Source organism: Apus apus, chromosome 13 (genome assembly GCF_020740795.1).
Source record: "Apus apus isolate bApuApu2 chromosome 13, bApuApu2.pri.cur, whole genome shotgun sequence".
Taxonomy (NCBI): domain Eukaryota; kingdom Metazoa; phylum Chordata; class Aves; order Apodiformes; family Apodidae; genus Apus; species Apus apus.
Window position 1 is genome coordinate 12,718,381 of NC_067294.1, and position 144,179 is coordinate 12,862,559.

General features: G+C 38.7%; 4 protein-coding genes across 6 annotated transcripts; 3 read left to right on the forward strand and 1 right to left on the reverse strand.

Annotated features, from left to right (window-relative positions):
- The first annotated feature begins 19,727 nt into the window (after nucleotides 1-19,727).
- On the forward strand, nucleotides 19,728-25,211 carry CCNG1 (cyclin G1). 2 transcript variants are annotated; one of them, XM_051631159.1, is made up of 7 exons: nucleotides 19,728-19,917; nucleotides 20,267-20,530; nucleotides 21,565-21,818; nucleotides 22,403-22,481; nucleotides 22,564-22,662; nucleotides 22,895-23,089; nucleotides 23,728-25,211. In XM_051631159.1, the coding sequence occupies exons 2-6, from the start codon at nucleotides 20,267-20,269 to the stop codon at nucleotides 23,084-23,086; spliced, it is 888 nt and encodes a 295-aa protein (XP_051487119.1). In that variant the 5' UTR covers nucleotides 19,728-19,917; the 3' UTR covers nucleotides 23,087-23,089; nucleotides 23,728-25,211. The 2 variants fall into 2 exon arrangements, with proteins under 2 accessions (XP_051487119.1, XP_051487118.1); XM_051631158.1 differs by lacking the exon at nucleotides 19,728-19,917 and adding an exon at nucleotides 20,013-20,166.
- Nucleotides 25,212-26,014: 803 nt separating this feature from the next.
- NUDCD2 (NudC domain containing 2) lies at nucleotides 26,015-30,028 on the reverse strand. The gene is made up of 4 exons (XM_051631160.1): nucleotides 29,801-30,028; nucleotides 29,432-29,480; nucleotides 28,208-28,359; nucleotides 26,015-27,286 (listed from the first exon to the last, which is right to left on the reverse strand). Exons 1-4 carry the CDS (start codon nucleotides 29,987-29,989, stop codon nucleotides 27,203-27,205), a joined length of 474 nt encoding a protein of 157 aa, XP_051487120.1. The 5' UTR covers nucleotides 29,990-30,028; the 3' UTR covers nucleotides 26,015-27,202.
- A 128-nt stretch (nucleotides 30,029-30,156) lies between these two features.
- Nucleotides 30,157-43,447, forward strand: HMMR (hyaluronan mediated motility receptor). The gene is made up of 17 exons (XM_051631526.1): nucleotides 30,157-30,211; nucleotides 31,250-31,348; nucleotides 31,908-31,984; nucleotides 32,763-32,843; nucleotides 33,560-33,748; nucleotides 34,052-34,138; nucleotides 34,629-34,729; nucleotides 35,927-36,001; nucleotides 37,012-37,190; nucleotides 37,819-37,967; nucleotides 38,277-38,491; nucleotides 39,064-39,180; nucleotides 39,967-40,125; nucleotides 41,645-41,797; nucleotides 41,902-42,001; nucleotides 42,213-42,389; nucleotides 42,867-43,447. The coding sequence occupies exons 1-17, from the start codon at nucleotides 30,166-30,168 to the stop codon at nucleotides 43,053-43,055; spliced, it is 2,193 nt and encodes a 730-aa protein (XP_051487486.1). The 5' UTR covers nucleotides 30,157-30,165; the 3' UTR covers nucleotides 43,056-43,447.
- A 2,566-nt stretch (nucleotides 43,448-46,013) lies between these two features.
- On the forward strand, nucleotides 46,014-63,397 carry MAT2B (methionine adenosyltransferase 2B). 2 transcript variants are annotated; one of them, XM_051631114.1, is made up of 7 exons: nucleotides 46,014-46,112; nucleotides 52,687-52,881; nucleotides 53,736-53,850; nucleotides 54,151-54,303; nucleotides 57,061-57,254; nucleotides 58,208-58,321; nucleotides 59,332-63,397. In XM_051631114.1, exons 1-7 carry the CDS (start codon nucleotides 46,092-46,094, stop codon nucleotides 59,500-59,502), a joined length of 963 nt encoding a protein of 320 aa, XP_051487074.1. In that variant the 5' UTR covers nucleotides 46,014-46,091; the 3' UTR covers nucleotides 59,503-63,397. The 2 variants fall into 2 exon arrangements, with proteins under 2 accessions (XP_051487074.1, XP_051487073.1); XM_051631113.1 differs by lacking the exon at nucleotides 46,014-46,112 and adding an exon at nucleotides 48,903-49,039.
- The last annotated feature ends 80,782 nt before the right edge of the window (nucleotides 63,398-144,179 follow it).

Here is a 144,179-nt window from a genome sequence, read left to right on the forward strand (position 1 = left end):
TATTTAGATAGGAAGCATCAACATGAAGGCATTTGATACACCACACTGCTGTTTCTGTAGTGTCTTGCACCTGATGAGAAATGACATAAAATTCAAGACAAAAAATGAAGCAGTGCAAAACATGTATGAAAGAGAAAGAAGAATCAATGGATAGAGTGAGGTGGTCTATCTTTGTAGCCCACTTGGCCTTGTGTCATAGATATGTGATGATGCAGCCTTTATGAAGTGCTTGAAATGTTTATGTTATGCTACGATTTTATTTTCTAATGGTGCATCAATCACTATTAGAACTGTAAAAACACCCACCAGTGTTTTTCTTTTGATTATTTTTCTTTCGATTTTTAAAAAGAGCAGCCTAGGAGAGTGAATTTGTTCTAGTCTGTGTCTTAAATTGCATCCACCCTACTAGAAGTCCAAATTTGGATGCTTTTCTTTGCACATTTAATGTTGTCTTCCTAATTCCTCATACATTTACACTTCTAAGAAAACAAAGTCCTCTGTCAATCTCTACTGTTCATCCTCTACAGCCATTTCTAAACCCTCAATAATTCATTACCTGATAGTATCACCATAAAATACTTGAAACTGAAGACAAAACCCAAAGGCCAACTTGCATTAAAAAAAATAATAAAATTTAAAAAAATCACTTAAACATCTTGTTCTCCCCCCTCCCTTACACAATTTCATGTGTAAGGTGGTTGGTTTATGTCTTAAGCACACTCAAGGCAAATTGCTTCTAAACATAACTAGCTTTTCAAGCCTCTTTTAAAGATAAGACAAGCTGAAAATTTTAATAGCAATACTTGACTGCTCAGGAATTGCATTTCAACCTTTGCATACTGTAAGCCTGCAAAACAATTTACTGTTACAATTCCTTTTTTCAGTGCCTAACACTACAAGGAAACCCAATATTCATCTGAAAGAGCTTAACTTCACATAAAGTACCATCTTTCAGAGCAATGGACTTCACCTAAATGGTAGAAGAATAAATCTGGACTGACAAAATGTAACTTTAATTTTAGCACTGATTCTGTGTAAGGTTAAGTTAAATCTTCAGTGAAATTACTGCAAATTTGCACTTGAGCATCATATCAAAATTCCATCCAATATCTTTTACTGAAGTCAAATGAAAGCTTTTGTTTCCCAAGTGTAATCAATCACACTCACACTCTACACATTTGGTAAGTCAGCACCTCTCCTATTCTTTCTGGTACTGCTTCCATTACAAGAATCTTTTCATAAAAGATATACATAGAAATAGTGAGATCTTAAGCAACCAACTTCCCTTTGCTATCTTCTGCATATCATATTTACAAGCCTAAAAAGAGAAGTGCTTATTGATAAAGTGCCAGGTATTAGCTTTTACAAGCAGATAAGTTTTAACTCCTAGTGTACTTACCAAAGTCTCAATAATGTCCCTTCTAACCACATTCTAATATGCAGAACATTCTCATAGCTTCGAGTCTGCACAGTTCCAAAGAGTCCTCCTATTAATTGCTTCTGTAGTTATTAGGCATTGATTTGTACACTTGCTTTACCACCTAGCCTTTAGAACTCTACAAAGTAAAGATATGACTTTTATCGCACATCCTACTACTTTTACTGCTGAAATAATCAAACCTTCTATAAGTTAATAATTTCATAGTAAAAGTTTATTACACTACATCTTCCAGAAAAGCCATTCAAAACAAAACTATGCAGTCAATTACCCAATAGAGTGAAGCATTAATGCTAATTAGCAAGTTAATGTTCAATTAGATTTGACAAAAATACTGCTGGGATCTTGAGAGGAGCCATAATACTGATGGCCCTTCATTATTAGAATGGTAGCAGATAACAATGCAAGTCCTGCTACCAACAAGGCCTCAGACTATAACAGTCCCAGGAACAGATGACTTTTCCTGAGATTTGAGCTTCCTATAATCCCTAACACTCCTTGGGGAGCCATGTCACTTATACTATCATCAATGCAAATGTCATTTTAAAGAGTCTCTGCAACAGGCAGAGAATGCTAATGCTGCTCAGAGGTGCCAGCATACAGTACATCTCTCCCAAAAGCTCCTTAACCTGTTGTGTCTGTTCAGTTGGTTCTAATCCTACCATTTTTGTGACAGGCCATTGGTGCCCTCTCTGCCTTTGTCAGTCAAAATTCAACCATTAAAACCAACTCATTTTCCAACATCAGAGCAGCATGAAGTGCAGTAGTGGCAGCAAAAAGATAAACTCCTGTGTAAAGAATGGGATAATGTGAAGTCTGCTGGCTTTCTTGCTTGATAGGTTATTCTTATTAAGATAAAATGTTTTCCAAAAAAACTGCTCTAAATAGCAAGTTAATAAAAAAAGAGTGATGGAGCATGAAAACATTTAATACTGCTATGTGGCATGAGCAGGAAATGAAACTTCCCCTGAAATTTAATTATTACTATTCTTAAAAAAAAAAAAAAATCCCACAAGATCATTTCCCAATGGCATTTAATCTATACACTCCTTATGCTTCACTCATCACATAGGAGGACTCTCTTGGGAATTGATGCTAAGAGCATAAATGAAGTAGCCCTACAAATGAAAAGGAAAACAATATTATGGAAGCAACTGGCATATTAATCTGAAACCAAATGAGAACCCAGTGAGCCAGCCCACTGCAAAAGTATTTATACATGTGATATATTCACTTAACATTTACATGCATAGGAAGGAAAGAAATTCTAAGTTACCTAGTATTATAATTGTTAAGAAATTGTGATGTCTATTTCAAATGTTAAAGCAATTAATTTTGCCTTCATCAAAATTGTGTTGCCTGGCAAACTAAAAGGTTTTCAACAACACTAACTTATGCTAACCAGCATAAGAAGTTACTTTATCAACTATTTGCACATAATACCTACAATTATTTTTTTTTCCTAAAAGGTTGTTTCTAACACTGGTTCACCAATGAACAAAGGTGAAGTCATTTGGTAAACCACACATACCTGTACAAGAGAAGCAAAAGCAAAAATAGAAATATTGAAAGAAGAAATCAAGGCCACTGGTGGAATAAGCATTTAAACCTTCAGTTTTAAGGAGAGCAGAGAGAGCCTTTTTGACTGTGCAGCCTTAGGAGGTGAGTTATCTGTAGACTATGGTCTACCTACAGGGGGCAGGGGAAGGAAAAAAGACAGGAACTTAAATCCAAGCATACTCATAGAAAAAGTGTCATGCTCAAGAGGTGTGATGTTCCCCCAGTGCCCTTATCTTGCTTGAGATCTCATAGCTCCTTTCTGTGTCTGAGCAGAGGGAGGCAGAAGAGCTCTACAGGAAGCACACATCAGCAGTAGTCATCCCAGCTCCCATCCAAGCACAACTGTATCAAACAAGAGCTGCTTGTGGCAGCATCTGTAGTTTTTCCCCAACTGAAAGTTCTCACACATCAAGAGCACTCTGAAGCAACTCAAGGCACACAGATCCCTTCCCTGCAATTAGGTTCACTGGTTTATAGATGTCTATACCTTAAAGAACTATTTTTCTTCCCACACAACGATCAGAATATGAGACCATTCACTAAACAACCAGTTTTATGTCTAGGCACTAGCAGAATACTTGATGTTACCAAAAATATATTTATTTGGGGAGTTTTAAGAGTACGTAAATTTTCTTTCTAAAGGAGTTTCACCTGTTCACCAAGATTTAGCCTTCAAGAGAAAATACAAGTTGCAGTTGTACAGTTTTCTAGTCTGTATTACTATATTTATAAATACGTGGAAGACTTCATTCCACTGTTATACACATTTTCCAGAGAGCAACACATAACTTGATTTCTGGTAAAGTTATTAACTGAACTTATAATCCACTATGGAACAGGAATCCCTACTGTAAAGAGTTTATTTTAAATTAGCAACATTTTCTGTATTTTTAATTTGATATTTCAGTAAAGGTTTCCATTGCTCTCAGTTTCCAAGTATACTTGAAAGCTTCCAAGTAACAGCAGTAGGCTGATTTTTAATTTTGTTTTCATACCACTTGAGTGGATTCAAATTCTGTGAGGCAAAATGATATTTGGCAGCAAATGACACAAGATGCCACTTGGCATCATATTCTGATTTTTAAGCAGAAGCTGCTGGGAGGCTTAAAATAATTTCTTTGTCTTACTCTACAGTATCTGAAATCCGGGTCTAATTTGTTAACAACTCAAATAGACATTAAAGCCTCCTTTTTCTGTAGATTAGAAGGACATAGATTACATGAATTTTGGGAAGTTCAAAATACTGCAGGATAATATGTCTGAATATTAAGACCTACTAAATGGTCAAGAAAAGCTAGAGACAACTGGATTTTCTAGTTCATAGAGTGAGGATGGTCAGTTTAGTAGTTACATGCATATTTATAGTCCACTGCAAACTTGATCCATGTATGGTTATATCATGAACACCATTTAAATCAATATATCTGACTTGGTTTTGTCTAGCCCACATAAACACTTAGCCCATCTCAGTTGAGCTGCAGTACCACTGAGTACTATGAATATTATTTCAATGCTTCCCCACTGACACCCCACCTTCCACTATTCTTGGTTATCCTCTTTCATTTCAGTGACTTATTTGTACGGCAATTGCTTCTAATAGCTTTACCTACGTTTTCAGACTGTGCAAAATGCTGAACAAAGAAGAAAAAGTAACTCAGGCACTTGGAATAATTTTATAAAGGCTATAGAGTCCTTCAACAAGCATTAGTTTAACTTCTAAACCAGTATTTATTCTGTAGATACGTTATCCCCATGGTCACCGATATTCCACAAGATCCAGAAGAAAAGCCAATAATGAAGCATCCACAAGAAACAACTTTTCTTCTGGAGGATTCCTCATCTAGCTGGAGAATACACCACCAGATTTAGAAAAGAGATGAATGGGATTTAATGCCTTCAAGTGTCACTAGTTCTTACTTACATTTGCTTCTCATGAAGTAATTCCTGATAATGAAGAAACTTAACAGGAAGAAAAAGATAAAATAGAGCAGTGGTAACAGAACTCCCAGTCTTTCTCTGAAACTCCAGAAAAGGTTCCATCATTAGGTGTTGAAGAGCCAGGAGGTAGGTGGTCAAGGGGTAGAGCTTTTCACATTTATACTTGGCCAACATACCATTCAAGTTAAGACATTTACAAAAAGTAATCTCTCTCGAAAGATCCCAAAGGACACAGTATTAGTACATGCTTCTGTTTTGTCATCAGGGATGTATAAAAGACACATTCAAACCTCTATTTTTGTAGTGTTCAAATGGCTTAGGGTTCAACTCAAGCTTCCTGTAACTCCACGAGTAGGAGTATATGAGTGGCTGATCATGGGGGTCTCTCCTTTGAATTCTGAGCAGAACAAGCATCTTGTCCTTTTAAGCTTTTGTTGGAATTGCCCTATCCTAAGGAGAGTAATTTTACCAAACACTTTTTAACCAGCTCCCACTCACCACTTACACACTTAATTTCATATAGATTATGTATTTTTTTTTTCTGCTGCTGCTACTCCATACAGCTTTAATAAGAACATCCCTATTTCACTCCAGTAGCTCAAGACTCACTTTCTAGTATGCCCTCACACAACTGGCTAATAATTCACCTCACACATTTAGGCATACTTCATTTTGACAGCAAAGAGTGAGAAATAAGAGGCTGGCAGTTGCCATTTGTATACACAAACCCCAATATTTACTTTTGATAGCTGAAAAAAAGTAAGTAAGAACAGGTTTAAAAGTTTAAACATTACAAAATAAGCAGAAGGAACCAAAACTGACAATCAGTTCAGACTGACCAAATATGCCTTCCTTTGTAGTTCAATACTACACAGCTGTTATGGTTTGAGCCTCTGAAGTATCCAAATCAGACACTGCAGTAAAATATTGACTTGTACAAAAACCACCACACAAACCATAAAAAAAACAAATAACAAAAAAATTGAGACTGGTGTCTCAATGCAACTCAGCTCCCCAGAGTATGAAACAGGAGCTGTTTTCTCTATAAAGGAACCCCAAATTTACACTGGAATGTCTACTGTCTGCATAAAAAAAACACTTGCCCTACTACTTTGCATTCAAAAGAGACACAGGATTATTCATCTACTCAAAGATCTGTCCAATAGTACTGAGGAGACATCCCTCAGGTTCAACTCCTGTAATTACTTGTCAACACTAACCAGAAAGCTGGCTCAGATGCAGCTTGCAGAACAGGACATCAGTGAGAGACTTGGAATAACTGCACAGGGGAACAAGTGCACAACAGTCTCCATGTGATTATATATTCAACCACTTTATAGCAAAGTCCTGTCAGCTTCTGTCTCCCAGGGAAAACCCTATGAAGTCCACAGTTTTCAAACAAGGTAACAGCACACTCAAGTCTTATCATTTTTCACAGAACAACCTCAAAAACACAAACAAAACATTTCCACTCCTGCACTTTACAGAGCTTGTGCCAGAGGGAGCTCTCAAATGTTAAATTTAAAGAGCTAAAATGATTGCTCAAAGAAACAACGCAAAGCACCAGAGGCACAGAGGGCAGGCAGGCAAACACAGACTAAACCTGGACAATAGCCAGCACTAGAGCTGGGCAGCAACCCAGTATTTCACGATATTCCTACTCTGACTTTTACCTCAAAAGACTTTGTCCTCAGTCCAGCTCTCACTGCTGCCAGTCTTTTCACCGATTTCAGCAAAAGGTTGATTGGGCCTTAGGGCTTTAATTTCAGACATGCAGGATGAGCTTTGGCTTCAGCTGTCGTTGTGAATACTCAGCAACATACATCTGGAAGAGCAAGTCCTTCGCATGCACAACACTTCTGCACTGGTCACATAATCACCTTACAAAAGTCAGAGAAGCATAAAACTATTTTACCACAGAAGACAGCCTCAAGAAGCATGGTGACCGAAAAAACTTAAACAAAACCCTCAAGAGAACTAAGTGCAGACTTCAGGCTTGCAGGAGGACAGCCCACATTTACTCACTTCTATCAGAGGTTTCAAAAAGTAATTATGCATGCAATGGAGTTCTTCTCTATCAACTGAAGGACATGGGGAGATGGGATTTTCAACATACTGACCTTAAAAACCCAAGTACTTCTGAGTGGCTTGCTGCACAACTTTTTTTCCCAGCTTATGAGTAAAATAAGTAACAACTTAGAATTTCTTCTCTATTGAAGGATGGCTGCCCTCTGCTGAAATTCTTACTTAAAACACACAGAAGGCACTTAGGTGCTTATAAAATTCTACTGCAGTTCTTGGCTTGCATTTATCCACAGTACAGTCTTCGTGTCAGTTATTTCTCTAAAATTTTATTTTCATGACATAAGAACTGCAATAACAGAATGTAGGAGCCCACCTTGAAGATGTTAGGCACAGTACAAAGCAGAGGTTGTTATTTTGATGGGTTTTTTTCTTGGTTTCATTTTGATTTTTTAGAGTGTTAAAAGTAGCCCAAAGCCTTGAAGCACAATTTCTAAGAGATGGGTGGGTAAGTAAGGATTTCAATTCTGTGAACCTACTAGGAAAAAAAGTTCAAATAACTACATGTTGTAAACATGATTCCAATGACCTCAGATTTTCTCAACATGCAACAGTTATCAGTTCAAATAGTTTTAATTTAAAAGAAAAAAAGAAAACCAAAGACCCAGCTACATGTTTCTTTTTTAAATCCTTTTGTCTTATCCATCAAAAATAGCCTTGCTAATTACAAACTAAATGCTGCAATGAATTACAGCATAGAAGCTCTCTGGATTACTTTATGAAATCCACAGGCTTTCAGTGCTGTCTCAGTTACTCAACTCATTACTTGTGAAAGTCCATAAGGTAGGATACAGATACAATTGCTAAGTGGAAACACTGGGTTTTAAGAAGGCAAAATGTGTTTCTGGTGAAGCATACAGAATGAAGATTTAAGGATTGACAATAAAAGTTGTCATTTTGCTTCACTCATATTTAGGTTTTGACTAGTTACCAGCTTTAAATTAAAGATGGTAATTCTTGCACTATGTCTAGGCAGTACCTGGTACAGTGATGACTACAGTTAGTATTAGAAGGATGGAACTACAGACCTAAGAATCATAGTTCCTGGCTGGATGCCAGGATGTTCCTAATTTTCCATGCACAGAGAAGAATTAAATATATGTGTTCCAAATGGCTTCACTTCAGTAAACTCTCCATTATCTATGGCCAATTTACCTGGTCACAGGCTGTGCGCTGTCAGCACACTGTCATGCTGCTGCTTCTTGAGGACAAGCAGCAACATTGATTTTGAGTAAAGCTCTACATGAAAGGAAACAAAAAGGCAGAGCTGAAAATCTTTGGCAAAGCAGTAATCCTTGCCACATTTCCAGTAGCAGGGTGGGCCTGTGCTACCATGAAAAGTGGCTCTTGATTGACGCATATGGGTCCATGCAGACTATCAGCATAACAAGCATTGAAACCCACAAATGCAGACAAGAGGTTGAAAAAAGTCTTGGGCCAGGAGAGGTAAAGGTGGTTGATGGTACACCACAAAGACTACTTGGTCCTGTCAGAAACTGGGAAAGAGTACCATAGGACCCAAGAAATTACATATTGTTTGTTGATCACATTCATTAAAATCCCTTGCATTATATCTACTAGCCAGTTTTTCACCTTATTCCTTTCTTAGATTTTGAAATGTCAGCTGCTATCAAGTCTATGGAAGTAGTTGTTGATCTTGCCTGTCTGTTTCAACTTTCAAAGTACTTCCCAACAAAATAAATACTTTCTTCTACAGGACAAGCCGGAAACACATTTTATCTGGCCATCTATTAGGCTAAAAAAAACAATTAATGGTAATTTATCTCTTCCTTAAATTGCTCTTACCCTCAATAGTAATCGGAACAACTAATTGGTGAGCACAGAGGGAAGAACTGTGAAAACTCCTCCTGACATGCTAGAGGCTTCTCTCACGGCAATGACTTTTAAAACACCTACTTGTTTCCTTCTGTCAATCGGAAAAGTTCCATGTTACAATTAAATTACAACAGATGCAAAAAGAGCAGAGCCTAGAGAGGCAGAAGCCCAAAGACGCTCATTATTCTGAAAGAAAAATGAAACAGCATACAGAGTAACTGAATAAACCCTGTGTTCTCATGTCACTAGTCAATATGAGAAGCTTTATTGATATATATATATATTTTTAATCTGACATAGGCTTGAAATAACATTTTCAAACAATAATTTTTTCCTATTGATTTTCTGTGCAATCCATTACAGTGAATGTCATCACCTTTGAGCCAGCTACAGGGTTTTAACCTTCCAAGATACCTGGGAAAACAAATATGACAGTTTTCCTGAGCAGTATTGATTGCCATGTATTTTAAGTTCTTCTGAATGGTAACACCAGATAAACAGCTTTTAGATGCACAATGGATAAATTCATTTACAGGAAGCAAGGAACAAAGTGAAAAGGGAGAAGGGACACAGAAAAAAATGGATAGAAGCAACAGTAATTTTGTTGAGATAGACAACATCATGGAAATTTAACCTTATGGAACACTCTTTATTTAGAGCAGGCATTTGATAAACAGCCTTTTAACTTCCACATCATGCTTCCCAGAGATAATGAAGAGCAACCAAAATGACAAGAAAGAGTATTGCTTCCTGTTTCTGAGCTCACAACACAGAAAGTCAAAGCTTCAAAATGCAGGCTTCCAGTCCACAACACCCCACCACACATGGCACAAAGTACTAGGCTTACTGGGTATTAGACATTCCTAAACCTCAGGGTAAATGTTAAATCAGAAGCTTGCAGGAAGAACACTGCCTTAATCTTGGTAACACACAAGCAAGATCCAGCCAAACCTCCAGTAACCTGAACAATTGCTTCTCACCCCAACTAAAAGAAAACCAACTCAAGCATGCACAAGAGTTTACCTTTCCTTGTTTCCCTCTAGTTGCTGGAGTTCCTTGGACCTATACTTGTGGCAGATTCATATCAGCTTCTGGCTTGGCCTAAATACCTACTAAGAAGGTCTTCCCCAGCAAGGTTAAGGGTAACTTGTATTTCACAGTTTTAGCCAGACTATGTTATAAGGTAACAAACACCCAGTGTGTAGTCCTCAAATAGTTAACTAATCCATTTATATCCTCTGTTTCAGCTGGCTTGACAATTTATAGCTGGTGTTCTAAATCAAGCACAGATTCTCCAAGCAACCACAAAGCTCAGTAAAACAGGGAAGATGTGTTTTCCCTACTTTCTAAGACTCCCATACTCCAATCACTGACCATTGTCCTCATCATGCATGTATGTATCAGCCTCCAGAGGACCAGAATCTGCTTCCCCTGGCAGTGTATCACATGCTGCTTGAGGCACAAGAAGTGACCAGCAAGGATGCTATAGACTATACACTACACATACAGAAGGTCTACAGAGTGTCTGAAGACATACAGGCACCAAAATAGCAGCTTCAGAACAAAGTCTATTTGTGTTAGAAATAAATTCCCACAGAACATTGCTAAGTTCAATTACAAAGCACCACTTTGTCCTTTCACACATTGTGAAGGCAGCAGCCACACATTACACTGAAAAACAGAGCCTGCAGTTTCCCCTTTGACAGCCTACAGACACTGCCCCCCCAGTGTTCTCATCCCATCAAAAGTTGGCTGGCTACATGCATTCGAAAAAATGATGTTACAATGATGATTTGCTAGTTTGTTTATATGCAAATTTACTTTAGATTCCGAATTCCAAGGTCCATCCATAGCTTCCCGCACAGAGTGCAGGAAGCTTTATTCAACAGTATGTTAAAATATCATTGCTATACTGGCAGATAAATCCAGCAAAAGAAAATTTAGCTAAGCTTCTTAAATTATAGTTAAAATTATGTGCTACACTTTTCTTGGTTTAAAATAAAAGCTCTGCCTAACAGTTAACACTTGAAATAGAACTGTGGTTTGTTCCATCGTCACCCAGGGATTACAGAGACATCTTACACATGACTTTAGCAAAGCCTTCAGGAACACTCATCATCTGCCCTGGTGTTAGCAGGCATGTAAATACAAACACCACCACTAACAAGGCGGCAGCAGTTGTGCTTGCACAGAGTTACTCTTTCCACTTCATTTAATAAATTTACACTCTTGTGTAGAGAGACCTCAACTCACTGTTCTGCAGGATTATTGGCTTGCAATTGCAGATATTCCAGACACAGTGGAGCACAAGCTTCTGTGAAGCTGAGCAGACAATGAGAACAAACAAAAGCAGATTGCACATCATATCAGCATTTTCTTAAAAGCATTAACACCCAATTACCAAATCAATAGTTATTCAATCCACTAAACCAGTCCTTGTGCCACCTCAGCAAGATACCTGTTAAATTCTAATCTCCTCTTCACTGATATATTAACTGCCCCCAAACTCATGTCACTAGATAGCATATCAAAAGGTCCTCACCTAGGAGAGAAGTCATGCTTCAGAAGATAACATTCATTACAACACCTACACCAACACACTGATCTCTCAAATCTGATATTACTTAGTACTGAAAGCCAATTAAAAAAACAAACAAACATGACAGGTCTCAAGTTAAGGCAGAGAGACGGGTTATTATTCATCTAATACTTCCGTAAATGCTGCTGCAAAGCAACCACATTAGGATTCAACAGTCCCAAGTACATATTATATAAATAGACTTGATGGATATTGAACTGAACATTGTGTATAAAAAAAAATCCTTTGGTAAAAATTAAACTTAATTCCTGTAAAATTCGACCATCTCCTGAAAACCTAGAAAACTTAACATGTAGATTTGCCAACTCTACTTGTCAAGTGATAGCATTTTTTCCCTTCAGCAAGCTGTCTTGCTTTTCTTCAGAACACAAAAATCATTCTAGTGTGAAGTTAAGTTGAAAGTCCTCTTCATAAAAATACCTCCCTTCACAGCCTTTTCTGGTATTTCTTAGCTCTGAATTTATTAAAGTAATTCTACAACACGCACTCTGAAACACCTAACATAAATATACCAGAGCTCACAGTCTGTAATGAGTGTTACATTAAACATGAATAAGGACTCTACGAATCATGTGCCACTACTGCCCTCATTCGGGAGAAGCCGGAATCTGACATTCTTCTTCGAGTTTTCCACACAATTACTAATTTTATTATAGATGTGAGCATATGTACTATCATTTACATTGTCTTTCAGGTTGAAAAATCCTCTCCCAACCAGAGGAATTTCTATTAGATCCTTGGACATAGAAAAAACTTGCTAGTGCAATATAACAGCAACAAGAAAACCACAGCATTTGCACAGACACAAGTGATCACAAGCACTTTCAGTGCACAAATGTACAAATGCAAGTAACAAACATAAAAGAAATTGCTGTGTCACAACATTATGGAGCCAGATCAGTTTAAACACGACGGAATCTAATATCCTTAGCTCACTATCTCACAGAAACAGTAGAAGGGTCAACAGAAGAAACACTTAGAAATATTGGTCTGCTCTCCTCTTAAGCCGAAGTATATCCCAGCCCTATCAAAATAATTTTGCATTTTAAACAATAGATTTTGGCTATTGCCATTTGAGTTACAGAAAAGCATTTGAAAGCACTATATTCCACAATACATAAATGCATTCAGGTTTATTAAAGCTAATTCTAAATAGACCTTAACAAGTCAGAGTTATGATAATACTTCAATGGAAACGCAGAGTGTTTAGTCTAAATCAATTCCTAGTAATATCTTTTAATATTTGCCATTTATTTGGTGCTCTTCACATGAAAGCTGAGTGTATCTTCCCTTTCCAGACTGCTAACCCAGACTCTAAAACTGGCAGCAGATTCTACGATACACAAGCTAAATTCTACCAGTTTAGTAACCAATGCTGCTTTCTACAGAAAATACCTCTCTCGGTTTTGTTTCAGAACTTGTAAGGGAGAGACAGACATAAAGAAAAAAGTCAGTGAGCTTGCTCTCAAGCATCTATTTAACCAAGGAAGAATGCTTTGTGTTTTCATCAAGCACAGCCAGCAACTGTGGCCAGCTGCAAGCAAGTTGCAGGGCACTTACCCACTACATAATTACTAAGTACTTCTACTATTATTCGAGCCTGAACAAAGTGATAGCAAATGGTTACTTGATTTGAATGACCAAAAAGCTTTTTTTCAACTCCAAATACGGCAATTTAAGACAGGTGTGCCAAAAAAAAGTAGGGACATGTATGGGTTGGAGGGCAGGGTAAGGTAAGCACTATGGGGACTTCAGCAAGCTCCTCCCATTACCAATTTTCAGAGCACCTCTGAAATCCATTTATTAATGACTACCAAAAAATAACTGACTACCTTTGCCTTTCTCTGAAACCACCTTGCAAAATGTGCAGCACCAGACAAGCAGCACAACAGGGCTCATGTTTACCTCAAAGACAACACTGTTGCTCCAGCTACATTTGTCTGACATTTTACATTCACACATTAGGGAATGATGACTATTTCTGGACTGCAAAATACTATGTGAAGGACAGACAGATTATATACCATGCATTCTTAAGTAGCAGGTTGCTATGGTTTCCCACTGCAAGAACCAAATTCCCTTCATTAGGTTATCTGATGATCTCTGCTAGTAAGCCCACAAGGTCCATCAGGGAAGCACACTGTCCTTTGATCACAGCTCTGCCGTTGTGAAAACCAGCCCATTTTTCTCCTAAAACAGTTTTTGAAAAGAATGATGTAGGTCTGCACATGAACTGAAATATCCTAATGCATTGTTTTTTCAGCTGGATACTAACTAACCAGTTGTCACAATAGTATGGATGCTGACTTGCAAGCTACTGCACTCTAAACCTACGGACTGGAAAAACAAATTTAAGTCTTGATTGTTTAAACTATACCTGAACTATTTAACTCATTCATTTGGTAAAGCACATCAGCAATTACAATCAATTAGTAGACCCTCTTGTCTTAAGAATCCAATACAGATAACAGGAACCAAACTATTTCCTCTAAAAAAAAAAAAAAAAATTAAAAAAATCACTGTATTGGGACTCAGGGAGAATTAACTATTCCAATCGGACATGAAGCAATCTTTGGTATACTCACATTATGTATGGGACACTGCAAAGTGTGACAGAGCTCTACTTTTGAGAAAAAAAGCAAGATTTATTGGAGGACACTCTTCACAAAGCTACACATGATCCTGGCTTGAGAGGCTACTTCCTCTGCATCAAGCTAGGGCATCCCCACGATACAACCCTTGAAGATACTGTCCCACTGTTGCTTTAATCCAGTGGTTTTTGGGAAAAACAAAGGTTCCAACCAAACCTGCTCTCCAGTCTAACTTGTCACATAAGTGCTAAAGCTCAGCCAAGAGACACCACTCATGTGAAACCAGGTACAGTAACCAAGACATCAGTGTGGAAACACTCTCAAATCCCGTAATTTTTAAGGCAATAAAAAGGAATTAGTGTTAGATTTATGAGACACTTATGTTTCTCAAGCAAAAAGCTTAAAATAACTACACCAGAGTTCATTCATTAGCAAATACATCTGAGTTAATAGCTCTTGAAGTTGAATGGAACTAGAGTCAGAGGAAAAAGCTTAAACTCTTACTATCACCCTACAGTGAAATCAAGGCACTAATTACTTGAAAAAGAAAAGTGGCCATGAGATCAGATCCAGGGGGTGAACAGGAGAAGCAGCTCAGAACTGATATGAGGAGCCAATGGTATGACGCCAAACACACATTTCCATGCATTCAATCCCAGTGCTCCAGAGAGCATCTGATCTTTGACACAGAACCAATAAAGGTGAATTCCCCTGAACAGTGCTGCCAGGATGTTACCTTGCTTTGCAGGCTGTGGCAAGGAAAATGCCTTCAGCTAATTGTGTTTTGTTTTTTTTTCCATTAACAACCTTGTCTGTGTATTTCTGCGTACTTCCAATTACCAGTTGATACATCAGTCAGCTGCCACTGAAAAACCAAAAAGACTTGTTCAGTCTACTTCTTTGAGTTCATCAACCAAGCATGGAACACAAGATCCCCTGTATTGATTTTTTTAGCAAACTATTTCCAAGCATTTTTAAGCCCCTGAGCTCTCAGTTAGTCTTGCAAGTTCCATTCCTTTGGGATAAATTCTAAATCCTTCACATTAAGGAGAGCAGGAGTTACATTCATAACCAACTTTGAGAATCTGACTCTCTGCAAGCTTAAATAAGGCCTTTGAAATTAGAATCCCACATTTCTCCTATGCCTATGCTGGACTTCAAATTACGAACAGACCTTCCGTAAAGGCTTAGAGGCTTGTCTCCTTTGCCTCTCAGGATGCATTCAAAAGTGCTTGTACTTTAATGCATCCGAGAGATCTTTACTCTCCCCCCGACACAGTTCAAGTAATGAGACTCAGCAGGGGAATCACACCAAATAAAGCAAACATCTTCCAGGGCCTCATATTTCCTTGAGAAGCTTCACTTTCTTTTTTCTTTTATTTCCCTTTCTTTCTCATGCGTGCTTCTTGACAATTACATTACTGAACTAACTGAAGAAAATTATTCTTAGAATAAGTGAACAATCACAACATGACTACTAGCAACCTGTAATGAAACCCCTGATTCTCCTTCGACATATGGGGCTACCCGAATTGTACAGGAAACACAAAGGTACAGAATATATGAAGGGGCAGGGGAGACCTTGTCACCTTAAAGCAAGCCACTTCTCACAGCTGCTGCCCAAGGGATTAAGAGCAGCCTACACTGCACCATGGATGCTAGCCACATACACTGACTGATGTGTTTCGGGCTTCCACTTGCCAAGTGTATAGGTCCTAGCAGTATTTTTAAAACGAAACCTGTAAATTACATATAATTGAGCTAAATTGGTTTTCCTTTGTGCCGCTTCAGTCCAGAATCCTTGCTGCAAAAACACAAAATAAGCCAGTGGCTTTGGCTGCTGACAGTGGCTTCCAACCAGCTCTGTGGCCCACTGCTTTTTAGACTTCTCAGTCTATTTTTAACAGCAATTAAATAAATAAAAGCTATTTTAAAATGAGCAGAAGTAGTATTATAATTTGCTTCACATGATTATGACATGCATAGTGATGACAGGAAGACTACTGCAAATGTTTTCCAACTCCTAAAAAAACCTCACTTCCTTTACAATATATAATTTTGAATTTTAATTTAGATAACTCAGATTATTTAGTGGCAACAAAAATATGAATATTCATGAGATCTGATTTACTACAATCTTTATTTCTGATTTTCTGCATCTGTGAACACTTCAAGTACTTGAGTTTGCATTCATGGGCAATTATACAGGAATCTCAGAGTAGCAACACACTGATTTACAGTTAAAGAGTTTGTAGCACAGAAAGCCAATTAGTTTTCTTTCAGCAGGGCTGTGGCGTAAGACTTTGGATTGATGCTTCCACCTTCATTTTTTAAAAAAATCACTTTTTCTTGTCTAATAGACATACAAATCAAGGTCATTATAATGAGGGTCAAAACTGAGATTTTTGGATGCACTCACTCTAGCAGTAGTTAGCAAACGTCTGAGAAAGAAAGTTAAAGAGCAAGTGGAAAACTAGAAGTTGAATTATATGCCAGTGAACGGTGCTTTTGAGGGTAAAGATAGACACACGGTTTGGCGATTCCATCTTCATAGCCAAGGACTCCCTACAAGTTCCTTCATGCTAAATTCCACTGAGCATTCCAGAAATCCAAACACTTAACTAAGCAAAACACATCCTTTATAAAAAGCTCTGTATTTCTAACTATGCTTGCCTTGTCATTCATTCTAGCCTCCTAAAAAAAAAAAAACACCAAACAACAAAACACAACAAACAAAGAAAACCAAAACACAACACCTACTTGGTTTTATTTTCAAACGTAAGTCATAAAGAAACCAACACAAAAGAGAAGTACAATGGGAGAAAGTAGAATGAATACAACTTTTCACGCATACACTAAATAAGATTATGGAGCTCACTGGTGCACATATCAGTGACTCTGGTTTCCACTCACGCTCCTTCAAATGCAGGAACACAACTGCAGAGGCTTCCCAGGAAAGCTGCTCTCATCTTCCTCCTTGTGTGGAATGGCCCAATGAATACTGGTAATGACAGCCATCGACACAAATAAAGGGAGGACGTGCAAAGTACTTTTAAAATCGAGTTTGGATCACCGTATTCAGAGCAAATCAGGTTAACTGTTGCTCTGATGAGTCTCACTCTTCCTGAAAACACACATCATGCCCTTGTCAATATTTACCCAGTGTTTCTAAACAGTAAAACCACCACAGGTTCACTATTACTGCTGAACAAAAATCCCTTATAATTAATCTTTATATTCCAGAGTCTGCTTTAGGGTGAAAGTAATTACACAGCACTACTTACTCCAAGACTTAAAAAGATAATAGAAACAAGAGCCAATTCTCATATATATAATAAAACAACCTACCTCTCAGTGCAAATGCACAAAGTTGTTAATTTCAGGTAGAAGGGACGAGAATTTATGCACACCAGATAGTACCTGGTTGTTGGGTGAAACTATACCAGACACAACCTTGGCTAACAAAGCACCCTTCTGAACAACTGCAGTATTACCTATCACACCTGTCAGCTAAACTGTTTCAGGTGAGTACAGACATGCTTTTTTTTTGTTTGTTTCACAATTATTATGCTAATTTTACCACAAAGGGCTTTACGCTCATCTTGTAGTCCTGGCAGGTGTGACAAGCTCTGATGTTGAGAGTATTACAAAGAAAACGCTGTGCTACAGGAGAAGATAAAATACTGCCTGGAACACCTGTTGACTGTCTGCAATTTGCCACCACTTGAAGTGCAACTCATCCTCCCTCCATTTCTAAAGAAAGGCATAAAGCACTTTAGAAATACGCTTACTGCAAAACAAGAAACGTTCACGGGCAGAAACCGTAGAGACAGAAAAACATCCCGTCTCAGAGGACATAAGATGACTTGAGCATTCTGTTGTAGTCTATCAGTAGAACTAGCTACAGCTGGTGCCAGCAATGCTGCCGAAAGCCTAAGTAAATCAGTCAGCTTTCTTGACAGGAAAACTTTTGAGCAGACAAACTTACATACTTAACAAAACAAACAAACAAAAAATATCCAGCATTCTTCTCAGGAGAGTTTTCACCTAGGCTGTACTGAAACCTCACACTTTCTCAGAGAATGTTGAAAAACCATAAAGCCCACCTGGATTTGGACTCTTTCAAGCCCTTCTGAAACTCAGATAACTTCCTCCCACTAGCTAGATACATAAATCTTCATTACCTATATATTTAATGGTAATTTAAAAAGTTTAAGGCTGCATGTAACCTCATTTGTTAGTCACTTAACAAATATTTTCTTTGACAAATCGTAAGATCAACCATAGCTAATAACTGCATTATCAAAAACATCAGTTCAGTCCTTAATAGAATCTACCCACTCATAGTAACGATCAAAAAATAGCTAATTTTTTAGGCAGAAGTAACACCCTAACAGTTAGGAAAGCAAGTACCTCAACACATTTGGTGCATTTGAAAGACGGACCATCCATTATAGGTCTAAAAAATTACCTCCTTCAGGCATTTCACAGACTTTATAAGGGACTGGTATTCAGTCCCTATTGATAAAAACAGACAATGAAATGTATATTAAGTAAATAAAATAAAAAAGTCTTGGGCATTGAGCATATCCCAAAGAGAAGACCTCTACAACAAGCAACTACTTTTGCTTGTCTCAAGTCAGTTTGAAGTGGAATATTATCTGCTCTTTGGACTGCTTTAAGTGCTGTTTTAACTCAACAATACCAAAACTTTTCCACATCTTGTAAAATAGCTTTTTATCTTGAACAAAAACGTGTATACATACCCTGACCTGATACCTACAACAAACTGGAGTCAGCTTTCACCCTCAACTTGCTCACCTCCACAGGACCCTAAGTAATTCTGGTCAGTTTTCTGTAAATACTACTATTTGTTACTTCACTTGACCAAACACACACAGATAAGGCAGACAGAGGCAGATGTGTATATAAACGGCCTCCTGAAGCCCCAACGAAGCTTGCTCACTAGGAACAACTTCTTCAAGCAAGAGGTCGATTTGGTCTTGACCTCCCACAAATATGCAAAAACATAGTTCTGAGGGGCTGAAAAACATATGTAAAAAAATACAAATATATATATAAAAAAATCATTAACTGAACTCTATCTAAAAGATGTGAGCCCTGCAGGAGGCAGGGCAGCCCCACAAGCTAGTTCCTACCAGTCCTCATCCCACCACGAAAAGGGTTTCAACTCTCCTCACCTGAAAACCCAGCAAGGAGTTGTAAGAAGCACGTACAAGTGTTTTACCAAGAGCCGAGGGGCAGGGTCTGGAAGCGTTCAGCTTTCCAACGAGGGACCAACCCCGAGCTCCCCAGACCCGGCGCTCACCGCCAACCTGCCAGCGGGCGGCCAGCGCTGCGGCCTCGCGCTCCGCAGGGACCGCTGCAGCGGGCGGGGACTCGGCCAGGAGTCGGCCCCGTCTGCTCTCCCGGTTGCCTGAGGGGGAGGCAGGGAAAGAGACCGGGAGCGAGACCGGGAGCGACCCGCGCGCCCCGGCGGGATGAGGCGGCGGCGCGTGCGGAGCGCGGCGCTACAGCGCTGAGGAACCGCGAGAGGGCGCCACTGCGCCCGCCCCCCCCTGCCCGCTAGCGGCTAAACCCCGCCCCTTCCCGCCATCCTCGGCTTCTGATTGGCCTGCCTGGCTGCCTATCACCCCTCAGGCCCGCCCCGCGCCGGGCGGAGGGGCCGGGCTGCGTGCGGGGCGGGGATGGCGCCGTGCGGGGCTGGCTGCGGGGCTGGCTGCTGCTCGCTGCTGCCCGGGGAGCCGGGCAGCGGTTAGGGTGACCCCTCGGCCCCGTTGCGACTGTCGCTGGGTGTCACGCAGGCTCGGGGCTTTCCACGCGAGAGAAAGGAGCGGGGCGGCCGGGGCACGGTAAGGGCGGGGCTCTGGGTCCCTCCGCGCTCTGCCCGTCCCGCCGGAGGGGCTGGCGAGGGGCTGGGCCGCCGGAGCAGCTCCCGAGGCTGCGCGGGGCAGGCCCGGGCATGTCCCGGGCGCTCTCCGGGCCGCGCCGGCGCCGCTGCGGGGCGTGCGGGGGGTCCCGGGCCCGGCTGGGGGCCCTCGGGCCTGGCCGTGGTGCGGCGGGCGGTGTGACTGAAGCTTGAGTTGGAAAGTACTGTTATGGTGAGGAAGAAAGTTTCTGTCTTTGATGTAGAGACACTGGTAACTTGGAAGTTTTTCGTCTTTTCGCCGTTTTATGCACTTGCACTGTTTTCTTGCACAGATGATTGAAACACTCGTAACTACTGAGGCTCAGGAGCTGCGGTACCAGCTGACAGCCCTGCTGGAACAGGAGCTGAGGTGTCAGCCAAAGGCCTCTGGCCTGAGACTGATTGAATCTGCCCATGATAATGGCCTCCGCATGACTGCAAGGCTTCGGGACTTTGAAGTGAAAGATCTCCTCAGCTTAACTCAATTCTTTGGCTTTCATACAGAGACATTTTCACTAGCTGTGAATTTCTTGGATAGATTCTTGTCAAAAATGAAGGTAAGGCTTTTTAAATTATAAGCTGTCAGTCCTCTGCTTTCTGCTCCCTGCAGCCTTGTCTCCCATTGTAAGTTAGAACATCTTGGGTTTAGATGGCTAAAGGTTAAGCTCCTTCCACAGCTTCTGATTGCAGAATAGCTAAAAAATGGCTTTCCCTGCTTAGAGTTTCGTATTACTAAGAAATCTCTTTCCTCTGGAGAAGAGAAGGAAGAGGGCATCGGTTACAACTTCAGGATGCCCACAGGCATGGAAATGCAGGCCATATTAATGCCTTAGATCAAGACAGATTCTCTTGCCTGTTGCACATATACAAGAACACATAGAATTTCTTACTGACTTGTGTATATCAAAGGCCTTGATGCTGTTCAGCACTTATAACCTGGTAAAACATTTAGTTAGCACTCCATTCTGCTGTGCCTATGTGGCATGCTGACCTGGGTTGTTTTTAATTGTCTAACGAGAGAGGATTACCACTGTACTATCTGGCCAAGAACAAAAGCTTGTTTTCATTGTGCGTTAAAACAAAAATGAGAACGCTACATGGAGGGGACAGGAAAATTATTATTTGAAAGACTTCTGAATCTGAAATAAGCAGTAAAAATGGGGACTGCTAAGCAGATGGAATGCAGCAAGTCTGTTTATATATGTGTGTATATTTATAGCAAAGAATAAAAACCCTAGGTTTTTCTGCATAGTCCAATACATACAACACTTTAAGTGCTAGAAGCTTCTGATAAGTCTAATGTAGAACTTCGTTAAGAAACCAGTTCTATCTCAATCAGAATTACTTTTTTTGCAATCTTGCTTTTTAGATGAATGAGGCAGGGCTTGTAGTGTGTAACTGCATTCTCATTTCATTCAATAAGTAGATAGAAGACTTTATTTCTCAGGCTTCCAAAACCAGAACAATACTCCTACTCCCCAGAATTTTTTCCTAAAATACATTTGTGCACAGATAGTTTGGTACTTATATGTTGAAATGGCTGATGAAAGTCCTGTATGTTTGAAAGTAACATGAATTTACTTTTTTTTAGATACAGCCTAAATACTTGGGCTGTGTTGGACTCAGCTGCTTCTACTTGGCTGTGAAGGCATCAGAAGAAGAGAGAAATGTTCCCTTAGCCACTGACTTAATTCGAATAAGCCAGTATAGGTTCACTGTTTCTGATATGATGAGAATGGAGAAAATTGTATTGGAGAAGCTGTGTTGGAAAGTCAAAGCTACAACAGCCTTCCAATTCCTACAACTTTATCATTCACTCTTTCATGAGAATTTAAGCTGTGAAAGGTAAAAGATGTAATACTTATTTTGCTATGACTGCATGTGATCAGGAAGCCTGTGTAGAAAAGTAAGCAGGGAAATTACTTGAGTAATTTGCCTTTCTATTCTTGAAAAAAAAAAAACCTGCACAAACTTTGCTGCTTATTAGTAAATATCTTAAATGTGAATATCTGTGGTTTAATATAATTTAAATATTGTTTGCATAAATTGATGTAAAGAATATTGCCCTCTGAGCAGAAAGCCAAATGTGCTCAACAATGATGGTATAATAAATCTCTGCTTATGCTGCACTAAGTATTGAAAAATTTCACAATCTGATTCAGAATGAGACTCCTTTTGCTATTAAGCAGTAAAATTCCTTGTTGGCAAGTCTATTTTAGCAATGCATCTCTCCCCAGTGTAACACAAGATTTATTTTTAGCATTAGGACTGACAAAATTGAACACCTGTTTGATTGCAACCCTAGAACTTCTTGGACATATAAGGCCATTGGTTAGAAAATGGACGTTCTGCTGCTTCCCTGCGTTCCCAGGGTGGTGCTGCCTTGATTAAGCCTGCATTCTTCATTCACTCATCTGTTTTTATTATAGGAGAAAATACCTTAATTTTGAGAGACTTGAGACCCAGCTGAAGGCATGTCACTGTAGAATCATGTTTTCTAAAGCCAAGGTCAGTGTCTTGCAAGCTCAAAGACAATGAGACTACTGAAAATGAATAAAGCAGTGTTTAAAAACATTTTCTCTCTCTCCAGCCTTCTGTCTTGGCACTGTCTATTTTGGCACTGGAGATGGAAGAACAAAAACTGCTGGAATTGACGGAAGCATTGGAATTTCTGCAGCTGCATTCCAAGGTATGTATAGATAAAAGTTCCAGGGGAGAAAGGAAATAAAATGCATGCAAGGGCCTACACAGTGGGGAAGGGAGAGGTCTACTGGAATATTGATTTCTTTCTGCAGCTTTGTTGTTTTTTTCCATTGGGCTTGGGATCTTTGGCTTCCTACCTCATGTGAAGAAGCTGAAATTACCTGTATTAAATAACTATTTAATGAATTACTAACATGAGATTCTGTCTGGCTATTTAGATAAACAGCAGAGATTTGACCTTCTGGAAGGAACTGGTGTTGAAATGCCTCACAGAATATTCCTCAAGCAAGTGTTCCAAACCAAACGTCCAGAAACTAAAATGGATTGTGTCTGGGCGAACAGCACGGCAGCTTAAACACAGCTACTACAGAATAACACATCTTCCTACAATTCCAGAGACCAGCTCATAATAGGTAACTCCTTGTAAAATCAACTTCTGATAATGAAGAAGTAATTAGCAGTTAACTACCTTGAAGTTTCTTGTTCCATATAGGTAACCTCTCGAAGACATGTAACATAAACGTAGTAAACCTGCCCCAGAGGCTGGTCTGTTCTGGTGTTCATGCTTGAGTCAGTGCTGTACCTAAAGAAGTGGCAACCTAATATAAGAACGTTGGAAAATGAACTGATCCCCTGGTGTGCTGTGGGAGCAGAAATGTGTACTACAGACATTGGGACCTCATTCAAACTAAAATCTGGAGTAAAACTGGTAAAAAGGCAGAGAAAAAAATTGTCTTGCTCTTATCCTAAAGGGATTTGGCAAAGAGGAAACAGTTGCCTACTGGAATGAGTTTCTTGTGATGGTTCACTTCAACCACTTGAAATTAAGACATTTTTATTCAGTTTAATTTTTGAAGTGTTTGATTAAATTGTAATGGAGTTACTCATATTACTGTTCCTTTACTCTGTAGAAATAGTGAACTACTTCTTTATCTAAGCTTTAATTCCAAAGGTTACCTATTTTCTGCAACAGCTGTCTTGCTGTATTACAGTTCGATGTTTTGCTTGGCTTTTGTAGAAGGCCCTTCAGTTGACTTTTTTATTTTTACAGGAGTACCATAAAACGAGGAGAGAACCATGGTGTGACCTTGTCAAGAGACATAGGAATATTTGAGAAACTAAGCCTGAAACATGATCTTAATAATGAAGAACTCAACTCATGGAGATATGTAACATTTTCGACTAAAGATGCTTCCAGCAAATGTGTTCTTTTCATGATGATTACAACAACATTTAGTGTCAGTTCTCAGTCTTAAGACTCTTTACTGTTCAGTGAAATACCACACTACCAATATAAGAAATTTTAACACCATATAGTTTGTAGAGCAGCTTTTGTAGTCTTAACCTTGGGTTAATATGACTGCAGGTTCACTCCAAAGATGACATGACATGAGGAAAACATCATGTGCAGTAGCACAGTGCTGTAGTGTCCCAGTCAAACTAGACTAATCCTGCTCAATATTGATGACAAAAGCAAATGCCAGTCAGTCCACCTGACATGCTGTTTGGGGAGTGTCATGTGTCTGCATTTTCCTGCTGGGCAGGGCACTGGCCTTCTACTGTAGATGCCCATTAAAAAGTAGGCTGTGAAACCCCACTGAAAATGTCAAGGAGCTAGAGAAGAAAAGAGAAACCCTATTTCACTGGCTTGTAGTCACTAACTCAGCATCAGTAACTTCAGTATTTTGTAAGAGGTGCAGTTTACTGAGCTTATTTCCTCAAGTGTAAAAATTGAATGATACATAAGGAAAGCTGCTGAAGTTTTCCGAAGTTTCACTGTAGAAGAGGTAAATGCTGATGCTGCACAGATGCATTTTTACAGGTACAGTAGGAGCAGGGCTAATGCCTTATCTTGGCCCTTGTGTGACAAATACTGAAGGTTGCTTCATCTCTGATCTCTTTAATGGTAAGCTTAGTAAAATGCAACTGTTTTTTCTGAAGACCAGATCAGTACTTGAGGCCTGTCATGCTTCCGGTGCTAATAAGTAAGTGAATGGTAAGAATGTGTGATTGTATGTAAGGTGAACAGATCTTCAGGGGGGAGTGTTGCTAATGACCTCTTGAATTCTGTGTCCCTTTGGAACAGATGCTGTTAGTGATAGACTTAATAATTGGTGGCCACATGAACTGACTTAGGGGAGGAGATCAGAATGTTCTGACCACAATGTGGACTTAAATATTAGCCAACCAATTGTCCCCTTTATGGTAGCAGCTGAGGGGGAAACCATTCTTTGCGTATCTCAAACTAGTTCAGCCTTTCAGAGACAACTTCATACCAAAGCACTATACTGGACAAATAATCAAGCCTTGCCATGAACTCATGGGAGTGACTGCACAGCATAATAATGAGGTTTTGCATCTGCCAGTGCTGTCTGTGCATTGCCCTGGCCTTGGAAAAGCCTGCTAAGAGAAAAGGACAAAGGTGTAGTCAGCCTGCTGGGGGATACGGAGAAGATGCAATGTGGATTTTTAATGGTGTTGTCATCTTACTAAGATATGTACCTTTCAATTAAAGATTGAAATGTGCTTAACTGAGTAACTTTTTCCTGTTTGTTATATCTCAAAAAGTCTATAAAGTGACTTACGTCTGAACAGCACCTGGAAAAGTTGCAGGCAGGACCTGTGAGATTACAGGGATTTTAATTTAACAGGTTGGGGCTCTATAGGAAAGGCTAGAGAACCAAAAGGAAAAACTCAAGGTTCTGGATTCAAATTATTTTTAATGACTCTGAATCCTTTGATATGTAAAAGAATCAAGATTGAAAAGACTTCGCTTAGGTGGTTCAAATTTTACATACTTCACAGTTGTCCTTGACATTAGCACTGGACTTAGCTGTAGAGTGACTCTTACGCTACTTCATAAAGCTTAAAATGTAGGAATGAAATTGAGCTTTGAAAGTGCATATACTGAATGTAAGTTCATGCACTGAAGTGTCAGATGCCATTCTAGCCTGCAGCTGTAAGCAAAAGATGTACAAAACTCGTGTAAAAACTGCTGTAACAGAAAATACTATTTTGGGTAGTACTTCATCATTTTGATTTTAACAACTTTTTTATCTTGCCTCTGTCTTCACTTTTGCAGTAGTCTCATTCTTTTTTTAACTATACCATCCACCTTCTATATGAGGATCATGGTAAAGATATAAAACTTCCTAGACATAAATCAGCTTTTGCTACGATACTATTTTCCTTTGTATAGTAAGACAAGTTCTCTAGAACCCAAGCACAGTGTCTAACTTACTTTACATTCTGTACAGATGACATGGGTTAGCACACTTGATTATTTTGGGAGTACTTAATGCTTGCTTGCTCATGCAACAAGAAAGCATCACCTATAATTGCAATGAAAACATTCTTCCTCAACTATTCCTTTATTTTTGCCATACGCCAGCAGAAATAATAATGCAATTTTAGAAGTAAAACTCAGCAGTATGATCTCCAGTGAGATTTTTGCTTAAGACTTAGGCACAGGTGGTACTTTGAGAGTTCAGAACGCTATAGGATCTGGCAATCATGTTTTCTTCCTCTGTTAGTCTGTTAATACAGCATTCATCCTGTATAATCCTGTTGTTGGAGTGCTTCTCAGCTGAATTCTTAATTTGGAATAGAAAATTCCTGATACATAATTGGCACATGAACATAGTACATCATGAAATAGCTAAGTCTAAAATGTGGCTATGAAATTTAAAACTATATACAAAAATCTGCAGCTTCTTAGATACACTATCAACAACTTGTGCTATATGTTGGTAATTACTAGATGTAAAATACCATTTCATACTTAGGGACTTCCCATTAATTTCACAAATCATATCTGTAAAAATTTTAAATATTTATACTGAAAGGCAATACTACATGAACATATACAATTATTTATATCCAGACTTTCACCTTTTCATGTTTCAGTTTTCTAGTAGTGCTTACCTGGTTTTGAGTATTAGTCATTAGTGCTTTACTTGACAGCACAGAGGATTGTAAACCTTGTTGAGGCAAGATACGGTAGTTTATTTAAACCACTGTTTTACAATGACATTAATGAGTTCCTATAGAGCTGCTACAGGGGGAAAAATGTAACTGTAGCCATCCTAATACCCTTCCCATTGCAAGTTCAGAGAAAATATTAAATATCTTGCTCATATGATCCTTTCTTCAATGGTGAAGATGATATTCTTGCATAAAGACAAGTGGTATATTCATAACTGAATGGTTTACTATCATGTTTCTAAAAAAAACCCCAAGAAACCCAAACAACCCATAACAAACATTCTGCTTAAACATGTTACTTTCTGGTGTACACCTTTCTCTGGTTTGTCCCTTAGTATTAGAAAATTATCACAACTTATACATCAGCTAGTAACACTTTGTCTTCATTCTACTGGAAGAAATCTTAATTTTCACTGATGTAATTACTTGACTACAGTCTGTAGTAATTACTTGACTTCAGATCACTGAAGTCTTCACCAGTTACATGATTCCAGTCTTTAAGCATAATGTGTAATTCTTCTCAAAGAACACAGATAAAAAGTTTACTTTTCAAGACTAGAAAAGTCTGGTCCTCCTTTGCTGTAATTTCCAGAAATTTCTGCTCCACTGAAGTCAAATCCAGGGTTCTGATGAAGAGAAGATAAAAGTGGAGGAAACAGATTATTCTTAATAAAAATGTAAAAAAAAAAAAAAAAATTTTAAAAAGCCCTCAACCAACCACCAAAAAGCCCAAAATTATTTCTGTTCATGTTCTGCCATTCTAACAAGGCCATAAAACAACTCGTCATGCACTTGTCACGGCACTGAAATTCTTGGAAAATGCATCAAAAAATAAACCTTGAACTGTCATAGTTTGGTTACCTGCTGTTGAAGTGACTTTGCAAAGCCGTTCTCAATTTGGCAAACAGATCTCTCAGCAAAGAAATACTAAGTAAAGTTAAACAAAAATGTCTGGTTTCCCTTGGAATTACTTTTCCTACACAGAAGTACCTGCCATGCTAGGTAACAAGTTTCATAAAAGTGATACTCTTTGCTGCAGGATGTAAAGTGCTGATTCAGCTGTTAAGTAACTAAGTTGTAATTGTACAGCTCTGCAGACATGCAGTTGTGTGCTAAAGGTGTACAAAACCAATTTGAGCAATTTTAGTAAAAGGGCAAGGAAAATATTGCCCAGCTAACTATTCTAGATCATGTGATGTTATAAACAAATATACTCAATAGAGCTTGATGTTAGAAGTTGGTTGTAAATATGGCTATGTCATAATTCTAGATAACAACAGAAACTGGGTAGCTGAAGTGAAATGTTAGTGTCATGTAACAACACCCCCCAATTGATCTTAACTTTTCACAAAACCTTCAGAGAGACTACAGGCAGAATAACTTACTGAAAATACACTGAGGCAGCCTTGTGAACATTCTATATGTGTTGTACTACAGGATATGTTTCCATGGCACTGGACAGCAGAACAGGTTTGCTCAGCTTTCATGGCCATAACCTCTGTGTGCGAACAGAAAATATAAGGAGTAACTATGGTTCTTTAACTTGCCTCTCTTTGGAATCTCTCCAGTGTAAGTTTCCTTTGCATCTGGTCCTGTACCCAAGGATCAGCAGCATATTCATTTTCTAGCAGAGATGTCCAGCAATTTCCAGCATCTCTATTTGTCTTCATTAGAATAATTCTTATCAGCTTCCTGTCTTCTGTTGAATGAAAACAGGTATGTAAAATAACCATTAGACTCAGTCCTATGTGCTAGTCTTTGTTGTTTTGGTGAATTCACCATGAACAAGCACAGGGTTTTCATGGTGAAGTAATTTAAATTCTTAATGCCAATGCCAAAAGGGTTATAGATAAATGAACATTAACAAGAGAGAGGCTGAAGCAAAGAAAGACTACACAGCCAACTCTCCCCTTTCTGGCCTCTAAAATTCTGAAGGTGTTTCAAGGGATTAAAACACAGTTCATAAATACTTCTATTGCAAACAAACTGACCTTTTAGACAAGTTCTCAACTGAAAAGATTTTTATCTATTAATACACACAGCTCAGCTAAGGCAATAATGAACAATTTCAGGTTACGCTTCACAAAGCCCAATTCCCAATAAAGGGCCAAACTAAGTTTTACTGAGATATAAAGGACTAATCAAGGATTTAAACATGAACACTAAGCCTGTAGACAATATCTGGGAGGTACATTTCCACAATTACATATAGGATGTTTAGTTCTACTCAATTGTATAAATGTAGCATTATAAAGTGTATTTTGAAGATTATTTGCATATTTTGAATAGAGCAGGCTTCACGATGTTTGTTAACACTCTTAGTTTTCATGTTTAAGTTACTAAATAATTAATATGTAGAATAAATATTTAAAAGAACACAAAATCCATCACAGGAAAATATTGAGAGGCACAGTCTACAAACATGATTGCAAAACTCAAGACATTCTGGACATTTTGTAATTTTTATGACATAAGGATCCAATAAGCTTTTTCTGCTCATTATTTGTAGGTACCTCTGTGTGATTTTCAGATTGCTTTTTGACTCTCTTGGACTGTAGGCTTTGTCACTCTTCCCAAAAATAATGCCTAGAGCTTCTGAACGACCTGAGTTCCTTAGTCTGGCAATATGGACTGTCTTTTTAACAAAGCTATGTACAGATAAGAAAGTAATCTTCCCCATTTAAAAAAAAAAAAGGGGGGGGGGATAAACTCCTCTGCAGCATACTGGGAGCTGTTCCCCTCATAACGCCCTCTCAGAGGCAGGTTATTACCTAACGTCCATGTTCCTTCATCAGTTACTGTAGAGTCAAAAAGTTTACCCTGCAAAAGACACGTACAGGATTACAATGCAGGAAAACCGGTTCGCCATCCAGTTCACAGAGAAACGTTTATAACGTCCTTCCTCTCAGCAGCGACCGAAGCTACGCGCGCCAGCCCCGCAAACCGCGGCGAACGAGGAGAAACCCACGGGAACGGGGCAGAACCGTTCCTAATACATCTCACTTTTGGTTCATCAGACTCGGGGTATTTATTTAAAGAGGAGAGGGGAGGGGAAAGCGCCCGGCGGCGGGGCGGTGCTTCAGCCCCTCGGGAGGCCGCGGAGCTGCCCGCCGCCCGCAGGCCCGCCCGGCGCCCGGTACCTGCAGCACCTCCCGGCCCCGCACCGAGAGCGCGATGTGCCGGCTCTGCAGGTTGCAGGACACGTCCTTGGCGCGGGTGCCCGGCGGCACCTGCACCTCGATGAACACCTCCTCCAGGGTCTGGTACCAGCGGCCCCAGGCCGTCCCGCAGGGCACGACCCCGCTGCGCTCCTCGAACGGGCCCGACATCGGCCCCGCCCGCCCCGCGCACGCGCGCGCGCGCCCCGGAACGGCCGCGCGCCTGCCCCTGCCCGCGGCGCTGATTGGCTGAGCCAGCCTGGAACGGGAGGAGCTGATTGGCTGCCCGCGGCGCGTGCTGCCTTTGAATTGCTGAGGCGGCGGCGCGCGGGGCCGTGTCCGCAGCCATGGCCTTCGCCAGGGCCCCGCTCCGCCGCTTCAACGAGCCCGCTGGTACGTGCCCGCCCGGGGGAGGGGGGGACACGGCCCTTCGCGGGGCCCGCAGGGGGAAGGGGCACCGCGGGGGGCTGCCTCAGTGGGGCCCCCATCCTCTTGCCTGCGCTCTCTCTGAGGCGGTGAGTGGGCCTGCCGCCCTGCGTAGGAGTCTGCTTGTGAGGAAAGAGCAGTGCGGCTTTGCCTCAGAAGCTGGTCGTAGGTAAACATGAACTAAATACAGCGTTCAGAATATATATATATAGTATATGGTGACAGTGACTTGCTAGCCTGCCGGCGCGGGGATAGCAAACACGACAAGCACAGAGCTGCTCACAGCTGAGCGCTGCAGGGACTTTCTCGTGTCCAGGTTTCTCGAAACGGTTTCGCACAAACATTTCTGGCTGTAGCCGAGCGCTTCTCTGCCCCTGCCCTGCGGTCAGATAGTAAGTGGAGTTGCTCTCTTTTGTAGAAAGATGGGGTGAGTAGATAAGCGTTTGCTGGGCTTGAGGCCGCCTCTCTATAATAATTGCCTGAAGAATTTTTAGCTGTTTTGTTCTTGTCTATCAACTTTTCAATAAGATTTTAAGTAACTTATTAGATCTTCGGAGAAAGAGCTTGGCATTAAATACCATCTAAGTAGTCGCTTCAAAAATGGAATATGTTTGAAAGAAGTGAACTTTGCTTTTTATGTTTTAACACTTCAGGGTGGCTTTTTCACTGACTGGCATTAAGATCCTATATCCATTTGGGTTTTTTCTTTATGGGAGTTAATGTACTGCTATCCTTAATAAGATGCCTTGCAATATTGGACATGTAAATGATAGTTTCCAGTTTCATTAGCAGTTGAATAATTCAACACTTTTCCTCACAATGTGTGCTATGTAGGCTTGTCGTGTTTATGGGGGGGAGGAGAAGAACTGAGACTCGAGTTCTTGGCTGTTTGGGGTTTTGTAAGATGTTTTATCTTAAATGTATTACCAGTCTCAACTTGTTGAAGTTGAAAACCCTGTAATTAACATGAATAGTTCTCTGCTGTTCTGAATATCTCATTTCTAGTATATGCTCCCCTGCAAGCATCCTGTGATGTTAAATCTTCAGATACACTGAAAAGTTCTCTGTCCTCTGCAACATGTCAGCGGGTTAGGAAACACAAGAGTAAGTAGTTTTAAAAGTTGAAAAACAACAATGGTATGGTGTCTTTGAATGCTACAATTTTCTGGTGCAGGGGCTCACTGCCCACCTCCCAGCCCCAGAGGGTACCAGCTGTGAAAACATGTCTAACTGAATCTTCTGGAAATAACTTTGTATGTAACTTAAGCCAATTAGATGGACCCCTGGAGAGCAAATAAATGATTTAACTATACATTAACCTTGTTTTTCATTATATTTTGATGAGTTTTTCAGATATAAATCATTCCTTAGTTAAAAACAGAGAGCATGGATCTGACCGGTGGGGGGGAAAGTTGGCAGAAGCTGATTTCTTTAAACTGGCTGTCATATGGGAGTCTCTCTCTAAACTCTGTCAAGTGCCCAGATGACTAATATTGAGCTACCTGACTGCAGTAAGGAAATTGTGTTGTGGATAGTCTAATAATCAGAAGAGGTTCAGGTTTTTGTATCAAGTCCATTAACCTTGTTTAGTTGGGTTAAATTTTTCTCACTGTGTGTATGCACACCCTCTTCTTTCACCTTTATTTTCTATGTCCTTCTGCAGGTGAGACAAGTCTGAGCAGTGAGAAGACTGCACCTACTCCTGTGGCTGGAAGGAGACTGGCATCTCTTGGATCAACAGTAAGACTCCTCTGTGGTGCCTGTAGCACTGTTCAATTCCAGCTAAATCTCACTGTGATTACCTAAATCATGTAGCCCCTTTATACAATTCCTATTAAGCTACATAGGTAAACTATGAAACAAGATTGTGCTTTTGTTTCTTAGTAATTAATGAGGAAAAAAATAATTGCAGCATTTTTGGGAGTCACCCGGTGATTAGTCATGACAACAGAGTAGCTTGTTGCCTCTGGTGTTACAATACTGGGTGCATCTTGCTCACTGTGTACTTCAGGCATGGCTGCCTCTTTTTAAGAAGGTCCTGTTCCTGATGATATAAGGTTGGCAGGAAAGAAACCTGGCAGTAAAAGTGCAATGTGTGAGGACATTGAATTAAGTTGCATAGGTTAACAAGCTGAAAAATTATTACTCTGAGTTAGTAGTTAAGTTTACTGGTATTCATGATGTAGGACAAAATTCTGCAAAGCTGTGGTTAAGAGATTAAAGTGTTTTTGGTAGAGTTTAGGGAGTATTTATGTCTCAAACTTTACTAATCTCCTTTCTGTCACAATGCTTATGAGCTGTCCATTCATAGTATCATTTTTGAGAAAATAAAATGGTAAAACCAATCCTAACCTGAGACTTGTCTGCCTTGTGTGGGGGAAGAAATGTGGTTTGTTTTGTGTGTATCTTAACTGTTTTTTCTATATGAAGGCACCCATTCTTATGTTTTACTGTGTTGTTAAGCTAATAAGGAGCTAGATGTGAGTTGAAGTATTTCTAATACATCTGTTTTTAATAGCCAGCTAATGGGAATCTGAAGCCTAAAAAAGATATTATCCTTATGAAAGAGAAAAAGAAACAGAAGGCACTGGAGAAGGAGGTATGAATACATTATGTGAATGCAATATTGTAATAAGTTGCCCACTAAAGATAATAAAAAGTAAAATCTGGTAAAATTAGCCTCTTACATATGTAGCATGCAAGTAGTTTGCAAGCAGCTTGTGCACAGCAGAGATCATCAAATGGTTTGGTGTGTAGAAAACATGAGGTTTATTAATGGAATTACATTTATTCCTACTTAGAGTGAACAGCTATGCAGCCAGCCTATTTCTTCAAAAAAGGAAGACCCAAGGTTCTGTGCTGTCTACCCCTGTTCTATTTAACTGCTGAAATTTTTGCTTACTAACTGACACAATTAAAAAGTTTTTGGGTTAATGTTTTAAATATAATTTTTATGTAATAGTTTATGCCTTGAGTTTCATATGTCACTTTCTGTACCACAGCCAAAGAGGAGAGTTGGCTTCTGTTGAAAGTTGAAGCAAAGACTATTCCAACTTTAACGTGTTGTGTTGACTTAGTAGCATAAAATAAGGCAGATAAAATGCTAGGACTGCAAATTTGTGTGTGTAATAATAGAGAATTGTGGTGATGCTGTTATCTCCTTGCCTGTGCATGACAGTGTTTAAGATAAGTATTCTGAATGAAAATTAATGCAGTTTGAATTCTTAGCCTCTCCAATAAAACAACAGGCATTAATTAGTGATGTTGTTTAAGAATAAAAATAATAGGAAATAAAGCAAAAACCTCTTGTTTTAGATTCGTGCATTAGTGAGAGAGCGTGGAGAGCAGGATAAAAAGCTTCAAGCTTTGGATGAGGATTTTGTGAAGACAGAAGCAAAGCTGAATGCTGCAGTTCAGGAAAAAACCTCTCTCTTGGCAAATGTTGCTTGCCTAAAAAAACAGCTTCTGGAACTAACAAGAACCAATGAATTACTAAAGTCAAAGGTAATTGAACAAATGTGTATTTGCTTTACTTTTGCTGCTGTTAAGCTTTGTGGGCAGGAGGAAGCTTTAGCTGCTGATTGGCATATTTCACATCTTTTGTGCCCCTTCATTGACACAGGACAGAGCACATTTGGTTGGGGATCTTGTGTGCTTCTGTCTCAAGACAGAAGCAGACCTGCTAACATCATCAAGAATGGGCAGAGATCAGTGTTGTGCGTGGGAGGGGGACGCTGCTAAAATGTTATGATGAGTAATTCTTAGGAAGGAGTTATGCATAGAGGTTTTGTATTCATCTCTAATCAGCTGTCTGAAGATGGTGTGCAGAAGAAAATGAGCAGCCTGTGCATGGAGTTAATGAAGCTCAGAAACCAGAGAGATGCTAAAGAAAAGGTATGACCATTTGCACTGCACAGGATAGTAATTCTGAGCTCTTCAGGCACAGACAAGGCAGGGCTTACAGTAGAACTGCATATTGTGATTTGTTGCTGTCCTTAACTCTATGTTCTGTAGAGTGAAAATAAGAAAGAAAGATGAAATATTCTTTGGTGTTGATGAGTATATCTGAGTTCAAGTTAGAAAGCCTGAAAATACTTTTATTACAATACCAGTCTTGGTAATACTATTAATTTCTTTGAAAGCCAGTGGTCCTAAGTATAGTTTGAAGTTTTTATGCATGTTGGTGTTTTTCAGGTGATGGTTGTTTTAACAGATGGCTGGTATCTGGGGTACTCTGAATCACATTTAGCATACTAGCAAGTGCTAGCATTAACTTCATTATTATTTAATTTCTGTTTGTTTTACTTTGTTGTTCTGTCTCTTAGACAGTAGATTTTTCTTACTGAATCTCATTTTCATGGTAGTAATTGTCTTTTTTTCAAAGACTGCACTTGCAAAGCAGGAAAACATGGAAATGAAGCTGCAGGAAGTACAAAGGAATCTAGAGCATTCAAAAGGAAAAGTAGCACAATTAGAAGAAAAACTGTAAGTAATAAGGAATATAATTTACTTATGTGACCTTTTATTGATGACCTTCTAAGCTGTGCTTGCATGCCTATTACTTAGAATAAGCATGTAGTTTGGGAAAAATAGAGGGTGCCTCCTAAATGCCAAGGGACAGAAATTATCCGTGTGGTGCTTTGGAATAAATTTGATGGAACAAAACTTCAGAAACTGCTGTGTTAGAAAATGAACATTGTTCTTCTAGTGTGTTTAACCTTTTTGCAGTAAACAAAGCTAATAATTTCAACCTTTTGTCTTCAAGTGTGGCATTGGTGGAGTTTTCTTGGGTGTGGGATAGGAAGCCATGTATAACAAGAAAAGAACGGTTGTGTATCTTGGAGCAAGAGGTTCATGTAGATTGGATGTTTCAGTGTGTGGCCCTTTAGGCTATCAAGTCAGGAACAAGTGAGAATAAAAGTGTTGGATCTGGAGTTTAAATTGTAATTCAGTAGCCAGGCACTTGACTAAGATTTGACTATCACTTGTGTGTTCTCCAGTTAAGTGTTCTGAAGAGCAGTTGTTGTGCCTTCCAAGTTGCTTCACGGTAGCCACATTGTTTGAAGAAGGGCAACTGCAAATTGTCTTGGCAGAAGCAGCTCCATGTAAGGAGTTCCAAATCAACAGTCTGTGTTCATCCCAAATAATGCAACTTGCTGCACAGGAGCAGTGAACTAACTTAGACTATTTCTGAGTATGTCAACATAAGAAGGGTGAACTTCAAGTCAGATTTCTACATCAGTTTTGCATGATCAGCACTGTATCATCCCTATTATGCATTCTGCATTTTCTTAACAGCCAAGTGCTCAAATATGAGCAGAGTTATGGTAGTTAAATTACAGTTAAAACACACAAAGCTAAGGCTGCAGGTAGTGCAAATCACAAAAGGAGGCAATGATATTTTGTCTAGCTAGTCTACCTGTTCTAGCATACTTGCTTGTGGCAGAATATGGCTCAGCATCTTTACTGCAAATGAGAACACCATGTGGAGCAAGTATCAAAACAGGTTAGATTCACCTCCTAGAGCTAACCCCAGTTTGTCTGCCGAGCTGGACTATGACAAGTAGGTAGTACTACTAAGGAATGAGGTTTTATTTCTACTTGTTTACCTGTAAACAAATAGGTCACAATTAGCCTTTAATTTTTTAAAATATAAGCATTGTGAAAAACTCTTTGTTTTAGGTCTGCTTCTGAGAGAGAGAAAGTTGAAGAGAAGTCTGACACTGAAAAACTCCTGGAATATATCACAGAGCTCAGGTAAAAAACAAGTTACTTGAATTGGATTATGTGAGTTAAAGGGCAGTAAAACTAAGCCTTGTTTATGACTGGTGAAGTAGACTCTTGGCATCAATTCTGTTTATCAGTGTTCAAATAGAAGAGGGACAAGAAATCAGGTATTGTTACACTCAGTAGCTAAGAGTCTTAAGACATTATTTTAATTATCTTTCTTAATATCTCTGTTTTTCTGGGCTAAGAAATAATCTGGTAAAGTTTTGTATTGGGGTCCCAAAAGCATGTTTTCAGTCTCAGTTATTTGTACATAAATCAAACTAAAATCTGTTTGCTCTAAGGTACTGGTAGTAATGCTTTTTAGTCTTCATATGTGAAACAGTGCACAGTAGGGCAGAAAAACCTCTCACTTCTGGCTTCCCATGACATTTGCAATACTCTGATTTGCCCTTGAGTTGTGATCAATGAAGTGTGTGTAAGAACTGGTCTGATTCTAAAAATTACTAATCTAGTCCTTTGTAACTGATGGCAACTAACCAATCTTCACAGTAATGTGTCCCTAGCTCAGAACAGGGTGAAAATACAAAAGTACTTAAAATTAACTAGGTCACTCTTAATCCCCCTGCACCACTGTCAATTTACTCATTAACTGGCCATGTACCTTAAGATTCTGTTAGTTCTTGTCAAACTTGTTTTATTCATGTGTATGCTTTGCTGTCAAAACTAAAACAAAAAACTAAAACTAAAAACAATGGGTGGAGCAGTCATCTAAACGAATTCTGGTGACTAATTCTGTTTTAATCAAACCATAATATTGTGTGATTGTAGTGGATTCTTGAAAAATAAAGCATCAGTGTTGAAATAAATACCTTTTACTTTTAATGAAAATGTCTTATTGTGCAAAAACTTGTCTGGGAAGGCAGGTGAAGGCAGTTTTCCAGTTGGAAGACAACAGTCCTAAGCACTCTTCCTTTGTATTGAAGTACAAGCTTTTGGAGAAATTCAGTGGTAACAAATACCTGAGTTTTCTCTTGCAGCACTGTTGCAGATACAGTTGAGAAATACAAACTAGATGTTGCTCAGATGGAGGAGACACTCAGAAAAAAAGACCAAGATGTGAGGATTGTGACTGAGAAGCTCAAAACAAAAGAGGAAGAATCACTTCAACTGATAAAAGAACTTAATGAAAAGTGTCAGTTGCTTGAACAAGAAAAAGGTAACTGTTGGTGCTGATATGCTGCTGTTCACTTATGTGGTATCACTGATGTGCCTTCAAGCGTCTCAAATAGGTTTGTTCAAAAATGTCAATTTAGACAGGTTTGTTCCAAGTGAAGTCATGTCTCTGAGCAACAGCTGAAACCAGCTAGGCATATTTCAAAAAGTATGGAAACTACCTTGAATCTGACATCAGTTAAGTCTAAATTTGGAATTCCATGGATAGTTAAGAAATTATAATTGTTTACCTAGTAAGAAGGACTTCTAAACTGAAAGGTGAACACAAATTACTTTTGGTTATTCTTCACTGAGAAGCAGTATCATATTGTCTCAACCTGCTGTTAGCAGCTTGTGCACAAGTTAATTGAGATGATTTTGATGAAGGCTAATTCCTTGACCCAAAGATTCCTGCTGTTAATGTGATTTTTGGAGTGGTGTACTCAAAGAATGTTGAGGAATTTACAGTTTCAAGATGGGGTTTTGGTTTGTTGTTGGTTTTTGTTGTGTGTTTTTTTTCCCTTGCCTAGTGTAACTTTAAAGCTGGAATGGTAGTACCATGAAAAGTATGTGTGCAGTTCTTTGAGGATAGAGAACAGAATTTGTATTGTATTAACAATTCCTCTATGCAGAGAAAGAATTGTCTGAGAGCAGAGGAAAATTCCTGAATATGAATGCTGACATAGAGGACCTGAAAAAAAGAATTAGCTTAGAAGAACAAAAGCACCAAACACTACTTCAGAAACATGAAGAGATGGTGTCTCAGCTGCAGCAAGAGAAGGTAAATATTGACTACAGGTTAGTGCAAAAATAGACTAACCCCAACAACTGGTGCTAAAAGTTCAGATTTTTCTTAGCTGTGAGATTGCTGCATTAAAAATCCTCTGATCTGTAGAGGGGACAAGTGGGTGCTGGTTGTCAGGAACTGTGTGGTCCAATACCTCTGAGCATTGCAGCTGGTGAGGTGGGTGCTTTGGTCCTTCCTATAGGTTTGATCTTATTATTGTGCTTTAAAGTGCCAACACTGTAAAATAGTCTCTAATATCTAAAAAAGTACTAGTTTCTATATCTGTGACACTTTGGCATGCAGGAGTCATCTGCATCCATGCACCAGAAGTTACAAGAGTTTCAAGATGAGGTGACACGTGAGAGACACATTCTTGAAGAAGAACTAAATGATACAATGAATGAGCTGAATAAATTACATGCTAAGGAGAAGAAAGCTGAGAAGCTGGTGAAGCGATTGGAACAAGAAATCAAATCGCAAGCCCTTGAACTGAAACAGATGGAAGAAAAGCTGAAAGGGTTTGTGGAATAAAATTTAATTCTAAAGTTCTCACAGGAAAAATGCTAGTTCAGTAGTATGAACAAAGCTTCTCAACCTAATTCAGGTTTTAAAGAGACCTGAACAACTGTCAATATATTTCTTGCTGGTTATTGATGGATAGTGATTAGATGTAATCCAGCAGTGTAACTTGAAAAACTTTTATGTTGTTTTAATTTAAGTTTTTTGTCAGCATGGTGACACTTGCTTGAAGTGCCAGTACTTGCTGAGAAGGGTAAGCTACATATTGTATGTATCTGTCTTAGAGAGGACCAAGGAAGATTTTCAATCAAGTTGCTTTTTCATTTTGTATTTTGGAAATTTATTACATGTTCCATCTATTCCATAGCTATCTTGGGAAATAGGGAAAAGGGGAAATGCTTAGTAAAATATGCTGTGAAGGTTGTGCTTAAACATTATACAAGTTATGTCAGAGAAGTTACTGGTTGATTGCAATTGCTGCCACTCCAAGCCTTCTGTACCTGATAACAGCATCTGATACTGTGTTCAGACACACTTATCTCCAGTGTGGAATGCTGGATTTTTCTTTCAGGAAGAATGCCGAGTTGGAGCAAATCAAGGAAATACACAGCAATGCTGTCTTGCAAATCCAAGAAAAGCACAGCAATACGTTGTGTAAACTGGGAGAGACTGTTGCTGATTTTGAAAGGTATTCAAGCTTCATTAAATTTTAGGACAGGGATTACGAGAAAATATGATGTTTATTCGTGTGCTTGAGTATTCAGCACTGTATGAGTATTGGTACAGTGCTGGAGAAAAGGATTTTTTGATGGAGTAATTGATGGCATAAGGAAATGGATTTACTACTTCTGAGTGCTAGTCAAGTGTAATTACATACTCAGTATCTAACTCAGGAAATTGAAATTTTTCTTTCCAAGTGTGGCAAATTAGCATAATCAAGTCGTCTTGAAAATCCATGAGTGTTGTAACTAGTTATGTCAGGTTTTTTTGCACTAAAATCTCTTGTAAAAATAGTTCTTTCTTAAACTCCAAACTTGCACTAATTTAGATTATTTGCCTGCAGATCTAGCTTAAAATATTCATGTTGTGGAAGAATTTAAAAAGTGAGACTATTGTTGCTAACTATGCAAGTGACTCAGGAAGAATCTGGTGGGTTATTTGCCAATGCAAGCTTAATTAAGTAGAGCTTTTAGTATGTAAAATAAGCTTCAGGTGAAGCAGGTCTCTTATGTTGAAAATTTTACCAAAATGTGAAAGGATCTACGTTGCAAAATTGTGTTACTGCTTATGGTCTTCTGGCAAGGGTGTTTTTTTGAACTTAGAGTTTATCTGTCAGAATACTGCCATATCTCTAAATCGTAAACATCTCTTAGACTTCTTAATGTGAGCTGGTATTGGTTTGGTAAGGCCTGAACATGTCCATCTGCCTTTTGTCTGAAAAAACAAGATGTTTTTATTTGCTTTGTAATACCAGGTACAAAAAGACCACGTCTGAAGAAATATACAGTCTTCAACTGGAGAAGACCTCTCTGCAAGAAGAAGTTGCCAACTTAAAAAAAACAGGCCAAGATAATCTAAAGCTGCTTCAGGAAGCAGAACATGCAAAAAATAAGGCAAAAGAAGAATGTGCAAGGTGCTAGACAGACCAACTTATACTTAAGCTAAAGAATACCAGCTAAAAATTGCTTTAAGTATAACATACCATGGTGCTCATGGTATTTGGTGTAAGCTTAAGTTTCTTCATTTTTTCAGCATAGAAGTTTGAAAATATTGACAGACAGAATTAATTTCTGTACACGTATGCATTGCAAAATTGGTCTATTCAATCAATTGCTTTGATTTCTTCCTTTATGTAGAACATATAGGAAAAGGAAAATGCTTAACTGAAATATGTTGGTATATTGTCTTTGGTTACAGTGACTGCTTCAAAAGCAGACAAATAATTACTGCAGAACTCAGGTTTTCCTGCTCTGAATCATGTCACCTCAAATTATGCTCTAAAGCAGATGGCAATTTACCATCCCTGAGTGCCCATGCTGCAAAGAGGTAAACAAAGGTGTTCTCTGTTAATTTGAAGCACCATAGTCTGCTGGTCAGTAGTAGTACCCAAGGAGTTGTCCTGGGCCACTAGCTGAGGATATTTCTCTGTCAGCAGCTTCAGGCTATATGGTCTTCCTTCCAGCTCACTGCACAGAGCATGAGAAAGGTCATTGTAGGCAAGTAACTGATCTGAAGAAGTGGGGGAGTTTGGTCTCCTCCAGGGTACAGTGTGCAGTCCCAGTGTTTAATCACCTGTATTTAGGCAGCTGTGGTAACTGACTCAGCATGAGTTGCATGCCAAAACATATTGTCTATGTGCTGTAAGGTATCCTTCCTCACTATTTTTCATCTAGTTCCTAGCTAGCTTTTGAAGTTGAAGCTGGATATAAGTCAGGCAGTATTAACCTTTTGAAATCTTGCGTGTGCATCAATTACTCAATTGCATGAGAAAGCTGGTTTTCTCAAACTGATTCAGCATTCCTGACTTACCCAACTCTCTCTGCTGACTTTTTAAATATAGCCAGTATAGTGATATTGCCCTTTGGACAAAGCTAACTTAATCCAGCTTATGTTAATACACTTGGACTGCTTTTTTTGCTTCCTTTCCACCTGCTTAATATTGCCACTGGTTTCCATTTGAGCTGGTAATAGAAGAACAGCTAAAGCTATTTCCTGTTAGCTTTGCTGTTTGTGTGACAGGGAAGGAGTTCTTAGTCTCCACCCAAGTGACAGAGTTTTAGAGCCCTCAAATACATCCACACTCAGCAGTCATGATTAAATTCTGCTTAAGCAGACTTCTGCATGTGAAGTCTAACAACTAAAATTGTTTTCCACTAGAACCTGCTGCCATTAAACAACCAGACATAAGAAACCATAATCTTTCCTTGCTTCAAAACCACTGCCTGTTTCATCATAGGAGAAGTAAAACATGTTGTAGCTTTTGGACTTGATTGTGTTCTGTGTTACTGTTGTGGTTGTGTAGCACTGTGGACACAAACCTTGATTTCAGTTTTTAGACTAACAGCTTTTCAATCTTAGTGACTAGTGTTTTCAGATGTAGAGTAGTGAAAAAAAAAATATGTAACGCTCATTAAGGATGGATTGTGTTTCAGGATGCTTTTAGAACTCCAGACAAAGCTTGCACTAAAAGAAGCAGAAATAGAGAGAACAAAAGAGTCTTATCTTGCTCAAGTGACTAACCTTCAGGAAAAACTTGGAGAGCAAACTGAAGATCTGAAAAGAGACCTTGAAGTGGAAAGATCCAGGTGACTTTGCTTTAACAGACCTCTTATAGCACATGTGTGTTTTAGTGTGAAGTAGTAGTGAGAGTTACCAATGAACATGATGCAACTCCACTTTTACTTTTTAGGAAAACCATAGATGAAGATGTCACCTCTAGCTTGAAAGAAGAGATAAAGACCTGGCGTAATCTATATGAAGATTTGTATAACAAAGCTAAGCCTTTTCAGGTGTGTTTTGAAATAGATGTGCAGTTAAATCAAGTTCTACTTTTGAGAGTTAAACATGTTATTTCCCATTCTAAGTCAGTTATCCTGCAGTGGTTTTCTAAGTTATTATCCCTTGAGCAAGATACCCCCAAACCAGTCTGTCTTTGTGAATTTCAGTTATTAAAAAGTGACATTTAATTTAAAGATGTCTAAAAGACTCTATGTATTTCAGCAACAACTAGATGCATTTGAAGCAGAGAAAAATGCACTTCTAAATGAGCATGGTGCAGCCCAAGAGGAACTGAATAAACTCAGTGATGCATATGCTAAACTACTTGGCCACCAGAACCAGAAGCAAAAAATCAAGCATGTAATGAAGTTGAAGGAAGAGAATACACACCTGAAGCAGGTTTGTTAGATGAAAAAGTCTATGAAGTTTCCGTGATTAGTTTTTGTTGTTCTAAATAGAGTAATGATGCAAGAGACTTGCTTTTTATGGTTAAATTTCCTGTAAGAGCCAGATTAGCAAAACCCACCAGCCTCCAGAAACAGTAAGACAATTGGCTCTGTTGTAAATGAATGATGGACAGAGGGATCACCAGTGCAAATACTCCTAATTTTATCTTGCTTGCTTTTCCTAGGGATTTTGGAGGTTCTAGATTTATAGAATTATCTGTTGATAGTTTCAGGCTACCATCTTGCTTGGTGTTACACAGCAATTATACAATAGTGCTTTCTCTGTATTTGTTTGGCTTGGGTTTGTTAATGGCACCAATAATTATGTAGGTCTGTGTTCAGCATTATTAAAAAAGGCTGCTTAAGTAAATGATAAAGCAGGCTTTTCTCCTGTTCTTTATCTACCTTGCAAGTATTATATTTTCTTTAGGATGTCTCCAAACTGCGTGCACTGCTAGCAAAGGAAAAGGCAAGCAGCAGAGACCTTCAGGAGCAGCTATATGCCATTCAGGGCATTAGGCGTTTTGATCCTTCCAAAGCTTTCCAGCATGATAGCAAGGAAAATATTCCTCCAAAAACTCCTTTAAAAGAAGGTAAGTTTACATATTGCTATAACTAGGTCCTTGTACCTCCTATACTTGGCAAAAGAGGGTATGACAGTCCTGCATAGCCTGCTGCTTTTGGGGATGGAAGGAGAATGGCATTGCTTGTCAGTTTCACAGCAGATGTTGGAAGACTGTGTTGATGGGGCACTAGCAGTGCACTGTTTGCTATTGCACTTTACAGCTCAGTTTCTTCTCACCTGACCTGAGCAGGTCCTAGGTCAGGTCAGACAACAGTATTTGTTAGGGAGGAAGAGGAAGGAGCAGGTTACAGAGCATTAGCCGGTTTGCATGATATTGCAAGATGTGAACTTGGTTAGCTTTGGGCTTATCCCCTACAACTTCCCTTCTGTCATACTGCTTAGATGTGGTAGCCCATCAGGTGATGGGCAGTGTCTCCTGCACAGGTGGCAAGGGTAAAAGTGGCTCAGGCAGAGGTCTGAGCCCTGCTCTTTTAGATGCCACCTGGCAGGACCTTAAAATGCTGTAGGTATTAAGGTAAGATGCAAATGGCCTGCAGATGCTGGTGGGGTGGAGGCAAAGATGACAAGAGCACTGGGGTGCACAAAGAGAAGTGCTATAGGAGGGAGCATGGGAGGGTATAGATCTTGCCCAGACCTTAATTTTGGAGTATTTTCCAGGATATGAAATTATAGTTTGCCTGTTTCTGTAGTATTGTGCCTTCTTGCCCCAGCAGACAAATGATTACTCAATGTGGTGGGAGCAGTAATGAAAAACCCAAACTTAGTAAGGTTTTTCCATTGCAGGTGATAAGAACAAAATGTAATCTCTTCTTAGTATTTAAAATAGCATAACTTGCCAATAAATTAATGGCCTGAAGAAGACTTCAGCAGACTACTTGCTCCAGGTGAACTTGGATGCTGTATATAATAATTAGTAGAGTACTAAATAAATGGTGTAAAATTACTTATTGTCAGAAAAACTACATTTGCATAGTCTTATTGAGAAGCCAGAGGTGAATGTGTGTTCCAGACTCCTGGTAACCTTGTTGCATTCTTGAATTTGAAAGTGTCCACTGTTTCAGTTCTTAGATGCTCTAGCTGTCTGGTACTGGTCAGAGCAGGGTAGGTTCAGAAAAGCACTGGAGAATAAGCGTGACAAATGAAATCTGAATTAATGAAAGATCATGTTTTCTCTTCTCTCACATTTACATGATGATGCTATATTACTTTTGTGCTTTATAGTTGTTTTAATACCAATGTCAGGAATGCTGCCATGAGACCCTTATTCCTCTGTGGCCTACGCAGTATAGAACCAATGTAGACAATAGAACTGTGTAGTTAGTCTTGAGATCTGTGTTCAGGACATGCTAAATTAAATCCTGGGGGTAGCTATTGCAGCTGTTGATCTTCAGAAGAGAATTTTCAGGTCAAACTCCATTTGACTCAGTCTGCCTACATGTTTGCATACTATGGCTAAGATCATTGTCTTAAGAGAAAGGTCTTTTATTATAGTATTAAAGTATTTTATTAATACTGTGCTTGAGGAATTCTTAAATTGTCTTTGTACCCACTATGCATGCTTTCATTGTACAGACTTGAATTTTGGCAAGGTGGAAATCTGTTTAACTGCATCTAAAATTAAATATCATTTTAGCAAAATAAAAATATTAAATACAAGACTTGGTCTATTTCTTTCACAGAACAGGGATAAAAACCAAAATCAAATGAACTAGAGTACTTGCCCTTAAATTCTTAGTACTAGTCTTCAATTTACACAACAAAGTGCAATGTCAGTCTACCATGAAAGCCTGTGTATTCTCTAATGCTACAGAAATAATTTAGCTGAACTGTACAGTATCTAAAACCTGCGGTTCCCTTCTCACTTTCTGTGAATTGGTCTTAATACAGAAGTTAAGGCTGGAACTTAAGCGACATGTGGAGCTCTGTTATTGCACCTACTGTTGTACTGCAGAGGGACAGTATCCATAGCTTAGTATTTGAAGTGCTTTGCCAGCTGTGCTGACAGGATAAGCCTGCGGAGACTAGTAACACTTGGAAAATGAGGTACCAAAAGTGCATACTAAGTTCAGGGAGAGGAATTGCTAGGTCTTTTCTCTTAATGTTACCTCGGTGTATCTGTGGAATTACTTTAACTTCTGAGAAGTGAGAATGAGGCTTAACTTCTGGTGTTTAAATTGATAAATACTTGGATTTGAATTTAGCTGTTTGCCTGAATTGTTGAGAGGCTTATTTTAATAAGGAAGCTGCTGAAAGATTTTAATACTGGGGTTATCTGTCATGATGGAGAAAAAGAGAGCTTGTCTTGTTTGAAAGACGTAAATGGAGAAAAAAAAATTGTAGAGGACATGAGCGTTAGTCTGACCTGATAAGAATATGGGCTTAATAGAAGTCTGGATGTTACACAACCTGGGTAGAGAGAAGGAAAGGGGAAATTAGGAGTGCTTTGTGTCAACCTCAATCTAAGCAGCTTTGCTAATTCTGTGTGCATATGAAATGAGCAGTAAACATCAGAACCTTGAATCTTTTAAGTATTTGCTGTAAGAATCAAGAGCTTTGATTTTTTGTGCAGCATAGGTTGCTTTTAAAAATGATTGTCAAGTAATTTTCCCATCATCCAATCTATTGTTTTGTAGCAAGACTTGAGTTGTGCTTAGTTTAAATGCAAAACAAAGAATAGCCAGAATCTTCAACCTGGCTGACCTAATTAGAGCCTTCCTCTGGTTTCCTTCAAAAGGGAAACAGCGTGAGACCCAGTGCCAGTGCTTTGAATAAATTTTATACATACAATGGCCACACTTGCTCATGCTGGCTGTTATGAAGTAAAAATTGGGGTTGGTACTGAGGTGCATAAAGGGCACCACTGGGAGTAAACCAAAAGCTCAACAGGATTCAGTGCCACATGTGACACAGGTTTGGATTAGTATTTTGGTTTCAAAGGTCAACTGAGCTATTGCTGCCCCCAGTCTGTGCTCTCTACAGGCAAGAGCAGACAAAGGGATCTATTTGTGGCTGGACTGCAATAATTTCCTAGGCTGTTACTTCCTTCTGTAGTTGGAGGCAAGGCCTGCAATGCTGGTGGAAATGGAGCAGGTAAGACTCTAAGTATTTGCATTAGTAGACTGCTGCTACACTTAGATTACAGCATCTGGGGAAAAGCAAACAGGAGGAGAGAGATTTAATTACATTTTAGTCTCTGCAAATTAAAGTCGGAAGTATTGAGTGGTGCATTTAGTCACCCAGTGATAAATTATGCTTAAATAACTATGATATGGACTCTACAATATTTTTTCTGAAATATACCATGCAATCCTGGTGTTTCTCAAAGTGAGTGTGAAAAAAGAAATGGAAAATATAAGGTAAAATGCTACTGGATTCAATGTGTATGATTAAGGAGAAGTAAGACTGTGATGTTAGAAAGATAATGTTAGTTTTGTGACTGTTGAACTGGTGTAAAAAATGTCAAGGTATTTTTTATGTCAATATATGGCTTTAGCTTGAGAATCCTATGTTAATACTTTCCCTACTTTTCTCTTGCTCTAAATCTAAAAGGCAAAACTTCTGTTAGCACTTGATTGCCTTGGTTAAACTGTATGGGGGAAAAGAGGAGGGGGCTTCCATCTGTGCTGCCAGGGAAGGGTGGGAAGGTAGATGAGTTTGGTTTTGTCAACTTAGGGCTGCTGAATGGTCAAGTGTTTCCTTGTAGATTTTTCTGAATTTCAAGTCAGGTATTATGTATTGATCTTGGAGTTCTAATAAAAATGAGGATATCAAATGTCCATAGCTTCTTACAAAAAAAAGGATACTTGTGTTCCTAGAAGGCAAAAACTTTGTCCTCTAAATATCAGTAGCTTGTCACAAGAAAAGATCATTTACAGTATGATTATGTTCTGTTTCTAGATGTACCAGTTTATCTTGATGTCAATTCCTGTAGTATCTGGTGCTTTTCTCCCTTGATTACAAATTAAATGCTGTTTTAATAAAAAACTTAAAGGGATTTGTCAGGTGCAGATCACTGAAAGCATTAGAAATAAGCTGTGGCCACTCAGTCTTACATATGATCTTTGCCTTTGGGTGGATCAGAATTCCTGCAGTAAAAAGCTTTTATACTGATTTGTTACTTCTAAGACTTGCATTTCAAAAAAAATTTGCTGTTTTTTAAGTGTAAAAATGGGTATCTGGCCTGAGCACTAATACTGTCCTGTGAGCGGGGTCTGTTACCCCTGTGTGAGATGCCAAACCACACAGTTGAGATGGTTTAATATCCAGTTCTGTGCTAGAAAGGGAGCAGGGTGGTCTTCACCAAAGGATGCTCTGTTGCCTTAAACACAAGTTTTACTTGTATATAAAAAAAACATGAGAGAACTTGATCTCTACCATTTTTATATAATTGGAACACATGATTTGTCAATTTACTCCTGGCTTCCCTTTCAAGTGTCAGTGCTCAGAAACTTAACTATACATGGAATCATGGACTCTTTATTGCCTCCAAGGTGTTTTAGTCTAACCGCCCTAGAACAAGCAGGGACATCTCACATGAGAACAGGTTGCTCAGAGCCCTTTCAAACCTGCCCTTGAATGTCTCCAGGGACAGGACCTCCAACCAACCTCTTCCAATGACCTACTGTCCTATTAAAGAACTCTTTCCTACCCTTCTCTAACTTGAAACAATCACCCCCTGTCCTGTTGGTATGTGCTCTAGTGAAATGCTCTTCCCCAGCTTCTTTATGGGCTCCTTGCACATGTTGGGCTTCTTAGTAGAGGACTCTTGTGCTTCTGGGTGTGAATTTTATTAAGTGAATTGCTCATGCATTTATTGGTTTAAGTTCCTCAGTATTTTTCTCCCTAGTGCTCCAGGCACTTAGTATGGTTACAAGAAGATAAGCTGTGGACTGTGCTCCTTTCCCATCCCTTTGATCTCTTGCTGGTGTCATAAAGGCCTGTCTCAAGCCTTGGGGTAACTTTTTTTTATAATTTGGCTTTGGTTTTTACTCATTTGTAGTGTTTCACTGTTAGTTACACACTGTTAGTTAGGCCCTTATGTTTTCTTTGGTGATTTTCCCCCAATTTTACTCAGAATTAATGACTGACATCACTGGAAGCAGGGGTTGCTTTCTCTAAAGTAGTGTTTCCATTAGCTGGGTTTGGCCAGTTGCTTTTATACAAGCCAGGGGCCATTTTTCCACCATTCTGGAGGACTTTTACATGAAATAGTGGCTGTTAAGTATGTGGCAGAGCTGTATTAACGCTGTCTTCCAGCAGCTCCATAGGGTATTTTGGGCTTAGGCTTACAAGAGACAGCTCCAACCCCTTCATGTTGTGAAGGTGGGAGTTCCTCCCTGGCTCTGCACTTAGTAACTGAGCTCTCCGAGTGTTAAGCTGGGATTCCTCTTTGGGGCACGGTTCTCACCTCCCTCCCCAGGCCGCGCCGTGGCGGGGCAGCCGTGGGGCTGTGGCTGCCGTGGGCGGGGGCTCTCAGAACTCCGGGTCTGTGCCGGCCCGGCAGGCCTGGGGGGCTCTGCCCGGCAGAACTCCGGGTCTGTGCCGGCCCGGCAGGGCTGGGGGGCTCTGCCCGGCAGAACTCCGGGTCTGTGCCGGCCCGGCAGGGCTGGGGGGCTCTGCCCGGCAGAACTCCGGGTCTGTGCCCGCCCCCTCCGGCCCCTCCCGCTGCCGCGCAGGAGCAGCCGCCGGGCCGGGCCGCCAGGGGGCGCTTTCCAGCGAGCGCCTCGGCAGCCGCGTTAAAGCCCCGCTCTGTCTCCGCCCCCTGTCGCGCTCCTCAGCCAATGAGCGGGAGGCTCCTGCGTCCGCTGCGTCCCCGCGGGCCAATCAGGGCGCGCTCTGCCGCGGGGCACGCCCGCCCTCCCGCAGCGCCGGGCCGCCCCGCGGAGCAGCAGCAGCAGCAGGAGGAGCAGCAGGAGCAGGCCCGGCCCGGCCCCGCGGGCCCCCGCCTCGCCGCCATGGTGGGCCGGGAGAAGGAGCTCAAGATCCGCTTCGTGCCGGGGCGCTGCGAGCTTGTGGAGGTGAGCGGCGGTGCTGGTTTGCTCTGCGTGCGCCTCGGCGGTTGGCGGGGGCTGCGCGCTCCCCTGGGCGGGCTGGGCCGCTCCGCCCGGGCAGGGCCGCGCGTCGCTCCGCGGGGGCTGCTGCGCTGAGCGGGGCCTGTGCCGCGAGCGGGGGGCGCCGTGCGGCCCTGGCGCTGCCGCGGGGCCGGGGGGGAAGCGCCTCGGCCCCTGCTTGGGCTTTGGGCTCTTGGGTTGGATTTCAGTTACTGTTGTTCTTCTCACGGGGACTGATTACCCGCGATATTTCTGTATCGCCTTGCGTTGTCTTGGCGTTGATCGCCATAAAGGTGCGTTTGCTGCCCTCGCGTTGTTAAACGCTTCATTCTCGCCGCCCGGTGCCAAGGGAAGGGTTCTCTTTAAAAGGCAACCCCGTCCACAGACGAGTCCTATCGTAGACTTGCTGCTCTCTGCTGTCGCGTTCATTACCCGCGATGTCCAACAGGTGTAGCTTCAGCTGCTGCAGCTGGGGGGTTCGCCGCGGGAGGTAAAGGCAACTTCTGTCGGCGTTAATCGGCTTCGCTTGTCAGTCCGACTGTCAGAAGGGCTCTTGGTTTTCCTTTTGGTTATTCTGGCTATAGGTGATGCCAGAACTGAGTACAGAGCTCAGCCCTGGGGTGACAGCCCCGTCATGACTGCTTCTCATCGCGTTGTGTTGCAAGGCTTTGTTTTTTAGTCCCTTCTATTTTTAGTCGGCAGTTCTTAAAATTTTGGGGTTCATAATGATCTTGTCAAGTTCGGGTTTTGTCTAGAATTTTAAAAGTACTTGTATCTTGGTTTCCCTTAGAAACGCATGTGTTGTTACTTCTGTAAATTATATTCAGTATCATGGTGGTGTCCACAAGGTGATCTTAGTTCTCATAAATGTTTGCTTGGGGTTTTTTTATTATTTTTTTAATTTTATTTTACAGTGCTGTTGCTAGAATGTTTTTATGTGAGTGAGTCTGCTGAGCACAGTAAAATGAAATCGGATGCTTTATTATGAAGTTGAAAATAGGTAATTTAAACAGTATTATTCAAAATTAGTTGCTGAAAGAACTTACTACACATTTGATGACTGAGTATGATTGCTTCACAGTTGAGAAGGACATGTAAAAGGCTTGTAAGTAGTTAGGATATAATCTGAACAACAGCTTGCATGTAAGCCAATAGAACTGGTAGGCAAAAGGATAACGTGATCATTCTGGGCTGTATTTTATTCTCTACAGATAGAAACCATCTATACAATTATTGTAAATTCCAAATGTGCTTTTAGCTTGTTAGGATAGTAGTTAACATTTGTCTTACCTTGCAGTTGCATTGCATTAATAATACTCTAGCCCTAGCGAAGAAAAAAAGAGGGACAAAAGTCAAAAAGAAGATGCATCGTGTGTGTTTTCAGTTAAGTACTGATACTCCTAGATGTTACCTGTAGATATTTGCTTCCTTCTCTTCCAGAGGGCCACAATTAATTTCTTGCAAGACAAAGTAACAAGAAGTAAAATTTCAGATTTGCTAACTACAAAAGTCAATCTGGTTGCTACTTGGTAGTCTGTGGTGCTGTTAACATGTACTCCGCTGTCTGTGTCCGGACGGCTGTGAGGCAACAGCAGCAGCATCTGCAGGCAGCAGTAGTGGGAACCATGAAACCTCAGGTCCCTCAGGCTCAGACGTTCTGCTGCCCCTCCTTACTGGGGCTGAGGCAGAATGGGTGGCGTTCTGCGAAGGAGCAAGGTAGCGAGTTAATCCGTGCAGGGTTTGTACTACCAGAATGTTTAACCTCTGGCAAGGTGAAATAGGTTTAAAGTGATAGATGCTTCATGTTGAAATTATGGGAAACACGTATCACTTGTGCTTGTTTCTTAGAAATGATTGATTAAAATCACTTAGTCTTGCAGACAAGAGCAAGAGGATGCAGCCTGTACTTAACTTGGTGTAAGTTGTGATTGTGTTCAGCTCCAGTTGTGCTGCTAATGTAACAGCCTCTTTATGACATGTAGAATAAAAAAAAAAAAACTGAGAGGAATGGTGCTTAAAAATCTAATATTTTACAAACTAGGCATATTTCTGTGTTGGTCACTTTCTACTTAGGGAAGATGTGACTATTTTAGAGAATCTTTCAATTCTGTTTTTTGCAGCAGGTCTTGGATGTTTGTCAGTAGGTATTTCAGTGCTGAGAATCTGTCCTGTGACACCCCAGCCAGACTTTGCTGGGATAAAAAGTACATCACAAAAAAAAAAAAACCCTGCATGTGCATGTTCTTGCTTATGCTTTTCACAGTAACATAGGCAGCCTTAAAAAAATTGGAAATAAATTTGTGTTCTGAGGTCAAATTGACTGTAAAGATAACTTAGTAAAACATCACTTGCTGTAATTTGTCATTTTCAGGAACCTGTCCAGTTGAAAAATAGTAATTTTGATCTAGTACTGATGGGGGTAAGTCATCTTCTGCCTGAAGACTGAGAGTTAGCGAAAATCAATGCAGTGTGCTTGGAACTTGAAGCAATAGTCCGTGCACCTCTGCATATACCCTTATGGAACAAAAGCTTTTTAACTTCAGGGGTGAAAGACTGTAATTTGGAAACAATTTCTGTTGCTTCCTGTGCTGCAACCAAAAAGTAGTGGTCTGTTACAATGCTGAAAAATGTAAGAATGCTCAGTAGTAACTGGGCTATTGAATTGCATTTACATGATTGTAATCAATTATCACAAGCGGTCCTTGTATATGAAGTGGTCAGGCAGTCCAAGATTTATGGGTTCTGCACACCTGAGGTTTTGTTCTGTACTGGCACGTAAGCATATTCTTTTAATGCTGTTTTTAACAGGCTATTGTTAATTATAAGTGCAAGAGGAAAGCATGAAAGGAAAAAAGAAGATTGCACAGACAGACTTCAATCTGATGTTTGCTGTTTAGAAGACTTGATGGTCTAGTAGTGGTGGAGAGGAACTAACTTGGTGTGAACCGCTCCACACAACTACTTTAAGTACTGAAATGTGTGGCAACTTAAATTTCAGTGTGTTGTATAGAGAGTTTAAATGACCAAAAGGCTTTGAGATGGGTTTTGTGAAACTGCTAGGAGAGCTGTGTCCTGATTTTACTTATTATTAGAATATTGTGTTAAATAACTGTGAATTACTATTCTATTAAAACTAAAATTCAGGTCTTCAGTTTTTACAGTCATTGTAGGCAGGGCCACAGTGAGTTGTGCTGCTGCAGTTACTTCACAGGTACAGTCTGTAAAAAAATTTGTAGTTGCAGGATGTGAACCCTAAACGTTACATGATTTTCAAAATCAATTATTTCCCTCATTTCAAATTGCACAAAGTCATCAGATTTTGAACTTAAAATGCTGTCTCATTTAGTCGTTTGCTTTCTTCTTGTGCTGTGGAAGTGAGTTGCCTATTTAAGTTTTGTTTTCATTATCTTAAAAAATATGTTTAAATACTTGAGTAGGTACAATTCCATTACTCCCAGATGTCTTGTGTTCCATGAGACACTCCAAAACACCCATGTGGCAAGGAAAGCTGTTTTAACGCAGGATCATGGACTGTAGCCTTGCAGAGTTTTTTAAGAAAAAGCAGTAATAAATAATAGTAGAGAGAAAACTTTTCCTGTTTCTGTTTTCTCTAGGAAGATGTTGATATTCCCAGTACGCGAGTTTTGATTACTGGTGCTACGGGACTTCTTGGCAGAGCTGTGTTTAAAGAATTTAAGGAAAATAATTGGAATGCAGTTGGCTGTGGATTGAGAAGAGCTCAGCCCAGATTTGAACAGATTAATCTTCTGGACTGTATTGCAGTTCATGATATTATCCATGATTTTCAGGTAAGTTTCTGCAGTATGAAGGAGATGGATAGCATGCTTGATGTGTCTGGTGATCAGCTGCTAGTATTGTACTGGTACCGAGTTCACGTGTCGTTTGTGGGATGAGTTCTTTGGTAGAGTAGAAAAATTCCTGGCTGCCCTTTCTGCCACACCTGGAGTGTAGGCTTGCTCTGTAGGTACAGATGGAATTGTGCTGTCATCACCATAAATAGAGTGCAGCTAACAGAGGTACATTTCAGCACACTTGAATTGGCAGTTGAAAGAAAAAGTGGTAATCTGAACCGGTTCTTTTGAAGCTGAAGAACACTTGCATACAACAGCACTAGCTGTATGTGTAGCATACCATGTGGCAACATAAGTTGCAGGGAGAATATGTAAAACCTGAAATACATTATGCTAGGTGCCATTCTGTACAATAGCTTTAAGTATCTTCTTAACAGTCTACCTTTTTCAAATAAGCCACCTGTAAATGGCTTATCTAAGAACAGTTTGGCTAATGTTTTAAGTACTACTATGTGTGTGATATATTTGCCATACTATTATTGTATCTCATGTTATTCTACAAAGTTAAAAAAACCTCAACAGCTTCAATCTTGCTGTAAAATTTAAGCTACTGGAGATTATAATTGCAAAATTAATGATTTTTTTTGCCTTGAAGCAGCACGATTGTATTTTACTTGCTAAGGTAAACATGCTGCTCAGAATGCCATGATTAAAAATAATGCTACTACTTTAATTGCTTCCCACAACTTAGTGAAATGCCTTTTTGCCTGAGGGACTTGATTGCTATTGTTAGGGTGCATTTGCAATCTCCTGACAACATTTGTTGTTTAAAACGAGTCTTTAATTTCCAGCCTCATGTTATAGTGCATTGTGCTGCAGAGAGAAGGCCAGATGTTGTAGAAAGTCAACCAGATGCTGCTTCTCAGCTCAATGTGGCTGCTTCAGGGAACTTAGCAAAAGAGGCAGGTAAGGAGACCATGTAATGGATTTGGTTTCTTGTTAAAATACTGCATTTATTTATACAGGGAGATAAATATGATTAAGTTCCTCAAAGTTCTGAATGTCACTTCTGTGACCAGTGTGCAGTCCATCCGTTTTCTGTGAGGATAGCATGGGTGTCTGTGTGATGGATCAGTGAACAGACAAGGCAATTGAGAATGTCTGGGGCTGGAAGATAAGTTTATTTGGAGATTTCTTTAAAGGTTGATTGGGATTGCAGACAAGGAATGAATTAAAACAGACTATTTATAAATATTTTCTTTGTAGCTGGAGTTGGAGCATTTCTGATCTACATTAGTACAGACTATGTGTTTGATGGAACAAGCCCTCCGTATAAAGAGACTGATGTACCAAATCCCCTGAATTTGTATGGTAAAACCAAACTGGAGGGTGAAAAGGCAGTCCAGGAAAATAATGAAGGTAAGACTACTTGCACATGTTTAATAGAGGCTTGCTGTTTTTACTTCATTGTATATTAGCTTAATAGATTAATAAGTGAGAAGTGAAGTTGGAAAACCACTGAAATGCGATGTAGAAAAGAATGTGATGAGGAGTCAGTCTCCTTGCTCAAACAATTGCTGCTGCTTAGGGTTTGACTGAAGCTTTATTTCTTACTTCTTCCAACTTTCATTTGTGATACTAGTCTCTGCTGATGGGCGGTCACAAACCTTTGTCTACTGTGAACCAACTGTTCCTAAGGGAAGATAAAATACATCATTAATATCCTGTAATGGCAGAAGCTTTGCCACATCTGCCCTAGAGCTGCTGCTGTTTGGGGGCTGCACTGCAGGTGTTAACTTAAAGGGAAAAACAGACTTGCAATTCAGTGCATAGGCTTTTGTTGTTAATCTCTGGTTTTCTTGCTGATCTCCTGTTTTGCTCTTATTACATAAGCCATCAGGCCATCACTTTATTTTTACCCACTTAGCTTACAACATGTATCAGATTGCTTCTTGGAACACTTTGTTAAAGGGTTAGTAACATATTTCTGATAGTAAGCAACAATTTGGTTTTTTTCTTTCTTATTTAAGTGTTGTCCTAATTAAAATTGACATTCAAAACATGCAAGCATGATTTAAAAATTTCAACTTAATAGGGGAAAAAAAGTTTGGAACTGAGTATGTTCCCTTGCATTTAAAACCTATTTCTTGTATAAAAGAGAATTTTTGTTTCTAGTATGCTGTTAGTTTCCATTCACAGATTCTGTGGAAAGAAACACTTCTATTTTCTCAAAGAGTTTGAGGAAAATTCCCTTGGAGCACTTGCAGATGAGGCTTCTGATATGTCAGTGTGAAACTCACACTGTGAATCTGTTCTGCCTAATGAGAATGGAACAGTCAATAAATTAGTGTGATAGTTTTTCAGTAAGTAAATAGATAATATATTTGAAAATAACAGGCCTTAAGAGAAGTTTGTCATTACTAATAAGAACTAGACTTTCTAAAAAAATAGTATGATAGGAAAAATCTTATTTATGTAAAAATCAGTTTAAAATCTTGCTCCACCTCTTAAATATCATCTCTGAATTTGACTGTGATGCTGTTTGCTCCCTCTTCCAGATTGGTAATGAAGATAAGACTGCACCAAATTCAAGCACATGTGGGTATCTTGCTAGATCCTTCCCCCAACTCCATGCTTCTGTTTTGTTTCCTAAACATTTTGAGCATGATCTGTCAGGCAGTAGTGGGTGGAAGCAGTGGTATTATTAGCAGATGGAATTTTGAGGTGTTGCTGAGAAAGGTCCTTGAGAATGTCAATTCTAATGGTTCCTACAAATAGAAATATTTTACATGTATTAAGTGTTCTAACCACTACATTGGTAATACTGCATAGGTAGAATTCAGTCTATCAAATGTCTGAAGTTGTGTGTAGAACTTCCCTATCCATTTCTGTTTCATAATACAAGAACCTCCACTAATAATTTGGGGGTTTTGTGTATTTTTAACATAAATATTTCACTTTGGTTAGGAGGGAATACAAGTTATATTTAGTACTTCTGCTTATAAAACTAAAGCTTCAGTAGTTCTTCAGAACATTTGGCAATGAAGGTAATGCTCTCCAAGTCTCAAACAGTTCTCTGAGAACATAAGGCAGGCAGTCTTTTTCTCAAATAATTAATACATCCGAAGACATTTTTAGAAGTTATTTCAACCAGGATTTAAAGAAAGGAAGACTGTGTTTGCTGAGCAACCAAATAACTGGTTTTAGAGTGTCAGAGTATCAGTGTAATGTTGGGATCTTTATTGTTAATTTGTTTTGTGCAAGTACTTCTTTTAGTTTACTTTTCCATGGTAATACAGTCTGTGTTAGCTTTTTCTTTTTGTCTTTCCAATAACTAGCATTTTCCTACGAAGAATTGCAATTACTTGGTGACTTCTACTTCTCATTTCAGGACTTTTTTTTTTTTTTCTTCCTTTAAGCATAAATAGTTGTATTACCTTTAATGAATTTGTCATAGCCTTCTTGGATTCCCCCTCAAAGAGGCCTTGTGAGTCTTCATGGCTGAGGTAGACTAGTAGTATGTATTCCATCATAAAATATCCTTCTCTTTGCACTTGTTCACTGTCAGTTTAATTTCTCAAATCACTGTCTTGTAGTCTAATACTACTGTATTCTGTGAATCTATTTCTCATTTGGCAAGCTGCTTATTCATTCCAAGCTTCATGTCTTTTTTTAGTGGTAAATAAAAGCCTCCTTTATGCAGGAGGCTTCTGCATGCTGGATGAGCTATCTTTATCTCTAATTGATACCTAAATATGATAGTCTGTGATTGATAAGAATTCTTATTATTGCTTTTGGTCTTACCCAGGGAGGATGGTGAGTGCTGGAGTAACTGCATAATTTTTTTTTTAATTGTAATTTAAATTTTAAATTTCTGATCTAACCCAAATAGACCACCTTTTTTCTCTTGAGGTTTTAATGAAAGCTTGTTAAATTTCTTCAAATTAATGGGATAAATGAAAATAAGTTTATATGAGTATTTATAAACTTTGAATTTATATGAATGAAAATTGTATTTTGAGGGCAAACATGTTAATTGCATTTTCTTTGTGATTTGTAGATGCTTAGGATCACCAACATATTTCTTAACACTTCTAAAACTCTTCTCAGGTGATGTTACAGCATTCATACCACTCATATACAATGCTAATGCTTGTAAAATGTTCTTTCTCTTAGATGCCGCAGTACTTAGGATTCCTGTCTTGTATGGAGAGGTAGAAAGACTGGAAGAAAGTGCTGTGACTGTTATGTTTGATAAAGTGCAGTTCAGTAATAAATCTGCCAACATGGACCACTGGCAACAAAGATTTCCTACTAATGTCAAGGATGTAGCAACTGTTTGCAGACAACTGGCAGAAAAGAGAATGCTGGTAAGAATTAAAAGAAACGAGCATGTTCAAGGGAAAATCTGCCCCAGTTCTTGGCTTTGTTTCTAAACTACTGAGAACGGCCTATAACCTGCATCATTACTTCAATTTCTGAAACATTGGGAGGGAGAGAAAAAAAGGCTGTAATACTTCAGTATCTTCACATGACAATGTGTGGATATTCTGGTATTTGAAACAAAAATGAGGGGAGTGATTTGACAGATACTTCAGAAAATCATCCTGTGTTCTCAGAATACAGGAGAGAAATGCAAATACCTAATTTACTCTGATAAGCCTTTTGCAAGTCACTGTTCGGGACTAAAAAAAACCCCATGGTGATTGAATGTCATTCTCAAAGCTGCCCTTGTTTATTGTATTAAAACACTGGAGTGGCAAAATCAAACTACTAGATTTAAATACCATGTTTATTCACCACAACATCTTCAGTTTACTACCTTTGCAAGATAAGAAGACCAACCAACCACCGTTATTTTTCATACATGTAACTTGGAAAAAAATAGGGCCATGCAAGTCTGGTGGATGTGGTTTCAATCACTTTGTTTGATGGGACTTGTACGTGGTTTGCAGTTTAACATTAAGAGTGTTGGTGGTATTTTGCATTTGTTTTTTGAGTAAGTGAATAGTATAGAATAGTCAGGTTCCTTCTCCCCAGCTATTTGACCTTGGTTCATTGGTTGCCTTGCTCTTTTCCCTCCTGTTATTCTACAGATCAGAAGCTGTTTGTGAAAAATCAGGTCGAATACATGTAACACCAGTTTTCAGTTTCAGGTGTTCTCTGAAAATGCAGGAGACAATTCTAGACCATCAGTGAGGTGCTGTAAACTGCCTTTGAGGATAGCATCTTGCTGGGAGATGGTTCCACATGGTTCTTGCACAGGAGTTAAGTCTCAGGCCTAGCTGCTTTTTTTCATCTGTGATACTTGTTTCTTCTCTAGGACCCATCAGTAAAAGGAACATTTCACTGGTCTGGCAATGAACAGATGACTAAGTACGAAATGGCATGTGCAATTGCAGATGCTTTCAACCTTCCCAGCAGCCACCTGAGACCAGTAAGTGATGTGGTGTTCATTCTGTAGAAAGATGGATGTGCTTTATCATTTCATGTGGTAGGTCTCACACTAACTACACAAATGAGCTGTTTCTTCAGGATGGTCAGTGTGGGTGTCTCGCACAGCAGATGTATTGCTGATGATGCTGCCTGGTACCTTACCCAGGAAAACAGTAGCTGCTTTTACCTGCCGAGTTATGAAAATTACCCAGTCAGTCAATAACCAGTATGGCAGTCTGAAGTGTAATTTCAGTATTTCTGCAGAACAGTTTGATTAGTGATGAGTAAATGCATATCTTTGGTTGAATTTTTTTTTCTTAAAGAAGCATAGAAGTTGACAGAACATAAACTTGAAGGATCGGAATCTCTAAGAACTTGTCAATATCCAGATTTATTTCTGAATATATTCACTTAACAACTTAAGGTAATTGTAACAACTGTCCTGCAGTTTTATTGACACATAAGACTATTCTTAAATACACCAATATTGTTGTGAGAATATAACATGTAAGTAACTTTCTATTCATATCAAAACAAATTCCAAGGATTCTGAACTAGTAAAGTCTGGAAATGAAATGTGGCTTGGAAGATGGAGAGAAAAAAGAATGGAGACACTAAGTTAGTCTGAATTTATTCTGCCCAAATCTATTTTTCTGCAAGTATATTGAACAAGACATGGTTCTGTCAACACTTTAGAACATTTTTTACCTTGTGACTACAGTCATTAGGTAAAAATAAGAATAAAATGTAGAAAAGCACTAAAGGTAACCAGTATTTGAGTGAGAAAAATTTCACTTCATCTCACTCTTGTGACATCTTTTAGGCTGAAATACAGTTAACCATAAACAAACCAACCCAAACCAAAATAAAACCCCACACAGAGTAGTTGGAAGAGAGAAGTACATACTATACAGAAAGCCATGAAGGAAAATTTGAAGTTGAGCATATATAAGAATAAACATTTTTCTGTCATTTCTGTTGACTTGGTGTGTTTCAATGTTTATTTTTTAGATTACTGATTGTCCAGTTGTGGGTGCTCTTCGTCCGAGGAATGCTCAGCTAGACTGTTCCAAGTTGGAGATGCTGGGGATAGGTCAGAGAACACCATTTCGAGCTGGGATCAAAGAATCACTTTGGCCTTTCCTTGTTGATAAAAGATGGAGGCAGACAGTCTTCCACTAGTTTGTAATTTTTTTTTAGTAGAAGTATGGTATGTGGCACTTTTATAAAAGAAAAAAAATAGTTTTGTATGAGTGTTCTTAAATTGTGACATGAGTTGTCATTTCATCAGGTAAACATATGGTCTTGCACTTAGTGAAACTCTTCGCCTGTCATGGTTTAATGCTGGGCTGGCAATTACATGAAGGACAGATGATTTGTGTTAACCCTCTTCCCTCCCCTTGTGGGAAAAAGAGGGGGTAAAGGAGAGAGACTCTTATGGGTTGGAATCTGAACTACACGGCTTTAATGAGACAGTAGTGATCAAACTGAAAAGTAATGAAATAGATACAAACATACACAAAAGCACTATCATGCTGTCCCCACACCCCCCAGTAACATCCATGTCACCACTGAGGGTGCAGGGCAGGCGCAGGGCAAGTCCTGGTCTAGACTCCTGGAGTTAGGGGCAGATGGGAGCTAGGGTGCAGGAATGCGGGGTTTGGGATAAAAGGCAGATACATGGCTGGAGTCCTTGAGGGATGCCAGCTGTAGATGAAGAGAGCAAGCCCCTTTGTCATCCCTCAAATTAATATTTAGTACTGGGATGGGATGCTTTGTTTGGTTAACTTTGACCTGTCTGGTCTGCTCCTCTCCAAAGGTGGGTCTTGGGTGTGACCCCATACTCACTTCTGGTTCTAGATCATAGAACTGTAGAATGGTTAAGGTTGGAAGGGACCTTAAAGATCGTCAGGTTCCAACCTCCCCGCTATGAGCTGGCGGTCACCAGTCACTTTCCGTATGCCTTAGCAGATTTTCCAGGAGCATCTGTTCCCCTGATCTTGTTGGTCACAGAGGTGAGAGTGACTGGCCTGTAGTCCCCCAGGTCTTTTTTCTCTTCTTAAAAAAAAAATAAATTATGGTTGGACTTGATGATCTGCAAGGTTCCTTCCAAACAGGATGATTCTATGATTCTATAGGAGATATGTTACTTTTTTTCAATTAGCAGGAACCTCACCAGACCACCATAACCTCTCAAATAAGATGGACAGAGAGGCTCAGCAGCTACATCTGCCAGATCCCTCAGGACTTGTGGATTGACAGGTCCCATAGAGTTGTGCAACTTTGGGTTCTTTAGATAGTCATGACCTGTTCTTCTACAGTGGAGAGTATTTCATTGTCCCAGTCCCTGCTTTTGCCTGCTGTGGCCTTCTGTGATGAGGCTGGAGCGCTTACCAGAGAAGATTGATGCAAAGAAGTCTTCGAGAACCTTCTCAATATCCTGGGTAGCTAGGTCTCCTGTTGCCTTCAGGAGAGCACCTACATTTTCCTTGGTTGTCCTTTTATCCCCAACATACCTATAGCTTTTCTTACTGCTCTTTATATCCCTGGTGAGGTTTCATTTTGTCTGGGATTTGGCTCTCCTTACCTGATCCCTGGCTGCTCCGACAACCTGTAATCCTTTTAGGCTACCTGCTGTAGCTTCCACCCTCTATATGCTTCCTTCTTAAGTTTGAGCTTTTCTAGGAGTTGCTTGCTCATCCACGCTGGCCTCCTGCAGTTTTTACTTGACTTTGTCTTAGTTGGCATGCATCATTTTTTGGGCCTAGTGAATGTGATCCTTGAATACCAGCTTAGCATCCCTCACCAGCCTGCCCTTGTTCATGAGAACTATGTCCAGCAAAGCATCTCTCCTCCTTGGTTCCTTGATCACTTGGAAAAGGAAGTTGTCATCAACACACTCTAGGAACCTCCTGGATTGTTTGTGCTTTGCAAAGTTGTCCCTCCAAGAGATACCAGGGTGGTTGAAGTTACCCCTGAGTACCATGGCTTGTGAACATGAAGCTGCTCCTATCTGTCTGTAGAGTGCCTCGTCTGTGCTGTCCTCCTGGTCAGGTGGCCTGTAGCAGATCCCCCCTGTAATGTCACCTGTCCCTGCCTTCCCTTTAATCTTAACCCATAAGCTCTCAGTTGGCTTGTCGTCAGTCCTTAGGGAGAGCTCCGTGCCCTCCAGCTGGTCTTAGACATAGAGGGCAACACCACCTCTCCATCTCACCTGCCTGTCCTTTCTAAAGAGTCTATAATACTCCATTCTGACACTCCAGTCCTAGGAGCCATCCCACCAGGTCTCTGTGATGCTAATAAGATCACAGCTCTGCAGGTCCACAAGCATCTCTAACTCCTGTTTATTCCCCGTGCTGTGTGTGTTTGCATAGAGGCATTTCAGCTGGGCCTCCAGTGAAGGTAACTAACTAGCTGGAGGGGCTGGGATTTCCTAACATTTTATTCAGACCCAGGCAGTGGCCTTGGTTCTACATGCCATTCTCTTGCCGCAACTATAAACATCAAGTGTTATCAGCCCTAGAGGCAGACACTGACTGGAAAACATGCTGTTGATTTCAGCAGCTGCAGCTACTTAAAAAGGACTTAACTGAAAAGTAGAATCACAAAGAGAAAATTAGTTCTGTGCTGGCCCAAACAAGGACTTAGTCTAAAAAAAGTTCAGTGGCAAAAACTGAGCTTATTTGATGTCTTGCATTTTCCCTTCCATTTGTAGTAGTCTAATTTAATGCTTGTTCCTAGCAGATTATGGTTCTTAGTAATCAGTACCATTTGATGCTAAGAATGACTCAGATCACTTGTAGACTTACTTTTTGGCTGAAATATGTTGTTGATGCTTAAGGTTTGTGCCATTGTTGTATATACCATTTCATTAAAATACATGCTCAGTTACTTTATTGGCAAAAAACTGAGTTTTTTTGTTATTACCTTTTGAAGGTGGTGTTCTTATGAAGTTAAACTGAAGTAGCAATTGTTAAATGTTTGTTTTGCCTGAGGTCTGATCAAAATGTTTTTTAAAAAAGTGAAACTTTATTTTTGCAATTATCAAGTGTACTTTTTATGCTTGAAATATTTTCAGAATGTTATGTAACTTGAATGCCTGCAGCTTCATATTTGTACAGTAAGTTGTATGCATTTGTTTTAATGGTGATATATAAGAGCTAGAAGAGGGTGGGGAACAAATAGTTTTGATGTGGGTTTTCTTGGGTTGGGGGGATTAGAGTTGGATGATTTTTTTTTTTGAGTTGGGGTTTTTATTGTATAAAAGCATGAAATATCTTCATCTTTCTCCTTTTTTTGGGGCAGCATTTGGAATTGGTGAAATTAGTGAGACTAAGATGTTTCTTAGTCAATAAATGGGAGAGGGAGAGGAAAGTTATTTCAGGAGTTTGTAGCACTGCAGCTTCTTTTGCACAGACTATCAGATCTTGCACTGATGCAGCTTGTTCTGGAGCAGCAAAGCATGTATGATGAAGGTTTGCACCATAAAAATGTAACTGCAACAGTCTAATCCAAGTACATGTTTAATGTGCTAAGTCTAGTTCTTGAAGTTGGACGCAGTATCCAGGTGAAGTGGAGGAAGAACATGGTTTGTCAAGGTTAGCCTCCTGAAGTTTTGGAATCAGCAATAGAAATGTGAGTTTGCCAGATGATTAGTAAAACTAGGAAAAGCTGCATTTAGATTATCATTTATTTTTATGAGGTTGAAATGAAAAGGGGAGGGGAAGATGTTCAGCTTTTGCTTAAAAATGAAAAAGGAGGGACACAAAAAATTGACAACTGAAGATCTTCTAAAAGTCAGCTTTACATTCAGTCCTTTAATTTCCATCTGGCATATGCCAAGAGCTCATAACCTGGTCTGTTTTTTAGTCTGAAATCCTGATATACACATGGTAACCTGTTTCCAAAATGACAGCAAATACATATTGTCAGCATGAGAGAAAGTTGTTGATCCTTTCTTTACCATCACAATCCATTTTTCTGAATCAGAAATGCTTGCAGTTCCTCTTGAAATGTGTACCCTTTCAGTGATTTTAATTCCCCCCCCCTTAATTCAATAAACTATTTCTGAGTTACACTAGGTTGGATCAGTGTTTCTCTGTCGATGTACTACTGCCTTGGGGATGTGATAAATGTACACACACACAAAAGGTACAGAAGGTTTTGAAAACCTGAGCCTGAACCATCCTGGGCCTCAGTGCTTGATCAGGAAGATTCTGAGTATATCTCTTCCACCTGCAAGCAGCTAAGATTTAATTAAATTTGACACCATGTTTAAAAAAAAAAAAAATCAGCAAATTTAAAACTGATGTGAAAAAATTGGGAAAGGGGATAAAAGCCACAAGAAGAAAAAAATTAAGGAACATTGAGGTAGACCTGCTATTTTCACTGTATGGCTTGTTTTCTTTGGTTATTTTCCCTTGGCATACAATAAACAGAAATGACAGGGTTTCTTATTAAAATCAAGTAGCTAAACAATTCTCTAAGTCATTCTCATTTAATTTCCATTTTAAAACTGTGGGAAAATAAATTAATATTTGGAAGGTATATGCCATTCTGGATTTATTTCTGATTTTTTTTAAACTGGTCTCAAATTGCTTTTTGTTAGATCCACAAAAAAAAAAAAGAAGAATGTTACAATACTGACTTAGGGCAGTATCCACTTCTTCTGTTTTGTATTATTATTAATGAAAAGGGTTTTTGTTTTTTTCTTAGGCAACACTTCTATATAAGGCGTTGGCAATATGATGTAATTTATGTGTTGCACCTTGTATATGTTGTTACCCAGACGAATAAATTTTTTCATTCAGAGGGAGAATATATTCATTTGAAAAAAAAGGGTCTAAGCTAGTTACAGCAAAGTATTGTGACTAGAGTAAGTTTCAAAGCATGACAGGGTTATTGGAAGAGAAAGATGACGAGATATAAAAAAAAAAAAAAGATTCTCTTAGTTGTGTGCTTGGAAGTTTGGACGACCAAAGATACAGAAAAAATCAAATGTTGAGGCAACGAGTGTAGAGTATTTCCACCTCCTATTGCATCATTTCCCAGCTAGACTGCAGTCCAAAGGTCTTGTTACTAGACATTTTTAAGTGTCTTAGGTGCAGTTTTGACAGTTCAAAATTTATTTTGAAAAGTAAGGCAAGTAATCCTAACAGGTTTTGAAGTCACACTGACTATAACTGGATTAAATGGGTAGCTCCTTTCATTCATTAACTTTTACAGCATGGCTCAAAAGTATAACCTAGATTGAAGCTTTACTACATTATTCGTTTAACCAGAAATTCTGAGGTAACTCTGCCTAAATTCTGGTAAAGTTATCATAAACATCAAGTTATCATAATTACATATGTGGGAATTTCCAAGCTCAGAGAGTAAATATTTGTATAAATGTGTGTTAAAATCTGGATTCTGTTCAGATAAATACACATGTAATTTCAGAATGCTAATAATAAAAAGTTTAGCTATCTATATTTATTTAGCAATGTATTTTCCATTTTGCTCTATATGTGGACTATAAAAAATAAGTACCCAGCTCCATGTGGTGATCTTTTCTTTGCTTTACTACCGTAATCTGGAGGTGTGACAGATTACAAAGGCAAAAGGTAAGTATGTTCTTAAATGTCATGTCTGCACTCTACATAGTTTTCCTGCCAAGAAAAATTGTTCTTAATGCTTAACAGGTGAAAATCATAGCTTTTACATATTATTACAGATCAGTAACAAAATCTGTAACAGTTATCTTTGATATAAATATTTAAAACAACATACAGAAACAACACTTCCTCTTACCTTTTTCATACCAAGTCAAGAATAAGGAATCACTGCTTCAAGAGTTCCAGTAGGAAATGAAAAATCAGTTACTTCTTGTCATTTCTATGAAGAAAAGACTACGGTTCAGTCTTATGTCATCAGAGTGGATTTGCATTCTCAGCATCCCCCCCCACCCTAAAGCACAGTAGAAGCTTCCCCAGAGAATGTACTCTCCAATACACTTAATTACTAGACAGACAGTTTTCATGCTGTTTCCCTTCTTTGGTTATAGGTATCTAAGAGAGCACTATAGATATTGCAAAAGGCAGTGGAACTAATGCTGTAGTTCTCCAGTAACTTTTAAGCTATGTTGCTGTTGAAATAATTTGTCATACTCTTCCCTTTTATTCTCTGGCTGTTTGGTTATTTTTGTTTTTATTCTGGCTTCATGTGTATAGGTGTTTGTGTTGATCAACAACTGCCTAAGTACTGTTCAAGGTCAAATCATCATGACTGCACGAGACACGATTTTTGTGTGCAGAGGAATGAATAGCTTCTAAAACTAACTTAAATAGCATGGCTTCATAGCAGTGATATTTGGTAATAATCTCTGCACAGAGAAGGTTCATGTTGCTCTTGAAACAGTGACAGAACTGTTTTCAAACTCCAACTTTCTGATTTATTGCTGGGCTGAGACACTGCAAAAAGTTTGTCACTGTAAACCTTGTCAAAGTTGTCTTTCTCTTGACTCCATTTTGCCGTTTGTTGTAAGTAACTGAAGTATAGATCACTTCCAAAAATGACATGCTGCTTTTTTCATTACTGGAAAACTGAAAAGCCATCAGGGAAAGGTAAGAGACTTCTTATTAGACCAAAAGTCTTGTAACCATGAAGCAATATCTACTACCAATTTCTCAGAAACTTGGGCTCCTGCTAGTTCAATAGAAACCTGACAGTTTTCAGGAGTGAATCATTTGAGAAAATTTCTTGGCTGTTGTGGGAAGCACTAAGGTGTAAGAAGTGTTTACTTTCCAGTAGAAGCAGAAATGCCAGTGCTGTGATCTCCAAGGGTTTTTTTACACAGCTGGACTTCTATGCCCATCACATTCATAAAGCAGGTTCTTGCTAGGTTTTTTTTCAAAAAGGTTCAAACTGCTTCCTTGCATTTCCAACTGCCAATTTGCTAAAAGACAAAATTCCTATTTACTAAGGGTTTTCCAAACAATAAAAATTAAAAAAAAAAGAAAAATGGAAGACGTATGAACTGAACTTGCTGATTCTGAGTGCTAGATTCTCTTCAATTCCAAAACATAGTATTTTCTTTATTAAACATCAAAACAAAAAAATAAAACTGCTGTCATAACTCTACATACCTGCTCTGCTCTGGTACTCTAGGATTCATAGTTTATGGGTGAAAGCAAGACAGGAAAATAAGATGGCACATGAAATCTTTTTGTTTATCAAGAGTCACATTTTTGCAAACTTAAATGAAAATCTCTAGGAAAAAAATATTTCAGTTCAAGACAGTCTTTTAGCATGTCTCATTTCCTACTGTCCTGTAATAATTTTTCAGTAAAATCAGTTTGACAGAAGTTGGTGATGTTTCTTGTCACAGAAAAATAAATTACAAAATGTCAGATTGGCATTTTTCCCATCTGCGGTCTGGAAGGGGATCTGGCCAAGGGATCAGTACACCTCTCAGTTCCATAATAAATTGCTGTAGCTGAATAGGGGGAGGGGATTGAGAGCATTGTTGTCTCTGGTTTAATTGCTGATCCTGAGGCAAACTGTGACACTGAAGGAAGGCAGAAGCAGTTTGCACCAACTGCATCCTTGAGCAAGGAGAGATAGCTTCATATCCAAATCCCTCCCGTGGGCTACAGTTGTTCTGTAGTCCCCTTAGAAATATACTGATCTGTCAAGTTAAAACTGGTTTAGGATGCAGCCATGTCAGTAGCTTTCCCCTCCCATACTCATGTTGGGCCTCTGAGACGATGCATTGAAATGGCTGTTGTGAAACATTAGGACTGCAATTGCAGCAGTGGGCTTAGGGATTTTCATGTGTGTATTTTATAATGAGGATACCACTAAGAGAACAGCTCAAATTGTGAAGTACAGCCTGCAGACTACCTTCTAAAATGCAATCATCTTGCTGTCCAGGCTTTTTTAGCTTCAGTATTTGTGGTTTGTGTTCTTGACACAGATTCACAGGAAGACTTCATTAAGAATTATTTCCTGTGAATGAAGTTCGTCCTAAGTGTGCTCAAGTTAACAACTTGCAGAAATAACTTACTCAGCCTTGCTTGACACTGCCAACCTGTAACAACAGCATGTATGTGAACTCATTGCATTTGAGTATTTTCTGCTCCAGAGGTGAATATGGGTATCTGAAGCTGGCCAAAACTAATTTTCTACTGGTTATTATCACAAGAAATAACTGTATTTGGTAAGGATGGCTTCCCCCCTCCCAGTGTGTGCTTCAGGGGAATTGTACATCTATTCAGGAGGCTCAGAAAGTAAGCTGCATATGGAAACCATGCCAGCACCAGGCCAACTCTTGTTCCAAACCACCCTAATGTACAATTAGCAGATACTTGCTCCATGGTGACCTCTGCCTGTGTGGCATCTGTCAGAGCAGGCAAAAAAGCAGGACAGGCAATCAGTGGGGTATGAGTGCAGAAATGGATGCTCATGTGTGCTGCTGTTTGTGGACTGGTGACAGGGCTAGAAGCTGCAGGGTCATGAGGACTGAGGTCTTTTCTGTGTATGTTGTGGGCGGGAACCGAAGTTTCAAAACCATGTTTCATCTTGCTTTAGAGTTTTTCTCTCTTTGATTATTGAGTCCAATAGCATGCCAAAATGGATAATCCAAATCTAAATCTAATTTACTTTCTAAATTAAAAGAGAAAACACATTAGTGAGCTGTGCATACCTGTTAGATAACTCAATTTCAAATTATATCAGTGATTTCTGACTTAATTTATGTGAAGCTGATTTCCACTAACTCACTAATGACATGCATTATCCCAGTTTTAACCATTTTGTTCCCACATGCTCTGTAAGAATATCTAGTTTTGAAATAAATTAATTGGCACATCTTTATTTAGACTGTTGCTTTAATGTGTTAACTTTACAACCAGTCACTCACATATAAAAATACTTCAACATCTAAGGATTACATTGTGACAGGAGCTTAGATGAACTGTATATTAAGATAGAAATAAATAGTCTCCCACAACACACACCATTTTTCATGAGATTTTGGAGTTCAGAGATAAACTGCATGTTAAGCTTAGCACTGTCTTGAGAGACCTTGAGTTGTAGCTTTGTGTTCAGGGACTTTGTGGCTTTGCAGTGTTGTTTACTTTATAATTCTCATTTGCCTGAATTTGTATTTAATTAAAACCTTAGAGAAATGAGACTTCTGTCTGAAATGGCTTCTTTATAAGCTTAGAAAGGGCTCTTGAGGAGGACTGGCTGTTTTGTGATACTAGCTTCCAAAATAATGACTGCTGTGTAATGTTACAGGGCATTTGCCAGCATGAAAAATTGTTCTTAATACTTCTGGAAAAAGACAAAATGTAAAGACAGCAGGGATTAGGAATTACATTAAGAAAACTATTACAGAGAAGATTTCTGTCTGTGCCTAATGTTCTGCTGATTTCGGTAGGGTTCCTTGCCATGCTTAAATTTAAGCATGGGCATTAAATTTCAAAGCATCAGTGCTTGGGAGTATCTTAATGAGAGGTAAATTATGATACAGATTGTCCCCTTACATGTATTTTTAAGTTTTGATAGAACACTGTTGGGTTTATTTTAATTCTTATCTGTATCAAAGCATGAGGCAGTTAAGTTCCAAATCTTTTTATTGCAGTCTAGGAACCAGTATCGATGGCAGCGAGTACAATAATGGGGGTATGGACCTGGTCAGATCCCCAAAGCCACTGCTCCCACTCCAGCCTCAGTGACAATTCTGTACTAGTAAGAATATGTGCAGATAGGGCTCGCACTGCATTTTAAGGGATTGCTGTGTTGGTAAAAGGCAGAGGAGGGGCTAAACAGCTGGTAGATTTTACTTTGAAGAAATACGAGAAAGCTAATTGCTCACAGAGTCTTTAGTCATAGAGCAAAGAAATTACAGAAACATCTTCTAGGAAAAGGTCCTCTTGTACCCACCACACACATGCTTTTACCATTTGAGATAAGGGAACAGTTTACATGGTTGGCAGTTGTGGTAAGAGGCTTTTGTCCTTCAGCCTGGCCCACTGCCAGAAGACAGAAAAGACACATTTGGCCCATATGGCCAAGAAGAAATTCTTTTGAACCTTCAGGGCTGATGTACTTTTAACCCCTGGTTGTATATAAAAACATTTTCTCCTGCTTTCCTCTTCTTCCCACCACCAGCACAGACATTTTTAACCACCAGCAGGAATTTTAACTGCTTGAAGTTTCTGATCCTCATTTATATATATATATATATATATATACACACACACGTACTATTTGCCCAGTATGTTTGATGCATAGCTTGTTGTGCTTGTTGCTGCTGCCTGTGTGGGAGGTTTCCAAAACAGGCCTGTACTTCAGAGTTTCAAATATCAGGTTCTGTTCTTGTCTCTTGATTCAACCAGTGTACTTTTATTTTTAAATTAACAAGCAAATGGTCTAATTTTCAGAATTACTGATCATCATTTAATAGTAAGTGGCTTGCAAAGTCTGAGTTATTAGAATACAGAAAAATCAAGACAATACTTTTCAAAGTCCTGAATGACAGATGGGCAAATAAGGCATAGAAAAAAGGCTTAAGAGGAGTCAAGGTTAAAGAATAAATTTTAAAAATAAGCTTGGATTTGTATACCAGTCCTAGCCACTTAGTTCTGTTGAGTCAGGAGATAGAAAGAGGTAGCACAAATATCCCATCTAAGTTCATTTAGTTCAACAACACCCATGAAGAACTCAGCTCTGAGGCAAACACCAGCCCTGAGAAAATACTGGAAGGAGAATGCCAACTGCACCATTCCTACTGTGAAGAAAATGGTGTCCTTCTCTGTAACAGATGGAAGAAACAAATGGGATGAATCTACAGCCTGGGGGAGGTGATGGAGTGCATGCTCAACAAAACTGTAAAGCGCACCAAATTGTGAGAAGCAGTTGGTATGCTCAAGGACAAGGCTGCCATTCAGACAGATCTAAAAAGGCTCTAGGAATGGACAACTGAGACCTCATGACATCATGGACAAATAGCAAGTGCCATACTTGGGAAGGAAGAGCCTTTTGTAGTTGATTCTGGCTGGGGAGCAGCTCTGCAGGAAAGGTCCGGGGAACCTGGCAGACAGGGATCTGTTGAAGAGCTGTTGAAAGAGAGACGATGGACATAAACAGAAACATAAGTGGTCCAGACTGGATATAGGGAAAAGTTTTCACATGAGGATAGTCAGACACAGGAACAGCTTTCACAGAGAGGCTGTGCAGTCTCTGTCCCTGGAAATTTTTAAGACTGGACAGAATAAAGCCACTTGTCTTTACCTCAGAGCTGACCCTGCTTAAAGCAGGAGGTAGGATTAGAGACCTCCTGTGTTTCCTTCTACCCTGAATTATCCTATGATCCCATGACAGAAAAGGGTTACGAGAATTAAGAATCTGTAAAAAATAAGTGAAACACTATTTTCTATTCATAAGAATCAAATAGCCAGGAGGAAACCCAGTAAAAAAAGATTAAGATGAATGATGCTGGCACTGCCAGTAGTCCAAGTGAATTTATTTGGCCTGTTGTTCATGCAAAAGCCTGAAGAAGGTCAAATTCTAGAATCTGGAGTAAGTGAGATGTTAAAAGGTTCTTAATGATGCTGGAGCAGACAGGCAATTAGAAATACTAAAAGCTGACAAGGCACAAGGTCAAGATGAATTATATATTTAAGTGTTCTAGCAGAAGTGGAAAAAGAAATATTTTAGAAGCACATACTTTGCAACAGTGGAGCTTCAAAAGATGGGTGTAGGCCTGAAGAACTGGAATTGAACAAAAGTGCCTTTGTATACAACAGGGCTTTCTTTTGCCCAAGTTCAGTTTCCACAGGAAGACAACAGGAAGGGAAGCATTTGTGAAAAGGAGAAGGGTCCAAATGAAAGCAAAAGGGGGTGCTCTGTGTGTTGTTCTGTGTATTTTCTCAAAAGAGTTTATCTACATTGTGTATCAACAGTGTTGCAATAGTTTTACTGGTACTTGCTAGAACAGGAGATACAGGCACACACAGCTCAGCGGGTGACAGCAGAAGGTATTTTTATTCCCTCCCAGGTGTGTGACCATCAAAGAGGCATTATGAAGAGCTGCTCAATTCACATACGTGAAGCAGTAGCTTCAGATTTTCTCCCTGAGGACCTGGAGCACTGTACTTCCTGGACTCTGGGGGACTATACTTTTCACTGGTTAGCTAAAGGAATATACGTAACTCAATAACTAAAACATTCACACATGTAATACTCATCTTTTCATGCAAACAAGATAATAATACTGTAATAGCAGACCTTTGCCTTACAGAGATACCCCATCAAGGCATTTCAGTCCAGGTGCTCAATGGAACGTATAGCTATCATACACACTAAGTCTCACCGTTCTGCAGCAGGCAAGTGATTGTCTCAATTTACAGGCAGCCTGTGTACTTTGTAAGTTTCCACCTGACTTTTAAAAGCACAAAAGGATTATTATGTGTCCAGTCAACGTGAACTGGATGCATAATACTTGAACCTTTACTTGTACTTTTGACATCCTTTCTCTTCTTTATCTACTCACTGAAATTAAGTGGGCAGTGTTCACAATGTCCTCCTCCCTCTTGCTGAGAACTGTTCTGGTTTATTCTATCTGAAGAGAAGTACAGCTTCTTCAGCTTGTAGAAACCTGTGACCAGGGGGCATTACTGCTAAGTGCCTGCATATCCCACAGATCTAGAGGCTTCACTCCTGGGACTGTTAAACTAATGCAGAGGAAGGGAAGAGACCAAGATAAAAAACAGTCCAGAAAAAAGGAGGGGAACTCTGGGAACACTGGCTGTGGGCCTCTAACCATAGGGGCAAAGGACTTATTTCCTCCTCTCTCTGGGGCAATACCTGTGGAGCTGCATGAAAGTTCAACAAAATATTACCCTCTGTATTCAATCTTTCTTTTATTTCTATTTTAGTTTCACATCTCAGGTTATGATCAGTCTCTTTTTTGTATGACATTTGAAGAGGACTTCCAGTAGGTAAGGAGAGATGTTAACACAAAAGGCTAAGAGTATGGCAATAACTACTCGGGACAATACAGAAAACTGAACAAAAACTGAACAGATATGAAAAATGCAAGGAAATGTATTTAATAGTGGAGTGATAGGCTCAGAGATACAGATTTAGATCATACAGCAGACAGATGGCAGGGCTCCTAGAGTGCCACTGGCCTTGCAGCCCCTTCTCCCTGGGCTGGCAGGGTTTGGCTGCAGTGCAGGATCAGCCCTGACATCTCAGCATGCTCCAGGATCAGGCTGCCAGGAGAGGGAGGCTCTGCAGGGAAGAGCTGGGGGATTATGGCCACCTGCCCTGTGGGCAGCCCCCCCTGCTTGTCCCTAAACAAGAGGAGTGTTCAGAAAGTCGCATTCAGCTTGGCTTTTCGAAATTGTCAAGCCTGTATATGAAAGGAAAATCCTCTAGCCTGGGTCAGAGTAGAGACACATAATTTGAAAAGTTTCCCTTCTTGAGGCTTAGTACTGGCCATTTTGACTTTCTCTTCAAAAAGTATATATTTTACTGATAATTTATTAAAGGATAAAGCATAGCATTAGGCACCAGTGAGCATCTAATAGAAGCAGAATGACTAGAAGAAGATTGAGAACACTGCAGGCTTATAAATCTGATCTCAGCAGCAAAAAATACATGGGGAGCAATTATGCACACAGAACATTTAGATAGATGTGATTGCTTAAGGGGTAGTCAGCATGGATCTTGGAAAAGAAGATTAGGCAATATAAATGTGCTTGGTAGCTCTAAGTTGGCAGGATGGGGAGAGTGGATATCATTTATCTGGATTATGGGGAGGGGTGAAAAATTCTTAATCCTACATAAACCAAAGTATGACTCATTTTCAAAGTCCATAAACATAGCTTGAAAAAAGATAGCTAGTGGACTGGATCATGGCAGATAGAGACAACAGGCGTAAGTATCATATAACAGTTTCATTACAAAAACTCTCCATCTAATTTTCAGAGACTGCTTAGCAGACCCCTGAGGCTTTATCTTTCCCTCTATTGCTTGTAAGTAACCCCTACTGACTTGAGAACTGTCCTGATATATCCCAGTTTGCTGCAGCAGTTTCTAGTGATGGCTTGATCCTGTATTCACTTATGAGTACTTGCACAGAAATTGGAAGCAGAGGAAGGACTCGAACCTGGCAGTAGTACACTTACCCTGGTAGTAATTAATCACCCATTTTAGGATGCGGTGGAACATGTCTTAAGACCACATTGCATTAACTCAGCGATGGAAACGACTGGAGCCAAGAGAATCCTCTGGGCCTCCATCTTAATTGTCATCTCCAGCAGCCACTTATGATTTTGCTTTTATTTTACATGAAAAATTTCAGAATTTAGGTCAGAGCACAGGATGGACATTTTCACCTTAGAATACTTTAGCTGGGCTGGAAAACTCTTCCCAGATCAGACCCCACTAGGTTTTTCACATCTGCAGTTAGAGTTGGTGTCCATCTAAGTCATGTCCTGCCTATCGGCTCTCCTATTTAACAAGGCCTAACTGCTGGCAGTGCCACCACTTCCAGAGCAAGGAACCTAGCACTCCTCAGGGACATCCTGTAACTACAACAGCTGGCGCTTTAAGACAGTTGGAACTCTCTCAAAAAACTCATTTTAATTCTGCAGTGAAGGCTTCACCCAGTTTACATAAGGAAATTAAATTGATCAATGCAACTTTCACAGTAGACAGTCTCATTTTCTACTTCTCAAGCACTAAGTGAACTGTTTCATGGGGGCTTCTAACACTGAAAAAAATATTTAAACACATCACCCACTTTTTGCTGGCCAGACTTTAATGTTATGAGCATTTCCATTCCAGTTATGCTTTATAATAAATTCCCTGCACGAAGCTACTTTTTTCGTTCAAACCCCTCCTCGGGTTTGAGGCCTCACGCCATCGATACCCCTGAACCGCGTAGCAGCAATTAGTTAATGAAGAACTCCGCAAGATTTTTTTTTTCCTCCCGTAATTTTTCTCTTCTAAGAAAGAAACCCCATCCTGCGCTCCGCAGCTACCAGCGTAGGGTAAATGTGAAAGAAGACGGTAAAGACGCAGACGCTCACCTGACGCCGGAGGCCCTCGCTGCCATCGCGGCCTCCTCAAGGCCGCCCCGCCCCCGGGCGCCGGAATTCAAAATGGCGCCGGCACCCAAAATGGCGCCGGCATCCAAAGTGGCGCCGGCATCCAAAGTGGCGCCGGCCGGGCTGGCGGGTGACGACGTTTGAGGGCCTTGGGCGGTCTCAGCTGGTGGCGACGGCTGCAGGTCTGTCCTTTTGTGGGGTTGTTTGTTTGGTTGGTTGGTTTTTTTCTTAAGTGCGATTAAGGGTCTTTCACGTCATGCTCTTTTATTCTTTCGATTGCGGTGGGTCACCTCATCTTGAGGAAATTTCAGGAGAACTTGCTTCTTTGGAAGAAGAATGGTATATGCTGATTACTTAAAAGGAGTCTTGAGGAATTTTGTTTTTTCTTGATCATTTAATCTGACTTCTACAAGTTGTAACATGGGTTGAATGCTGAGCTGTGAAGCTTTGTATTTTGCTACGCACTTGCTACTGTAACCTTGGTGAGGGCTGAGGCAGTGAGAGCTTCTGTGGGGACTTAGTGCCTCAAAGGGCCTGGTCTGTTGTTTTTGCTATAAAACACATAGCTTTTATAGGTTTTATAGGTAATGTGCACGTTGTTTCGTGTTGGTATGTTTTATGGCTCCGAATGACTTAACCATGGTTTCTACTTGGAGCACCTGTTTAGGTGGACACTGGGTTACTCTTAATACTGTTTGTAGGTATTTTGCTTTAGCATATCATGCCCTGCTGTTCCCTGTGTTGGCCTTTATTTAAATCAGATGAATAAAACGAATAAGAATACTCAAAACTGCGGTTCAGAGTCATCATCTGTATTTGCAGTACCCAAACGCAGGGAGTATGAAGGTGCTTAGTCCTACCTGTGCATGGTAACTGGGGGTGGATTTCCTAGGTGGTGGGTACATGCCTTGTATGGATTAAGGACAAGTCTTTGCAATATAGTTTTGGTTTGGCTTTGTGCTGGGAACAGGTTACACAACAGACAATTATGAACATTTCCATCTTCTTCAAGTGGGGAGAAAGCTCCACTCTTTTCCTTTGGCCTTCCTTCCCTTTCGTTCTTCCCTGATTAGTGCAGCTAGCAGTCATCTAAATGCCTAAAAATAGCTGTTCTTTCAGAAGGCTCCTTTACAAAAGGTAAAAGCAATGCTAATGGCTTTTAGTAGTGCAATAAGTGGTGAAGCTTAAGGTATGATAATGGTGTGAACAGCCTGTGAACTACCGTAGGGCGGAATTTGTATAAAGCTAGTGTTTTTTAGAAGTGGGCTACAGATGCTGGATTGGGAAGAAGCCAGCTCTAGTGCCCAGCCCCAATGCAAGAGCAAGCACAGCTGTTCCTGCAGTTCACCAAGCCGGTTCCTAGGACCAGCTCATTTTGTGAAGTGTGCCATCTCTGTAAATGAGCTGTTCTTAAGCTGTTGTTTTGTCTGTGTGTGTTGTGGTGGGCTTTTTTGTTTATCTGTGTTTTCTGGATTTGTTGTTTTTGTTTTTGTTGTTGTGTTTTTGGGGGATCGTCATAATGTGTAATGTAAATCTCTGTGGGCACTGCCGAGGAGATAGAATAGACTTAAACTGAAGCCAAGCAGCAATGGCAGTTTTCAACAGCCTTTCCTATTAGTGCGCTGTTAACTTCTTCAGTTCGTGGTGTTCTCTTTGACTTGGAAGTGTGGATGTGAGGCGGAGAGCTCCTGCGAGTGCCTAGGGTTTCCTCGCGTTGCTTCAACAACGCTGCTAAATTATAGTAAAGAGGAAAAATCCCGCGCTTTCAGAAATAAGCTGTTTGCTTCTGAAGTAGTTTCTCTGCAGAGCTGCCACAGGAGGTCAGTATTGTCCCATTTAACTTCTCAGGTTTATCAGCTCTCAGAGCAGATGGCACATTTGTTAGACTTCACTGCGTATATTTTTTTCGTATATTGAATCGTGAGGGAATTTCGTATTTGCAGGTAGAAGCAGATAGGTAGTTAAAAATTTATATTGTTTATTATTTCTTTATGCGTTTATATTGATGGCAGCAGCAAAGAAGCTGATTTATCTTCATTTGTCAATTCGATAGATGCATGTTAATGGTTTGAGCAGGACGTTCATTTCCCCTCTTGTGTAACATGTACAGAATAGATTATATTTAGTTAGTAGTGCTTATGCATCGATTGCTGGATGCTACTTGCCAAGGCTGTCACCAAAATTTCAGTTATGTTATTTTACAGGGAGGCTAGAATGACTGAAGGCAATAGGATGATTTTTTTAATTCTTTTTTTTTTTTGAGGGGTGAGGTGTGGAAATATGTCTGCTTTTTCCTTTTGTGCAGGATAGCTGAGAAGCAATAACAGTGGCCCGAAGTCTGAAAATTTGTGTTACTTGAAGCAAGTTGTTGAATTGTGCTTTTCTCAACTGATAATAAGAAAATAATTATCACAATTGGTTTGGGATTTTTCTTGTAGAGCATATTGAGATCTTCGGCTGGAAAACACTATAGTGGATTTACTTGTTTATCTAATTAAAATATAAACCATCTCATTTTACTAATGTGTCAAGTCCTTCCATTTTAAATGGAACGTTCATCTGCCTCATTTGGAATTTTCAGTTACTCATACATGTTCATAGATGTGCATGAATAAAGAACCCAGGAACAAAATACCAGTCTTCTCATTCTGCCTCTTGACACTCTGAAAATCCCAGTGTTTAATTTTCACTTAGTACAGCAGATTGCACAAGCTTTGAAGAAAGATGTGCCCAATTCTGAAATACGCTTTTGATCCCTTTTCTTTGACCCTGATACACACGTAGGTGTTGGAAATAAAATTGTGGTGGTTTTGCTTGGTTCAGTAAAAGACAAGTTTGCAGAGGCAGACAGGAAATCCATTCCTACTCTGTAGATTTATCACAAAAATGCCTAAAGCAAACGGTGAAGTAAGTCTGCTTTACTGAGGACAAACTTAGACCTTTGCTCTTTCAAAGTCCCAGTTTACAAGTTAAAGCCAAGGCTCAGTCTGTCTTTCTTCCTAAACTACCAATCTATAGGTGCTGCCTGAAGGCACTTGCAAAGAAAAAAAAATCGTGAGGTATCCTGCTGCTATCATGGTCTAAGAGAAGTGCTTGATGTTCTGAATATAGAATGATTGTATTTGAGCAGTCTGAAAGCCTGGAGAGCTGAAGCTGAAATGATGGCACATGTGCTGTCACCAGCAAAATCTGATTGCTCTGCATAGGGAAAGTCCAATTGAAGTTATCCAGACCAATACAAATCTTGTGAAAAATGCATTCCCAGTAAGCCTATTAATAGGCTATCTCATAAAAAGATTTCAAAAAGGTCAGTTGAAATGACTCCTTATGTTATCTTTCTCAAAGGCTCTGCCTACACTGGGGATAGGGCTGTGTTTGAAAATGGTGTTGAGGCACAGTTTGAGTTCAGCTCTTGCTGTTTCATTACGACAATGATTTGGCTGACTGGCAAGAGCTTGGATGAGATATTAGAAGCTATGTTTTCCTCTTGGAGGAGGAGGAGAAGGGTTCTGCTTTTGTTCAGTTTAAACAACCTGCTGTCTGGCAGAGGAGCTTTGAATATTTTGTGTGTGGTGTTTTGTGGGGTTTTTTTTGTGTGTGCTTTTTTTTTTTTAATACAGCTGGGTTTGTACCAAACACTTCCATGACACAGAAATAGGCAGGGAGTCTATCTTGAAAATAGCTTTTAAGGTTGTTTTCAGCATGGCTTTCTTTTTCAGAATAGACCTGATCGGTATTTGCAGGGGGCAGTTAATTGAAATTGTTACAGATTATGAAACATAGGTAGCAATACAAACAAGTTACAAAAGTGTGTAACAAAAAATTGCTGCTGTCACATGGTGGTTGTGAAAGTAAAGGAACCAGAATGAAGAAGGTGATAGGGAAATAAAGATGCAGATCTATTAAATGGGCTAGAAAGTGAATGCAGCAAGGTCATGGTACAGTTGGGAAAGAAAATGCAAGTATATTGATACACAATTCTGTGCTCTGTTTGCTGGCAATGTTTGATTTGTGTTGAGGCTCTCTAAGGAAAATGGTAAATGGTGGTTACTTGTTAGCAAGATTTGTCAGTTTTTCACTGGGCTTTGCTTTTGGCACACTTTCTGCTGTGAAACTCTATGTTAAATATATAAAGATATACATTAAAATAAATAAAATCTTCTGACTTCACTTTCTGTCCAGAAAAAATGCTTTTAAGGTTTTTCTTAAACTGTTTCTTTTTTCCAGAAGATGTTGTAAGCATTGATAAAGTAGGCATAATGGTGTGGAGAGGACCGCCAAAAATAATAGCTCCAAAGTTCTTTTCCATAGTAGCTATTGATGGCTGCTTCTTTTTGTATTATTGCTTTAATGCTGGTTCTACATCATTGCTCAGTTGTGTGTGTTTATGTTACATTGTCAGTTATGTCATGGAATTTTTCTTGACTTGAGAGTTCACTTACAAATGTAGTGAAAATGAAAGAGTGTTGTTGCAATACCAAATCTTAACATTTGCTCATGAATAGGTGCCTTATCCTCAAAATCCTCTTGAGGGCACTGGAGCCTTATATATATATCCTCAGAAACCCTTTCTTTTGGATGCCAAATTCTATTATCTAGGTTAGCTCATCTGTATTCAAAAGATCAATGTTGCATTATTACAAAGATCCTTTCAAGTGTAAAACGGATGGCACTTCATTACAGAAAGTAAAAGAAACTAATCAAACTTTCTTGGTGAAATCATTGACTTCTTAAAGTAAAGGGCAAATTTAAGAATTTGGAAGTCCAAAATGTAAGAGTCTTACAGTTGAGGTTCTGTACTGCTATAACTTATATCTCCCGTAACTTAGTTCTTGGATTTTCATGTAGTCTGAAGAAGAAAGTGGTGTGATGCCGCTCTCCTGATGGCTTCCAATTAAGCCCAACTGCCATGTGTGCTCCTGAAATCTGGTGTCCTATATAACTTTGGAGAACTGTGCAGTGTGCAAAGCTGGTCTTCCTATGAGAGAACAGAGGAGATAGTCTCTTAATTTGGCATACTTAGGCTGTGCCTTAGTACTGTGCAGATTTTCAGTAAACCTGAAATCATCATGTACTTCTGTGAACACCTCACTGAATATTGGTAATTTCTGCTACATCTACATATATAAAATTTTGGTTTTGATGTGCCTTCCCGCCTTCCCTCTCTCCCTTGCCTGATTAGTCGACTTGTTTAGCTCACCAGCACTGGCAGACCTTGTTGTTGAAAATGCTGCTCAGAATTCCTTTTTGGTGACTTGAGTTTTTCATGCATAGATTTCTTGCATCTGATCACTTGCGGAAATAAACATAAATGGGTTATGAATGCAACCAAATAAAAATTCCGCTGTAGTTCGCATGCATATTCATGACTGTTTCTTCCCACCACTGCCTTACTCACTGACAACTTGCATGAGGGTAAGTGAGTTTCCAAAGTTCAGTGCAATACCAGATCTTGCAGGTGCCAAAGCAGATTATTCTTGCCAATTTATTCCAGTTTTTACTTAAAACTGGAATGAAGCTGGTTTGAATTGAGGATGTAATTGGGGGCTTAATGAATTGGTTTGGAAAATACAGAAAATATGCGTTAAAAATCTGGATCAACTGAATTGTTTCCTTTATATATTGGGAATGAAGCAGACTGTTTTTGCTGTCTTCCAGCTCCCTTTTTGAGATTAATAGTTAATAGCCTCATGGTATCTTCCCTCTCTATACTTCAGGATTCTGTTTTTTCTTTGGGTTTCAGGTTCTTTAAAATGACCTGTGATACACATGCTAGGAGAAAGCTAAAGAGACTTGTTTTAGAATAGGAATCTTAAAAATTCATCTTGTGACGTGTTTAGGAAGAATTTGCAGAAAGGTTTGGCAGTAAGATGAAGTCTTGGATGCTGTCATATCCACACTGAGCTAAAATAGTTCTTCCAGTTCGTTCTTATCTGCTTTTTGGTATTGAAATTAGGTTTTGTGGCTAGTATTTTCAAGATGTGTTGACTTGATGTCTGAGCAAATGTTTCCTCAAAAAGGCAAGATGAGAGTCCCGGTTTTGACTTCAGGAACATAAGATAGCATAATGCTCTATTTAAACCTCATCAGGACTTAAACAAGGGGCATCTTTCTCTGTTTATGAGTTATTTCTAAGGGTTGTGCTCTGCTGTCAGACATTGGAACACTGGAGTGGATTCTCTTATTGTTTTGTGGAATTTATTTATTTTTTCTTTGTTTATGAGAGAGCTGCATATACTCCTTGCATGTGAAGGAACCTGAGAGTTGTTTGTATGAGGAGAGAAATATTCTTCCTGTAAAATTGTCCTCTGTAACTGTGTGGTTAGTTCCGGTTGAATTTCTCAAAATTAGGTTCTGTAAGAGAAGTAAATATTCCTTCCCAGCCAATTTAGTTTACAGGTTACTGTGCAAAATGCTGCTCCAGGTAATCTGATGAAGATGAAATAAAAAATCAAGGTAGGTCATGGTAAGAAAAAATATATTTCACAATAAACTAAGATTCAATTACAATTAACTTGCTTTGCATACAGGGTTTCTGTATCACTCAAAACACTAACCTTGTCAACTTTGGCTTTCTCAGCAGTGTGGGTATTCTAAGATAGTGCTGAATCACACAGTTTTCAGGTTGATATCACTGAATTCTCCAAGAGATAGATTTTCATTTTGATGCTTCTTTGCTGTCATAGCTGTATATACGGGATTTAATGTGTGAGGAGTAAGACCAGTTTTATGTGGAACACTGCTCTTTTTTTTTTTTTTGTGTCACAGGACTTATTAATTCAAAGAACAATTATGATAGTCCGCTGTGTAGCAGTGATGTTTTTAAAATTCTTCAATTACAGTAAAGACACTGATAACATAAGCCACTCTAGATACCCTGTGGTGAGTCCAGGTGTAGACTTTTTTTCTGAGGGTTGGTGTGTTCACCAAAGCAGACTGATCCAGTCCTTGTGCACTTGCTATTAAGCCTGGCTAGTGCTAACATCCATCAGTTTGTATTATGTGTCACTTTCATAGCTTTGCACTTAGCCAGAAGGGCCTTACGTGATATATCTCCTTGTAATAAAGAACCAGAGAATAGCCAGATAAGGATGCTGCTTTGAATTATGAACTCCGGTTGTTCTTTAATTAACAGTGACAAAGACTTTAAGAGTAGGAATACTATGATGTAGTAAAAAAACCCATAATATCTAAGGTTGTGCTGGGAAAGACCAGATTCCTGCCTACCACTTTGCATAGTAAGCCTCCCTTCTGGAGACGTGCCTATCTCTAGGCTGCTTTTTCATGTTTCTCTTTAGCCTCTGCAATACTCGTCAGGTGACTGGGGAACAGAACTAGCTGAAGTGTAGTATAATAGAAGAAAAAAAACAAACAGGCTCTAATCAGATATACTGACAGAATTTACTCCCTTGTTTATTATGTGACTGTGCTCAGCTTGCAAGTGGTCAGAATTGACAGGTAATATCTCCCCTTAATATGAGAAGTAATTCTAAATAGAACTGTGGTTTTTGCTGCTACAGCTTGAACAAAAAAATTGGAAAAAGGTGGTTGCATTTCATAGCTCTTACTCCTTGTACTGCCACAAACACAGCTACTGGATGCTCTAGGTGAGGCTTTGAAGACAACAGTTCTGAAATACTTTTCCTGTTGCAACGATTCTGTGATTCTGTAAATATATTATTTGATAGTCCAATTACTCTATCCTTGGTTCTTCACTGGAAGCTAATAATGGTCATTGGATAACACTGAATATAAACCAGTATTTACCTCAGAAAGGGAGAGAAGTATCTTTTCTCGGGTGTTATGATGGATTCACCCTGGCATTTCCTTGAATTTTCTGAAACATCTGGTATTGGCTGCTATCAGAGATGAGATGCTGAATTAGATGAGTAATGGATAGTTGTGGTTTTCGTGTTTGTTTGGTTTGTTGTTCTCTTTTTTTTTTTTTCCCCCTTTAGGAAGCATTAGGAACAAATGTACTACATAGATTGTGCAAGTATGTTAAAGAGTAGAAATGTGTCTTGAGCTGAGGCTTTGCATTATTAATGATCCTATTAGAGAAGATTTCTAAGAACACATACCAATGCAGGCAGTGATTATTATGTTATTGGTGGGCAATAATGGAAGGACAGTAAAAGCCACGTTCTCTCATTTAGCAGTCATGTTTTTCTACAGTTTGTAACATGATTTCTAAATTAACTGTTAGATGTGCTTTTATTGTCTACATTTTAGGGGGGTGTTAGCATTTTAACAAGTTTGCTCAGATCATGTAACAGTACTGTTACAAGTGTCCTTAACTCTCTTGCCCTATAACAGAATGTGCTAAAGGAAATAAATGGGAGTATCTTCCACCACCCCTGCCCTGGGCTCTTCCTCTCCCCCTTCCATGGCTTCCATTTGCTGTTTCTGTCAATGTTATTTTGCCGCCTTAGAGGATGCAGCACTGAAATCCTCTGCCATTTTGCTGTGACTTAGGAAGGCTAAAGAACAGTGCACTAAACTACCAAGCCAGACTACAAGTGTCTTTATGGGGCTGTTTTATTTACATTTCAACACTTTATTTGCTCACTAACAGTTTTGACTGATCACCTTCAGGTGTTGATTTCAGAAGAGCCCTGCTTGATCTGAAGATGAACACAAACGTGTTTTTTATCTGTAGTCTGATAGGTTTTTTGAATGCTCAAAGTAGACTTACTGTTCTTCTATGAAAGTAGCAAGAATAGAGGGGAGATATATTTTTTTTAACTACAAACCTATGTTACTGTTATCTATTCTATATAGAGTATGACCCTATTTAAAGTGCATTAAAAATAACTGTATTTTTAGACCTATTTTTCTGACTTAGGCAAATTCATTAGGTTTCGCACAAGTAAAATCAGACATAACTGCCAAGTGTATTTATTTGAGGGTATGATACTGTTTTGTTTGGTTTTTAGTATCGGGGAAATAAATCTGCTAACTATTTTTTTTTCTAAATCTTGTAGATTTATTGTCCTTAGCTTAAAATTTGTCCTTAAACTGCCTGATTCCTTTTCTCTGTCTTGATTTTTTTGGTGCTGTATCACATGTGAATTAGAGCAGTTAACTTATGCCATTGCTACATGATAGGGAACTCTGTCATCAGAGAATGTTGTTTGACAAGAGCAGAATGTTTCTCTATCTCAAAACATTAATGCCTTAATATTAGCTTTACTGTTGGGAAGCACTTTGTTTCAATAATAAAGTTCAAAAGATGGATTCCAGGGGTTCAAAAGGCCCTCCTTGCAATGTTAGGGGTATTATAAAAACTTTGTGCATGTTGGGTTTTAAAACACTCAGAGCATGTGTGTAGTTCACTTATATCTTCATGTTGTTTAGCCATGCCCTTTCTTTGGAGTGTTAGCCATGTGTCAGGGAGCAACTACCTTAGCATGCAAAAACAACACAGGCCAAATACCTAATAGCTTAATTTTCTATTTTGTATGCATTAATGACACTGTTTAGAGTAGATTTCCAAAATAGCTTTGATTCCAGTATAGAGTTTTGTCTCACTCAAGTTAATTTTCTTTCTCAATTATGATTTTGACTCATGTGGCCCTGACTACATCAGGGTTTCCTGTTAATCCACAAAAAAAAATACAAAAACAACACCCAAAAAACCCCCAACAACCTCCCCCCATGAGATGCATCCACATATTCTGACTGTCTTCCCATCACTTTATCTCATTAACTGCTTGTTCACTGTTGGAAAAAAATAATCATCTTCCATTAGATCTCAACTTCAAAAGACTCAGATTTTTAGATCAAACAGTTCTGCAACAGCTGTTCAAAAATCTTTAAATCCAGAAGGTGAACTTCAAAGAACACCTTGTGGGTGTTCTGAACCCAGTTGACAGGTAAACAGTAATTTATGACCAAAGATATGCATTAATGAAATGCCTTTGAACCATGGGCAATCTCTTACTCTTTCCCTTTTGATTCTAGTGGAAGGTTCCTAGAATGAAAGCAGTACAAGTGGCTTAATTAGCCATGGAGCAAGCAGTGCCATTCCAGGCTTCTTACAAGATCATTCTACCAACATGCTTAAAATATGCTTTATTTGGAGTGGTAAGCTACACCAAATAATAAAGCAATAGCTAAGACTTAATTTTAACTTGTTTGTAGGTCTCCTTTTTCAGGTCGAATTTTAACTTTGAGGCGAGTTGGCTGATGTGTAGTCCAGCAAAGCTTATCAGCATCTGGTGTTCTAGGGGACAGTGGAGAGGAGGAGGAAAACTAAATGATTTTGTGCTCTCGCATACCCATCTGTTTCAGAAGAGGCTTGAGAGAGTTCTGCAGAGATGACTGCTTGTCTGTCTTGCCAGAGCTTGGAATTAGGCAGCCTGCTCAGTGCCACACCTACAGGCATGAAAAGGAAGACACTGCGTTTGAGACAGGCATTTTTAAAGTGAGAAATTAGAACTAATGAGAAGAAATCAACATAAAGCACAAATCAAGCAAGTTGTAAGACTGTTCAGTGCTCAGCTGGACAGACCTTGCATCAGGATTTAGCTTCCATCATACAATTATCATTAGCTGGCCATTATGATAAAATGGACTATGAAAACAGTACCCTGTCAGGATATTACTAGGAAGTCTCCCAAAGGATAGAGAAAAATACCTTTATTTATGATGGCTAAATTATTCAGTAAAATGTAATCCTCTAGGAATGCATGCCTTAAGGAAAGAAAAACAGTTAAGGCCATACCAGATCATTGCTTCTGACATTTGTGATTGTATGATCCTGATTGGAAGCATCTAAATTATATTGTTCTGGAAGACAGATATTAGTATGTCTGTGTGTGGGACTGGGGAAAAAAAAAAAATACTGCTTTTAGTTAGCAGGAAACATAAATACCACTCTTTTTGAGCTCTGCTGTTTGAAGTTTCTGAAAACATTTCTTTTCTTGCATAAGTAGTTTTCTCCACACATGGGATTTTAATTTTTTTGACAATCATGTGTTTTATGTAATAGTTCAATCTTGTGTAACAGTGAAGGGGAAAATTTTTTTTTCCTCCATGGTCACTGTAAGTTCAAATGGGATTGTAAAATGAGATACTGTCTAACATTGACCTATCAGAACCATAATGATGCCATGGCTGGAACAGAATGAACAGAGGAAAGATTTAGTCGAAGACAGTTTTGTTCAGGAAAACCTTAAGCAATTTCACCCAGAAGAATACTTTTGAGTTGAGGATCATGGGAGAAACATTTCAAAATCTTTCTTTTTGTCGTCTTAATCTTTCAGACTTAAAATGTTTAGATACTAGACTGAGCTCAAGTAACCCCTTTGTGCTCCTCAGTGTTACAGATAGAAATGGTTTCAGGGAATGTTAAGTCAGACCTGTTACGTGGATTCAAAACTTCCACGCAGTAGGCTGCCTATGCTCAGCAGAGAAAGGTGATCTTGCACAAAGGATCTCGCATCCTCAGGTCCTGCCCCTACAGCTGTATGCCCACGTAGAGGCTCTTAACTGGGTTTGTAGCTAAATAATGAAGTAAATAGTTAAACACTTTCTAACAGAAACTCAATACAGATGCCTCTGAGATGAACAGAAAATCAGAGCCTATCCCTTTCATCAAATTCACTCTTAGAGTTACATAGCCCAAATGTTATGTACAGTGAAGCTCCTGCTGTGTGGCATATGACAGAACAAACATTAGGTTTTATTTTATTCATAACATTGTTTTTGCTTTGAGTTGAACTAATAATATGTCGTTAGTCAGTGAATAAATTATAATTCCATGTTAATATTTCCTTTTTTCCAAGGATGGGGCTCTGTCAGCTTACAGTATCTTAGTCACTCAATCTGAACAAGAAGGCAGCCAAACATTGACAATCCAAAGGCACACTGTAGATAACTCAAGTGGAGAGGGTTTTTGGAAAAATATGGGACTGTAGAATAACTTGTTGGTTTTTTGGGTTTTGTTTTTTGGTTGTTGTTTTTTGTGTGTGTTTGGTTGTGTTTTTTTCCAGTTCATATGTAGAATTTTTGTTTGTGTGGGTTTTGTTTGTGTGGGTTTTGTTTGTGTGGGTTTTGTTTGTGTGGGTTTTGTTTGTGTGGGTTTTGTTTGTGTGGGTTTTGTTTAAAATTAGTGTGAAGGAAGCTGAGATTCAAGAGCCTGACTTTTAGCTCTTATAACAAGAGTACATGAGCCCTTGTCTGAACAGATTTTTCTACATGTTAACATGGATTGTAACATTTACTGAAAGAAAAATGTTACTTGGATGATCTGGATGAGTGAGTATTTGGTAGCAGGAATTGTTTGGAATACCATCTTGAGGTTTCTTTTGAGTGATGTCTACAGCAGGAAAGGGCCTGGAAATGTTTATCTGCCTCTGGCAATTTTTGCCTGTGGTTGTTGAGTCATGTTTTGACAGAATGCTGAAGTCCCTTTGTCTTTAAAATGCATTTCTAAGACTCTTGTGCTTAGTCTTTATTTTTATTTTTCTTGGAGAATGCCTCAATTTCCTCTACTAAAACGACTTTTTTCTGCTCTGAGGTTGAAAGCCAGTAGCCATTATTTGTGTTGGAATTTTATGAACGCATGTCTAAAAGAATTGTTACAGAAACGACGGGAGGGCACACATTGAGCAGGTAAAACTTGCCGTGTCACCGACAATGAAGTCATCTGGAAGAAGTTACCAGGAGTTAAAAAGCCATCTACAGTTGTCTTCTCTTGCTAGTAGTCCCATACTTGAACGCAGAGAAACTAGTCTTCCAGCAGCCATATGTGTCAATAGCCTTGTCTCCCCTGACAGGCTCTGGCTTCAAAGCTCTTGACCTGGAAGTTCAACAACATGGCATGCTGTTGGCCATTCAGCCCACTGAGGCTTTTCTTTTTCCCCAACTTCTTGAAGTGTATAATCATGTTCAGGCTTATTTCTGTAGTTGTACAGAAGTTGATAGATTCTATTCGTTACTATTAAAGAAGTTTTCCTTTGCTTACTTATCAGCGAGGGCTTAAAAATGACCAGAAGGAATTGCAGTGATAGCAACAGAATGTGGAGGATAAAGATGGCAGCTGATAGGGTATGATGAGTAAAAATAAGAAGTTATAATTAATGTTTCGGTATTAAAATATCACCTGCACAGGTATTCAAACATAATTAGTTAACAGAATTGGGATAAGTGGAATGAGGCATAATTAGTAACTCGGTACAATCCTTTCAGCCAAGCTGCCTCTTAGGAAAGAAAATAAAACCTTAAATTATCCTCAGTGTATCATGCATATTCAATATTTCACTTTCTATTGTTTTTATGAAGCATATTCGTGTGAGAAAGTCTAAGCCAGTTCAAAAGGAAAGCTGAAATGAAATTTTTGGATACAAGATGCTTTGCTTATATGTTGTTTTTTCCTCTTTCTCTAAATCATTGTCATTCTTGGTGTGCTGACATTAATTGCACACGCATTTCCACTCTGCCAACTGGATTGTTGCAGTCCTGCCTCTTAGTTTCTCTTCGTGTTCAGTATGGTAGGCAGGTAGCATATGGAATTTGAATGGAGGATCAGACTGCAGATCCAGTAGCCGTTATCTCAGATCAACAAGTGAACATAATCATTAAGGTTCTTATGGCATGTTGTTTTTTTTAATGTTAGTTTTTTGACTGACTAGGCACTGTAATAATTCAAGCCAAACACTGTTCTCTGGGGTTTTGGGGTCTGTGTTAGTACCATGTACTAGCAATATAAACCTTAAGCTGGAGATTAAACAGAAATTAAAACGAATAAGTCTACAAGTTAGCATTGTCTCTGACACTTTGGGTGTAGTGGATAACAACTATGCTGCCGTCCCAGTTACGGTGAGATAGCCTGGAGTAAGCCATAAGCTGGCCTTTTTGTTCCTACAAATTCTTCAAAAGAACCAGCATGATAGTTAAAATGTCTGATCAGGAAGAAGAACAAGTTCTCTAACACAACCTTCATCTCTTAGATTTTTTTTTTTTCATCCTCCCAGGTATGAACTGTGGTGCAGCCTTGAATTCTAACGTGTTGTAATAAGCTTTATGCTCCACTAGCCATGTGTTTGCTCAACAGGGCTCTGAATGGGGTTGAAAGAGTTGTTATTCAAGTAGTATCCCAGAAAGCCTTTCAATTGCTTTATCTTTAAATTACAAATAAGTTTACTTTTTATAACTTCTGGGTTTGTTTTTATTGTTTATTTGAGGCATGTGAAGTTAATCTGACTGATAAGAGATTTTTTTTTTGTGGTTTTTGTTTTTGTTTGGTTTTTTTTAAGAGAACTTTTTGGTTATTTGTTTCAAGGAAGTCCTTTAGCTTTCGAGAGCTTTAACTCTACACATTAACTTGCGATAATTTATTGCTTCCAAGTGTATTTATTTTCTGTCACTGGTAGATACTGCAAAGTGAATAACTCCTGGAGAAAACAGCCTCCCTGCTTCTACAATAACAAGAAGTCTAAGTGACTTGACATCCAAGTTGTGAATGAGCTTACTTGTTCTGTCTCTTCCATTTTTCTTTAACCTTTCTTTTAAAGTGAGGGATGGCTATTGAGAAATCTTATTTCGTATAAAAACGAAACAGCAGTTTGTTGTTTTTTAGTTTAGTTTGTTTGGTTTTTTTAGTCCCAGATACTGTTTTAGATGGTGGGGAAAATCTTATCTCTTCTTTGTAGCATCATGACAGTTGTATTAAAAAATGTATCTTTGTGTCTTCCAAGTATAATTGCTTTTCATTTAAATGAATAATTTTTTCACTGTATTGTTTCCCCTTTCTGCATCTTGTTTTTCTAAGTTTATTTTTCTGGGCTCCTTACTCTTTTGGTACTGTGTGACTGTTACCAACATATTAATTCTTATGCTGCTTAGCTAGATGACATGTATTTCGTTTGGCCTAGTATTTGTTGATACAAATTAGTATGTGTGCTAAGATTTCTTAAATGCCTAGTACTGTCAAAGAATAATTGACCTTTCCAAAAATTTCCAATTTGTTTTTATCTGTCCATGCAGGTGGATACGTCAGTATCTAAGGTACTTTTATCACATGGGGAAAAGTAACAAATGTCTTGGACGTTTTTGTTCATCTTGAAGAACACGCATCTCTTGGTATTTTCAAGGGTTTCTGTCAATCTTTGTGTTTGAAATGATGAAATTTAAAAAACAAACAAACCAACATCAACTAGAGACAGTGTCAAGAAAAAAAGAATCAAGTTGAGAAGGATGTACTAAACCTGGAGAGCTGACAGTGTTTTACTTTTCTTTGCTGTAACTATTGTATAACTTTTGTTCATGTGATACCAACTTAGACTTTAAGGCAATCTACTGAAATCAGTAAGATTTGGTTTAAAATTTGTGAGTAGCCATATGATGATACACCTGAACAGTTCTGTAGTGGTGTAGAGATTTTATTTTCCTTCCTCACTTGCAATATTATGTATTTCTTTAATGCATGCATGTATGGGGGGTTAGATTTATGATATCTTTCCAGGCCCACCTGATTTTTTTTTTTCAAGATTGTTCTCCAAACTTGGTACAGTGTCTGTGGCTGAATTACTTAATTTTATAATTTTTGATGTACAGTTTTCTTGCTGTCATCTTAATTTGTATTAACATTATCCCTGCAGCTAACACTCTCTGTTCATGGTGTTATGAGCTCAGCCAGAATTCTTTGTTAAGTAAATGTTTGAAAGGATGTTAAAAAACTGTGGTACCTTGGTTTCAGTCCTTGAAAACATAATACACATGTTGATCTTTTGTGTCCCTGTGAAGGTTTTGCATAGAGCTACAGAGCCATGGAAACTGTTTGCAATAACTCTGAAGTTGGATATGTTCAGATTAGTAAATAAATTTTTCATCAAGATGAGCATAAAATACAAAAACTCCCATCTAGGTAGAGTAAGTCGCCATTTCCCGCTGAACGTTGCTTCCACTGGAAGAATGACAGTTCACTTTAAGTGAAACATTTTAAAGCAAGATTTCTCTTGTGATTAACACTGAGTGAGGTGTGTCACAGGAAAACAGGCTAATTTCTCTACCTCCTTAGTAGCCAATCTTAATTAATAGAGTGGAACCTCAGCTTGAACAAGGCTATTAGAGTTTTTAGGCTTTTGAGTGTCTGGTGGATGAGTTACTTGACAACTAAGGATTTTTCACACTGCTTTTATTTATCCTATTTTCCTTTCTGAACTTAACATAACTAAGCATTCTGTTTTTTTTCTGAAAACACTGCTATTTCTTGGAAAGGAAGAAAAAAATCAGTGTAAGTTTCAAAGTGAAAATTCAAGTAGTTATACTTTTAAATTCAGAAATACTGTATGAAGCATTAGCCTGTCTATATACCCTTGTTATCCACTAAACTAGAGGTGTGTTTCTTGACTGTTGGGAATTTCAATCATGGATGCCTTTGTGTTGTTAAAAAAGTTGCAGACAGAAGTCTAGAGGAAAGTCAGCCTTGGTCTGTCTACCTTACTGCAGGTGACTTTAGGTGACTCCTTGGTGTGGAGTAGCAACAGGCATCACTAACCATTTTTCTTCCGGCCCCCTTTTAGAACTGGCAATGTGTGCTTGCTTGTCTTGGAATGACAAGCCCCTCCCGAATCCATATTAAATGGTTGGTGTTATAATAGCCTTATTTATATGTTAAGTAAAAGAGGCATAGAGGAAAGAAAGAACACTAATACTTAAAGCTTCTTGCTCTGTGGGCCATTAAACCTCTAGGTTGTTTTTATCTAGCAACATTATACAGTGTAAAAGATAACACTATTGAGGCAGGGAGGTGTGGGAGACAGATAAAGTGTCTGAAGTGATTCATTAGTGCTCTAGTGACAATACTAATTGTATGTGATGTTGGATTCCTGTGCATGTTGTCTTGTCTGATGGCAACAAACACAGCCACATCCTACTCCCTTTCTCTTTCATTTAATTATGGTCCATAACAACTAATCCCTTTCCTTAACCAGAGAGCATCCTCCTCTCTGAAAGATCTGTTACTCTTTCTTTCTGTCATGTACTTTGTCAAACTGAGTGACTCTCCAAGGTAAGACCCAAAGGCCAATTGTGTGTGTGTCTGTTCAGAAAATAAATTCAAAAGCTCTGAGGCAGGCAATTGCAAGTTCTTTAAATGTGTCAGTGTTATTAAGACCAGATAAAATTGCTTGTCCTACTGCTCTTCAGCTGCACAAGACAAGTGCATTTAATTCAGACCCAACAGTGGATCCACACCATATAGTTGTATTGGTACAGAAAACAGAGTCAGTGGAGAACTCTTAAACTGCTTATGCTCAGATGCTTAAGTAGCCTCTGCTCTTTTATAAGTGGCCCATCCATCTTGGCATCCAGGCATGTTCATGGGGCAGCATTTGAAGCCTTACACCATCCTGGAGTGTGCTGCATCTATCTTTTGGATTACTGGATAACTTCTAGTTTCTTGTGCTGTCTGCTGCTTTTTTCTAAAACTTTAACGAAACCAATTTCATGTGTAGTTCATTATCTCATAGATCACATAGATTTGTCAAATTATGGTACTGAATTGCTATTTAATGTGGAAATGGTAACACTGTAGAACAGTTTTTTTCAAATAAATGACTAGATCATGTCAATAGGCATGAGGGAAACTTATAAAGAATGTGGTACCCACAAAAGAGATTAATGTTAAGGTTAAGCCTGGGCTAAGCATAACTAAGGCAAGCATTTAACTGTGCAAGAAAGGCAGAATACTCACTCAAAGGCAGTTTAGAAAACAGAATGAATAAACAGTTGGATCACTGGAAGTTATTCCAAGTTTAATTCAACAGATTTCTGTAAAAGCTTGTTCATGTTTTCTCATTTTCATGGGAAGTTTTGACTGAATAAAGAACATTGACCAAGCCTGCAGATGTTGTATTACTATTACAATTGTTATTAGCATTATGTGAATTGGAAAATCAAATCCCTTATGCAGCTTGGAAACTGTCAGCCCTACCTGTGTATTAAATATGACACATGTTAACCTACTGTGAGACTTTTTTCCCTTGTTTGTGGACTCTAGAAAGAGACTTGTTACTGCCTTTACGATAACTGCCCTGGTCTCTTAATTCAGGCACAGAAACCTTTGCATTTTTGTACAAAGGTCATAGATTCAACATGACCAGGTAACCTAGTTCTTGAAAATTATACATAAAGCATAAATCAATCCAATTTATCAATGAACAAACCACACTGTCAATACCCTGTTATAGTAGGAAATCTGTTCCTGCGACATCCAGTTTATCATATGCTTATTCATATTTACATGACTTTGTACTGATGCTCAAGAACACCACAGAAATTGCAGAACAAGAAATAAAGGTGGGTTATAGATAATAAGGAAGGCTGAGAAGATTGAGTATTTAGAATGGGGTCGGAAAAATAACTGGTCTGAAACTATATGCAGATTGTGTTCAGTGTACCTGTGTTTTGTGAAGTAAAAAAGCTAAGAAGGTGTTCTATTGTTGCTTAAGTTTTAAGAAATGAGAACCTGGTGTTTCAGATTTTTTTGGCTCTGTGTGTGTGCATGTCTTTCTGTGTCTTTTGAAAAAACGTGGACTAATTTGCATGTCTATAATAAAAAAAGGAAAAACATAGGCCACAGCTTGAGAACCACCTGTGAGTAACTTGCTCTTTTATTTTCAGCTGATTTTGTTTTGTGTTGCCATGTATTGATTATATGGGTAGATTTAAAAGATGATAGGCTGAGAGACTGAGCAGCATATGAAGTGAGAATAAAATAGTTTACAGAGAATGCTATTTTGATCTTATTCTTGGCTGCTACTTGCCTTGTGCCAAACTTTGCTTTTACCTGTTCCCTGCTTAATTGCCCTGTTGTAATCTTAAATATAAGCAAATCTGAATTTAGCATCACAAAATTACCGTTTTATTGTTTTTCTTTCTCTTGTTGACTTTATCGTTTCCCCAGGTATGCCACTGTGGAGATTTCTATGAGGTGACAGGATTTTTTGAGATCTTGATTTGCAATGTGGAAGGAGCAATGTCAAAGCTTGTTTGCTTTAAAAGTACCCTGAGCTGCTTTTAATGAAAATACTTTCAGTGCTATTGCAGTTGAGCTAGTAGCTCAGTGTAGTAACATAGTTCTGATAGCCTCACCTCAGCTCTGTGCCATGAAGACAAAACTAAATATAATGCAGGGAATGAGTAGTGGTAGAGCACCACTTATGCTGCAATGTAGTATTAGTTTCTACAACAGGAGTTCTACAGCTTTTTACAGAGTCACAACTAGATGTAGACAAGACCTCAGTGAGTGCCCTCCCTCATCTCCTGCCTTGTGATTTCCCCTCTTCTATACTTAAAATTAAAACTTCATAAAATGTTTGTGTTGTAAAAGTAAAAATTTACACACTGCATTAAGTTTGTATGGCAGCCCGTACCTTTCTATGAGGTAGTATCAAAAGGGAACCTGTAGGGACCCCTGTTACCCTTTTTTGCTGATTGCTGTGGCACTCTATAATCAAGTGCTCAGCTATTGTGAGCATACTTGAGCTGGTGTAGCTGTCCTTTGTTTCAGTCAAGAGACTGGTAATTACTCCTGTGGGCTATGCCTTTTGCTTTAGCAGCATTTGATTGAAACCAGTTGTTTACTGTGATAAAATCATAAGACTTTCTGCAGTATTTACAGGTAAGTTTTCTGTGTCACAGTCATTTAGTCTACCCACCTATCCGTATGTTCAAGATATTGCACATTTTCCTTTGTTTCTATTCAAACAAATTAACTGATGTTTTCAGTTTGATTACATTTCAGTTCTTAGAGATCCTCCTATGAGTTTCCTGTTCTAGCTTCTTAGAGCAAGACTGCCTTTGCTGGGCCTGGGCTGGTTATTTGGCTGTTGGAAATTACTGATGTGAAACATGTAGACTTCATGATTCTCCTTTCTTTACCAGTAGGTAGAAGAATATGCTACTGCTTCATGATGCCTTTTAGACATGAGTGATTTGGAACCTGTGACGCTTGCTTTATCAGTTACTCACAAATTATTACTGGAGTTCATTTACAGTGATAGAAATATTTTGCCTATTACTGAGTTTTCCTGGTAACTAAATATCTTCAGTCTCAAAGTGCTGTAGTGTTTATGAAAGAAACCAGAACACCTTAGAAGAAAACTGGGATGGAATTCCTCTGAGCGCTGTCCAATAGTGAGATGGCTGATACCTGTCAGAGGGTTAAACGAGTTGTTTCTGGGGTAAGCAGTTTGAATAATGGATGTTTGTGTGATTTTTATGTCCTAAGAAATTGTAAGGGGCACAATTCACACTGCTTATTTAAAATTGAATTAAAGTTAAGCATTGATAACCTGAATATTGTTCTAACTAGAAGTTAAAAAAAAAAACAAAAAAAACAGTTGGATTACAGGACCAGTGCATCATTAGATCTTACTTTCATCTTGGGGAGCTTTATGTTCCCAATTACCTGTTACCACTCCCTTGGACATAGAGGGTTCTTGCTAACTTTAAAAAGAGAGCATTTTAAAACCATGATACTTTTTAAAGCTTTTTTCTGTAAATGAAATGGACAACAGTTCAGATGCTGACAGAGGAGAACTGTGTCTTTTATTTTGCAAATTCTTCCAACTTATTTGTTGGAGTACAGTCTCAGTCTTTGTGCCTCATTGGTAGCCAGATAAGGGTTATGCGACTGGATATTTCACTTGAGCTATCAAGATTGGTCATTTAAGATCATGTGTATTCATCTACTAGGTTTGCTTGGATTAGGATCACTTACATCCGTTTAAAGTCTGCAAGCTAAGACCTTTTAAGTCTGTGATCTCTCACATTGAGACACTGAGGCTCACAGTGTGTTTATAATGCTGTATGAGCAAGGTAACCTTTCAGTTCCATTTGTTAGACCTTTGCATAGCATTCTCTGTAGGAGCCTTTTTGGCAGACAACTATAATGTGGAGCTTTCATTGGCAGGGATGGTCTTGAAGGTTTTAAGTTTGTAGAATACTTGACAAATCAAGGAGTTATATTTAGTAAGAGGTGATTCCAATTGTCAGTAGTTGTTTTTCACATATCTCACCAAGACTCAAATGTGAGTTTGTGTTTTCTTGTGCGCACTGACCTTTTATGAAGTGAAATTTGAATTCAGGAGCGTAATTCTGCATTGGAGAGACTGAGGTGAGAAAGATGTTTGGAACTGAAAATCCCTGCCTTGCTACTTGAGTGTTTGCAAACACAAATTACTTGGCCAGTCATACACCAGCCTTGGATTTCAATGGGTCTATTTTACATGTAGAATTAGCTAGGGGGTTTTTTGATGTGTAAATTTACTTAAAGTAAAAAACTCAGACTTGCAGTAACATGAATTTTTTAAGTGTTCAGATTAACAGGATTCTAATGGATATACTCTAAGGGCTGATCAGGGCCTGACAGAGCATGTTTAGGTCTCTTCCAATTCTACCTCTGTAAATGGTAATTATTAATAAAATGAGACAAAGTGTGTGACACTGCACAAAGAGAAGGCCGAACAGTTATTACACTCTGACCTAACTTCATTCTTAGATATTTATACAGGTCAGTTTATACTGACCATGTGTTTCCCTACATGTATTAGTTTAACTCATGTAATGACACTGCAGTTCTCTGTAGATATGCCAGCAGTCCTGTCTCTGTATGTGGAAGATGAGGGTGTTAAAATGGACAGCATCTGGTCTTCAGGAAAATAAAAATTAATCAGAGACATGATGAACCTTAAATTATTTAAGGTCTTCCAGTGATAGTGCTTTTCAATGGCTTTCCCATTTGTAAATGTTTCATAGCTGTAAAGTTTCCAAGTGAAGAGCTAAAGTGCTGGCTATTGTGCAAAAATTAAGGACAATTTCTGCTTGCCTTGCTCACTTGTGAAATCTCATCAGGCCGGGTTTTCCCCATCTTGTGCTTTCTCCAGTCAATTATATCTGTGCCAAGTGGTTGTAAATGGCTGCTATTTATGAGCCAAGAGAGTTTCATCTCATGTGCTATATGAGCTACAATACTACGAAAAGTATTAGTGTGCATGCAGAATCAGGCTTTCTTTTCTTAGTACCATAGTTGCACTTGATAACCAAGACCTATAGGAAAATATGTGAAATATGGAGAACATTGGGCAGACGTCTAAAATACTCCAAGGCCCAAAATGCCCAGGAGAGGCCAGCAGCAGGTTGCTTTACTGTCACCTGACATTTCAGAGATGGAATTCAGATCAGTTGCTGTTAGCTGGTTGCTTGGGCAGTCAGGCTCTACTAGGAGCTGAAGCCCTTCAGTTACAAGAGATCAATGTAACCAAGCACCTTTCGTAAGTCTATGGAGTCTTAAGTATAGGAAGATTTAGGTTTTGTTTTATTTTTTCTTATTAGTTGTTCAGGAGTAATGTGAGCTGTAGATTGCTTCTGCACTGTTGAGAGTGGGATTTTTTTCAGGCCTGTTGCAATAGTCTAACTTTACTCTTGTTAAACTCACTGCAAAGGATGTAGACCAGTGCTGAGTAGTTGTGTGGGTGGGTTGGGAAAAATGACAAAAAACCAAACCCAAACTACTGAATAAAAGTATGGTAGGGCTTCTGGATCCTAGGAATTGGCAGAGATGGAAAAGAAACAGCAATACTTGTGTATTGGCCAACCAGTCACATCCTACAGGGAAAGCTGGCTTGTTGCATCTGCATAGCACTGTAAGCCAGGTGTAGGTTGTGGTGAATTTCTGGTAATGATGGTTATGAATTCATGTGTTGGTGGATCCTGTTATTAGAATTTCTGTCTTACTACATGTTAGCATTTCTGAATGCATTGTACTCTGATTATTTATTTTTAAAATGCCCCTACAGGAAATTTAAAAAAAAAACCCAGATGATATCAGAAGAAATGGCTTTTATTCTGTTTGTGTGCAGACAGCCACTTTGAGAAATGAAAGAGTATTCAGAGTCATAATAAGATGAGGAGAAATAGACCATACTATCTGTCTGATTTGCTTTTTGCCTCTCTGGATATTTGATCACTTGAATTTTCAGCAGCTTTGTTACTGAGTTTGCTGAAGAGGTGATTCATATAGATGTTACAAATAACATGGGGGGGATTTAGAAGTACATGTTTTGAGGAAGTAAGAAAGGAGTTAGAGACTGGCTTTCTTGTGTATAATTCCTGGGCTCAAGAGCACATTATTGTCTCTGCTTTTGAAATATGCACTTAGTGCTCCTGTCATGAGGACTTATTAATTTTTACTCGTTTAGCTTATGTGGATTTGTGTTTTCCAGAGGACATGAGTCTAGAGGACATGTGTAATTACGGGGCCAGTTAAACTGCAACATTAAGCTGGAATTTGGTTACTTGTCTCTTGTGATGTGTGTGCTTGTCCCCTTAACTTCTTTTTTTGGAGAGGTGAGTGGTTGCTGTTGTGCATAATTTTGAATATCTTGCAGTGTTTGCCCCTTTGGTTTTTGAAAATCTGGGTTTGGTCTGGTGCCAGTTTAGGTTGTGTATACTATAGAAAAATCCAATCTAACAACTGTACTGAGAAATTAAAATGCTATCAAACATTTTAAGTGCTTTAATACAGTTCTATCTTTTTAAGTGCAGCTCATTGATGCTACAAAGAAAATATAATTTGTTGGCGTTTATCATGCCTGCCCAACAGTAGAATAAGCTAAAAAGCTTTGCATAGTCAAATAATCTTGAATCTAACAAAATTGTTTGTTTAAACTTAGTGTATTTATTAAAGAAATCCATAGTGTACTTGGTCAATAATTTACAGATCTTTTCGGTTTTATTGATTTTGATTAGCCAACTAATTTGTACTTAATCAATAAGTGTGATTCTGATTAGCTCTTTTTGAAACGTTAGCACAGAAGACTGAAATGAAGAAGGGATTAGCAAAGTGTTTTGTTGACATTACAATCTATTTTAAGTGAATGCAAGCTTTCTAATAAATATTTAATGGATAGTTGTTTGTGGCTTAATAGAATTAGATAATTCTATTAGAATCCTGTTTGGAGATATACATGTACCATACATCACTGCAGAGGACAAGGTTAATAATTTAGGCTAAGTGACTAGTAATTAGAAACACAGTCAGATTAAGTAGGGACTTTTTTCTTCTAGGTCATCCAGGGATGTAAATGGGTATGTGTTTGCTATGGAACTGCAACTCCATTCTTAGATTCTCTTGCACAGAAGAACTTATTTGGTGAGTCTGGGACAAACCTTAGGTGTGACAACAGCGTGAGGTCCCTGGAGTTTATTTAGTAACTTATCCTCAGAGTTAATGACGTGGAAAATAGTTCACTGTTTATCTACAGTAGGTTGAGCAGATGTTGCCAATTCAATTGTATGGAAAGTAATCTCTGAGAGATAGTCTTCTGCCCATTAATTTTTCATGGGTTGAATCTCTCCTGTCCTCTCCTCAGCTTCAAGAGAAGGTTTCCCACACTGGTCATGGAGTTGACAGAAAGACTTGTGCAGTAGGACTTGGTAAAGCTCGTTAGTATGAGGAGGGTTTGCCAAGTTTGTTTGAAAATACTCCTAATTTAATGTTGTAAACTGAAAGGCAAGGAAAGTGATAAGCAATTGAAAAGGCAGTATGGTAAGTTAAAACTAAATAAAATACAGTGTAAATATTTCTCTGTTCTGCCCTTACATAAAGTTTGGTTTCAGGTGAAGCTTTAGAAATGGTGATATAATGAGCATAGAAATCTCTATGGGAACTTAGTTTAGGACTAGTACAAACAAAGCTATGGGCAGCTGCAGTAGGGTACTGGTTGTGGTCTAGATCTAATCTCACTGGATCTCACTGTGTGTCATTTGACAAAAAGACGTTACCTCATCTCCTGCAGCACTCTCAGAATGTGAGGACAATATAACTGCATAGGTGAGTCAATGGAGCATGAGCAGCAGAGGCTTTGTATCCCAGCTAGCCCCTTTTTCAGTTGAAACTAAGAGGCTGCCACTCCTCTCTTGCCCTGTCTGGGAGGAGAGCTCTTACTGATCTTTCCTCTAGTTATTCACACATTAATATCACCATTTCTGTGCATCTTATAGAATATTCAGTTACCATATTTTCTATCAGGGAAGGAGATGCTGCCTGTATTTCATGAGGCATTTGTTCTCGCATACATGTGCAACTCTGAACGTGTATTTTTCATTGGAGAGCCAGAGGCTTGTGTTTTCAAGCTGATACAGCACTTAAAATCCGGTTCTGTTTACTGCATTCAAGGTACATATCTGATGGTGTAATGCAGATGAGAAGGACTGCTGTTGAAGTTGTTGTGGGTTAGGTTACTTTAAGATGTAATTTTTTAAGCAGGAGGGTTTGAAAGGTAGTAGGACTGCAGAGTCTTTCTGCTTCCCCTTCCATTTAGTTTTTAGTGCTGTCTGTTCTTACCACCTCTGAGACTGTATTATCCATCTGATGTATATATATGCTTTGTAGAAGTCTTCTTCAGACAAGACTCATTTTGTGCGGCTGTGTCATTAGGATTGTAGTATGGAGGAGTTTGACAAAGGCTAAAAACTTGGTCTTCAAAAATTCATTTTTTTTTTAGTTGACACAAAACTAGTTCATTAGTGTGACTGCATACGTATGTCATTCGCCATTTACACTGTGGTGTCATGTACTGTACAAGAGGACAGTTCACAGGAGCCTTTAACTTTGAAATAGATGAATAATCATGTAGGATGTCAAAATAAAAGTAGCGCTGACCATGTATTTTTTTTGTTTAATTTAGTTTTTTTGCCCCATCTTTATACCTTTAACTTCTCTTAATGTGTTACTTAATAACTCTGTTAATACTGTTGTGCAGTAATCCTGTCTTGAACTGGAGGTGTGTACTGCTCTGCAGACTGCAAGCTCAGAATTAGATCTCTGGTTTTGAAGACCATGTCATTTCTTGACAAGTGCGGAGTCACTCCTATGGAATTGCTTTCATTCCTTGGTTAAATCTGCTGGAGCTGAGATTTGGATCTGGCTTTGCTTTCTAGTGTATGTACATATGTGTGCATAGAAGTAAATCTTCCTAAAGCACTCTGGACAGGTTTTGAGGCATCGCTGAAAATACTCACCTCCCTAGGTAAAGTGAGGTTAATAGACACTGCATTGGCAAAAAGATAGAACATCCCAAAATAACAATTTTAATCCTTTCTTAAGCTTCTCTTAGAATTCTTCTAGTCCTTGCATGGGTAAAAGAAAGGCATATGCCTGGTTCCTGTGCTCAAATCTTGAGTTAGTCTTCTTTGTACCAGTTTCATTTCTTATGAGATCGTGATATGTACTGTGTTCTCTGGAGAACAGTTCCATTACTGTGACTTGTTAGTTCCACTCAATATTCACTCTTTGGAAACAATGGTTTGATGGGATGGGACATGAATTATTATATTAAGCGAGAAAATAACTTGAACTGCTCCTGTAATTACTTTGCATGCAGTGTCTCATAGAATTCCTGGTAACCTCATCTTCACTTCTACATATATAATGTTACAGCACTTAGCATTTCTGCAATTTGGCTTTACACCTTCAAATTGTTCTAAAGTTATGAACTAATTAATCTCATAACACCCCTGTAAGGTTTATCTGTGTGTTTCTGCTTGACTGACTATGTGGAGGATAATAATATGTGGCTTGAATATTAATAAACGCTAAAGCAATGTACTGCATTTTTCGTTGGTGGTCGATTTCTTTGTTTTAATCAAACTTGCTTTGTTCAAGTTTGGCTTTGGTTATCTTGAATGATTACTGTCAATGGTAATGCTAAAATGTAGGTTCTGTAAAGATATACACACACACGCATATATAGAGAGTCTAATTTTTCACTGGTGATGATTGTTTGCATTGCTCCAGCAATAAGTCAGAAAAAATGCAAATGCGGCAATTGTGGAATCTGATCATAATTATTAATTAGGGACATCATCTTTTAGAGATTGTTTGGTTTGTTTTTAGTATAAAGGACAACTCAAAATCACTGAAGACTCTTGATTGAGATTTTTATGAGGGATGGTTGCTTTGGCTCCTTTTTTTTTTTTTTCCCCCCCCCAGTTCCTAGAAAGTATGAGCTTATTAGGCAGACATCTTGTAACAGTACATCAAAATAAGTCTTTGAGTTGTAATAGTTGAAAGTGATGCTGGGCAAAGATTTTAATGACCAAGATGAAATGATGGGTAGATGAACAGTGAGGGTAGGTCTTAGCAGTGGTTTAACCCTACCTTGGCAGCTAATCCCCACAAAGCCACTCAATCCCTTTCACCCAGCAGGATGGAGGACAGAATCAAAAGGGTGAAAGTGAGAGAACTTGTGGGTTAAGACACTTTAAAAGGTAAAAGAGCTGTAAAGGTGAGTGAACAAACCACAAAGCAAAATAAGGAATTAATTAACTACTTCCTATTTGCAGGTAGCTGTTCAGTTATCTCTAGGAAAGTAGGGCTTCACAATACATAATGACTGCTTGGGAAGACAAAAGGCATGACTCTGAATGTCATCCCCCTTCCTCCTTCTTTTGATCCAGCTTTTATTACTGAGCATGAAGTCATGTTATGGGATATACTTTGAGTCAGTTGGGGTCAGCTGTCCTGGCTGTGTCCCCTCCCAACTTGCTCTTGTGCACCCTCAGCCCACTCCCTGGTAGGGCGGGGTTGGGTCAGAAGTGGAGGCCTTGAGGCTGAATGCTGTTCCACAACAGGTTAAACAGCCCTGTTTCCATCAGCACTGTTTCCATCACAGATCCAAAACACAACATCATACAAGCTACTATGAAAATTAACTCCCAGCCGAAACCAGTACAGGCTTTAAATTCAGTTCAGTGACTTCATTATTACTTGATTCTTGGAAATCAAATAGGCTATTCATCCAAGTTAATTTTTGCTTCCTGTCAGCATGTTTGCTTCTAATATGGAATATGGACTTGTCCCTCCCTAAAGGCTGAATACTTGCTTTTATGCAAGTGTGTAGTCTTACCAAAGTCCATCAGCCACAGCTGTGCAAAAAAAATCCTCTTTATGAAACCTAAATCCTCACCACATCTCCTTCCTTCTCAAAGGAAAAAAACAAAACACAACAAACCAAAACAACAACAACAAAACACAACCAAAAAACCCCACCAAACAACAAAACAGCAAAGCCAAAAGCACTCAAAAAAACTCAATCTGAAAAAAGCCAAGTCAACAACTGTGCCTCCTTGGGCAACACTATACCCACACTTGAAATGGAGAAAGGACATCATTTTGAAGATGAAATTCTTTTGTATGTTTGGCAGGAAGCTTATCATGGTGTTTCTCTGGCCTCACTCCTCAAAACTGGCAGTCTTTTGCATGCTTTATGTGCAATTTGGGCATCTTAAAAATTTGAGTCTTTGCCATCTCTACTTTTGTACAGTGCCTTGTGCAATAATACGGTAACTTCACATAGCCACTTGTCTTGTTATTATTAGCAATTAACTGAAACCATCACTTTTTTGTTTCGAGTTTGCATGAAGTAGCACCATTTGTCATCTTGTAATCCAAAGAACAAAATTTTGAGACACTCATTGGAACTACAAAGAGTTGTATATTAACTATGGAAGATAGATAAGGGAGAGCAAGAGCAAGTATTGACTTTCACAAAGTGCCTTGGCAGCTGTGTTGAGTACTGAAGATGATCTGCTTTGGCAGATGTGTTACAACTAGAGTTGCCAAGGAGTAGTTTGAGAAGAGACAAGCATCATTAGACATTGTTCTCTCAAAGGTTTTGTTTAGGTCACTGGGCTAGCTGTGAATTTGGGTCAAGGACCTGAGAGGGTAAGGCAGCCTCATTTATTATCAGCCAGGGTTGAGATAATAGTCATCAGTCCATTTGACTCTAGCTGAGAAGTGAACAACTTATTTTGTTTTAGTAATGATTTGAGAGGCTCTTCAATAAAATCACCAATACTCTTCATTGCATTAATCTGTCTATGTCTCAGTGACCAGCATGATTTCTTGGCATCAAAGAGAAAGGAGAATGAAGTGAGTAAGCTGCTGACATTTCCTTTTGTTTCCTCTCATTTTCTCCACATGGAGACACCTTGGAATCTTGGGACTAATTCAACAAGGTCATCCAAGATTTCATTTGCTTATACAAAGCAATCCTTTCTTGTTGCATTAAAATAGTTGAAACCTATATAAGGTATGCACACTCTTTGGTTTTATGCAGCAGTTGCTCCTAAAATACTAGTATTAATTTTGTTTTTATTGCCTGTTTAATTATGAACAAAATGTCTTCCTTGGAAATATTTGTAGTTCATATTTACCTAGGCAAGAAATTAGCTAGTCTACCTTGACAGGACATGGTATTTGGCTAACACAGCTGTGGAACTTGCAAACTGGGTAACCTCTGGCCAGCTGATTGGGCAGGCAGAGCAGATGTTAATTTCTTTGCATATAATCTGCTGTTATAGCTTGCCTGCATCCGTGTTGAATTGTAACTGTAGTGAGAGAAACACTTGGGTTGATTTGAGCTAATTGAGTTGATCAAGTGTGGCCGATTAGTTAAATTTGCACCAAGTCCCACTTGTCTTTTTTTCACTTGAACAACAGCAGTGCTAGCAAGTGAACTACCATATCCCACCTCTTGTTAGTCAGACATGTATTTTGCCTTCTTGAACACCAAAATGTTGCCAGTGTTAAGTGGGAAGTGCAGTAAGTGTTCTGAGAAGTTGGGCAACAGTCAAGATCTGTTTAAGGAATGTCCAGTGGATCGAGCATTGATCCAAGTTCTTTGTGCAAGTTAGCCAAACAGAGCCTCTTATACTTGTATGCATTATGCAGGTCACTTCTGTTCAGAACTAACTGATGAAGATTTGAAAAACGTACTGGCTTCTGCAGAACTTTCTGCCTGTGACAGTAGTGTATTTCCAGGTGCATTTTTTTGTGACATAACATATTGCCTTCTGATGGTATGTATGTGGCAGTTGAGATTACCCCATTCGTAGAGCTTTTACAGAAAAAAGAAAAGTATGAGTTCTTGTTTATTAAATAAATGCTGATTATTATGAACATTTTATTAATAAATAAAAAAATATTAATTTGATATTTTTGTACTTTAGAGGTCATCTCTTATCAAAAGTTTTTTGTTAAGGTGGCACAAATGTATTGCTACAGAGGATCTAACAGCATGGAACTTGTCTAATCTGTTGGGAGCAGATCACTGTGCCTAGTCAATACTCTATTATTGCACATTAAGGAGTTTGCTACAGTATCCTGTGTGCAAGATATTAGAAGGGATGTTATCTAATTTCCTAAGCAATAATGGTGTAAACAGTATGCATTTTTTATTATTAAAAGAGTGAACTGTTGCCTTCATGGAGTTAATGTTTTTTTATTTACAGTTAGCACCCAGGAGACTGACTCATAAATCAAAGCAAAATTAAATGGAAAGTGCAAAGTTTTGGAAAACTAGAATTTATTATAGACTCAGTGTCTTTGACTTTACCTGCAAACCAACTTTAACTAGCTTAATAGTATTTATAACTGACTATTTTGTTGTTTATTGATTTTAGTCAATTAGAAAGACATACAAGCCAAAACCCCACCACCCAGTAACACATACAAGCATTAAAATGGAGTGAGAGGAAAAGAAAATAACTATTTTTGTATTGGACATTTTCTTTGCCTTTGATTAATCAGTTTCTATTCAGATGGTCTATACATGCACCATTTTCATAAGTTTCTTACACTATATTGTAGAATCCTTGTTTATGGGAGTAATGCGTATTTGTAAAGGTTTTTTTATCATTCCCCCACAATATTGCATACACATTCAAGTTCTTGAGTTTTGTTTATTAGTTCTGTTGAGGTACGTGGTTTGTTTTCTACAGCCAGTGTTTCACATAGCAATTGTGAGACGTGAAATTTAAAATGGTAATGTCAGCACAGATATTTTAGTTTGTTTGTTTTTACTGTGGGTCCAGTTAAGGGAGCCCGAATTTTCAAACCCTTGTATCTTCTAAAACCTTACCTTCTAGATTCAGTAAGGTTAAAGGTGCTGTGTTTTTTTTCCTCTCGCCCCTCCCCCTTGTCCTGGCCAAGTTTTTTCAAAACTGCTATTAGAAGTAGGGAGTCACTTAAAGAGCTCCTCATAATTTTCTGCTTTATTATAAATCACAGTTTAGTTTTAAGTGGATCTGAGCTAAATCATGGATTTGGAGCTAAAAATCACACGAGTGTTTGCAATCTGGAAATAATATATGCTGGTAAAATAGAGGTAAAATAGTTAAAAAATTGTTTTAAAATTGAGTTTTTGGAATTAAGTATTTGTCATTTGGAAAATGTCCTTAGTGAGCTGATGTAAATCACGCTTTCATATTTCAGAGGAGTTATTTGACTAGAAAGGATGTGTGGGTCTCCAAGGCGAAGATGGTAAGCTACTGAGCTTTATGGGAGTTTGTTCTTTTTGGTTTACAAGTGGGATGAACAGTTCAATCTAGCCTTTAGGCTTTAATAGTAAAAACAAATTAAGAAAAGCTCAATATATATGAGAACCAAGGGCTTTCTCACTCTGTGAAGAAATGCCCATAATGGCTGTAGCAATTTCATAAATCAAAACTGCAAAGCAAAGGTTGGCCTTAGCTCAAGATATTATAAGTTGGCAGTAGTTTCCCAGACAAATACAGAGAAGCTGCTGTTAAAAGAATACCTCTATCATGTCTACCTTTATGGCAAAAAAATCTTCATCAATTTACTCCTGAACTTGTATTCTAATAAGTTCCAAGAGGGTAATCCTAAAACTGGTACAGATTAAAATGTGCCATCTTGGAAAAGGATTTCTAGGGCAAGGTTTGTTTGTGTGCAGTGTCGAAATGTGTGAAGGCTTTCTGTCCAAGGCTTCCATGACTCCAGATGCATTACTTTGTGATGCAGGACTGATGCCAAGAGTTGCTATTTTAATTACCTCTTCTCAATGCAGCAGCTTCATCTTAAAACAAAGAAAAAAACCAAAAAACAACCTGCAAGTCAAGCCAAACAAAAATTGCTGCAAAACTGTGGGTATCTTCTTAAAACTGCATCAATCCAAAGGTTTAGAAGATTTTTTTAAACTGCCGTAAGGCATGAGGAAGAACACTTATACAGTAAATTATTTCATCTGAATCAACTTGGAAGTCTGGTAACTATGTACTGAGAAGTAGAAATGGAGCTTCTTCCAGTCCTGTACATTTGAATTACATGATATTTTTTGTGGGAGAGGCTTCTCATGAGTAGGTAAGATAACACTGAATATAGAGTACTCTTGAGTTTGTCCCAATGTGGTTTCTTTTTTCAACTGGATTTGTGAGACATTTCGTTACATCACTTGAGCAGTTTGAGAATTCTATACCAACCTTCATGAAGAGCAGAGATAGACATATGCTTTGCTAGGAAAGACTGTCTTAGGCAGTCATTGGCTTTCTGAGAGGTCAGTAAGATATTACAAATCCGGGGGATCCCCAGGAGGGTCTATTAGAGTACCAAAGTAGCAGTAGTGGCTGGCAATACTGTAGGAAGCTTTGTTTGAGTGCTCTACTGTGATCTGACTTTGTATCATCAGCAGCCCTGTATTTTGTAGAAAGGAAGAAATTCGAGGCAGATGTGTACACCTGAGCTGTGCATGGTTACCATGGCCCACAGTACGGTATATAATCCTGTGCATTTTCCAGTTAATCACCATACAAAATGCCTTAATACTTGACCAGCTTGTGAGAATAGAAGAGCATAACACATAAGGTCTTCGAGGCAACACAGCTGAGATTTTGAAGGTGGATAGCCAGAAGGCAAGTCATGTGCCTGCAAAGACATTGCTCACTTGAGTGCACAATATGTTAACTACATCTGGATTTGTAGCATAATCATCCTTGACTAATATGTAGAGAAGGGAGAGGGTTTAAGTGCTGAATAAATAAATTACTTAATTGCATGTTATCAGAGACGAACAGATGGTCAGTTTAGTGTGTTTTCTGGTGACTTATGCTTTCAAGAGAGAGTAGATCCATACTGATTCTTGTATGGAAGATTTCCTAGTTTCAGTAATTCATTTGTTGGTATGTGGAACAACTTCTCACTTTTATCTCTGAGGTGTGCCTTGCCATTACCGATTTCAGGAATTAAAGAGTCTCACTGTCACTGGGAACTAACATTTTGTAACACTTTATCCTTTCCTGATTTCATAACTGTGTATTTGTGTTGCAGTGCTAGTTGCTCCTAAAGGTGACAGCCAGTTTACCTTTTGTTTGCGTGTACTAAAAGAAACAGCAAAAGGGAAAACCTACGTTCTGAAATGACAGTAATAGAAAATAGGGTTGTCACTGTCTTCTCAATGGTGATAAATACTTGTCTATTATGTAGTGTTTCTTGAAGGTATCACGTTGATTACCTCTCTGTCCCTGAGCGTATAAATCAAAATAACATGCTGTAGCAAATAATACTTGAGCCTTATTAATAAGGCATGTTCAAACTCTGAACTTTAATTCTGGATCCATTCTTAGAATGAGCTTGATTTCTAATTTTTTACTTGCTTCTGTTAATAATTTCTCTGCTTAATCTTTGTTGAAAAAAAATAAATCCTCTTGCTATATACATTTTTCTTGGATTTAATTCTGAGATAAAAGCTCCTGTTGAGGGTCAAAGTTTAGACCCTAAGGAAAGCAGGAATGAGGGCTAATACCAGGTGGTCACCTACTTGTCAGCATCATTCATTTTCACCTTCCTTTTCTAAGGTTTTGGTATCATGACATTTAAAGTCTGAGCCCCAGTGTTCAGAGGTGCTGTGTTCTGTGTGCATACAGCTGTTACAGCAAATTCCTGTTTTCTTGTATGACCGGTGTCTGAAGACAGTAGCATAAGCAATAGAGTATCAATTTCTGCCAGGTAATTGGATTAATCATTAGTTCAAGTGATGGGGCACGCTCTTTATGAAACTCACTTCAAATGGAATTGCATCAATGAGTGGGAGGAAGAGGAAGGCCGTGTTAGCTACTAGTTGCTGCAATCACTGCTTTGAACTTCTTGTTCAGTACTTTTATTGATGTGAATTTAGATAATTTTTTACGTGGAATACTCTTAAGTTTTTATTGTAAAATATAGTACATTTCTGGATTGTACCTAAATGGAGGGAGAGAGGCAGGCATTTTTGCTGTGTTCTGTCTTTGTTTTCTCCCCCTATATCTTTGATATAACTGGAAGCTTTCTGCCTTTTCAATTTGTGGAACACCGAAATGGAGGGGGAGAGGGAAAACAAAACAAAACAACAAACCCCAATCAATCAGTTTTGAAAGGTGAAAGGCAGATGGCTTGTCTCTCTCTTTTTTTTTTTTTTTTTTTTTTAATGGACATGTGTTAAAAGGACCCATACTGAACAGCTAATGCTCCAATGAATTCACAAGGACCTAAAGTGACTCAACATGTCAGTGAAAAATGTCAAATTCCTATCACAAGTATAGTCCTCTGTGGGATTCGTATCTCTTTGCCTGCCTCAATAAGGAGCCTTCATGGATGTGGAGGGGTACACAGAAGCCAAAAACATAGTTGTAAAGCATTTGCAGCACTATGAACTCTTCCAGGACTCTCTCAAACGTTTTTTTTAGAGTCAATTTTGCCTGAAAATCTGCTTATGATTTAAATTAAATATGTTTCAGGGCTCAAGTAGCATGTCTTCTGTCTGAGGCAAAATGGAGATGCATTTCGATTAGGTATTCTTATTATAATATGTCTCCACCTGTAGTTATCATAAAAGTTGCTTGGAAGTATGCTTTAATATATGGTCAGGATTTGTCCACTAGCAGAACTGTGCCTGTTATATCAGTTTAAAAAAAAGGCAGTAAGTAATTAGCTTGATGGGTGTGTATGTATATCAACTTCTTACCATGAATGACTTAATTGTGACAGGTCATTTGTATGGCATTTGACATAAGATGTATATGTATTTTGTCTATGTAATAATAGTTTATTCTTTTCATCTTCATGATACAGATTACTAAATAGGTTGGCTAAGTAACTGTTCCATAAGATTTCTTGTGGTGTTGGCAGAGGAGTCAGTAGTTGCTTGAAAATGTCAGTTTTGTAGTGGTGTTTTGTTCTGAACTTGTTTTTATGGGGAAAAAAATCTATTGCACAAACCCACAAGGTGAATCCTACAGTGTTAGTATTAACTCCAGTTTATGGACACTCAGGATGTGTCTGTCACACACTCCCTGCCAGACCTCTGAAGCTCTTGTGCCTTACCGTATCTCCTGTCATGCAGGCATGTTGTGATGCCCTGAAATGGAGTTTCCTTAATGCCACTTAATACACACCATTTCCACGGTTGGGAGATACCTACTCCACACAGGTGATGATAAAATTGATTAAGTTTCCAAACTTTCTCACTGATTTATACGAAGACACTTTGAAGATGTGTCACACACATGGACAGTTAATTTTCTTAAATGAGCAATAACTTGGACTTGTCTCTGGCATTGCTAATTTCAAAGCCATGTTAAAATTAGTGTCTTGGTTTGTGACTGTAGTATCAAGTTTAAAGCTTTCATTAATACTTGGAGTTCTTGTTTGCCTGCATGTCTTTTTCCTGAGAAACCTATTAGAGGTGAAGCTTACTGCCCTTACCCTGCCAAGCTGCTTTAGGGCTGTAGAAGTATAGTGTGCTAATCTTGGTCATCTGCTTCATTTTTTCTTTTTTTTGTGAGGGTTTTAGATGTGCAGTTTCCTTGAATTATGTATGATGTGCACTTGCAGAGGGGAGAAGAGAATTACTGAGTACTGCAAGACTGTTGGGTGGGCTTGGTATATTCAGATAAGCTGTAGTGGTAAGAAGCAAAGGTGAACATAGCTGTGATTCCATGCTGAAAAGAGGGTAAAATGCCCAGTTCAGAGAGACTTGACAGAGATCTTGATGGTGGTTTCTGTTTTCTGTTTAGAGGAATGCTGCGTATTAAGTGGCATATGCAAATTGTTGTACTTGGAGAGGTGACGGGTTCTTTTGGAGTGCTATAGGAAATCAGTCTGAGACTGAATCAAATCACTAATATGCAAGTAGGTGCTTGGCTTTCAGCGTGGAGGGATTTTTTGTGTCATGTGAAGATGGTGTTTGCCTTCTTGTTACTGAACAAGTTAGTGTCTGCTAATTGAAATCTTCTTTCATTGTGTGTCTCGAGTAAACTTCACATCCTTGTATTTGATATTGCAGGGTGAATAAAACTGTTCTATGTTGCCACTGTTAGGATGCCAGTCTTTCCCTCTCTCCTTCCTTGCTCTGATAAAGCATTGATGGGTCACTTCACTCAAAGTCTTATCTGGTGGCAGTGCATGTTGCAGGCTGGAGCTGACTCTGGAGTTCTTGTGGATCATAGCTTTGCAGGTTGCTGCCACATGCTGATAATAGACTTCTTGTTAAGCAACAACTTTGATATAAAAATTCGGTGAGGTTAGGTAAGTGTGTCTCTTATGCTGCAGTGAATAAAATTCACCTGTGTATTTGTGGGTGAAATAAGGGGAATTCCTATTTCTGTATATGCCCAATGAACTTTGAGAGATGGCAGAAACCTCAGTACCACCAAGCAAGGAAGCATAAGCAGACAAGGCAGGCATTCCAATGTACTCTGCTATCTCAAATATAAATGTTAGAATTGTCATCCTCTTTTCGCCTCAAGGAAGAAAATGGCAGTGATTGTCTTCATTGAGACAAATGTTGCAAAGAAAACCCAGCCCAAAACAAAAAATGCCAATCAATATTAAGGGAACATGGTACGAAGTCTAAGGCCCTGAGACAGTACTGGTGCCATATAGTGTTGGCTTTTTGCCTGACTTACAAGATGAATGTTTTGTAAGATAAAACAAATAGCATTATGGTCTGACTGAAGAGGGAAACAGGCATTGCTACAGAAGCAATGAGCAGCAAGGTTTCACTAGGGCCAAAAGCTTAGCAGGATTCCAAGAAATGTTGGCTAAACAGGAACATTCAGCATATATATTGAAAGATCTAAGTGGAATTTTACAAGCATTATGAATTGTGTCCTTGAGTCAAACTTCATTAGGGCTTGGAAGGAACCTTGGTATTTTAACTGCCTTCTTCAATAATTTTTCTAACTCAAACTGGAACTACTGCCCTGTGATGTAATGAAAAAATGGGAATAAGACAACTATCTATCTTAACTGGATGTATCAGCTTCCACTCTTAGTACTGGATCATAATTTTAGGCTTTGCTGTGTCATACAGATACATGCATGTTTTCCTTTACCTTGGTAAGACAGGACACTAACAGAGACATCCAGGGCAAGAAAAATATGGGTTGTTTCACTTGATCAGTGAACAAGTATTACATGCAAACATCCTGAAGGAAATGCCCTTAAACCAGTAAAAGATGTAGACCCAGTGACAGCAACTAACAAAGAAAAAAGCCGAAGTATTGGCAACAGAAAGTAAACTGATATTTTCATACTGATGAACAAACACTGATGATCCTGAAGTAAATATGGGGTTAGACCAAAGTGTTTAAGGTAAAAAGACAGCTCTTGAATTACTTCAGATTACCCTAGTAATTTGTGTCTCACGCTGCTGAAAACTGATTTCTCTCAAACCAGCCTTAGCTATTAATAACCTCCTATGCAGTGTACAAGGTAGCAGAGGGTGCTGGGTAGCATTAACAGCAGGCTTCACCTGTTCAGTGCCAGGTCTGTCTTCTGGTCTTACTTGGTTTGCTTGTTTGGGTTATTTTGGCAAGCATTTGAATCTTCTGAAGGTAGAAACGGTTGTGCTTGCATTTGAAGATGTTATTATACCGTGTGTTCAGAGTGTGAACTGTTCTGTCTGGGACTAGTACAAACCACTTGGAAAAAAAAAAAAGGTCCAAAGAGTAGATTCAGATAGATGAGTAATAATGTCTAATAATTTCAGGTTGGTACATGTCATGTCTTTCTAGAATTGCTAACATGCTTTTAATGGAAAACCTTGCAGCTCCTGATACAAAGTTAGTGGAGAAGTGTTTTGGTACTTAATTTTGTTTTCTAAAGCTTCTGCTAGACATGCTTATGCTTCTCTCAAGTGCTAAGGAAGACCTTATGTAAGGTAATAAACTATTCTCAGTTAAGGAGTAACATTAGGTATCTATTGTAATAAATACCATTTTTTAGTTAAATGGATTTTAGCAGCTGAGGAACAATATCAGTTAGCAGTTATCAACTTATTTAATCCCTTATTAAAAAACAAACAAACAAACACAAAACAAACAACAAAACTAGAATTAGGTATTCCTTTCTGACAAGATAAAAAGTTATGTAGAGAATAAATAAAGACAAGAAAATCGCCAAACAGGGTTTTTTTTCCTCATCATTGAAAAATAGAAGTTGCATGGGAGTCATTTCAGTGAGCAACATCTAGATTCATGGGTCCTGACTGAGAAATTATTGTGATTTTTTGAGTAACCACAGCTTGTGAAATAAAACAGGTTTTTATAAAAAACAGTTTCTTAATATAAAGCTTCCTCAAGCTGTATATTGAAGAGAACGAAGTGAGGTATGAGAAATTTCACAGAAGTAAACTGTAATGCTTTGTCAAATACAGGCTGTAAATATTGCACAGCACTTAAAAATAAAAATAGAAAAACCCCAAAACAAGCTGTAAAGGACCCTACAGAAAACCAAACCAACCAAACAAAAGCACTTTATTGGAGGATCTCCAGGCGGTTTGCAATATCTATTAATTACATCTCAGTGGGAAATGATATAAAGATAATTTTTCCTGTTTTGGAATTAGAAATAAGTTTCTTTTAGTGTGTAGATCAACATTGTTACCATCTGTTAAAAACAAGGGGTTGGGGGGGGAAAGTAGAGCTTACGGACAAAGCATGAATTTTTAGTCAGGACATTCACAGATAGAATACAACCACTTGACCTTGAATTTAAATGTTAAAAAAATGCTGAGACTTTTAGTGGTTTTGTCTAGTAAAGATCTTCATAGCTCAGGTTTTGCGTCGTCTGATTTCTGAAGTGAAGACTGAGCTGGAATAAAAAAAAACACCTGATTATGCTGGGACATGACCATATTACTAACACCCTATGCCACTGAAAGAGGTCATAAGCTTCAGAGACTTCTATGGCTGCTTGAACCTCTGAGCTTCTGCTGTTTTTCTAATTACTGAAATGAAGTATCACCCCAGCTGCAGTCTTGGGCTTCATCTTTTTTGAGAGGACAAGGGGTAATGGTTTTAAGCTTAAAGAAGAGAGATTTAGGTTGGACATCAGGTGTAAATTCTTCAGTGTAAGGGTGGTGAGACACTGGAACAGGCTGCCCAGAGATGTTGTGAGGGCTCCATTCCTGGAGGTGTTCGAAGGCCCATTGGATGGGGCCCTGTGCAGCCTATTCTAGTGGAAGGCGTCCCTGCCCATGCAAGGCAGTTGGAACTCAATCTTTAAGGTCCCTTCCAACTCCAAAAATTCTGTGATTCTGTGATCTTGACATTACTGGTATATTACAAACCTTTCCCTTATTACTGTGATGCACTGGGTACCACAAAGACCTGCTCCTTTTTACAGTTACTCTCTTCTCCAGAGTTGTTTTTTGGTAAATATTGAAATAATTCTTAAACTGTATTGCTGATTGTCTGTGGCTTTTTGATTACATGTACTTCCAAAGACCTGTAACTCATGTTCAACTCTTTGAGAATCTGATCATGATAGCAATCATGGTTAGTTTTTTCAGATTTGGGAGAATATTCAGTCTGTTTCAGTTTTAGTTACAGTTCCAACAACAATGAATTTCCATTCTAAAACTATCAGTTATACCAGGCAAAAGGCTAAATTGCCTTTCACTACTTGAAAAACTGGGCCCAAGTATCTCAACAAATGTTTAACTTCAAATACGTTGTTCCATGTGAACAAGCACTGTTGTCAGCTGCCTGGGTAAATAATAGCTCCTATTAGGTGTTAGCCAGTACAAATGCATGATAAAACAATCTCTCATTTTCTGTAGAAATAATGCACTGGTGCCCTTGAAATAGCTGCAGGGTTTTGGGTTTTTTTAACATTATTCAAATAATTACATGTTTTCCTCTTCTGTTCTTCCAGGTTTGATTAGGAACTTAGCATGTTGTTGGGAGAAGCAGTAGGATGAAGCATATAGTTATTATGACTAACCCCAGGGGAAAATCTTTTTTCTTGACATGATCATTGAAGGTACACGGTGTTCTTGTTTTGCTTCATTTTTATTTTATTTTATTTTATTTTATTTTATTTTTCCTGTGTTTGTTTCTGAGCTGCCAAGGGAAGTTATAATGTGCAAAACTTCTTAAGACTGAGGGTGATGATTGTCTTGGTTTAGTGGTCAGGGTGAACCAGAAACCCAGAACAGAATTGCTCTCTGTTATTCCCTTCCACCCTCACAGGAACAAGATGAAAGGGGAATAAGGAATAGAGACTTAAGGGTTGGAAGTTGAAACTAGAACAGGGAAGGGATTGGAACAAGTGGGAATGAGGAACAAATACACAAACATAGGTATGAAACCTGGTCTTCATGAAGGCTGATATAAGAGTCTCGAAGAGCTGACTCCGGAAAATGGTTCACAGCTCTCTTCTCAGCACCTGATGGATTCAGATCTTGCAGAGCACATGGCAAGCTGACAAAGGACAGGAGCCTCTCACCAAGACCTCCAAGCACAGTGAAGCAGCAAGGAAGAAGGGAGTAGGAAAGAGGGAGACTTCTGCTTCTCCCGGCTTCTATAGGCTATGGCAGGACATGGGAGGGAATACCGACCCCTCTGTCTTCTGCCCCCTTGATCCCTCAGTGTCCTAAACACCTTATCTGTAGGTCCCCCTAGTAATACCATAAAATTAGCCTAGGCTCCCTCAAACCATAGCAGCAGGATACATGTGGCAGATGCTAGAAAGGAGCTAAATACATACAAAGGTATTCCCTGTAGGATGCAGGAAAAGATGTAATGGCTCCAGTGTAGAGGATTGTGTGACCTTGAACGTTCAAAGTAAAGTGGTCTGATAATGACTAATCGTAGTTGTATCTGAGAACGAATATTAAAGTATCTTTGTTTGCTTCCTGCTCGTTACTGACGTGCGTATGCTTTTTGTCAGCTTAGTAGTTCTGTACTTCACTTGCTTAAGAGTACTAAATGGGAAGCTCTGCCACTTGTTATTCTGTGCCAGTGTGTGGATTCAGCTGAATTTTTAATAAAGCTGGACTCCCTAGGACAAGTGAGCTGCTGAGCCATTTTAATTCATAATATGTCAAGTGTGGCTTGTAGCATAATAAAAAAAACCACAACAAAACAAACCAACAACAACAACAAAAAAAAACATGCTCCAAGACCCAAATTCAGCTGCTCACCGCTTGGTGCCGCTGTAGCTTTGTGAACTGCAGTCTCACCCGAACTACAGATCTTTCTTCCTTTCTTGCTATGTGCCAAATGGTGTCTGAAATACACACTCAGAGCAACCATCTTTCAGCTATGTTGCTCTGAGTCGGAATAGATGGTGCTGGTGGACAGTTTTCTGATATTGCTCAGAAGGGAAAGGAGGTGACAGTACCTATGATTGGTATTTCCAACTGGATATGTGGATATGAAAGCACTGCAGGTTTCTTTCCTAATACTGCTGTCACTTTAAACCTGAAACTGGATTAAACCTGAACCAGTGACTGCTCTGAGACTGTTGTTTTCCTGAAGAGGAAGAGAGATAGCTTGCATATACATAAATGGCAGAGAACTGTAGTGCATATGTTGCTTACTCCATTTATGTACTGTTTGCATAGCACATGTGTCTGCTTAGACTTTGGGATCTTTATTTGAAAAGTATATTGCAGTATGGGTCGTTCCTCTACAGGCATCCCAGTCGTCTTTGTTTTGTTTCCCAAGATGGAGACAAATAGCTTTTTTCAAAGGGTAGTGAGGAGTCTGGAGCTGTGTTGACACTGAGAATTTGTCTGGTCCCTCTGAAGTTCTGTAAATGATAAGGACAAAAAGGTGATGATTTCTTGCAAGGTAAATGCTCCTATTTGCTTGTTGAAGGCAGGATTGCTATGTCTGAACAGATACGGAGCCAAACTGGGTTAGTAGATGAGAAGCCATAAAGCTGGCTGGACAGAACTGATTTGAAATGAGAGTAGTATAATAGGAATCAGGAAAGGGATAAAGTCTGTGGAACTCTGCTTTTCAGACAAAATGAGTAACTTGGTAAGGAAACTGGGTCTGGGATTTGGCGTCTAGGACAGAAAAATTACAATATGAAGTTGAGGATAGGAACGTGGCTAGGAATAAGAGCTTAAACTAGTCTTGGAGCATGTCATCTCTCCCTTTCTTCTCTCTGGACTCCACTGTCACCCTTCTCCCTGATTGTGTAGCCATTGTTACTTTGTTTGTGTTTAACGTTAGACAAGTGTATCTGGGGCAGTTAATTTTCCTGTAGATTGAAGTGCAGGGTTCTGATGTGCGCTTAATGGGCCACTGGAAGCGGTAAATTCTGTAAAATAAATACATACAAGCGCTGAAAAAGATTGCAAAACGGACCCTAATTCTCACGTTTTACTCCACATTTGACAATAGCTTTACTAGAATTTCCTTTTTAACTTGTGTTTGACTTTACAACTGTGTCGTTTCCTTCAGTACAAGGTTTGTGTGATAGACATAGACAAGTAACACTTCCCAGTGCCCTGCTATACAACTTGTAGTGAGATGTTTAGCAAATGTCTGTATGAGCATTCCGTTCCTGTTCATGGATTTTTAAAGCAGAGAGAACTGTATCTGGCTGATTCTTTAACAAGTTTAGGAATTTAAAATCAAATGTCAGAACCTGGAAACTGGCTTAACGCTACTATTCATGGAGAAGCGATTAAGGAGCTTTAACAGAGAGAGAAATCACATTATCAAAATTGGAAAAAACACATGTAAAGGTGTTGTTATGCAGTTATCTTTTTCTGTTAACTTGCAGAGTTGCTAGTTACGTTATAGGATTACTGTCTACCACACTCTCCATTTAGAGACCACTCATGGTTATTTGGACTTGCTCGTTACTGTTTAATTCAGCTGGACCTTGCATCCTAGCACTTCTTTATTAGTTGTCCTGTACTTGCCATTTTAGGCTGATACTGAATAAAACAGTACTTCAGTTGCAGATCCCTTCAGAAGGGGTGAGAACTGTACTGCAGACTGGAGGGTCTTCTGCACATAAGAATGACTTAATTTGTTGGGTAAAGATCTCCAAGTTATTGTGCAAGTTAGTTTACACAAGTTGGCAATGATTATTGTTAAATTGGGGTAGTTCACACAGGAAGATTTCTAAGATGCCAGAATGTCAGTATGTTGGGAGTGACACACCAAACAGTTGTGTCAAAAGCTTAGCTTGCATGGTGAGCCAAATAGAGAAGTATTGCATTTGACTGGTGCTCAGGGAGAGTTACCACTTAAAGCTAGATGGATAAACACCTGATCATATGGACAGTGCACTAATTATCTTTTGTTGTCACCAAATCTTTTGACCAATTCTTTCTGACCTTGCAACACCATAATCTTGATCTAGTATCTTAGCATGGATCATTTTACTAGCCTCACTTTTAGCCTGATAAATTCATTGACTTCTGCTGATGCTGTGAATTTCTCATATGACTCTTCCCATCTCTGTTTTATATTAATCTGATCTTAAAAAAGCAAAAAGAAAAACCTAACAATGACAATTTCTTGTCAACACTTCTCTGACCCTGTGACCAAAAAGTCTGACAAAATTGTCTGAACCCTAAAGCTGGTATAATGTAGCTAGATTTTGCAGTAGCTGACACAGTTCTGTGCTGACACCATTTTTTATTGAGGAATTTGAATATGCTAATGCCAGAAGCCATATTCTGTTTTTCCAGTAGTTCCTTCTCCTGTTTGTCCCAAAGTTATTTTCAAAGAAGCAGAACCGAACTTCAGCATGCTTGAACTTTAACACATTAAAGAACAGTAGTGGCTAGAAGATTGTTTCCCTTCCTGTGTCCTTTAGCTAAAAATAATGGAATTAAATATTTTTAATTTTTTTTTTTTAAAAAACACCAAAGGTTCATTTATTCCTTTACCTTTTTCAAGGCTTTAAATGTTTTCTTCCCTCCCCCCGGTATCTTCAACAAAAGGTGACTAAAACATCTAAGGGTAGATGTTGCTGTGATAGTAAGGAGTCAGAAATCTTTGTATTATAAAAGCATGAATCTGTTTTCAGTATTTCAAATTATATAGTTAGGAGGTCATGTTAATACGTTTTTTGTTTCGTGCCTCTTGGAAATGAGAACTAGCATAACAGTCCTTTGGAATGAAAGACATTACATTAATGAAAAAAAAAAATCCAGTATATATACTGCTCCCCTTTGTAGATCACAGGATCTACATATCATTTTTCTTTCTAGGTTTCAAAAATGATCTATGACAGAGAAACTGGCAAAATATATACATAATAAATTGCATCCAAGTTAACTTTGAAGAGCTCAGCTGGTATTAGAAGTTATTTTCTAATGCAGCAGTTCAGAAGTCTTTATGAGCTAATTGATTCTTCATTATGGTCTTGCTGCAGCTAGACTGCTTTCCTGCGTGAACAGGTTTGCTTTAAACTAATGTGGATTTCTGTACACTAAACTGACATTAGATTTATATGCATACTAGAAAATCTGTTTCTTCCCTTCTTTTTGTCTGTGACTTTTAATACAAAGCAAGATACATGAATGAAGGAGCTTGTGCTTAGGCAGACCTATGTGCAGACAAGTTTTCCAGCAAGAAGGCTCAGATTCTGAATTACTCTAATTTATTAGTGGAATTGTATTGCATTCATCCCACCTTTTTTTATGCTTAGTGCTCTGTGAAATTCTTGCTATAGTTGTAAAAACAAGACTACAATACTGTTTTGCAAACCACTTCTGAATTTGCAGTGCTGAGAATTACGAACTTGGGAGGGAGGGGAATGAAAAATTTTATGAATACGTATATAAAGCAGCATTTGCTTTTGATAATGAAAGACAAAGTACCAAAGGGACTCATGAAGCCTGTATGACTTGTTAAGGCAGTGGTGATGAGACACACGAAACAGTAGTTCTTAACAACTAAAAAATAACCTTAACATGTTCTCACAGGGTGTAAACAAGATAACAGAAATCTACAGCTTGAAAAATTTTGCTACTAAGTAGTTGTAGTTTGTCAGCAAAGGTGAATTTGAGGACGTGTGCCAAGACTTGAAACAAAACTGAGTGAAAAGGGAGTTGAATTTCTAAAGACTGCATTGTTTGGTTTATTAGTAAATTGGATTATCACAAAAAGTGTCAGCTGTTTTTATTCCCAGGAACTTAGTTCTGGCATGGAGAATGACATCAACAAGCACCTTTAATGCAGGGAATTTGATATTGCAATCTTAGATGAACTTGAGCTAATAATTTTGATGTGGTTTTTTTTGTTTTCTCTGAAGAAACTGTTGCAACAATGCAGTTCTTTATGGGGGAAAACTTAAGCTGGAACAGCTGCCCAGTCAGACTTAGTTTTCTCCAGCAGCCCTGTTAACAGTGAGATATTCTGAATCATTGTAGCACAAATTAGTGCCTTTGGAGCAGGCTATTATTGGTGGACATATAAAGCTCAAGATGTGCCATACATACTACTTTCCTACACTCTTGCTTTCTTTGTGATAATCTTTTTCTGGTTTTGGCCTGCATTTGTTTCAGCGCTAATGGGTAGGCTCTAAACAAATAGCCAAGAATTTTGTTTCATTGTGATAGGGGCATTAATGTTTGCTCAACATCAAAAATGTATTAGTAATCTGTTGACTTATTGATTAATGGGAAATGTGTGATTTTGAGTGTTGAAATGTGATGCTGCCACATTGAAGTTAAGTATCACACCACAATGGTCAGAAAGGGATATTATTTCAGTACCATAAATTGAATAATTCCTCAGAATTTAACTGTATGTGTTCTAGGGGAAGAAAATTGATTTGCGAAATGGAAGCTAACTGACATTGATTTTATACTGTGTGCTTTTTGAAGCCATGGTGCCTGTAACTGTCCTACTGTTGAGAAAAAATTGTTGGACCAATGTGATCACAATGAAGACAGCATTCAGAAGAAAAAGTAATGAAGAAAAACTAGAGTTTTTTAGCTTAAAAAAAGGAAAGAAGATGGGATGTAATATACCTTAAAATATACAGATGGCCTTTTCAAGAAGAAAAGGAGTAATCTCTTACCTATTTATGGTGGATGGAGCAAGTATGGAGCTTAAATTATAGTATGAAGGCCATAGAGAAGCTTCTAAAGGCTGTTGAATCTCAACTATAAGAAGTCCTTATAACATATCTTCAATATTAGATTGAGATGGGTCTGTGTTGTATACCCATGGAATGTATTTGCTGCAGGAAGATGTACTCAGTAATATTACGGTGGTTTTACCTCTGGAATTCTGCTCTCGTTCTTTGGTCTTGCATTTTGTACTGTGCTTCTTGCTGATTGCACTGAGAGGGAAAATGTATGGTGGACTGTATGTTTTGTTATCTAAGACTAATGCTTATAAAATAATAAGGACAAAGCGCAGTAACACTTGAAAGCATCAAGCCTATTATGAACTGGTGAAAGTAGAACTTGCAGTCTTGCTTTCTTGTGAATGTTCAGATTAAAAAAACCAACTATATTCAAGACAATGTTTCTTAGTGTGTCTAGACTGCTTTCTGCTGGCATTTGCAAAATTCAGGAGAGAGCAAATATATCCCTCCTTCAGATTTGCATAGAAAAATATGGTATGGTATCTGTTCAGTTGATCCAAAGTGCACTGAAGTTAGTAGAACTTCTTCCCTTGGATGTAATCCAAAACCCAAGTGAATCTTTTAGAGAGTTTTGTCTGTTGGAACACCCACTACAAAATAGGAACAAGGAAAATGATGCTGAGTAAATTCCTGATATCAATTTATCTTGTAAAAATTATTTGTTAATTTGTTTCTTTATTGCAGCACGGGATAAAAGACTATGCTCTTATATATAAGCCTTTGTTTTAATGATAATTATCTTCTGTTTTTCATTTTAAAACATACTGATATTGAGACAGTTTCTAATGACATTCCCAGAAGCTTCCAGTCAGGATTTGTCAATTTAAGGCAACAACAGATTTAATTGCAGACTTGGTCAGACTGAAACCATACCAAGCTCAACTAGCAAGCCTGCACACTTTAAAAAAAAAATATTTAATTTATCAAATGTGTTTTTGAGAACAAAAATTGTACAACATTATGCCTATATCCACTACTCAAAGTCAAAGCAAGAAAGGCAGCACCTCTTCTATTTCAGTGGTGACTGTTTCAGATATTTTCTTTTTTTCTTCACTAGACCCATCATGCCTGTGCTTAGAGAAAATAATTCTGTCCCTTTGAATAAGCATTCCTTTGTGGGTTTTTTAAAATGATTTTTCTGTAATATGCTTGTTAGCATTTTTATAGGCTATATGAAAGACAAAGGTAGATTTTTTAGTAACGCTATGGGTACAGTTTTGTTCAAGTGTTCCTGGCTCATCATGTTAAAATAGAGTAATATGTTTAACTTCTATAGTGACTCTTGTTATCCTGTGGTTCCTAGGTGTTTCAAAAAGTATGGGCTCATTTCTGAAGCTACAGAACCAGTGTGTCTACAAACACGTGCAGCTACTGATTTTATGCAGTTTCTGTAGGTTAGAGTGACCTTCATGCTCCTTTTTTTTCTATTATTTATTTATGGTGGTGAGGAGTGTACAACCTCAGATGTAGGTGGTGATTAGAACAACCTCAGATTAACAAGGTGGTGGTGGGGAAATTGACCAAGTGGCTTAATGTTGATTTTACCCTTTTGTGGACTTTTGCCATAAGCAGATTGGACAGTTGGGGAGATGGATGTCAGGATGATAAGCTTTGATTTGAAAGAAATGCATGTTTCAGTGTTTAATGAAACAATGGCCCTTTAAGCCTTGTATTGCCTGTATAATAGCTCTTACCATTCAGAGATGAGTCAGAAAAATTTCTGCCTCTTTTCCCCGTCCCCCAAAGTTTAGGTCAAACTAATTAGGATAAAATGCTCGTTTCTTGTTATTTAAATCCTCACTTTAACTATCTCATCTTTTGACAAATAGGTATAATTAGTTCTCTTGCATAATTTATTAACTTCCCTATTAAGTTGTGTACAGATTAGTGAGGCACCTGGCATCCTGGCAAAAAAGGCTTCCAATTAGAAGGTGATAGATGGGTTTGTTGTGTTTGATAAACAGGCTTTGTCATATTTTCAAATTAAACTGGAAGGAGCTGGTTGTATTAAAATTCTATCATAGCATGAGCTGGATCAGTATTGAACTAGATTGTCTTGTGCGTTGCCATGATAGCTTTGCAAAAAGAGATTTAAATATGATGACAACGACATTTAAAAAGAGAATTTTGAGACTACTTAGGATATAAAAAAGGGTTAAATTAGAAGCAAAAAGTAAGATTTTGATCCTTGTTTTGTACAGCTTCCTGCCAGGAGAACTGATGTCTCACTGTGCGCTTGAAAAATGTCCCATCAAGTGTCTTCTGAGGACACTAACATGTACCAACCTGTGGCATGTCTTCTGTTGATCCTGCCTCTTATTCTTGGATCATGTTGGGCAAAACTAAGAATGAATATGTATATTGAAGCAGAGCTATCGTGTTGGTAGCAGGATTATAACCTCCTAGCAGATGGCATGGCTCCTGAAATTGCCATGAAGAAGAATTTAGAGAATACTCAAAGGATGTCCGCAGAGTGGAACGTACCTAGGATATGTCCAGATAGATGGGTTGGGACATCTGTAAGTGAAATGGAGATAAAATAAAAGTGAGCTTGTGACACAGTTAAAAAATCAGGTCTCATGAATCCTAATCTGGTGCCCTGACCATATTTGCTTTGGGGTTCTCTTTTCTCTGTACAGCTTTACATACAAATTAATACTACAGATGTCCCTGCTCATAGCAGGGAGGATGGAACCTGATGATCTCTAAGATCCCTTCCAACCTCAACGATTCTATGATTATATGATGCTATAACAGTAAAACAGGTCTCACATGAAGATACGCTGTTATTAAATTATCTCCTTAACAATTTGCATTTAGAATTGTCAGTATTGTGTATCTTCACAGAAATAGAAAGATTTCTGATTTCCTCACCAATGCCCACCTCCTCTGCTACTGATATATATATATATATATTTTTTTTTTTTTTAAATAGGCTATTTCATTTCACATTGACCATAATGGGTCCAAAGGCTTCAGTCAGCTAAGTACTTTAAATCCATGCTAATTCAATCAAAGTAAATGTATTTTTGTTTTAGAGAGTTAGGCCCAATGGCTTTCCCCATCAGTTATTTTGCTGAACTTTCTTCTTCTGCTCCTTTTTTTCATAGATTACTATTTTTTCATGTGAGGTCTTAATCTGCTTTGCCGGTTGAAACTGATCACCTCTAACCCTGTGTCAAAAGCATCATAATCTGAAGTACTTAGAGAAGTGATTAGATTTTAAATGCCAATGCTACCACTTTTCTCTTAAGATTTTTAGAGGGAGAAGACATAGCTGCTGGATCAGACTGTTCATCCGTTTTTCAATCTATTAAAACCTGCTGTGATTTCCAGTCTTTTGTCCTGCTACTGACTTATTGCAGTGGAGTGAATCTGGCTTCCTGCAATGATTTATCTTTCTGCTATTTCACTTGATGCTGTAACTTGTTCATTTCCCTTCAAGGTTTTTATTTACTTTGGAGGTCTTTATAAAGTAGGCAACTTTTTTTATTATTTTTTTTTTTTTCATTTGTATCCATCAGATAGGTTTTCACTAAGCTTACAAGAACGGTTTTTCTTTTGACCTTAGGGATTTCAGCCAGTATTTCTGGTGTAGCTTCTTCCCCTAGGAATTTTTCTAAAGGAATGAGTGTACAGTATGACTGCCAACATTAAATATCCCACTCAGAAGCAGTGCTTGAAAGTAAAGGACCCTTGGCTGCTGCTTCCCTCTGCCTCCCCCTTTCTCTCTCTCTCTCTCTCTCTCTCTCTCCCTCTCTCTCTTTTCAAAGGAAGAGGTAATAAAAGATCTGCCTTTTTGACTACCTGTGGGGAGCTAAAATATCTGGGTGTTCAGAGGTGCAAAAAATGGAGTCACTAATGAGCTGGGTGTGCAAGTGATTTGAGGTGATGTAGGTTGCCATGTCCTAATAAGATCACCAGTGCTGCTTCTCCTTGCTGAGACTTCACAGAATCATCAGAGTTTGTAGAACTTGTCCAGCTTCTTACAGAGAGAGCAAAAATTTAGTAAGTAGATCTTAATCTTCCATGTGATATATATTAGACACTAAATACAGATTTTACAAGGCTTATCTGGATTTTCAACTGGGAGTTATTGTGACACTAAGATACCACTAGATAAGAGTAGTTTTTGCTAATGTACAGAATGCATTGCAGACCCGGAGAGAGATGTATATCAAATGGGATAGATCAATGACTTGAGAATAATCTGTATTAATTGATAGTTCAAACTTCCTTTTGTCATCTTTGTTCATACCATGCCTTTATTGCCGAACTGGAACATAACTTCCCTGTACTGTGGGTGCTCCTGACAAACAACCAGGTAATACAGAGTACTATGGTCTGCACATCATCATCTCACTAACAGATGTAGAATAGGACTAATTATCAAATCTATTGTAGCCTGTTTTGGTTGTAATTTCTCTTATTTTTCCTGGTTATTTCTCAGAGTGTCTTTCTAGCATAAATGCTTTCTAGTGAATGCTGTTTGGTTGTTATAGTAACAAGTAAATATCTGCTTGCTTGTTCTGTTGCTGTTTTGACTTCTATTTTCTTATGCTTTTCCCAGCATAGTCATGTTCACTTAACATCACCTTAACATCATAGAAGTGATTTATTGTATGATCAGACATTCTTCCACAATATCTAAAGGCTCAGTGCTTTATTTCTTGTTCATATCACAGGATCTAGCTTGGGCTCTTGGTCAGAGAAAAAAGTCAAGATGCCCTTTCGTTGTCTACAGAGTTGTGTTTTTAACTAGTATTGTGTCGTGTTTTGGGCATCTCAATTCAAGAGAGGTATCGAGGTGCTGGAGCAAGGACAGAGGAGGGCAACGAAGCTGGTGAAGGGCCTAGAGAAAAAATCTTATCAAGAACAATTGAAGGAGCTGGGAATGTTTAGTTTGAGGAAGAGGAGGCTGAGGGGAAACCTCATCAGTCTCTACCACTACCTGAAAGGTCATTGTAGAGGGGTTGGTGCTGGTCTCTTTTCACAGGTAACTAGTGACAGACCAAGAGGGAATGGCTTCAAGTTGCAACAGGGTAGGTTTAGACTGGACATTAGGAAAAAAATGTTCACAGAACAAGTGGTTAGAGACTGGAATAGGCTGCCCAGGGAGGTGGTGGAGTCACCATCCCTGGATGTGTTGAAGGGTCATTTAGATGTGGTGTTGGTGGATATGGTTTAGGGGAGAACTTTGTAGATTAGGGATGATGGTTGAACTCAGTGATCCCAAGGGTCTTTTCCAACCTGAATAGCTCTTTGATTCCATGATTGTCTTTCCTAGCTTTTCAAATGTGTGCTGAATTATTTTTTCCAGTACAGATTCCCCCTTAGCTTCTTTCTTTGAAAAATACTTTTTCTAGACATAGCTCAGCTGTGGTTCAGAAGCAGCTAGTGAAGACTGGGTTAATTTACATTTTAGCCTTATTTACCAAGTGTAAACTTTTTCCTTGGTAATTTTCAACCCTTCTAGACATAGAGACATAGAAGTTTGCTTTAAAAGTAACCGTGGGAGCAGCATAATAATGTTTTATGGTTGTTGTCATTTAGTGGTCTTTGTGTAAGGAATATTTTGTTAATTTTTTGTGTACTGAATTAACTGCAGTTGTAAAAAAATAGATGACCTCTTGCACTTCCAAGGAGAGAAATACAGAAGTGATTCAGGAATAATGGTTAAATACAAAAAGGACACACTTGGACTTCTGTGCGCTTAGTTGTGCCGATGAGTCTTCACAGAGTAGTAAGTTTAGCAAGATTTTACCCTTGTGTCCCCAGGTGCCTTTACTGTACTGTGATTTCAGTGACTATAGGTACTATGAGAGTTCTTGTATACAATGCTGATGACAATGTTTATATACGAATGAATTACATTCTGCAAAGAAGACATCCAGTTCTGTCTCCATTTTGAATGTAAAAAAAATTTGTCCCCTTCTCCTAGCAGGAGCTGCAGTCCCTTTCAGAGATGATTGACTTTAACTTGGGTTTTTTCATGGGTATTAACAGACTTTTTGGTGTTTTATGTTTGAGTGGTCTTGGGAAAGAAAATATTCAAGCATTAAGGTGAGATTTCAGGAAAATTTTAATATTCCTTTAAATGGGGTGCCAATTACTGCAATATGTCTCCATGGTGATATTTTTTAAATTACTGTATGTATTGATTGTGGCTGTTTCCCTAGGTATTTCTTTATTTATTTATTTAGGTGTGGCTTCCTTTCCACTGCTTCAGGCCAGCCTGGCATGCTCTAAATCATTAACATTGTGCTCCAGGGAACTTACCCTTATGGCAGCATCTTTGATATTGGATTGGATCCCTTCCGGGCAGAATTTAATTGACTGGATTTCTAGGAGGAGAGCTGGTTCTCTCAGTCTCTCACTGCTACAGGCCACAACTGTTTCAGTAGCTGATTTAGAAGCCAAGTTTCTGCTGTTATATGATAGCAAAGGGAGAGCAGACAGTGAATCAGAGTGCAAGGAGTGTCCTTTGAAGCATACACTGGTATGGTTCTTCATTAAGGGATGTTTTTGTTCTAAAGGTACTGGTATTCATACCAATAAAAACAGCATGAGATGGATGAATACCGTTTTATGGCACTTGGTTAAAGATTACAAAGAAACCTGGAATTACGTTTATGGTCAATCAAGGAGACAACCATTGTAGCAGTAAGGTAATAAGGGGATATATCTTACCTTAAGGTTGAGTTGTGTAATGGGAGTTGTGATTTTTGTCAGGTCCAACCTCTCTGAGAACTTAGAGAAGAAGCAGAGGATACCAATGTTTATTTCATTAGTCATGACTGTAGAATGGTGTCCTATACAAGCACCCCTTTTGAAGTCAATAGAGCTTGTTATAGGTACTTGCTTACTCAGGCACTTAATTGCTAGTGAGCTCTTGCAGAGTCACTTAAGTCTTGATTGTTAAAATCCACAGAATTGGTGATGGCAGTGGTGGTGGTGGGTATCTACACAAAACTTCCCTGAAAGCTAAGAAATTGTATCCTTTGTTTGGTATTCTTAGTAACCAAACCCAAATGTTCACTCTTCTATAAGTATTTCAGGATACAACAATACTTCTACTAAATTAAAACCCAAAAAAGCCAGGAAAGTTCACTGTCAGGTTATTTTAAGTCAGATAGAGCAAGAATGGGGAACCCCAGGTTTTGTCTTAGTTATTTTAGGATGTAAGTTCCTATCTGCCTTTATCTATCTATGTCATAGCCATTTCATATAGCTCACAAAGACCCTGGATATCTGATGTATTCAGTATTAGTCTCACAGTTTTTTTGACTGTGTGTCTATGTACAGGGCAGGACTGGATTTTCCAACAGTATGAATCCAATTGCAAAGGCCAATATAAATTAATTATTGACTGCGTGGACCCTTTCAAGAAGCGGAGGGGTTTTTTAGATATAAATAGTTCTAGCAGTGTTCCCAAATTCAAAGAGATTATTAAGAAGGACACCATAACCCAGAAATCAAGCAAAACATAAAATTGGTGTAATTTTCCAAAACCTTTGGATTACTCTTTTTGTCTAATTATTCAGTACTTTTTAAAATATTGTCCTTAATAGCTGCTTTCTGTAGGCATTGGACTATGAAGTCATTGCAAGTCTTTATCTTGACAGTTTTAACACCGGTTTTTGGAGGTGTTTTGTTTTGCAGAGTACATATGCTAATCCAATCTTGTCTGCTAACTGTTGATCTGAACCTTTAGGTGCTTAAGATTTTCCCCTAGAAGAAGTTTCAGTTGGTGTCTTAAAGCCATTAGCCAATCTAAAACATAATTGCTCTGACAGTAGCCCCACACATGCAGGTGAGGCAGAAAGCTCAATGTCCATCCTTGGGCCTCTGCTACTCATGAAAGTGAAAAGTCACTGCAGTTGTCCCGCTGGTGTGGGAACTGCTTTTTAATCCTTGTGAATCCGTCACAGACAGTAAGGAGGTGATGCAGCTACATGAAATTTATCTGTATGAACACTTCACAGGTAGGAGTGATGACTGAAAATTCACTTCAAGATGAAGTCTGAGTGGTCAGACTGGTAACATGCCACTTTACAAACTTGCTACCTTCACTAGCATCAGACTTAGGTGAATTGGATGCTGCAATGTCAAACCTTTGACAATGCTTGTCATCTAAGTGGTGTTCTTATACCCTCAAATTAATGAAAAATGCTTTTGCAGCTGGATTTAATTTGGATGGTTAATTTCTATGTTCTGAGATTACTTTTCCCATGTTTAGGTGGATTAGACTCCGTCGTTTCCTATCCAGACCTGGGGTAGTTCCACTGTTATCTAAAAGCAGTTTTCATTAAAGGAAAAATGGCTTCATATTTTTCAGAAGCTAATATGTGCATCCAATTAAAATGTGAAGTTGAAAGTCGGAACTGAGAGTGAGCTGCGTCACTTGATCTGTGTCTGAATATTACTTGCATGATTATCCCAGTGCTCTGGCTCAGTGGGGAGGGAGGATGTGCTGGCAGCAGACGGGAATTATATTTATTGGTGGAAAAAGGTAAAAAAAATTCTCAGCAATTACTGTACATCTTTACTAGATTGTTTTGAATGGTGTAAATGTAACACTACAAAGCTTTTTTGGTAGTTGGGAGTTCAGGGAAAGGCGAATGTGTGGAAAGGAAAATATGTGGGGATAAAAACAAGGCAGTAATCTTCAGATTTCACAGTTAAAGAAGTCTGAGGCATGGGGAACACAGAAGTAGAAAAAGGGTATTGTTCCCCCCGCCCCACAGTTTTTTGCTAAGGGTGAGAGCAGAACCTGATCCCAGAGTGTCTAGCATCTCTCAATGTTCTGTTGCTGTAGTGAGTGGCTGATATACAATGAGGGGAAATTGGAGGAAGAAGGGATATCTGCAAAGATAAATGCAAGGCAATCAAAGAGCAGGATTTAAAAAAATAAAATCCCTGAAATTCCAGTAAAAACAAGAACAACCAAAAAAGTAAAAACAAACCCTTTCTACCCACCAAAGAGTCTATCTGGTTTGGAGATAGCTGCTGCATGACGCAGAAAGTAGCTGTGTGCAGGTCTGCCATTCTGTGCTTTGTCTTAGTTTCCTCTTCTGCAACCATTTCTTGGTGACTGATTACAGACCTGCTCTTTGCAATCCCTGCTCTGTCTAGGTGAGCCTTATCCTGGGAGACTAAAATGGGCAAGAGAGAGGATGACTTGCTGAACTTGCTGACAAGGGCAACTGCTAAAACTGTGATTATTCCACCAGCAGGCAAGTGAGAGGGATAAAAGTAGTATTTTATTTACAAAAGCCATTCAGAGAATTCCATCAGGGCAGATGAAGTTCTTCAGTTAGCAAAGGTCTGAATGTTTTCTGAAAAGCTTTCATTAATTTTCCTCAAACTCCCATGCCAGGACTTAAACTCTGTCCCACTTCCCTCCTCAGTATAGCATAACCTTAGAACGGTCTTTGAGGCCTTAAGCTCTGCACCCCAAAGTTTTCTGAACAATTAGAGGGTTTAGGGTCTTCTCTCATCTCTGTTATGACTTACATCAAAGCCCCATCATTTTATACTAACACTCATTTCTTTGCTTACTTTGTTTTACCATCACTTACACAACACCAGCTGTGAGATTTGCAGCAAGAAAGTGTCACATACTGAATTAACTAAGTGAGGTATTTAAGGTTTTATGATTTCAGCTCTTTAACATTCCATTATATTACTTTTTTATTTAGAAAAAAAGTGGAGTCCTTCATTTCGTCTCATGTTTTACAGCAAGAGCATCTGTTTAATTCCCCCTTACTTGTGTTTGAGGATGTAGGCATATCACATGTGGCACTTAGTGCTGCGTTTAAAATAAATTACAGTTGATGTACAATTTTTATTTCTCTGCCTAGCCTTTAAAATAATATAGATATTAATCCACATTCAAAAGGAGTGGTTTATCTGCAGTGGAGTTTTTTTCTTAGGCTCCCTATGTTTGTTTTCCTCCTGGAAGAAGGTAAACTCAACAACATTAGAATCAAATGAGAAATGTACCACATGGAATATTAGGCAGTATAAGTTTGTTTACCCTTTTCTATTCTCTACCATTAAAACTTGTAAACAGGCTCTCATAACTTACCATCTGTATTACTCCAGCATCCTTGCAAGCTGCTATCAAAGCTGTATCACAATCCTCCAGTGTATATGAACATGCAACAGCTCTGAACATCCTGCCTATGATGTCTTCCCCTAAATGAACCCTATCTGTATGCCTCATCAGATTCTTATTCTGTGTTTTATTCTGTTTACTTTTTATGCTGCTCAGTTGCTTTTTAATAACATCTTTTATTGCATTGTTCAAATTCTTTCTACTTTACTAATGATCATAACCTTTTTCCTTTTTTCTTCCCTTTTTTTTTTTTTTTTTTTCTCCTGCCAGCTAACTGTAGCTTTCTGCCATACTGCTCTGTTTGGAGGATTTCTGTGCAGAGTCACAGTACTGCTTATCTCATCATTCAAAATCCATACTGAGACCAAATTCCCCCTAAAGGAAATTCTTCTATATGTAGCATTTGCTTCCACAAAGATAAGGAAACAGTGCAAAATATTTAACTTCCTTGGGTAGTAGTTTAATCTTGTTGTATTCCCAATAGTCTTTCCCTCTGATCTTCTGAATTGTCTTTGGCTACCTGACACATGGAATCAGAACTGTGATTCTGTTGTGGTTTTGAGCATACTGTGGGTTTGAGTTCTATATTCATGTGAAGTCAAATTGACATTAATGGTCATATTCATATCAGTTTGCAGGTATGTGTCTTTATGGACTTGTCATAACATGAATTATGCATCGTCATCTGCATTAACCTCTTCAGCAGTGAAACTAATAGCAGAGCTGATACTAGCAGGGAAGATTTATGGTTTAGTAAAACCGAAGTTAAACCCATGAGATGGTAATACTTGAGATACTGAGATGCTTTAATGTAGTAATAATATTTGTAATTATTGCAGTGTCCAGGTCTCTGAGTCCAGATTTTGTCATATATAGTGCTGCAGTATACAGTTACACTTTTTGAGAAGGGATGAGCGAAAGCTAAATTTTCCATGACACTGAGAATGACACCAGTCAAGGATTATTATTGGCAAAATGAATAGTCTGATTTTGTACCCTCTTGAAGAGTGCTTGGGAAACTTTCACTGCTGCCATACAGGACTGCCCTCAGCTAACACTCATCAGTGAACTTTACAGCTCCACTCACTGTCTCTTCTTCTTGTCTGTGAAATTGGTGCTTATGTGCTGTTCTGGTACTGCTGCTACTACCAGTACTATTGGCTTTCATTATGATATGAAGTGAGTGGAAGAACTTTTTGCTTATTACATATCTTAAATTTAATTAGTGCCCCTTACACCACAGGAGGTCTCTGCAATATCTGAAGTGGAGGAAAAAAAAAACATGTAGCCCCCTCTTGTTTTTACCACTTAGTGTTTTCCTAGAACTCTGCTCTGAATTTCAATTGTGTTCACTGCAAGTGTCACAAATAGAGAGTTGTTAGAATGCATTAGGAAGAAATAAACATTTATCAGATTGCCTTTTGAGAAGGTGAATAATTTATCTAGAAAAATTCCTACAACAAAAGCACACTGCTGACTATTTTATTCCTTTGAGATGCAAGGAGTTGTTGCATGCTGAGTGAATATTGATCTACTGTATACAGATAAATTAAATTCCACTTAAAATTCTTTAGTTGCTCACTTGTCACCAATTAATACTGAAAAGCACGATCATGCACCACAGTTATTAATTAACTCTCTTCAGTTGCTCACTATCTGCTGACCCAAGAGACTGTGGGCTGGCTTGTTGCTACAGCTGTGTCTGGCCTTCACGTTATGCAGGAACTCTTTTCTGCTTGATGTCATTCCCTTTCCACTACTCCTTGTGATGATGATAATGAATAGCAAGGTGTAGCCAGGTGGGGGAAAAAGTTACATTACCCATTCCTTTCTTCCCTGCTTCCTTTTAGATTTATCTGATTGTAGTTTTTATTTTTGTTGGATACCTTATAGCCACTCTTCCTACCTAACAACTGCACAGTCAGTGGTCATACTTAAAAGCTGGCTCTTTCCTGTGTGTGTAATCATGATACGAGGCATGAACTGAAGAAAAAAAAAAAAAATGTAACTGAGTGAAAAATGAACTTCTAAGTAAAGGATTTGTTCTCTGGATTATCAGCTTTCTGAAAGTCACAGGGGTCCTATGAAAATAACTGATTGCCAGGAACTTGGGTAATATTATAGGAAAAGGAGAAAATAAATGACAGAACAAAAGCTAAGGAGTAAGATCAAAAGGAGCACTGAGTTTGCTAGGAAGAGTTTTGGTCAGCATGCCAGCTGAGGCATCTGCTCTTTTGATGGTGTTTCTACTGTGAAGAATTAAGAAGCAGTAACAGCTGCACTATTAGGAGTCAGGTCTCTGGCTTCTTACCTTCCCTCACAATTAGGGGTTCTAAAAATATCAGGTTAATAGATGAGGTAGAAAATAAGGTCATGAGGCTGCATTTTGAGCAGTTGCATCTGCAAATCCTGAGTGATTATGCTGACATCCAATTATAGAAGTGTAATGGAGATCATCATCTAGGCCTTGATTGGAAAATGACAATTCAGTGTTTTGGCAGCTCTAAGAATACTGACATTTCTAGTAGCTGGAGGCCATGAAAATATTGATTCAGCAACACAATTGTTTGGTAAAGCAGTGATAGCTGGCTGGCTTCTGAACTGTAGCATGTTGCTCTAGGCTTTACAGGATATTGCTAACAAGGAAGGAAAGGAGTAAGGCCATGGAAAGCCAAATGTGTTGGGGGTACCTTCCTGAAGGAATCAAATATGTCATCTACTACCCATGAAGTATTGTTGCATCTTTCTGACTGTACTTGCCATTGTCAGATAAATTGGCAAAAACAAAAGCCTGTTGATAACATCAGTTTTGTCCTGTATCTTAAGGTAATACGAGGCAGGGGAAGGGGGGCTCAGATTTCCCTTCCTAAGGGGACCTATTAAAGGAGTGTCTGTAAACTGTAAATATTGCATGCAGTGAATGGTAAAATAAAACACACAGCATTTAGAGAAATTAAAATAATAAAATACTATTGAACAGAGTAAGCTTGGTTGTCACTATCAAAATGTATATGCATCTGAGCCATACAAAACAGAGCTGAGGCACTTGCTAGTATTTGCAGTATGTGGGCAATGTAGTTACCTTTTCATTACGAGAGCAGTAGGGGGAAAAAACCCCGTGACACACCTTGGGAGGAATGTGCTTCATTAATAGTTTTTTTTTTTTCAGAGTCTATTGAACAATCTCGGCCATGCTCCAACAAATAGTGAAGCAGATCAGTGCAATAAAGGAAGAGCATTTTAGGAGCTGGCATGACTTTTGAGTCTGGGCATGTCGCTGTAACAGAGGCAGCCCAGCTCAGCCTCTGAAACAGCCTAGTTTATTTCTGTTGTCATGCTGTTGAAAGAAATGAAGGAGAGATGAGAATGAGGAAGGAATCTCTTTACCATGCTGTTACTATGCTGTTGTAACAAGAATTTGTATAGACTGTTAATATTTGACAAGCTCTCTTTTATGTGATAGACCTCACTGCATTTGCTGTTTAAGAAGGAATATACCCTAAGCTTCTGTTTACCTCCTCCTTTGTGCTCTCTCGACAGTCCTTAGTCTATTCTGCGCCTATTCTGTCCTCTGATTAATGTATGCTTCACCACAAAAAAAAAGAAAATAACCTACTTATAGGGGTGTGTTTTGATTCATGTCTCTAGGAGTTTTGCAACCCTTCTTTTAATCCACAGGAACCAAGAGGCTCTTTGTTTATTGCTACTGAGAAGCCCAAGTTAGAGGTCCAGAGACTTCTCTCTCTTCTCTTTTAGTCCTGTCCTTTTTGGCAGAGAGGCAGGAGTGTTTAGGGTCCTGGCAACACAAATATGATAGAGGAGTCACTTCAAAACCTGCTGAAGAGGAAACTTAAGAACAAGTCCAACATCAACTAATGTAGTTTTTCTGGAGTCTAACTGGTAGAGCAGTTGTTAGCATCCATTATTTGAAGATGGCTCTTAGCAAGTCTCTGCAGGCTGTTCATCTAAACATGAGCCTTGATAATATCTGTAGTATGAGGGAGCTGGAGGTGAGGAAAGTGGAAGAGAGACAGGGGAGTGTGATTGAGCTCCTGTTCCCATGGTGTAATAGCTAATCCTCCTGGTATCTGAACAACATGATTGCTCCCATACCAGTAATTTAAAATTTGATGAGCTATCAATGAAACTGCCTTGAAAGGAGCACACAAATCAGAAGTCGAAGCCAATTATTCTAATGATAATTTATTTTCCTCCTAAAAGTTTCTTGTATTTGGGGACAAGTTACTTCTGCTATTGTTACCCTGCTAGTGCTACTATAGTTGCATAGAAAAAACTTAGTATTTTTCATTTTTTCACCAGTTTACATGAAATCAAAAGCAAAAATATATTTCCCTTTTCTCCGAACTTAAGTGTAACATTACAGCTTAAAAGAGAGGGGTGGTCTAAGCTGACATTAGAGGAATCCATCTGGGTGGCATTTAAAGCAGTAAAAATTACTATATTGTACTAGGCAAAAGTTATCCCTTGTGCATTGATAGGAGGAAATTTCAGAAGCTTACACATAACATTTTACTAATTAGTTCCAGAGGATGTAACAGATACACATTGCAGAGAATGCGTCAGGGATAGCCCTGCTGAGGGAGACTTTGACTTCAAGTTATTAAAGTAGAAAATTCAAGGAGATCTACTTGGGTCTTGTCACTGGAATGAACACTTAATAATCATCAGAAAGAATTTGAATTATGAAGCAGTTACAAGAGCACTCAGTAGAACAATTATTCATATTTTTATTTATTTCAAGAGGAAGAAAACACTATATGAAGGTCCAGAAATCATTGGGAGACAGTCTGGAAGAGGCCCTTAGGATCTTGGGAATTTTTTTAATATGTGTTTTATGTCTAGCTTATTGTGTCTGGTATTGGAACAGGCTGCCCAGAGAAGTGGTTGACTTGCCATCCCTGGGGCTATTAAAAAGACATGTAGATATAATTTTTCCATGAAGAGCGTATTCATAAATTCAGTTTTCATTTTTCATCTAATATCTAAGACCACATCAGGCCTTTCAATTTAAAACCCTGGAAGAAGAAACTCATAGCGAGTTCTAGAAGAAGGAGGTCCCAGACTCTTCTCTCCTGATGGAGTTGGTATCTGCCTACACTCATACAGCTGAGATGAGACTCTAGCCTTACACTGTCTTTGCTCCTATTACAGTTTGAATCAGAAACCCAGCATTTTTTTTTTCCTGAGAGAATTTTAGATACTGAAGTTTCAATTCAAACTCTATATCAAAAGATAGGAAGAAAGGCTCTTTCACAAAAATGACTGTGTTTTTTTTCAGATGCCAAGGAAATGGCTTCAGAAACATACCATGAAATTGAATTTTTTCAAAGTGCCACTTAAATCTTAGCTGCAATTATTGTAATTCACAATAATAGATCCAGTACTATTTTTAAAAGCTTTTGAAGGTTGCAAGTAGCATCCATAAATTGTGGGTTGTGGGCAATCTATGAAACTGTAAGTTTCCAGGGCTTTTATTTAAATGAGAGAATGAAAGAGAAATATATAATAAAAGTAGCTATGAAAAAACATGAAAGTTAGTGTTGTGCTGAAAAGTAACAAAAAAAGACAGGAAATACCTTTGCCTTAGTAAAAGTTATTTTCAGGTTGGATAACATTTTTCATATCTAGAACAAGACTCTCTCGATCCTATAGTTCTTTTTATAGAGACCTATTAAAATGGTCACTGGGGGAGGAACTGTAACAGTTGAGAGAGTTTGAAGACATGTATGCAGCAGCCTGAGGAACCTGTTGATGCTTTACTGTATTGGTACGTATTTTAGCATTAGGGTGAGGTAGGTGAATAGGTCATCTGCTTGCTCCTTTTCCAGTCCCTCCCCCAAGTGATCTTCAGATGGTTCATACCCTCTCCTTTGAGCTTGTATACTACAAAGGAGTGTGGAACCAGATTACACTTGGCTTTATCTGTTCCCTACATGAATTACATGTGTGTTCATGGAGGATTTTTGATGTGAAGGAAAAGGCTGTTAGTGCCTGTGTTGCTGTACAGGGGCCCTCTCCATGCTGCAGATCAGTTGTGGTCTTGCCTCTAATATTGTGAATGTGTAGAGAAACATCTGTAGACTTTGAAGAACAAAAAGGATGTTTTCTTCAGACAGCTCCCAGTAAGACTTATTAAACATCACGAAGAAATATGCTTTATCGATTAAAAACTAGTATAGCCTTATGCACTTGAAGAAGCTACTCAAATTTACCTCTTTGGAGGTTCTTTCCTTGTGATATGGGCCTTGGGATCAGTCACTTCAAGTCTTTTTGTAGGTTTGTCCTTAGGTGACAATGAAGGTGAACATGAGACTTTGGATAAAAACTGTGGACTGACTTTCAGGAAGGTATATAGAAGAAAAGAATTGGGCAGTTCTTTGCTATCCAGATAGGGTTATAGACTGAAAAAAAATGAGTGATCCAGAATGGCATGTTTCCAGGAGAAAAGGAGGAGCTTTGCGCTTCAAGGTATTTTGTTCATTTTTCTGAGGGTGGTTTGAGTAGAACATCAGAAAGAAGAGAGAATGAAGGAAATAATAGAGTATGAATAGTGGTGATACTCATAAAGGGCCCAGCAATTGTGGAATGGCCAATAACACTTGAAAAGCAAGAGTATGAGTAAGTGATGTGTTTTTAATATGCTTAAATGCTTAAATGAAAAGTTCCATGCTAGGGCATGGAACTGTTCTGAAAGAGACTCAAAAAAGGAGTTTGGGCATTTTCCTGGCTATTAGTCCCATCAGCCCCTCCCTGGAAACATAAGACATTATTAGTGTTTCAACAGGAAAAACAAGACTAGTAGTAAATGACAACTTGATACGGATGCAGTGGCTATTAGAAGATACACAATTCAGGAATGATATAATGAAAGATAGTGAAGTGTTGGAGGAAGTATACAGAGTAATCTTAAACATTACGCTGAGAGATTCAAGGAATACAGTCCATTGCATTTATCAAACACTGAACTGGAGAGTAATTTAATCTGTGTATATAAGATCTGAGAAAACAGAAGTTTCTTTATTCTACTGCGTAGATGTATAATGAGATATACACTGAGACTTAGAAATAAGGTGTGTTGCTTTAGTTGTACAGATAATTAACCTTCTGAATAACTTCCACTGCTGTCTCATTCTCTGGCATCTTAATTGAAATATGTAAGTGATGTTCAGGGCATACTTGTTTAGGGAAGTACTAGGGAGTTTCTCAGGCAGGAAGCGAAACAAGATAGTCAGACTGTCTGTCTTCATAATCTGCATGTATGTAATTCAAGTATCTCATATTTGTGAAAAGCGCATTCCAGAGCTCACTGGCCCTTCTTCCAGCACCACATGTATAGTAAGAGCTGTGTAAAATGCCTTTCTTTTCCCTTTGCTGCTATTCAAAAGCTCATCCCTGCTACTTGGGAAAGCATTCATAGGACTTGAAGCACAACCAAATTACTTAAGTCTTTGGTTTCTCAGGAGACACACTAGTAAATGTAATTGTTTCATATTTGGTTTTAACTGGTGTTGTATGCTAAGAAATGTGTACTTTTAATTTGCACATTCTGATGATTGTACTTGTCACCAAAGCTTGTGGCCAATAAGTTGAATAGTGGCAACATTTTAAATATGCTAAATGGAGTTTAGGAGCACAAGTATTCTGAGTTTTAGTGGTTCTTGCAGACCTTAGTTTCTTGAGTCAGGAGTTGAAAAACAGCCACAGTTTATACTGGTATAGTTTGGTCTCCAGCAACTCTGCTTGGGGAGAAAGTGGTTAAAATAAATATCTTGTCTTTATGTGTGAGTTTTTAGCTGCCTTTGCATGTCTGATTCCCCACGCTACTACTGAAAAGGTTCTTAATTCGTTTAACAAATAGTGCATTATAGTAACAGTCATGACAAATGAAAATGTATTATATGACATATTGGTATTCAGACTGGAAAACTGAGGCAGAGAATGGTGAAGTGGTATACAAAAGATGATGCAGGAAATAGGGAATCAGGAGTACAGTATGAAGGACAACATAGTAGCATCCCTTCTGTTTGCATTTGGAATATTCCTATTAAAAACTGAGAAGGAATAATAATTGGCACACAGTATTGTGGTACTGTCTGCAATTTTCCTTCAACCAGTTCTGTGCTACATGACTACTTATTATGGAAAACAGTAGGATATATGAGTCAGTGTGTGGCCTGCCAAGATGTATTTGAAGGATCTGTGCAGCCTTCAGCAAGGAGAACCTATAGAGCAAAAAATACAGAATTCCTGTCATGACAGCAGCTTCTGAAAGCTGTATCTCTCTATCCACTTGGGCTGATGCATTGTGTCAGGGTTTGTCTTGTCAAGTTGTTGCAGTCATATAGCAAGGTATGGAAAGATGTGACATAAATCAGTTGTTAATGAAGCAGCTCCTCATTGAATGCTACAACGTTATCATGTGTCTTTCCTGACGTGGGATGAAAAAAAGGGAGCTTTATTTGAGCAAGAGTAAGTGCCAATGAGAAAGAAACTGTTGAGTACAATGTGTGTTTCTCAGTGCTGCTTGTTTTGTTGTACCGCTGTATTGCAGACAATTAGGTTTTTAAAACAGACCCCCTACCTAATCAAATGTTTTGGTAGGTGGGTGATTGCTCCCAGGCTTGTAGGTGAATGAATTTCTCATCAGCCATTTGACATCCTAGGCAGTGATGTAGATCTTCTGACAAGAAAATCAATTGCATTGCTAAGTTTCCCAATTTGATTACTTTATAAAAAGTCTCTAGAGCAGCTCTCTGTATGATTATATAGACTTACTGCTGAACTGAAAGCTTAGTCCCACATGCTTCACAGTTCTAAACAATTTGTAGTAATTATTTTGATTAGACATGCATGGAAATGCTGTTTCAATAATGAACAAGGTGACATGCAAATTATAGAGGGGAATATGAACAAAAAGCTTAAAAACAAACAAAATAGGGCTAAATTCAGCTCTGAAATTATTGGATGAAGGTCCCTGAAGTTTGTTCATTGTTCTTGAGTTCAGATCCTTTGTCAGCTTGGATGTCTTTCTGGTAAGATTTCTTTTGCAGATGAGATATCCTTCCATTTTTCTCATTTCTGATGTATTTTGAATGATCAAGTATTAAACATAATGTACATGCAAAAAATTGGTAAATTGATTTACTGTTAGTTATCACCCTGTTATAGCAGAAAAGTTGCAGATATTTAATCTCATTTAAAAGAAAATATTGCCTACATCTCAGGCAAATCATCTAGCCATCTGTATCTATTAGACTTTTCTATTGTGCTCTATGTAAAGGTATGGTTAAAATAGTACAAATTAGCTACCTAGTTCAGAGTTGTGTGTCAGTAGGAACATTTATTATTTATTATTGGGCTATAGATCAGACCCTATGTAAAGATATCATTTGTATTTGAGAACAAGAATTTGTTTGCTGGGTGTGAGGGTGGAATGCACAAGTATAGTAGGAGGGAGGCCTTTGGAATCTGTGTTTCAAGAAGTGTTCTAGTCTGTAAGTCAAGTTTTTAAGGTTCCTGGGCTAGATCTGTAGAAGTGTTAAGAGGGACAGAAAGCACAATACTGAGATGATAAGTATGCAGGCTTTTAGCATCTGTCCTTAATACAGTTTTGAGCCTGTAGGCTACCTTGGTGATAGTTCAGAATGGGGTTCAGACCACTTCTGTACCATTTCAGATTTGCCCTTAAGAAAAGACCCTATTTGGCTGGCAAAGCTGGGAAGGAGAATAGCAGGAAATGAGTGGGAATTCACAGGATTGGGCAGCTGGAGCTTTTGGGGAAAAGTTAAAATCTCTGACTACTCTCTGTATGACACACAAGACTAAATTACAGGATTTGGTTTCTTTATGGAGAAGTTGGAGGCAGTTGGAGGTGCAAGTGGTAGGCATGAATGGTCATTTCATCTTATCAGATATGGGAAGAAAAAAATTAGTATAATGGTAGTTGAATGATGGAATAGGGGCCTAAAGAGGGTTTTGTTTCATTCTTGGAGATACTCAAAACTCAGCTGGCCAACATGCTAAGCAACCTGAACTCATCAGACTTGTTTTGAGCAGAGGAATAGGCTAGAGAGCTCCCAACTTTCCTTTACCCTTAACTGTATTAATCTAGTGTTAGCTGATTTATAAGGTTGTTTGCATAACAAGAAAGATGATAAGTACTAGTGTGCAAGAAAGTAAGTTTATTTTGTATAAATTGTATAGGACAAATATGTATGAATTAATAGTTTGAATTTAGCTTATTTTTTTCTTCTTTCTTAGAACCCCTAAATGTCCATGTTCAGATCTTACCCTGACAAAATGAACCCATAAACTGGTCTTAAATAGTACCTGACTCCTGTATTGAAAAATATGAGCAGAAATGGAGGGGGTTGGGGGAAGGAGGGTGATAATTTTGAGGACCATGTTGTTTGAGAAATGAGTTTTAATGAATACTTTTTGTCCTGTTCTATTTATTTCCCAGCAAAGACGCGAGACTCACAATACCAAAAAATACAAACCTTGGAATCAGGATGAGAAGTTAGACTGCAATGTGGATTTGATACTGAATTGAGGGTGGAACAGATTTTCATAAAGCAGCAGGGCAGCATTGGTTCTTACTTGAAGGTGACAACAATGTTGGATAATTAAGGTCCTATTTTCTCAGCACTGTGGGAGAGTGTGGATATTACAGTGCTTGCATGTTTTCTGTCTCCTTTGCTTGAAGGTTGCACTCAACCTTTATTTTATGTGTAAGAGAATGAGCCTAGTTTGAATTTATGACAAGTTCTTTCTTCATAATAGTCTGGCATAAGGCATAATTTTTGCCTTCTCTGGCTAAAATTCTATGTGTATAGCTTCTATTTTACTTTTTCTTCCCACTGCTTTGTAAGAAAGAGAGCAACCATTGTTCTTTGTATAGAGAGGAGTTCAAATACCTTTCATTTTTAAAGGTGACATTGTTAGCACTGCTAAGTGATTTGAACATGAATTACTGTGATGCAGATTGTCACAGAACAGATGAATTTTTTTAACCATTTCTTCAAATATTTTCTTGGCACTTTGCCATGGTGTAGAGTTTTTTACGTTACTATTCTTATTATTATTTTGATTTTTAGCTTCCACATAAGGTGGGGCCAGACTTGCCCTTGGCAATTATCTGTGGAGGAGGTCAAGTCACCTTTGCTATCTTTCTCCTCCTACACTGGCAAAGAATGTTCCTTTTGGTCACTGTCGGATAACAAGAAGTGTATGTTTTCACTGAGTGTATTTAAGATGCATTTACTTCCTTAAGGAGTTCAAGTCTTAGTCTAGTCCTGGGGAGTTATCTGAATGGATTCTCTTCAGCTGTATATGCCCTTTATATTGATAAACTGGGACTGCCAAGCTGTCTAGATAGGATTTTGCCAGTAGTCCTTTACCGTTTGGCACACTATGTTTGGCACTGACACAGTAAAGCTAGTTTTTAGTGATGAAACAAATTTAACTTATGTGGAAACCTGAACAATACCATGGCAGATCCAGGAAGAGGTCCTTCACATCTGGAACTGTACCCTGTAACAGCACAGTATGGTGTAAAAGCCTATAAGGGAACTACAGAAAAAGGAGCCTGATCTGATGATGATAATTTATATATATGTATATAATCTCAGAATGGCAAAAATGTGTGTTCAAAATGCTTGGATCTTATCAGGTTAACATTTTTCAATTTTATTTTTTTTTTTTGGTGGTGGTGCTTTTCCTTACAGTTTAGCTACTGAAATCTCAATCTCAGTTCTATCTGCTGTCTAATAACTTCACAATATTCACTCTGCCCTGTCCCATGCTTCCATTTCAATCTCATAAGATACTTGGGAATATCCAGATGCCAAGATGGTAATGTAGAGGAATATAATGCAAATACAATTTTAAAATTTCCTTTCTTCCTGTTAAGAGGTCTGTTCACCTTCCATTTCAACACAGTTCTAAAAGGCAAGGAGAGCATTAATGAGCTTGGCAGATAGAGCAGCATATGGAATGGACTGGGTGTTGCACCATTATGTGCCTGTAAAGCATGTTGTACATCCACTAACAAGACTGCCATTCATTTCTTCAATAAATCCTGCGCTGAGGTATTAGGGTCTGTGAACTGAAAATTGATTTACTGCCTGGAAAATTATTCTTTATTGATTTATATTACATGGAGGCAACGACAAATCTATAGTGGCCTTAATCGGAGAGAAAATGCTAAAGTTAGTGTCATTCTTACTTAGTCAGACAATTACAAGTAGGGGAATTGGTTTAGCACCTCTAGGTGACATATACACACTATTATGAATCTCGGTAATCCATGAATTACAATACATGAAAGCATGTGAGATCTGGTTAATTAAGTTTTTGTAATAGGAATAGTGCCCTTTGTGCAAGAAGGTGTTTTAAATGTCAAGCTAGCATTTTATTTGAAATTTGGCAGCAGACAGTAAGTTTGATTTTAATAAAGATTCTTGGGATCTTTACTCTGCCTGGTATATTTCTGATACGCGGTATGAATTGGACAGAATCAAGCATCTGAGCCTATTGATGTGATTTGTATATTGCATATTTTAAAAAATAGATATTCCAGTTTCTTAGATTCTGAGCTCAAAATGGGTGGTGTGTGACAGGACAGAGCCATCCATAGATACAGGGACAATGCATCTGGGCTGGACACTCTTGAACTGTAGTGAGAACAGACCAAATTCAAGCAGCAGAAGCCCTGAGATCTGTGTAGACTAAGCTGAATTTTGCAGCCTTTCTTCATTTAATGCTCCAAGCTGTCTTGGATGTAACTCTGTATACCTGGCTATCTTTGCAAAACCTTCAGCTCTGTGAGTTGAAAGATTGGGGGTTGCTAGACAGATGCACATGCAGTGCAGTACCAAAAGGATTTGCAGAGGATGGGGCTGGTACCATGGAAATGGAAACTTAACAGCTGGATAGAAAAAACTCTTGATGGTGGGTTTAAGATGTCTGGGGTCTGACTGCAGACCTTTGCAGATGCGTTCCCAAAATAGCTGCTTAGAGATTTCGCCTTTTTAGTTATTCTCAGAAAAATGTGATAATATGTCCCTTACTCTGTCTATTAGTAATGTAGAGATAATTGATCTGTGATTTTGAAACATGGGTTATTCAGAGTATTTTCCTGCTTAGGGAAGTAAGTGGAGGGATTAGAAATGCAAACAGACTGTGTTGTATTATGCGAGACTTCAGCTTTTTAAATTATTTGTCCTGTAAGAATAGCATGGAACTCTGTTGATGAATTTAATCCCTTCGGTAGTAAAGGTATTTTCTTGCTTTGCAGGCAGTGGTTATATGGTACAGCCCAAGGTTTTCTAGGTAACTGGTTCCATTGATATGTCATTTTAATTAAAAGATGGGGATGGGGGGGAAGTGGTTTAAGGGATTTAAC

What these genes read in the sequence shown, in the direction of transcription:
- CCNG1 (XM_051631158.1), top strand. An exon ending in GATTCTTGTCAAAAATGAAG is followed by an intron (nt 20,531 to 21,564) that starts GTAAGGCTTTTT and finishes ACTTTTTTTTAG; the next exon opens with ATACAGCCTAAATACTTGGG. An exon ending in TTCTGCAGCTGCATTCCAAG is followed by an intron (nt 22,663 to 22,894) that starts GTATGTATAGAT and finishes CTGGCTATTTAG; the next exon opens with ATAAACAGCAGAGATTTGAC.
- NUDCD2 (XM_051631160.1), bottom strand. Translation starts at nt 29,989, where the DNA reads ATGTCGGGCCCGTTCGAGGAGCGCAGCGGGGTCGTGCCCTGCGGGACG. An exon ending in GGGGCCGGGAGGTGCTGCAG is followed by an intron (nt 29,481 to 29,800) that starts GTACCGGGCGCC and finishes TGTCTTTTGCAG; the next exon opens with GGTAAACTTTTTGACTCTAC. An exon ending in TGGAGAGATTCCAAAGAGAG is followed by an intron (nt 27,287 to 28,207) that starts GCAAGTTAAAGA and finishes TCTCTTCATCAG; the next exon opens with AACCCTGGATTTGACTTCAG.
- HMMR (XM_051631526.1), top strand. Translation starts at nt 30,166, where the DNA reads ATGGCCTTCGCCAGGGCCCCGCTCCGCCGCTTCAACGAGCCCGCTG. An exon ending in TGGCATCTCTTGGATCAACA is followed by an intron (nt 31,985 to 32,762) that starts GTAAGACTCCTC and finishes TGTTTTTAATAG; the next exon opens with CCAGCTAATGGGAATCTGAA. An exon ending in AGAATACACACCTGAAGCAG is followed by an intron (nt 42,390 to 42,866) that starts GTTTGTTAGATG and finishes TATTTTCTTTAG; the next exon opens with GATGTCTCCAAACTGCGTGC.
- MAT2B (XM_051631113.1), top strand. Translation starts at nt 48,977, where the DNA reads ATGGTGGGCCGGGAGAAGGAGCTCAAGATCCGCTTCGTGCCGGGGCGC. An exon ending in GGCGCTGCGAGCTTGTGGAG is followed by an intron (nt 49,040 to 52,686) that starts GTGAGCGGCGGT and finishes TGTTTTCTCTAG; the next exon opens with GAAGATGTTGATATTCCCAG. An exon ending in TGGCAGAAAAGAGAATGCTG is followed by an intron (nt 57,255 to 58,207) that starts GTAAGAATTAAA and finishes TTTCTTCTCTAG; the next exon opens with GACCCATCAGTAAAAGGAAC.